Source organism: Nipponia nippon, unplaced genomic scaffold, assembly GCF_047370975.1.
Source record: "Nipponia nippon isolate SJK-2023a ecotype South Korea unplaced genomic scaffold, ASM4737097v1 scaffold_3, whole genome shotgun sequence".
NCBI lineage: Eukaryota > Metazoa > Chordata > Aves > Pelecaniformes > Threskiornithidae > Nipponia > Nipponia nippon.
The window spans coordinates 4,695,897-4,840,075 of NW_028262347.1; the positions used below are offsets into that span (position 1 = coordinate 4,695,897).

Below are 144,179 nucleotides of genomic sequence, written 5' to 3' on the forward strand. Positions count from 1 at the left end.
TAATGTTGCCAAGGTTTTATCTAGCGTTTTCAGCCCTTGATCTCAAAGATCTTTACAAAGCAAGGGGAGGCCAGGGTGAGGAACCAGATCCTCATTTTGCAGATGGGAAACAGAGGCATATAGAAGTAAAATGTCTTCTCAAGTTCACCCTGAAGTTCCCTGGCAGCTGAGGAAACCTCAGCCTTGCCCCCATGCTACCTGCTCTGGCTGTGCTGCTCCTAGCAAAGACGTATTTTTTCAAAGCACCTAAAGAAAACGAGTTACCCAAATCCCTCTGACCTGACTGAACTCATGATGTTTTGAATCTCACTTCCAGCCTAAATATCTGAGTTTGTTTAGGGGAGAAGAAATGTTATGCCTACTCTAGGGAGGTTTGCCCGAAGGAACGCTGACCCAATGAAAGACATAGACTCATTCGAAAGTTTCATCTTGAAGCCAGTTAGTGGCACACATATTTTACCAGAAATGTCTAATGAAGATTTTCAGATGGACAATTGCCAGGAGCTTGTGACGGCTCACACAGAGTTGTTTTTGGAAACTAATACAATCAACAAGCCAAGATGGACTGTCTGCAAGAGGGAAGGCCAAGAGTGGGTCACTGGGACACCAGGTGCTGGAGCTGGAGCACAACATGGATCACTGAATGACATCTCAAGACTTGCAGGAGGAGTGTATGGATACAGCCTCTCTTTTCAGCCACTGCTCTCCGTGTCTTGCCAGGGAAGACCAAGAAAAAATGAAAAAAAAAAAGAAGCCTCTGAGCACACAAATCTTCACAGAAGCCGTTGCCACCTATTTTTATCTCTGTTCAGTTGTATTACAACACGGCCTGAATTTGCTGAGAAGTACTAGCTTTGTTCGAGTTTGTTTCCAGACAGTGTTACCAATCCCCTCTGTGGTTTGGGATAGGAATTGTTTAAAATGGACAAGGTCAAATCTTTATGGAGCATCCACTGGGTTTGGAAATCTGAATTTCTCAAACGCACCTGTTGGGTGCAGAAAAGAAGGAAATTGGAAAGAAAAAGAGAAATAAAGGGCAGAAGTACAGCCAGCATACACATTGTGCATTTTTCCCTATTGATATTTGCTCCTGTGCCTACTGAATCAGCATTTTTTTCTGCCAGCATACAAAGAAGAGACTAAAGAGTCTGGTGACATTGTCCAAATAAGCCCATTCCACTCTCTTCTGTTGCTGCTGACCTGGAACTCTTTGGATCAAGTAGAAAGTTTTTGTCGATGTTACAGTGCAAAGCCCAGACAGTCCTCCTGGAGAGCCTAGCTATTGGTAAAATGCTTTCCAAGCATGCAGAGCTAAGCCGCCTGAGTCCCTCAAGAAGGGGACTCAAGCCAGAATTTCAACAGAAGCCACCATCCTCAGCTGTCATAGATATCATGGCAGTAAAGACTGTATCTCAATACAAAAGAGAAAAGAACAGATGAAAGAGAAACGCATATTTCTAGGCAAAAGAAGGTCTTGGAGGAAAAGTTGCTTCTAACATCACCCTGAAGTAAAAAGTACCAACTTGAAGAACAAAGACTTCTTGGTCCTCTGCCACGGCGGCTGAAAACAGCTTGTTTTCTCTCAATTCAGATGCTAAATAGGCCTGGACCTGCTCAATGCTTGCACATGAAGACACCACAAGCATAACTGAAGAAGTCAGGGGCAGGCATTAGACTCCAGAAAATGCTGAGCTGAAAAAACAAAACCCACCCAAAACCATGAACAACATCATTCAGCAGCTTTGGGCTGGCAGAGGGGAAATGAGGAGAACTTCGCTGTGCTGACTCATGGGGTACAGACTGTGGGTCGTTGACTTTGCTCTCTGTTTGCAGGGATTTCCCTTCTATCAGCAAAGGAGCAGCTGGGCCTTAGCAAAAAGGAGAAACAGATATTTTTGTCACATGCTGGTGGTAAAGACAGGCTTCACAATGAGCTACTTTCTTCTTGCACTGAACAAGGAGCTTCAGTTACAGAGAGAAAACAATATAATCTGAAAAACTCTCTGTTTAATCGGTCGGCAGAGGCTATCGAGGGTCAGGCGGGCTGGGAAATGCTTGGACAGAATTACTTGCAACTCCAAAGTCCACAATCAAGTGTTTCTAGACCATGGTGACCACGAGATGCCAGAGGATGAAAAGGGAAGTGGATTTATTATAACCTCTGTGTGACATACAATGTTGCCATATACCACTAGATTCCCAGAGGTTTTCAAAGTGCGTGGCATGGATTCACATACCTCAGAGCAGAGGGAAAACTTGCCGGACCGATGTTGCTCATCAGGGACACAAGAAATGATGGGGATCTTTCTATTTCAGGGGTGAGAAAAGTAATTTCAGGAGACAGGCTGGTTGTGTGAGCTCCCCTCTGAGCCTCCTGGAAAAGCTGACTTTCTGCAAAAAATATGAGCCATCTCGGGCACACAAGGAGGGAAGCTGGTCTGCTCTGCAGGGCCTGTCTTGCCCCCTCCAATGGGGTCAGAGAGCCAAGTGGCCCCCAATGTAGTTTCACTGGCTCCTTTGTAACTCACAGGATGGATGTGAAGTGGCGCCTGCTCAAGGAGCCTTTCCATGGATATGTCATCAGGACTGTACATTAGCCAAAGCTTCTCCCTTTGTAAAACTTGCCTCTGTTTAATTGATGACACATTGTTAGCTGAATCTGTTTAGGCCTCTTTATATTTCTGCAAAACTGGTAACACTGAACAGGGCTTAGCATTCCCAGCAAGAGGCCAATTCCCTCTCCCTCCCTGGCTCCTTTTGGAGCAGGGAATATATCAGTGAGTGTATAAAATGCAGTTCATGACAGATTTGCAGAGCTGATTCAGCCCGTTGCTCAGGCTCCAGGGCTGATGTGTTTGGCAACCTCTTGAACTTGCTCCTTCACCAAGAGGGCACGTAAGATATGTTGAGGTAGGGGGAGCTTTCACATGCTCTGGTCCCTCTGGGCTCTGCAAAAGCAGCTCTGTGGTCAGTCAGAGCCAATTTGTAGGACACCTTGTCAAGAGGCAGATAGCAGAGAGCACCCCACAGCTGTTTCCAGTTATGGTTTTGAAGAGCTGAGGTCTCAAGAGAAGTGGGCAGACACCTTTTTATAGTCTGAGAGATAATCACCTGGCTCTAAGTATTAAGCAAAGCATTCTTTTGGAGCAGATCTCAACAGCAAAGCTCTATGGCTCAGTAATGATCTCAGGTGGCAGCCGCATGGGGTCTCCTACTGATGTTCATGGTCCAGCCTAAGCCCCCCAAAATCATAACGCAGTCAAGCCATCCCAGTGGAGAAACTGTGAGTGCCCTGATATCTCTGTCATGGATGCATGCATGGCTGTGCTTGGATGAACTTGGTGGATGGCTGGCAGATCCATTTCCCTAGAGAGGCCTGGGCCATGCCAAGCGGTAGAGAAGGTTCGTGATGTGTCACCTCCTGGTATTCATGTTCCTGGGGTCCAGCTGGGGCCCTATGGACATGTGTGCTCGTGCCCCCATCTAGTGGCTGTCCCCAAGCCTGCAACGTGTCCCCTCCTCTTCCTCAGGTGCCATTCAGCTCAGTGGGGAACACTTTGACTCTGCTGTTGATGGTCTTGGGGTGCTACCTGGCTTGGGACTGTGCCCTTTTGCAACTGGGCTTTGTGGCACATTCCCTCTTGGTAAATTACTCATGCACAAAACTCCTGGGAGGCACAGAATCAAAATCTGATAGCAATCATGCAAGTGTGACCGGACTGTGTCTCTTACTCCTGTCCAGGTTCCCAACACATGATCCGGCACTGAGGAATGTGTCCTTGCACAGAGCCCATCGCCTCGGCTAAAGCTGCAAAGAGGGCCAAGAACATTTTGGTGATGATAAATCAGGTTTTCCCTCATCCTCATGCTTATGGCTTGCTTTTGTGAAAGCAAAAATTTGTTTTGCAATGTGATTACAAAAAAAAAAAAAAAAGTCCCCCAAAATCACCACCAGGAACAAAAAAAGGATCATGGGTTCAGATGTGAGCTGCTTCTCCAGGCACAAGATGAGCTTTCTGAGCATTGTCTGAAGTGGAAGAGGAAGCTGTGTTTAAACATTTGGCTGCTCTCTGAAAGGTTGGGAAACAAGATGATGTGATTTTGGTGCCGCATGTAACAGGAATACCCCAGTGAACTTGAGACACTCCAACAGTCATCTGCCTTTTACACAAACATGTATTAATCATCAACTCCAATGGTGATATAAAAGGCTCTCTATTTTCTGTAGGTATTTTTACAGCTCCTGTTACAGCATTATCTCGACTCTTTACAACCTTTATTGTATCTCTCCAACAACTCCTCAGGCAAGATGTCAGAGTTATTCCTGTTCGACCACTAGGAAAACTGAAGTGCACAGAGAGACGTACCGAAGATCCCAGAGGAAATAACCAGCAAAGAAAGTAGGGAACTGAACTTAGATCTCTGCTTGCCACTGAGCTGCCTTGTCTTAGATAAATCCTAAACAAAAGCCACAGTATCTCTTGAATTCAACAAGACACAAATGTCACCACAGCACTGCTCAAATGCTTCCTTGAAGTTGAAGGTAACTGTGAGAACAAAGCATTGCGGCTGGTGCTCAGTGGGTTAAGCATCACTCACTTGGCACTTTGAAGATGCCTGTTGCACTGGTTGGAAATCATCTCCCCAAAAGATGGTGGCAGCCACTGGGAAGAGAGAGCAGAAAGTCCCCTTTGAGCATTACCCAAACTAAGCTGCTCCAGGCAGGTTTCCTCAAGCAGTTACAGAAAAGGTTTCTGATAGTGACCTAAACTCACTAGAGAAAGACATAAATGAAAGGGATTAGAAAGCATTAGTTTGCTCTCTGCCCTTTTCGCCTTTGCTTACTGTCCCAGTCTGGCTGAGCTGGACTTCCCATGTTATAGCAAGAGCAAGTTCCTAAAGATCTTAATATTGCTTAGTGAATAGATGTCCTTTCAGTACATCCCTAGGGCTTTCTGGTTGCTTTTGCATAGCATGCCTTGGCTACTCTTGCAGGCATAAAATGATTTTTGATGGAAAAACCATTATCTTTCTGCCATAGGCCTGCTTGTGTTAGCAAGTGTAATCCTTTGTGAAGGCTGTTTGTCAGAATACTCTCATATGAGACTGCCAGATTTGTCAGTCAAATATGGTGGCAAGGCCAAGGCTCAGGAGCTGAAGATAGGATTCGTGTTACCCTTGAATTTTGGTCTAACAGCTGAGGGTAAAGCAACCGATCAATGACCAGTGATCACCTGTGCTTCCCCAAAGCATTGCTTTTAGCTCCTTGGTGTATTCTTTCAGGATGGTTTGAAGAAATCTGCTGGGCTCTCCAGGGATTTCTCCAGCAGCTTCTCTGATTTCTCTGTGTAGAAGTTGGTGGACACACATCACAGCATAGTACAGGACTAGTCATGCTATGGAGAGCGAAAAGGCTGTCTGAATATCCCGTCCTTTCTCCATTAATATCAGGGCTGGAATACCAGTGAGCAATCACTCCCTATTCTTGTCTTTCAGGCCACTCATGATCTTCTCAGCAACTCCTTTACTCCATTTGCAATATCTCGTTTCAAGATGCAATGTTTAATTTCTTGTCATGCAGGGTCAGATCCATACCTCAGCCCTCCTTATTGCTCTTCTCTGTACCTCTTCCAGTTCTGCTTGTTTTTTTTGAAAACAAGAACTATGCTTGATATTCAAGCTGTGGAGAATGGCCTGGATGTCTATGGTACTCTAGCCTTTTTTTACTTCACAAATACAGTAAGCATGGGTCAGATTTCTGTGATCTAGCTCAAGTATATGGAAGTTGGATCTCAAAACCTGAGTCTCCCTTTACAATCATTAAGGAAAGGCAGTCCTCTCTGGAGGTGATTCGTCTCAGGTCTAGTTAGAGGACAGATGAATCACTTTCTGGAACAGTGTATTTTTCTCCTCAGATTGTCAAATTCAACCTAGATGAGATTGAGACATTCCAGTCATAGGTGCCTTTTGCTGTCAAATTATATTTTGCTGAAGAAAGTCTATCTATCTGAACTGAATTCTTCCTTTCTTTCTGATCCCTTTGATTTCCAGCAGGGGAAGATGGGTCCCTGATCTTCTCTGTCATTCTACAACCCTCCTTCAACCCGATGACAAACCTCTCAGCTCTTGCTGGCAGACTCCACCTTCATATTTCTGCCGTTTCGGAGCTAGCTTTTCCTCCCAGATCAGCTCTTTTTCCTCTTTTTGTTCTTCCTTCTTTCCCAGGATTGCCCACAAATCTGCCTTTCCTTCCTGTTCTTCTAATGTTCTTCTTCACCACCCATCTTGCGTTCTTCCCAGGCTCTCACATTGGGAAAGGGAGAGATGAGTAGTTTCTAGTATACACCCTTCTCAGGCCTTTTTCTCCCAGAAAGAGCAACAGCACTGGATAAAGCCTCCCAGAGCTAAATCATCTAGTCAACATCTTTCTGGAGGCATGGTGGGGAGCAGGATGACCCTGTGAATTTGTTTCACCATCCTCTTAACTGAAGGTCACCGGCTGGGGAGTTGTCTTGGCAAAACCTGTCCGTTTCAAAGACTAATAAACAAGCCCTCTTGGATGCAGGCTGGTTTACAGCTGAGCTGGAAGCGAGAAGAAGAAAGATTGCTTTCCAAGCCCTGCAGCCATCCCAGATTTGTTAAACCCACTCTTTTCCTTTCCTCTCCTTCCCTCACCTCCCAGGGGTACAACTCAAGTATTTATGAATGCAAATGCTTCTTGGGTCAAAAGCAGGTTAGAAAATGCTGTGCAGGCAGGATAACGCATCCTCTGTTCCACCAGGGAACATACTGCAACACAAAAAAATGCTGCCCATGCCCCTTAAATGCTCTGTTCTCACCCTCCTTCCTCCTCGAACTCGAGCCCTGTCCTGCCCCACGGAGAGTTTGGCTTTCTGAAGTCACAAAGGCTGAAATGATCAATATCAGACTGATCTGCTGAGCGGCCCTGGGTCTGTGTTTCTAAAAATGGATGGGGTTATATAATTTTTTTCGGAGGGGAAGTAAAGGATGGAAAAACACCATGGAAAGCTAAGGCTGTGCTCATCGGCCGTGGCTCGCAGCAAAGGCAGAGAGGTTTCTGAGGAAATACACGAACTTGAGCCCTCTGTGATAACATGCATTTGGTGCCAATGGCATTTGGAAGAGAAAACATGATCCTCGGCTTCCCAAGACACAGTGCCTCGTGCAGACTGTGGGCCAGGCTGAGACCTGGCTTTGGCTCTTTGTTCACCTCCCTAAAAGCCTCTTGAAGTCACTGGGGATCGTTTTGATCCTTATTCCCTGCCTTTGTTAACTGAGTGTAGAGGACAAAGGTCTGTTGCTCCTTGGCAGGGAGTAGCCTGAGCCTCCCCGTTCTGTCTCTCTTGGTTGCCGCAGCAGTCCCGGTGATTAAATGATGTCCCTTTGCTGTGTGAATGGTGCTGTGGGCTCTAGAAGTTATGCTAGCTCGGCTTTTTTTGAAGCATGAACCCAGAGAAAGTCTTCCAGATCCGTGCCAGCGTCCTTGCCTTCATAGCACAGCCCAAGTGCATCCCTGCATCATTTCATGTTTCTGCCTGCCTGGGGGACGACGGTATCTTATTAACTAATCGGTCCTCACGACAGTCCTGTGCTACATCTATTCCAGGTCAGGGGGAGGGAAAAGCCGATTTCCATCACCACCTGGGGAGTCAATGGCAAACAGGGAGCGCAGATCCACCCTCCTCAGCTGGCAGGCATCCAGCCCTCTCCGGTCTGTCTGTGGCGCCTTCAGAGATCCCTTGATGCTTGCAACAAGGTCATTTACGAATGCTTGTTATGCTCAGCCCTCTGCACAGATTCTCCAGGAAGTACAAGCGGGCTCTGAGCATGATTGTAGTATATTTATACATTAGTTATTCTTTTAACCTTGATCACCAGCAGTCTCCTCATCTGTAAGTACTGATCCTATTTATATACTGGCTGTCATGCTAAGCAGTGTTGTACTGACCCAGTTGCCCTCCTTACTGGAGATAATGATTAGATAATCTAACTTGTCATCTTGCTTCCTGCTTTTAAGACTCAGAAATGTATTTAAACACTGGCAGCTGGAAGGGCAGTGTTAGTTGTCACCTGACTGATGCTTTAAGAACCAGTTTGTAGGTAACCCAAGAAATCCAAATCCTTCCTTCCCTGTTTTTCTGCTGAGCAATAGCTGACACAGGTCACGCTGCTTTGTGAACAAAGAAGGCCACACTCAATGGAGAAGAAAGATGACTCCTGAGATTGTAAAGTCACCTCTGGACCAAATTCAACCCCTTATGTCAGTGGAAAAGCATTTCCAGCCTGGACTGCACATGACACTGCCCTGCACTAAAGTGACCCGTGTGTAAATGGAATTGCACTGGTTGCTTAGAAAAAGGTGATATGGAAATAACACGGAAAACCTCATGGAACTGTTTGAAATCATCCTCTTCAGAGGTGAGGCTAGCAGGGGAAAGTCACCTTCCATAACAAGTAGTTGCTCTTGTCACTTTTGCTTCTTTCACAGTTCTCCTTCCTGCCCCAGCAAAATATTGACTCTTCTTCGAAGAGCAGCTCATCCTGTGCATGGAGAAAGAAGATATTTTGGGGGAGAAGAATCTGAAGACCTAGTCCTGGTGTGTGAGGAGGCCAAATTACAGTTTCCTGAACATCAGTCATCTGTCAGCTTCCAACACTTTACCATCACAACCTGAAAGTTCACTTATCTGATGAAAAACATAAGAAAGTAATCTGTACCTAGCTGTGCAGGCACAGATTAATTTTATTCAGAGTACTCATGGCTTTTTTAAAGACAAGGATAGCCAAATGCAGTTCAGTGGATGTATTTTTACTAAAACTCGTTTGCCTGCAATTGTCTGGGTTAGAACATGCACAGGGTGGTTGTAATTCCACTCCAAATGAGGTCATTTGAAACTGTACAACAAACATCACTAATGCTGCTGCATCATGCTGGGCTGTCAGATAGATCCCAGGGCTTTAATGCAATGCTATATATATATTTATACTTCTTTAATTAGGAGATGCAAATGCCAGTCAGAGACAAAGCAGAAAATGCCAACAAAGGCAGATCATGCTCCCGTTCACATCGAGGCGCTCACTGCTGACAAGATACAGCTGCATCAGCTGTTTCTTTCGGGGTTGTATTTGGCTCTGTTAAATCCTATTGATTAACAGTAAATTGTCTAGAGTGATGTCATTTTCCAGGGGAGGCAGAGCGGTAAGGTTGGAGGGTTGGGGCTATACCTATGCTGCTGGCTCTGTGGGGGGCTGTCCTCAAGGCATGGACTGGAAAGCCTCATGATCTCAGACAGAGGTTTGGAAAAGCTGCCTGGCATGAGACAACCTGGAGGTGGCTGTCCTTGCTTGCTCTGGGTCAAAAATACCTGGTCCTGCAGCAGGGGGGAGGTGAGGGCATGAGGGAGGTGAACGTAGTGTCCTTTCGAAAACACAGCGTGGACGTGGAAGATGGGGCTACAACAAGCAGTCTGGATGAAATGTGCTTCAGAGCAGCTGACCCTGATCTCCCTATCTTCTCTTGGCTGGTTGTGCTCAGTCACCTGCAGCATGTAGTGGTGGGAAATGTGCAAGATTTGGATGGGGAGGGGTTCATATTTTCGCTGCTTGATGTGAAAATGGGAAAGAAAGGAAGAACTGAACAGAAACACATTGGCAGGACATCCAGACACCTACCTGCAGGCAGGCTCAACCCTGATCCTGATGTTGAGCATCTCCAAGCCTGAAGACGATTGAGAGCCACCATAGCTCTCCTGGCAAAATCCCTAGTGCAGAGGCAATTAGGCTAGCAGTGCTTGTGTTGGCCTAGTTTATATGCTTGTAAAGAGGCAGCAGAATTACCTCAGCAGCTAAAAACCCTTTGTCAGCATACGCTGCCTCTACAGGTCTGCGTTTCCTGGGCGAGTGGGAGGTGAGGGTGGAGTAACGGGTGGGCAGCAGCCCTCGCTCCGGCTCCTGCATTGCAGAGCGGTCATCTGGGTTCCTCTCTGCAGCCCTTCGCATGGCTCAGACCATCACACATCCTGCCCCTGACCACAGCAGGTTGTGTCTCTCCCAGTCTGTACTGGGAGACATCACTCTCCCAGCGATGGCAGTGTCCTCTGGTGTAGACAGATCCTGCAGGCGCAGTGCCCAGAGATGCAACAGTGGCTCAATGGACAGGATGGAGGATGATGTAAGACAATCTGATTAACCTTTAGGATGTTCCCAGTGCTCCCATTTACCATAGCTTTCCTTAGAAAACTGCCCTCATGCCATTAGGTGCAGAGTGGCCAAGGAGCAGTGTCCAAGGACAGGGACCGATTGCAAGGCTGTGCACATACTTCAGACTATGCAAGTACACCATAGGGAAAAAAACCCATGGAAACAATCTGAAAGCTCCGCTGAGTCTAGTTTCATCCTGAACAAAAAATAAAACCATTGCCTATCACAATCCTCATTTGGCTCTGAAGTAGGATCTGGAGTAAGACCTTCACTACTAAAAATATCATCCCTCCTTCCTTGGACTGGAAGGCTAACCTATCTCACAGCTGTAGGATGCTCATATTCTTCTGTATAGCACAGTTCAAAAAGGAAAGACTAGTCACGATTCTACTTTCTCAGGGCACTGTCTTTGTGGTAGGTAAAATAAGTGTTGCTGATTAGCTACAGAAGTGCTTCTTCTATCACAATCAGAATGCAAAGTGTGGCTGCAAGAGAACAACGTTTTAACCAGAAGTCTAGTGTAACCAAGCCCTTGGTGTGGAGGCTTAAAATAGGATTCAACCTGGCTGAATTTCCAGCCACCCTGAGATTTTTCACCCCTTTATTTTTCTTGTCAAACGTGTAAATCCTGAAGTTGATAAACTTGCTTCTCCAATCTCAGAGAACTTGGTGTTATTCTCATGAAATAGTCAGATCCTGAAGTGTTCATTTGTACTAAATCCCCAGTGAGTTTTACTTTGAATTAATAGTGCTAGGATAACATCCGGTACCCAAGAGCTTAGGAGAAGAGACATTCTTCTGCCAAATTTAAAGTTTATCAGAATTGCTACGAAACAGATTTAGAACAGAATGAAACTTTTTGGAAGATTTTGTTATATTTGGCTTTGGCAAACCATGCTGTTTTGAGCTGCCTCCTATTCCCCAAAGAATCCTGAAAGTAAAAGAGAAAATTGTTTCCAAATAAGAATAATTATAGCTTGCATAACACAGTCTTGCATTCAGTTACAAAGTCAAAGAAACCAATCAGGGCATTGCACTTGTAAAAACAACGTCTTAAATTGCAGGGAGGAACGTTTCATGATACCCCGAGTTTCACAAAATATCCGGCTTCATTTTGTTCTAAGTTTGAAAGTTCAAAAGATTCAAAAACCTAAACAATCCTCATACTTTTCCCCACTCCCTCGTGCCAAAGACCTGCCCTGAAAGTGAATTCTGAATGTATTGGGTAGAGAAAATACAGGTAAAAACATCACAGTTTCGCCCTTGTATTTATTTGTGCTTGCTCCAAAATCTTTGATAAGTAAATAATCGTGCTCTTTTTCCGCACTTGTTTCTTTACTCTCTTTATTTAGCTCATTTTTTTTAGGCTGCACATGCTTTTGGGGGCATGGGTGTCTGTGCTTCAAGCTTTTTTTTTTCCTGAATAGCATCTAGGGACATGGGGATCTCCGATTCTCTTGGTGCAACTGCAATACCCTTGATAAAAAAATAATAACCAATTCAGCAGTAGTTAGTTCTTTAGGGCAGGACACTATAATACAGCCCATCCTAAATAACTCTGTCTAGACATGTTTTGGGAATAGGGCCTAATATGATAATTCTGGGGAATTTTCTTTCTCAAAGCGAAGGCTTGCGGAGCAATGCCCTCCTACTCTACAGTGTATCTGCCAACCCCCTGGGATGGTGCACTGCGGTGGCAATTATTGAAAAGACAGAACAGACTTGCAGTAGTGCCAGCAAATTCCATCCCATTGAGAAGGAGGGGTGGCAGTCTTGCTAAGAGCCAGATCCAGATAAGCAGAACGACTGCTTTTCAATAGCTGGCGCCCATGGACTGGTGCACTGTTACGCTACTGCTTGCACATATTAATGCCCAGCTGCCTGCAAAGATTTTTCTAATGATGGAGATTGCTGAAGATTGCCTGAAGTTTTGCAGTCAGGCAGGCCATGACCCCAGGGCAGTGTGTAAAGTTAGGGGTAAAATGCATGGCAGGTCCTTCTTCTTCAGACCCAAGGTATGGTGTGATGTGACAACAGATCTGATGGCAGTTTCCCCAGTTTTCCACAATCTGGGATACCTGGAGGACCTGCCTTTTCCTCATTGCCAATTTAGAAACCAAGTCACCTTTTCCAAATAACTGAACCTCCCCAGGTAAACAGTAGTTTCACCTCTCCAGACTTCAGCTCCACTTATTTTCAAGTAGGAAAATATCAAGATATTTTCTCAGGTGCTGCCATTTCAAGAAAGGACAAATGCTGGGTTCTTGTGTAGTCATGTTGGAATCCTGTAATGCAACCTACCATAAAAATAATCTAATCTCGTTTAAAAACAACTTCTATTTTTGCAGTGGTGATGAACCCACCTGTTGCGTCCACAGAACAAGCCCCGAGTGATCTGCAAATCCCAGGGCCATTTGCAATGCAGGAGAAATTTCCATTTGCCTTTCTTATTTCCTTTCTGTGAGTGTCAAAGACCACAGGGGTCAGGACCAAGCTATTCCTTCCATCTTGGGAAGCCAATATAGGGATCAGGTTCATCTTACTGATACAGATACCCACTGCAGGTGTCTGGACCGAGGTGTCTCCATGTGATTTGGGAGGCCAATGGAGATTTAGTTAAAATAGCTAACATAATCTAGGCACGGATCCAGCTCGTCATATGTAGGTGCCTTATATAGAGTGAGTTATGTCACTCTCCAGACTACCGACCATGTTGATTAGCTGTTTGATTCAGTTTTCTAAATACAGGTATGTAGCAAATAAATTGTGTGCTGGAAATGTTGGCTTCATTGGTTGTGGAGAGAATCTAAACCTGGTGGTTTTTTATGCAGAAGACATCTATGGGTGGCTGGTTTTATGCGCTCCATCACAGTGAGAAGGGTGACAACTCATTCTCTATAGAGCAAGCAGTCTCTACTGCATTACTTTGACAAATGTACAGAAGGACAGACAGACAGACAGATGCTTGTCCCACTCTTCAGCTTACGATAGCAAGAGGCTCATCTTCATTCTGAGTTATTCCCTGCCAGCCCAATGTTTCTATGTGTTACTTAGATAATAAGCGATAAATATCTCCAGTTTTCTCACCTGTTCCCTCTTCCTCCAAATCCAAGAAAAAAATGGGTTTTGAACATCCGCAGGGAATATTTTCAAGAGACAAAGTGAGTTTGAGCAGGGAACTCTTCACTGCCAGTGTTGTCATTTTCAGATAATTTTATGAATTCTTGTAGTTTGTGTTTATTGCCAGAGGAACATGCTAAGGCACTGACCTGTTCCAACATGAGTAAAACCCAGGTCCTGTAGACACAGGTGACACAGTGTGCAGTACCTTCATGATTTGCCCTGAAGCCCTGGTCACCACCAGCACACCTTTGCTGCCTGCTGGGACATGGGGCTCCCATGTGTCCAGGCAGCTTCAGTGTGACACTGAGAGCATGAGACCATGGCCTCTACAACTGGACGACCAGGACTGTAGAGCACACAGGCCATCCCTACAGTATCAACACAGCCAGGGATCCTTCCCAGATCTTCTCATGACCATCTTAAATGACCCACAGTCCTTCCCAGCCAGAGGTAGCTTTGTGGGCACAAGATGGATACTTGGGGAAACCCAAAAGGGAGAATGACTGCTTGGAAGGGAATGCCTTGCTGGTCCACCAGCCACATTTTTGGCTTTTGTATTTACAAGCTGTCTTAAAACTGAAGGCAAGCCAACAGTGTGAACCCTACAGAAAACGCTCCTAACAGGGAGTGTATTGGTGAAGACCACCTAAGGGCAGAAGAAAGCCTCAGCTACAGCCAGGACTGCCAATAAAGGATAATGCAGGACAAGCCTTTATCATTTTCCATCAACCTTTTCTGCATTGGAAGCATTTTACACTGAAGGTTTCCTTAATTGCACCGTACTCTGTGTTCAGAGCTGAACGTGGGAATTTATTTTGCTTTGGGGTCACAGCTCAGCTTGAGAATAAATTGCCTTTGGGTAGACACAGAAAGGCAGCAGGGTACATCATGTCCTCCTGAGGTATCCCTTGGCTTCCAGGTCAGACTCAGGCAAGAACAATAAACAAGACCAAGCCCCAATGCCCGTCCTGCCTGAATTCCCATGGCACGTGATGCTCTCACGCGGCTCCTACCTGAGACCGGAGAGCTTCAGAGTGAGTTACAATAGCTTTAGTCAGTGCCTCCCTTCTGCCCTGCGCTGCTTGATCTTATCTGACTGCAACAACGATAGAAAAAGTTTTCTTGCGGAGGGGAATGGCGCTTCCCCGCCTCCTCAGTGGGTGGAATGGTTTAAAAACAAAAGCGATTTCCCTCTCTTACCTGACTCTCTTCATGAGGATCCTAAACCTTGCTGGAGGGAATTGAAAATCCTCCGAGCTGGAAATGCCCGAGTGTCTTGCAGACTCGTGGCTCCTTCGAAATTGTCTCCGTGCTTGGGCCCTGGCCCTACTCATCTGTCAAAACACATGTCTGCCAGCTTTTCCCACGAGCGCAGTGAAGCTCGCTTCCCTCTGCCTGGTCCCAACTTGTTTCAGGACAAATTAAAAGCTACATAAGCCTGATGCTGCCTTTTTAATGCATAGATGTGGGCTGATTACCAGCAAGTAATCACTTCGCCTCTGCTTTCTTGGCAGGGGATAAGGAAAGAGAGGGAGGAATACACTGGTGGGGCAATCAGCTCTGCAAGCATCTCTCCATCCATGAATTAGGAGCATCTCAGATAGCCAGGGTGAATCAGAGACTAAGGCAACAGTTGCAATTAATGTAAAAGGAAATCTAACATTTTCCTGGACTTTGTGAGGCCAGTGACACTGACACATTCATGGAAACAGCCTCATTTTTGAAGCGTGCCAAAATCCCAGATATTGCCAGCTCCATACTCGGTTTCTGGCTGTCAGGATGCCAGACAGCTGAGGTGAGTGCTTCCACCCCTGTAGCTTTAGGATGCTGCAGACAGTTTAAACTGAACTTGGCAGGGGGGTAAAGGCTGCAAAAGTATTAATTCCAAGTTGTTTAATGAAAATAGGTAGCCAGAACAAAGACAGAGAACATAGTAATGTCCCCATTGAGGGAAGGACTGTGTTGTGAACTCAGTTCTTACAAGACACTAAAGAATTTAAATTAAAACCTGAGGCAGAGGAAAAGCCCCACTGAAGCTCACAGACACTCGAAGTCCCACAAGCTTCAAATCAACAAATCCAGGCAGGTTCTGTTATCCAGGAACAGCTTGTTTAGCCCTGATTAGAATAAAATGGATTTAGAAACAATAAATAAACTTTCCCTCCTGCCCCACCCAGCTTAGGATCTGCTAGAGGCTGAGATGATCTTACATTTTCATAGATGCCTTTCACAATAACCTAAAGGATTTGGGCTGCAGTTGCTCAGTCTTGAGGAAATGTTGCTGGTGCATTTGTGGTGGTAAACATGGTATTATTAAAATGGCTTTCTGTGATTTGCGTACCCATAAATAATAAGAAGGTGTTGTGCTTACATAATGATTCATTTTTAGACCACTTCAAGGAAGTAATATTCAAAATTATGGCTTCTGCCAGTGTGGGGAGCTGAAGAAGTCTCTCTGTTCTTTTGGACAGAATGTGTGAAAACTTGCTAGTAGCAGCTCTGGAAGAGTATGCTGAAGGAATTTATGGAGTCCTGAAGATGAAGCAAGATCATATTCCAGAGGAGGCTTTAGCCCCTATAAACTAAAAAAAACTGCAGGACTTCACCAGTTGTGTGGGAAAGCAGATGAAGCAAAACAGCCCAGGGACCATGGCAGGAGAAAGGATGGTCTTCCAGATCTGGATGCTGAAGCTGTAGGCTAATAAAGTCATTTAACAGGCAATCATACAAGGAATCCCTGGAATTTAGTGAAGTGTCAGCTCTCCCACTGAACAGGAGACTGTAAAACAACTCTTGGAGAAGCCTCGTGGTCTCAGGGCTGCATTCAGCTATGCTATGGAGAGGTGCAAACATTTACATGTGCAACTGCGAGTCCCCATGTTACATCAGGTGGTGTGAAAGAGGATTACATCTCCCTTAGTAAATGTCTGGTAAATGAAGTCTTTGGAGAGCTAGGCAACGCTCCCAGTCCTGGCATTTATTGCATTCTTTCCACCCCTGTTTATTCATCTCCTTTATGCACCTAGTCCCCTTCTGGATGAGGCTAGTGTGAGAAATGACCTGCACAACCCTCAAACCTCTTCGCTGGGCTTGCACGTCTGGAAATGGACATTGCTGAGGATGTAGCTCCATCTACTGCCATAAAGGGAAATGTCAGTCCTCTACTAGCATCTGTCTTGGGCACTTTTGCTGATGCATTAAACAAATGGAACTCAGCATAGAAAGGACTCACCTTTTTTTCTTTAAGAAAAAAAGAAAAAGAAATGAAAATAATGAGGAGTCAATTATTAGTTCTGGACATTCAAAATTCCAGTGAAAAATTAATAGGAAAGTAGAAAATAACAATATGCAAACTTTTTTCCCAGTAATTTTATCTAGTCAGGCTGCTCATTTAAACAGCATGTGAGAAGGAATGAACAAAGCAACCTAAAATAGAGAACAGATAGCGCATAAGGTGCTACGTAAAACCTTCATTGCACTACAGGCAACCCAGAAACTCTTACCAATGTATATAATGCTAACTGGATTGTGTGGGGGTGATGATGTCCAGATCTTCAACTCACCCTAGAAAAGCCATTTTACTTGCTACAGTTATCCGAAATTGAAAAAAAGTTCTGGAAAATCTTGCCCAAAGCACTATAGCTTAACCTTACAGAAGAAATTTAAGATTCATGGTTTGGTCATAGTCAGGGGTATGGGTTAGTTTTCAGTGGGTTAGTTTTCACCTGGGTCCTGTCACTGAAAAATTAAAGACTTTTAGTGTAAAATACTTGTTTTTTCTTCCCCTTGTAGCCAATATGCAGAAGATGACAACTCCAGAGGGCAATTTGTCCCCCCTTTGGATGCCTGGGTCAGAGTTTCATGGCTGTCCCTCTCTCTGAAGAGACACAGTGGGTGGAAGCAGGAGCAGGAGACATCCAGAGATGGAAAAAAGACCTTTTCTTTTTAACTGTGGTAGTGGAAACAACTCACACAGGACAGTGCCATTGGAAAGGCAGTATGGGTTGAGTCTCTTCCCCTTAAACACACAGTCTTTTGGACCTGAGTATGAGGAAAGAGCTCTTGGCTGAGCCAAGTAGAGCTATGCGGGTCCAGAGAGAGGCAAAAGCTATAGGCTGTTGGTCATAAGCAATGGGGCAGTGCTGGTGGGCAGAGCATGCTGGATATAGATTGTCACAACGTTAATCTTGCCAAGAAAGCCAGCTGCATCTCTAAAGGCCCCAAATCCCCTGTGACATGTCCCTGGTACCATGGTGCTGCCCTACATCTTGCTGCAAGTTCTCCATCACTTGAAGTCCTCCAGAAAAGGACCAGCAGACATGGATCGGTTGCAGGACTTGAAGGTGAAGATCTTTGGCCTTGGTTTTGTTTGTTTTTGTTTTTGGTTTTTTGTTTTTGTTTTTGTTTTTGTTTTTGTTTTTGTTTTTTGTTTTTGTTTTTGTTTTGTTTTTGTTTTTGTTTTTGTTTTTGTTTTTGTTTTTGTTTTTGGTTTTGTTTTTGTTTGTTTTTGTTTTTGTTTTTGTTTTTGTTTTTGTTTTTTGTTTTTGTTTTTGTTTTTGTTTTGTTTTGTTTTGTTTTGTTTTGTTTTTGTTTTTGTTTTTTTTTTCCGATGTGAGAATCATTCTAATCTTTATCAAGGACTAATTAATATCAGTGATGTTATTAATGACACAGAGCCAGTGAGAGCAGAGGATTTTCCAAGAGTCCAGGAGAAAAATCTTGCTCAAGAATGTAACCCGGGGGATTTTGCTTCTAACACTAAAACAGGTTCTTGGCTGGTTTAAAACAACTAGCTGATGTTTGTTTACCTGACCTCTAGTTTCCCAGCTCTTTTTTACACTAGAAAAGGTGTTGCTATACCCCAACACCCCAGGTGTGATGGTTTCACATCACACCAGGAGCAACTCCCAGAAGATGCAAGGCAAGCTTTCAAAAGGGTTATGCAGGGGTAGGACAAGGAGTATATGATCCTGGTGTCATAAGAAGTCCTTCTTCTGAGAGTAAAAGGCATACAGAAAATATTAAAAACCTGCTGGAAATCTAAGCCTTTATCCTGCATCCTCTAAAATATGTGGAAAAAGGTGACCAGAGATTTCAGCATCACTGGGACTCTTGAGGGACACATGCTATGGTCCCATTTGGATTCAGCAATGGTCACTGGTAATACTTGTATTGATTACAACAAAAACAGAAGCCAGTCTAATTTTGCAGAATCCAGGGACAGTGCATTGGTCACCAGAGACAATGGTAGCCTTTCTATTGACTTCACTGGGCTGAGGGTACAGCTATGAAAGCTGGTCTTGTGTTGCACAGAAAGGGAAGGGCTTTGGGACTGCATAGCTCCAGGGATTAGTAATAAACAAAGAGCCTTTAACTTCTAGGTCAATGCTCCGAACCCCTGCCAAGCTTCTGGCGAGTGAATGCTATTACCATTTGTACAGAGGCAGCTGATGAACGAGTTTGACAGTTCTCGGTGTGGTCCTGGACAGAAAATGTCCATATCATTGCAGAGTCAGTCTTCTCTGCCTTCCTTTAAGAATCAAGGGATAGATCATTTTGCTGCTGGCAGTATTCCCAGATGTATGCTGGCAGGGAGCACAGCAGTGTTTGACCTTTGAGGAAAGATGCCTCAACTCATTCGGCTGGCCATTGATGTGGCCAGGACAACATATTCCTGCTTAGTATCTGGCCCAAAGGTTTCAAAGGGTGATAAATCAGATTAAATGAGCAGCTGTAAGGATGTGAATTTCTGACCAATCCATGTTGACAGCTGTGTCTCCTCATGGACAATCCCTGTTGCTGTCTGTCTCTACCCCAACAGGTCTTGTTCAACCTGAGCTGCATGTACGTCCTTGCAGGGCTAGGTGAGTCCTGGCTCCCTAGGAGGCTAGGGAGCAGGCCAGCTCTATAGCTGATGGTCTTTGAGCTGGTATTCAATTTTCCTTGCTCAGGGACATTGTGAACTTCCATGCTTTAGCCCTATTTCATAGGATCATCAGATAATTCCTTTGGGCTTGCAGCCCGATCACTGGATAATTTGGGCTTGTAGCCTGCTCATCCTTTTCACTGGGAAGGGTTGGACATAGTGGTAGGACATCAAGTGCAATCGTGGTATCAAGAGGATTCACAGCCAGGCGATTAGCCTTCTAGTGAATTGCTTTTTGTCAACCGAAAGTTCAAACGTGTACTTTTGCCACCTCTTTTCAACTGGTTTCAATCCCACCCAGGATTTGCCCTTGCTAGTATCATCTGACCTGTGGCACTAATAAGTGATCGAGGTGGGGCATGCATAGAAAGAGGCATGACTACCACAGCTTGGGAGTCAAACATGCAGTGCCTTATCTGCATCACTTTATAGCTTGAGGGTCTTACCCTTCAGCATCAGCTTCCCTGTAATGCCAGGACCTGACCCAAAATGCCAAGATATGGGAGATTTCCAAAGGATATTATGATCCCTCCCATCTGTCCCTGACAAGCTGAAGTTGTACCAGTAGGTAACCCAGAAAAGCAGATGCTTTCTCAGCCACCAGAAGTTCTCAGACTTGGTGTGATTTGTACCCCAGCAGCTTTCCTTGGTCTACTTTTTCCTTTCTAAAAGCTGGTCACCTGCTTAACAATTTAAAAAAATATCCAGAGTTTTGAATGAGTGAGCTGTGTGGGTCTGCCTGTGAAGGGCTTTTCTCTCCACATCCCCACTCATGCTATATTTATTTTAAAAATATAGGATGTGACAGAAATAGGGACAGAAAGGAGGATGCTTGTGTGACAGTGGAAAAGTATCAGGTAATTGCAAGCAGCCTTTTCAGGAGAGGCAGGTCTCTCCAAACAAGAGACCATGAGGATAAACCACCACAAAGAAGTAGATATTGACTGTTACCAAAAGTCCAGGTAATTTCAGGGAAGGGTTAGCTAAGTAGTGACCTAAAGAAGGATGAGGATTTGACCATAGTGTTCAAGGTCCACCTGCTGAATTGGTGCACATCTGATCCATACTGCAGTTTTCACAGCTTGTTTTTTTCAGCTCCAGCCACTCAGATATTAACTTGATAACCTGACACCTACCTGGACTGCAATTCAGATGCTACCAGCATGGCAACATGAGGCACCTCCACTGATCCACTGGCATGGCTGTGCGAAGGGGAAAGCGTTCAGGTTTTGATGGGAAAAAAACACCCGAGAAAATGTCAGTCACATCTCTGCAAGCCACAGCTCCCAGTCCTGCCACAGCAAAGCCCCCGTGAGGGTGGGAAAGACACACATGTAAATGATCTACTCTGCACTTGGAAGCCAAGAAATTAGGAGTGGGAAAGGGCTAATACAGTGCTAGTCACTGTGAGTGTCAGAGTCTGAAACCACAGAGCAGCCCCCTCCCTCCTCGTGAAAAGAGCATCTGCATTACACTTTTTAAGCGTGTCTCCCCAATGAGGAGAGAAATCTCCCTTTAGCCTCATTTCTTTCAGAAAGAGGCTTACACAATGCTGCGTGTCCCACCAATAACCATTGAACCAGTTGGCTGGTTTTAATTGCACTCAGCAGAGAGGAGGACATCTCCCAGGAACTTGCGTTCCCATGGATTTTGCAAGCAAGTAGCTGGGTAGAAAGAAGAGTCTCTAGGGGCTCCTACGAGCCCCTAATGAGGGGAAGGCAAAGTCACTGGGCACAAAGAAGCCCCATGCAAGAGCAACGAATACAGTTGTGTTCATAAATGTCTCAGTCACCTGCCCACAGGGTTTAGCCATGGAAGTCAGGTGAGGAAAGTTTTTGAGTCTGTGGGGAATTGGATTCCTATATTCTCATTAAAATTTGTTAGTCTGGCACTTCTTTTTCCTAGTGAGTCTCACATAATCACACGACTCTGGGAGCAGTGAATTGCTGTCTGCTCCATCTTTCTGGTAGGTCACATCTCTTTTCCCTGTGCTCTTTTTGATGTTGGCTCAGCTTTATCCAGTGGCTCAAGTCTCTTATACATCAGTCATTAGCTTTTTCTTAGAAAGGGGCAAAGAGCTGGCCTGGGAATTTGCATTGCAGCCACAGTGGATTGAGAAGTCTTTCCCAAACGCTGACTGCGGTGGGAACACTGCAGACACAGCAGATCTGAATTTGGTTACAGTATAATCCTGGACAGTGTATTTTTTGTTGCTAGTTTTTGCTCAGCTTGTATTGCATTTTCCATCTGGCACTTTCTGCCTGGACTAATGAGGATTTTGCTGGGCATCATGGCATTAACCCAGCTCGTCTAGGCAAGGGATGGTATGTATCATCTCCTACAGAGACTCCTGTGGTCTTGTCAAAAGAGATAACTGCGGTAGTTATTGTCCCCTAGGGAATTTTCTCCCCTGGGTGAGAGTTAAGATGAGTCCTTGAGAAATATATCATGGCATCTTTACTTGCAGCTCTCGTGCAATGTGGGTTTAACCCTGCTTGTTTGAGCCAGGCTGCCAGAGAGGTGTTTTAGCTTGTCCTTCTCAGTATCCCAGAGACTTCTTGGCAAGCTTCATCGACAGAGGATCCAAAGGGGGTTTGTTTTAAACACCCTGAGAAGTAGAAACAGTGTAAAGCTACATGCAAGGCTGGCTATCAGTGGATGGCAGCACCATCTTGTGTTCACTTCTGGAGAGGGGACAGAGACTGTTTTCATCACTGAACAAGCTACAGTTTCTCAATCTCTTTGGCAGCTCTCCTGAGAAAAATAATAACTGTTGGCAAACTCTGGATCAACACAAGGCAGAGGCATAAAGTCTAGGCCAGGTTCCAAGCCTCCATCGTACCCACAGTCTCCAGCCAGTGCTTTTCTTTTGTTTGCACATCAGAATTGATTAAAGGTGTGTGCCAGTCGTATCCTAGGAGGTGCTTCAGTTTCATGGTCGTTCGTACCACGTATGCTCTGGCAAGTCACTAGAACCACCCTTTAAAATTGGGCACCTGAGAATTTTTCCCACCCTGTAAAATTTCAATGCACAGAAACTTTGCACTATCTAGTCTGATGGGCTATATCTGGACTTGATTATCACATGTTATTAAATCCAACCAGCAATTCCTTCCCAGAAACAGCTCTTGGAACACTTAAAGACAGTTTCACCCTGTTTTAAAAGACACATTGTACACAAAAGCTTTTACACCAGGCCATTGATATGGGACAATGAGGTTAATTAATGACTCCTATTATTTCATATTTGCGTATTTGAATAGATCTCCCAAGTCTCTTCCCCCAGGTTTGTAACCTCTGTATATCTCCTGCCTCCAGGTTCCCCATAGGCAGGCTCAAGTCTCACTCATTTGAAGAGCAGCACCAAGACACATCAGTTTTGATGCACCAAATCACGTTGTAAGCATCTCTGTATGATGATGGAGGGGTGACAGAGAAAGGGAGGAACTGAGGTGCTACAAGTGTGCAGGAAAAGTGAAGAACACAAAGACAGAGCAAAGAAAGCAAGTATCTCCTCAGAGTGTGAGATTTCACCTATCTGGCCAAAGAGGTTATCAATATTACCTAAGTGTTTTGATCTCCAGGCTGTCAGAGAAAAGGACTTAGGGGAAATGGTGGTAGGAAAAATGGATTCACCTTCTACACAGGGAAAGAGTGCATAATTTTCTGGGTGCCTGCAAAAAGTCTGCAGGAGAAGAGGTATGCAAAGCTCTCTTGAGTATATCCACTGGCTGGGCAGGGTTCACTACAAGATCAGCAGGGGCCCCTGCTCAAAGGCACCTTCCCAGGCTCAGCCTAATGCTGGGGGCTCTATTTCCCCATCCTCTGGCCTCACACACCAGTATCTTCTGCACTGGAAAAGTACCTCCATGAGAAAGCCAAGTATGTACCAGCTGGCTAGAAAAGTGGGGCACTGCCAGATTAAATCTTGCCCAGTGAACCTATATGTATGAAAAAGGGCCTGCTAGCAATTTTTGTGCATGACATTCTATGTACTTTCTACCATGCTGTCACTTAGGTGTCCGATTTTGGACCTAGACCTGCACTAGACATTCGCAAGAGAAACCAGGTGACATTTGGCCAGATTTGAAGCAATGACAGATTTGCTGCTGGCTGCAAAATCTGTATGTCACAACTGTTGTCTGTGAAAACTCTGAGATTAGAGACCACAGTTTTGAAACCACGATGAGATTGACCATGTACTGTTATTCTGTTTGTTATGTGATCTGTTTTGAGGTGTAACTAGCAATTCCCATTGTGGACCAGGTCGCCCTGGACATACCTACACAAATATAGATATATAGTCCCCGTATGGTTATGTAGATAAAAACTGGTCAAGCATGCTGGAAAGGTTGTTGACTACTGTCCATGTTTGTGAAATGTTAGAACATTCCCTTGCACAAATTTGTCCCATTTCTATTAAGATTTACTCCTGAACCATTCCCACATCTGGAAATTAGTCCAGTCTGGGGACCATTCCCAGCTGGCAGCTTGCTCACAGCCTTGCTTTGGCGGCTGGCAGGTCAGTAGCACAGAGCCAAGCCACAACATGCAAGGTGGTCCCAGTATATGGGAGCATCCCCTGGCATACTTAGAAAATTAGTGTGGATGGTTTTAACTCCAGTGCATTCAAAAGATGGGAAGTTTTATAATCCAGATAGAAGAAAGAGAGGAGAGTGATACAGCAACAGGGAAAATGCAAAAAATAGCAGCCCTGTTTTGGGAAAGACCTTGTATCCATCCTCATTTCTTCTTTGCATTTGCAGAGATAATTTCAGGCTTTCTAACCTGTCTCATTCTCTGTCCAGAAATCTTATCATATGGGAAACCTGTGATAAACTGATCCATTTTCCTAATCAGCCTTTCTTGGTGCAATCTGGTTCCACCACCACATCTGTAGGCAGCTTTTCTCATTGCAACCAGGCAGTTTTGCCCTGCCTGCAGGCCCCTTACACTGCGCTCACCTCTGCAGAGCTCGCCCAGCAAGCAACGAGGCAAAAATCCCCTCTGATGAGTGGGAAGGAGGTTTTGCACTGACGGTACTAGCCCTGTTGACCACCAGGCCATGCCAGTCTGGGGGAAGATAAGGCAGCTGGAGAGCATTTGTAAAAGCCTCCCCTTTCATTCCCGGCCACACAGTTTGGGCACTGCATTGGAATGACCCTCAATTATTTCTAATCTAGGGACAGGGCAGGTTGCAATTACAGCTCTTTAAAAAAAAAATCTCTGATGGTTTTGCTTCAGCTGAGATTTTTCCAACCAGCTTTGCTGAAAAGCTGCTACCAGATTCCTAGAACAGAGTTGCAACAACTGTTACTGGATGGGTTTGAGCTCAATGAAGGAATTGAGGGGTGGAGGCTGGGGCTGAACAGATATATCCATGAGGACAACCTATCAGTCTGTCACAAGGAGACAACTTCCATCCATGAAGGTGTTGGATGCCACAGGGGCTTCAAGGAGAGGGATAAAGGGGTTTGGAAAGACATTGAGGGTAAGGCTATGGGTATGGTCCTAACCTGAATTGGGAAGGATGAGCAGAAAGGACACTGGCTGCTGGAAGACAAGGGTGCATCTGACCACTTAATGCTGATAGGGGCTAGGACCCCTCTCAGGGCAGTATAGCAAAACTTGAAGGTTTTGCTTCCAACCTGCCCAGTGTCCCTCATTTGTCATGAGTCTTACCACTGGCTTCTGCTGAAGTCAGGCTTTCCTGGTTATTTTAAGTCTGCAGGACAGAGATGAAAGCCTTTTCCCATGCTGTGACCCCTGGTGTCATGCTCACCTGTGATATCAGCAGCTAGGGAAAAGGAGGCAGAGGCAATGTTTTATAGACTGGGAGTGTGTGATGGTATTCAATAGGGTTGTAACATAAACAAATTGCAGAATTTCCCAGCAACACAGCTCTTGCACACACAGCAAGGGAGGCTGGGGAAAAAAAAGTCAGTTGTGGCCCTCCTGAATTAGAGTGCATCATCATGTAATAGTTCAGAGGGGTGTGAGCACCCTGCTGTCCTGCCCTGAGCAGGGGTGGCAGCTCTCACTCCCTCTGGGCTCAGAGGTGACCCAAGAGGATGCATGATTCCCATACCTTAGTATGGGCTGAGGAACGATCACCCCTGTTCAGCCAGCTTCAGGCTTCTCTGCAGGGAATCATGTTAGGGTTGGCAATTATTGGTATGGTCTCTCAGCAGCAGGAAATTAGCTATGATTCCCAGCTCATTTTATTTAAACCAACAAATGGGTGCCAGATGGAAATTACTTTCTTCCATGCCCAGCCTCAACTGGATTCAGTATCTGTACAGTGAAGTGGATGTATATAACAGACTCAGACACCTTCAATACTCAGGAATCATGGTTCCAGGTGTAAAAGTACCCCAGATTTACTACATCATGGAAATTGCTGTCAAATAAGTACCATGGATATTCACTCTAATTTCAAGACAATTGATATTCTTTTACATTTACCTTCTATGCATATTTTAGCAAATGAGTTTACTGGCAGAAAATTCCACTCAAATAGCTAATTAAAGCAACTCATTAGGAAAGCAGGTTTCAAATTTGCAAGCACGAAATACAGCATGCTGGAAGTACGCTCTAAGTGTAACAGTCACCCAGGTGGGCACAATAAAAAATGCTGTGACCTACAGCTCACAGTCTCACAAGGATGGCCAGCCAGCAATCACAAATCATCAGGCTTGGTCACCCGGAGCAACAAAATATCTCCTTAACATCCTCATTTTCTCAGCAAAAAACTTTGCTAAAAACTTTACCAGAAGATCATGAAGTTAGAGCTATTTCCAACCAAATGGCATCAGATCACAATTCATATGATCCACACATACAGTCAGCCTGAGTTTGTGACAGTTGGAAAGTGTTGCGTCTGGAAGAACTACAAATGATTCAAGGGAATTAGGGAATAACTGACCACCAGCTGGGATTCAAGTTTGAAAAAAAATCCCCATCTACTGATTCCAAGAACACAGAAAAACACAGGAAGAAGACATTTGAGAAGATTATTGGACACATGTTGTCTATGTAGTTAGTCCTCCACTTTAGAGCAATTTGGTTAAGGACCAACTTCTTTCAGAAAGGCTCTCCCCTCTTCAGTATTCTGTGAACCTTTGAAGCTCTCATTGGGCAGAAACAGACACATGGAGTAATCTGTCAATACAAATATGCTTATTGACTTGCCAGCCCATATTTTCTAACTGGCCAGTTGATTGCTGCAAAGCAAAAATCGCAACAGCTGAGCTCTTACTGTCTTTGTCATGACTGGGCACAATTCATCAAGTCTATGTGGCTATGTCCATACTAGGAAATTAAACAGTAAAAGACCTTCCTGCGCGCTGGACTGCAATGGTTCAGTTACTAGAATTATTTTTTTTTTTAATTTTTTAAACCCTTGCTGTCTGGCATTCTTCCAGATGACTTCCATCGTCCAAAACTTAGCATGGGTCAATGGGCAATTCAAAAGTCAGTTTTGATGGGACCTTTCTTGAGGGTGAACAGGTTGAGCTTGAGGGAGATGACCAGATTGCTGCATGGACCTCAGGACCATAGGAAGGCCCTGACCATGGTGACTTTCCTTGTAGGCACTCTTTCCCTTCTGTCTATTAATTTTGTTTTAAATAGGCCCAGAAGTTGAATGGAGCATGAAGAAAGAGATAAGGAGAGAAGCAATCAGAGAACAGGATTGTAAGCCTTATTTAGCTAGAAAAGGAGGAAGAAAATGAAGACTGAAATCCTTCCTTTGCTCAAATTGGTTTCAACGTGGTATCTGGGGTGCTAATTTTATGGGCACATTGCATTTCATGAATTCTGTTGAACGTTTGTGCAAAACCACCCTGTTGAATCTGAGGAGTACTTAAGTTTGGGCTATGTCCTAACTTCAGCTAAGGTGCCAGAACTTTAATTATGTTTTTTCTCTTGACTCTACATGAAGGTAGAGTCTGTCAGACTTGTGTTTTAGGTGGCTGTAATCACTTACCAGTGCTTTCACACTGGAAGTATAGAAGTCATGTTGATAGAGTTAGATCACAGTGTTTGACTTTAGGAGATAGGTTATTATCCAAGTGACTGAAGTTAGGCTTGGGATCAGGGTGCTATCCTGAACTGGAGTCATAGTCCCTGCAAGTTGTCATGGGTTTAAGTCACGTCTAACTGGGATTTTCCTATTTCTCTCTGCCTTGCATGGGAGCTGCTACAGATCGTGCTAGGTGGACTGAAAGCAATAATTTGTCAAAGCTTCATCTTGCAGGTGTATTCTGATAAAGAAGAAAAATAGTTCTTGAAATAAACTGAAAATGGAAAAAAAAAAAGACTCCATCCTCCTTGTGAGTCAGAGAGCAACACCCTTGAAGGAAAGGAGTCACACCTTGGGGAGGTGTGACAGGAGCTCAGAGTAAAAGGTGGCAAACTGAGGCAACACGTGCTATTTTTCTGTGGGCGCATCCCTTGAACCACCAGGATCTGCTGGGCTTGGCCTGTCTCCTCACATCATTTTAAGCACATGTATTGCCTTTTCATCAAAGTACTCTATCTGGACATCTCAACCTTATGTGCTAGTTGTAACCACACCAATGACCAAGGAGCTCCTCTTCCCCGAATAGATGGCACCCTCTGGGATTGGACATGTGCAGTCATAATGGTGTTATACTGGAATTAGTCTAATTTGACATCATGGGCAAAGATCATCAACCAGCCCTGTCGTGGTCATTCATCTGTGGGCTCCTTCTTTCCTTTGTCAGGAAGGCACTGACACAGCAGTGTTTTGAGGAGAAGACGACAGTAGATGGATATTGCTGGATCTGTCCTTTCCTATGCAAAAGGGTTAAGAAGGGAGTTATTTGGAGCCAGTACAGTAGCACCAAATATGGCTGAGATTAGCCTCCTTGAAGGCTTTCTCTGAAATTGTACTGCAAATGGGTTGATTATGAGCCAACTCTGTCTTGGAGACTCCTCTTTCATGCCATTGTTTGGTTTTGAATTTGTCTGTTCTTTTTAAATCTGACTCAACTATACACAAGGGTGATCTACTTGCAATGTGTTTTGTGTTTTTCTGTTTCAGAGAAAAAAACATCTCTGAAGCATGAAAAAAAAGGCTGGTGCCATTGCCACATGAATAAGTAGTTGTAGTTACAAGGAAAAGGGATGCTGAGAAGAGAGGACATTTCTCTGGCACATAAGAACTAGAAAGTTCATAAGAAGTTATCTGCAAGACCAGACTTCAGAGATGCAGGAACCTTCCCCTGTTTACAAGCTCAGATAGACAATGAGCAAGTTTCTGCAATTTTAGCTTGTTTAATACTTCTTTTGATTTCATTCTGTTCTCAATCTGAGGAGAACAACTTCAGGAGAGACAAAATCTGTAGATGAAATACACCTGTACCTCAAATCACTATCCACCAGAACACTATGTGAAAGCTTACGGTGGACATGAGTCTTGGCTTTAGGTTTATGTCTGTGCTCAGGCAGGGCTGCAAATAAAACCAAGAGGTTTTAATAGCTGAACACTGGGAATTCATTATATGAAGATATAGCACATAGTTTTTCTTGTAAATTCTCTTCCTTTAACCAGAAGAGATGTTAATTCCAGTTTTTGGCTAAATAGGGCTGCCTAGAAGCGAAGTGTGTTATAGACCCAGAACCAGTGAATGAAGGGAAGATTTACAGTGAGGCCATCACCCAACCAGGCTAATGAAGTGCAAATGAAGACAGCTGTTGCAAAAGAACAGGCTACAAAGATAAATGATGAAATGGCTGCACAAAGCACTCCTCAAATAACTGACTGACAAATGAGTTGGTGAAAATTAAAAGCCAGTGCACAGAAAATTCTTGACCAGAAGATGCTGTGTTTTTTTTTCCTCCCCAGTATTTTGATTTTTTTTGGAGAACTCCAACAACCAGATGCTGGACATGCAGCTCTGGAGTTTCTGTCCTTGCATACATTAGTTACTATGTACGGAAAAGTGAAAAACATTATTTCTTAAATTCCAGTTATGCCTAGAAAGTCCATCCAAGACTCGTCTGAGTTTTTATAGATATAAAGACATGGAGAGACTAGATCTGTGTCAGAGAGCTTAGGGTAATTACATTTTGCCATATCATCTAAGGTGTCTTCAGATTTCCAGCTTCCACTTAAAGAAGTTAAGCATCTCAATATCCTGGAAGCACAAGGCAATGAGTTAGTCTGTTACCTACATTCTACCTAATTATGTGAAACTGGACTTTCTGACCAGATAGCATCTCTGAAGGCTTTGAAACACCACTGGAAAACACTAGACCCATGGGGACTGAGGAGGATTTAGGCCGTCTAATCCTGTCTTGAGTGACTTTGATCCTGTTTTTACCTGGGGGCCTGGGTATCTAGAGGATTCAGTGATGGGTTTTGGGGGTCACAGGCTCTTCCATTGTCTAAGCATTGCTGGAAACACAACTGGAAGAAGCCAGCCATGCATGGGGAAGGCAAGAGACACATGAGAAGGGATGTGGTTCACAAGAAGTCAGATGGCATTTTAAGCTCTCATGCATGTTTCCTCGGTTGGGTTAAAATCTGGCTGTCATCTTCTGTGCATTCATGAGATGTCTGTCTTGTTGGGCTCCTCACTCCAAGAAGGACATTGAGGTGCTGCAGCGTGTCCAAAGAAGGGCAATGAAGTTGGTGAAGGGTCTAGAGAACAAGTCTTATGAGGAGCAGCTGAGGGAGCTGGGGTTATTTAGTCTGGAGTAGAAGAGGCTGAAGGGAGACCTTATTGCTCTCTACAACTACCTGAAAGGAGGTTGTAGCCAGGTGGGGGTCTGTCTCTTCTCCTGAGTAACAAGCGATAGGATGAAAGGAAATGGCCTCAAGCTGCACCAGGGGAAGGTTAGGTTGGATATTAGAAAAAACTTCTTCACCAAAAGGGTAGTCAGGCATTGGCACAGGCTGCCCAAGGAAGTGGTTGAGTCCCCATCCCTGGAGGTATTTAAAAGAAGGGTAGACGTGTTGCTCAAAGACATGGTTTAGTGGTGGACTTGGCAGTGATAGGTTAACGGTTGGACTCGATGATCTTAAGGGTCTTTTCCAACCTTAACGATTCTATGATTCTATGATTCTATGATTCTGTTGCTTTTCTGTCACTGCACATGCTTTTTGCTAGTCTTCGATTTTCTCTGCATCTTCAGAATTTGTTTACAGACATCCGCATTTAATGAGATTAAAAGAAAATACTGAATAATTCATTTGAACGAATAATTGAACTGCAGTGACCTTTATGTTAATAAAAGTGCCCCTTTCCTCTGTGCAAACACTTTAGCCTTTGCAAAGCAGGGAATTCACTGCATCTGTTGAATTCACAAGTGGTTTTTTTGTTTCTGTTTGTTTTGTTTTAAATAACTGCCTAATAGCTGGAACTAGCATTGTGTTCCTGTTGCTGACTCACTGGTTTCCAAAAGCTCTGCAATGAGTGTGACATCTTTAAAGACCACAGAATATACTGTTTCCTTTCAACCAGGCATAATCTGCATGATTCAACTCACGTAAAAGAACCATGTGGGTAGAAGTATCCCAACTGAATACGTCACCCTCCATACCTCCAGCCTCTGTGCCTTGCACCCGATGTGCTGTGCCATTCAAATACTATTTACTATGGCAATCCATAAAAAGACTTTGCCTTTGTTTCAAAAATCATGTAATGAACATGGAATTTGGCTGAGGCAAAATAGTCCATACTCATTAAAGTGAAGAAATCCAATTCTTGCCTATATTGACACTAACTATAAAGTAGTTATATAGGGTACCCTGTATAGGGTAGCACATTGCCTGGAGTTATGAAAGAGTGTAAGGCCAAAAATCCATACACTAAAAAACCCCTGAATCACTGCCTGGTAAAAAATATCTAGGTCTGAACATTGTGCAAGGATAGGAATTCAGAGAGAGTAGAGGTTAACTCTGTGATTCTGCCATTTGCTGTCTAATTTAGGGCAAGTCTCTCCATTGTGGTCAACATCAGTTCCTTGTCTATAAAATGAGGACAGTATCATGTCATTTTTTTGTGCACTTAGACCAAGCTCTTCAAGAAGAAGGTAATTTTTCATCCATGCATCTATTGAGTTGAACACAAGAGGGCTTTTCTTCTGGATGAGATTTCTAGATAGTGCTGCAAAATAAATAATCTGTGAGCGTTCTTGTGTTTATGTGCAAAACCTTTTTATTTGCTTTTTTGAGACTGTTTGAGTGTTTACTTGTAAGAATGTCTGCAGAAAGTTAAGTTGTCAGGAGAAGTGGTGAAAATAAATATTCATGAGAATACTCTCGTTGCAAATGCTTTTGTGACCATCTGTAAAAGCTTTTTTATTATTCAAACAATGCTGAGCTTTTTGCAGATAATTTGCCAACAACAAAAAAAAAAAAGAAAGGGTTTTTTTTCCACTCTTTTTTTTTTTTTTTAGAGGCAGCTGATGCTGTAGTGGCACAGTCGTCATCGCTGGTGTGTGATTTAATATCCAACATGTGGCACAAATAGCCAGGAAGGAGTAATGAGAACACTACTGCCCTGCTATCAGAGAGACAAAAATATGTTTACACCAACTATTTTGAATAAAGAACAAATTAGTAAAGCTACCACCTGTTTGTGAATAATTAAGGCAAACAAACAAAAGATTCTCAGTTTATCAAATAAGTTGTTTATAGCAGCAATTCCCTTTAATGTTGGTGTGATGCCTTAGTGTTGTAACACAGCATCCTTCTGCTCAAAAGGAAAATTCTTCTTTGTGGGAATTTCCCTCTTTTTTAAACATGAATCAGGAGTAACATGACTTAACTTTTCCTTTATTTGTCTTTTTATCTAGATCTCTGTGTTTTTCATCACCATATTAGCAGGGCATGTCCAAAGAGTTATGGCTCTATACTTATACCACCTCTTTTTTAAAGACTTGTCATCTTTGTTTTATAGGAAGGGGAATATGGTGCAGAAGGAATATTCACCTTTTATTAAGACCACTCCAGAAATCTATGGCAAATGCAGGAAATGGAATTTTACCTAAATCCCTTCTGTATTGTCATTATCACACAACATTTTTTCTGTTGATTGTCCTATTCCTTCTTTACTTTATGCTTTGGAGCTGAAAGGGAGGAAAAATGGGGAGGATCACTCTCTTCTTAGAGTGTTTTCCTGCACAGGGACTTCTCACCACGGTTGGAGAGATGTTTGTGCAACATGAGGGCTGTAGATCTGACCTAGCTATGAGGTTTCTCATTTTTTTTCCTATTCCACAAGTGTTTCACCAAAAATGAGTAAAGCATTTGGTGTGCTGTTAAACTCCTTACTATCCTTCAGCAGTGAGTTCCACAAGTTAGTTATTCATTGCATGCAAAGTTCTTTCAGATTTTTTACTTGATTTTTTTTTTTTGCGTATGAGAATGTGTAGGACTTTTTGCTTCACTGTACTGACCTGTATTCCAGCCTGTACATATCTCAGATTTCTAGGTTGTGGCTTCTGCTGAAAGTCCTGGGTCCAAATATTTACCTCTGCATTGAAAGGGTAAATCTGCTTGAAAAGGCAGTCTTTGGGATGTAGGGGACTTTTCCAAACCACCTTGAATCTGTAAGAAATTTCAGCTGAAAACATCTCAATGGAATCTGTTTACAGTATTTCCCCTTCTCTGAAACCAGTCATTGAAAACTTCCAAAATGTCATAGGAGCAAAGAAAGAGGACAGTTTCTGCCTAGCTCATTGCATCAGGGTGGGAAGAAAGCAGGGAGCTATTTCATGGTACCCAGCCCCACATTGTGGATGAAAATCGGGGCTCAGGACGAATGGCTCAGTTCGTTCAGCAATTAGGGGAGCCGCATACGCTTTGAATCCCTGCTCTGTTCAGGCAGTTGTCTCTGGGGAGATGAAGGCAGTTTGATCCCATCATATTTCCTTCTGCAGCAACAGTGATGAACACTTGAGGGAAGCAGTGTCCTTCTGGAGGAGGCATCTCCACCATTTCAGGGGAAAGGGCCAGCCCTGCCATCAGTGTGGGTGCATGTCCTTGTGTGCCTGCTTGAGGGGCTGTGCTGCTGAACCATCCCTTGGTTATTAGTTGAGCTGGAGCTGAAATAGGTTAAAACAACAGGGAATTGGTCTCCAGGAAAATTCAGTCTTCTCCCAAATGAATGGTCGCAAGACCCCTTTTTTTTGTAAAAATATCCTGAGTTATCATTATCATTTTGAACACTCCTCATGGACTGACTCAGTCTCTGCTGCAGACTTTGTCCTGATTCTGACAGATCGGCGTAGACGTAAATATGAAAAGCATGGCATTTACACCAGTGCTGGAGCCCTAGCTCAAAATCATTTTTCTTTCTCCAAATCTCCTCTTTCTTGCCTAACCTTAAAATTTTAATCTGTCTTTCTACCTAACATGATCATTTGCAGTCATGACCATTTGGAGCAGACGGGTACTGCACAGTTAGTGGAGGGAGGGACAGATGGATTTTGAGCATGGACTTCACAATGCTCTCAGCTCAGAAGGACTTTATACTTACCAAACCTGAACCAAAATCAATAAGGATACATTTTATCCATGGCTTTATACCATGCTCTGCCTTAGACCTCAATTTGAATGTCACCCACAACAGAGTGAGTTTGGTCCCAGACTCTGAATTTATGATAAAAAATAAATTTCCCTCTCTACTCTGAACAAAACTGGCTTGCACTCTGCAGCTCCTGTCCTCCTGCTCTCTCTCCCTCATCAATTCTCTTTTCCCTTTCACACATCAGCTGCAAACATCTCATTTGGCTGGGATGTTGAAGGCAGGCTCATCTCTAGCAGTTCCAGACTGTTAATTCAATCAGCTCTTACATCAGCACTAACATAAGTAAGTGAAAAAGGCTCTTGAATTTCATCACCTTGTTAAAAACTCGGATAGATTTCTGGAAGGATTATTTGATTTGCTTCACTAGGTTTTATAAAGGTTTGTACACAGCATTTAAACTATTATTATTTACTTTTAACAAGCTATTTATGTCATACTCTCAACTGCATAATCAATACTGCTCTCCCATCTGTTCAGAGATCCTGACATCAGCAAATTTCAATTCTCCGCTGACTGAGTAAAAAGGAAGGAATAATTTAAACACAGTGAGTGAGTGAGAGAAAAAGAGCCCAAGAGAGACTGATATGAACTAAACCTCCATGTCCAAGATGGCCGGGCATTCAGGAACTGTGCGTCCAAGTCCTAAACTTGCTGAGGACATTGCTGTGAGCATTGAAGGAAGATGCTATGCCTGGGAGTAGATTAAAATGACTTCTATCCCTGACAAGAAGAATATTTTGGTAGCCATTAAAGCTCCTTGAATCAGTCTTCTTTAAAATTAATTTATTGAGACTTCTGGAGGTTTTTTGACGTTGCCCTGGAGCAGACCAAGGGGCTTCACCCTTCACCTGGGCACTTCCAGCCCCTCTGCTGCATGGCTGGAAAGTAACTTCTGAAATCATTTTGGCTAGAAGAAATCAACCCTCTGCATGGTGAAAGGTGAGAGGAGGATGAACATCTGCATGTGCAGAGGGATGTAGAACCACAGTTGGTCGATACAAAGAGAAGAGGTCCCAGTCCACTGTTGCCTTGCCATTGTCAAGGCCTCAGGAGATACCTGAAATGATGGGTGCCAAAGGATTCTGGTTTAATTTACAGTTGCATAAGTCTGGAATAACAGCACTGAAGTTTTTGGATGAGGTCACTTCAGGACGGGCTGATTTCTCCATATTCAGAGATTGCAGGCCTAGGAAGTGATGGATTGAGGTGGTATCTTCAGCCTGTTGGTGTTATCACCAGAAACTTAGCCAAAGATAGCTGGGTTTACTTCACAGCATTTTCGGTGGTTGCTATCTAGCTAATAAATAATTAGCACTCTAGGAGTAGGCTTAGTTGGTCCACATGGCCCGTAGGGTCCATGCAGCCACTCTGCTGCCTCTACAGCTTACAGTTTAATTAGTGCAGGTTGTGATCTTCTTGTTCTGTTCTCACCTGGAAGGAGATTCATCTCTCCTAACTTGAAGTGACTTGACTTTAGGCACGTACCTACATGGGAGACAGCTCTCCTGGTCCTGTGGTAGTCAATGGAGACCTCGTCAAAACAGCTGATGACGTTTAGGATACAAATTATGCGGGTATCTACTTAAAGATGAATTGAATCATAGAATCATAGAATCATAGAATCATAGAATCATAGAATCATAGAATCATAGAATTGTTAAGGTTGGAAAAGACCCTTAAGATCATCAAGTCCAACCGTTAACCCAGCACTGCCAAGTCCATCACTATACCATGTCCTCGAGCACCACGTCTACCCTTCTTTTAAATACCTCCAGGGATGGGGACTCAACCACTTCCTTGGGCAGCCTGTTCCAATGCTTGACCACCCTCTTGGTGAAGAATTTTTTCCTAATATCCAACCTAAACCTCCCCTGGCACAGCTTGAGGCTGTTTCTTCTCGTCCTAGCGCTTGTTACTCGGGAGAAGAGACGGACCCCCACCTGGCTACAATCTCCTTTCAGGTAGTTGTAGAGAGCAATAAGGTCTCCCCTCAGCCTCCAGCCTAAACAATCCCAGTTCCCTCAGCTGCTCCTCATAGGACTTGTTCTCTAGACCCTTCACCAAGTTCGTTGCCCTTCTCTGGACACACTCCAGCACCTCGATGTCCTTCTTGTAGTGAGGGGCCCAACACTGAACACAGTACTCGAGGTGCGGCCTCACCAATGCCGAGTAGAGGGGCACTATCACCTCCCTGGTTCTGCTGGCCACACTATTCTTGATACAGGCCAGGATGCCATTGGCCTTCTTGGCCACCTGAGCACACTGCTGGCTCATGTTCAGGTGGCTGTCAGCCAACAACCCCAGGTCCTTTTCCACCAGGCAGCTCTCCAGCCACTCCTCCCCCAGCCTGTAGCGTTGCATGGGGTTGTTGTGACCGAAGTGCAGGACTTGGCACTGAGCCTTGTTGAATCTCATACAGTTGGCCCTGGCCCAACGATCCAGCCTGTCCAGGTCCCTCTGCAGGGCCTTCCTACCCTCCAGCAGATCGACACTTCCACCCAACTTGGTGTCATCTGCAAACTTACTGAGGGTGCACTCCATCCCCTCATCCACATCATCAGTGAAGATATTGAACACTGATGAACACCCCAACACTGAGCCCTGGGGAACACCACTCGTGACCGGCCACCGACTGGATTTGACCCCATTTACCACCACTTTCTGGGCTCGGCCGTCCAGCCAGTTTTTAACCCAGCACAGAGTGCACCCATCCAAGCTGTGAGCAGCCAGCTTCTCCAGGAGAATGCTGTGGGAGACTGTGTCAAAGGCCTTACTAAAGTCCAAGTAGACAACATCCACAGCCTTCCCCTCATCCACTGAGCGTGTCACCTTGTCAGAGAAGGAGACTAGGTTAGTGAAACAGGACCTCCCTTTCGTAAACCCATGCTGGCTGAGCCTGATCCCCTAGTTGTCCCGCACTTGCTGCATAATGGCACTCAAGATGATCTTCTCCATGACCTTCCCCAGCACCGAGGTCAGGCTGACAGGGCTGTAGTTCCCCGGATCCTCCTTCCGACCCTGCTTGTAGAGGGGCGTCACATTTACTAGCTCCAGTCATCTGGGACCTCCCCAGTTGACCAGGACTGCTGATAAATGATGGAGAGTGGCTTGGCCAGCTCCTCTGCCAGTTCCCTCATTGACTTGTGTTATAAGTTTCTCTGACAGTAATAATTAGTCCTTAGTGACTATAGAGGGAGATGAGATCGTACTTGTTCAGGTACAAACATCTATACTATATACTCTTGTACATATATAAATCACAGATCTGATTTCTATGGCACTTATTTTCATGCTACCTGGACTGCAAGTGTGTCACAGACACAGACAGTCTTGCCTGGATTTTGGTGTTTGAAAGGCTTTTAGGATCTGTTAGTCTTACAGGCATCTGGAGAGTGTTTCATTCAACTTGTTTGTTGATCCCCCATTTGGGATGGGATAAACCTCCCTCTACATGTGCCTCCACTGACCATGTGGGGAACCTACCTGACTTGCTAGACTAGATCCTAACATCCCGATAGTTAAAGTCAGATGAGAGAAATATGGCTTGTGCTATCATGGAAAATGGATTCCAAGGACCTAACATTAAACTCTGGTCTGCAGACCCTTAAGAAAAGGGATCGTCACTGTATTAAGCAAGGTTTGCACTGCCTGTAGAGCCACACTCAAATAAAACCACTTTCTAGACTGTTCTTCTACCATTCTGTTTTAGTGTCTGGCCAAGGTCACTCTGTAGCAGTAGTCTCAACTGAAGAAGCACTAGGTTAATCCAAAACCTCTAATCAAAGGAATAGGCAGATGTTTGAGTCTGATTCCCTGGTATAACCTGGGCATCATACTAGGGACACCAAGAGTTATGCCTGTGATAAGACATGGTAGAAAGCAGCCTCCATCTGAATGCTTAGTTATTTCTTCCAAGACTGAAGAGCTTGATCCTAGCTTCATCACAAACTTTCTGTGTCACGGTCAGTGTTTGACTGAGCACTGACAGCAAGGAAGAAATGTGTATTTCAGAGAGCTACACCACAGGGATCAGAGTTTCTTATTTCTCCATACCAAGAACAAATGCATCTTTCCTCTTGCAGTAGTCCTCTGCAGTCCCAGCCTGCATCTTGAACTTTCCTAGTCACCTTCTCAGCTACATCTAGACCCAAAATATTGGCAGACTTTGGGTGCAGGCAACCTTATTCTCCCGTATGCTCCTGTGCTGATGAAGAGCCACTTCACAGGTCCCAAGAGGTCCATTGAAGACCCTCCATTTGGAAGATGAGAGCTGCTTCAAGGTGGTTGCTGCTGCTAAAAATAGTGGCTTGAGCTGATACAGCTTTGTCCCTTTAGTGATTAGTCCACATAAGTGTGTGAAAATGTTGCTGCTTTTCAGCCAAGGCATTTAATTGAAATATTAAGGCAATGGCTCATATTAGGAGGTTCAAGCCCTGCTTTTGGCACAAAGATGGTTGGTTTTCAGCCAAATCTGCTGTGGTCTTTTGTGGAGACTTTCTATTTATGCCTTTATTTTTTGTCCACCCAAAGAAAGAGAAGCAAATGTATGATGTGGTGTGAAGACATCCCAGCACAAAGAAACGGCTGATGTTCCTCTTTCCGTCTTAATTCCAGTGTCACTGGATTTCCTGAAGACCTAAAATGCATTATTAAGTTTCAACATCATCGTTTTCAAGAAGGGTCACTTTGTGTCACTGCTGACTCCTACCTCGCTATCTCAAAAATGGCACTGTGGTCTGGGACTTATTATCCTTATGATAACAGCATGCTCCATTTTTCCCATTTTGTCAGGTTTTTTACTCTTTTCATTATGCCTAGTATGACCAGAACTGAGTTGATTTGCTGGGTTGGATTATTGGTTTTTTTTGAATGACAGTTGCTATTTTGTCCCTTTTTCTCCACTACTTTGGCCTCATGACATTTTGGAGGGGAAGAAGGGAAGCAATGAGAGGTTATATCTTCAAGAATTTCACCCTGGTAGAAAATACCAATGATTTAAAATAAATATTTTCTCTGAGATATCATATTACCCTTCTGAGCTCATGTACAGCAGAGATAAAATGGCTTTTTTAGAGCTGATTTTTCTTTCCCCACCATCTGAATGGAATACCAAAATACACAATTTAGAGTAACTGTTAGAAAAAAGGTTACACACAATGCTATCAACAGAAAGGAGCTGAAAATTAAATGGAAATGATTACCAGAGAACTCATTTCCTTTGCTACTGGGAGGCTAACAACAACAATAAAAAAGAATTTAGAAGTGAAAGCTGAGATTCTTCCTTTGATGTCTTGATATTTTCTGTTTATGTTCCTTTAAAATGAAGGGCCACATCATAAATTAAATATAATGCTTAATTTTTATTTTCTCTCCACTCAAAGGGCATGTTTTCCTATAGGTGATTATTAAAATAATGGTTCACGTCTCCAGCTGCTGTATACTGGAAGGTTTTTGTTTAGGCAGCAGAGCAGCACAGGTTGAGTGATAGCTGGGTCCCAGACAGACAGAATCCAGGTGCTTCTTGGAACAGAGATCAAGGGTTTTTTTAATTTAACTTGTGAAAATGTAGAATGAGAAAGAGCTTGGGCCCTTAAGCATTCCTGTAGATTCGTCTTAACTAAACATCTCCTATGATACTCAAGTTATTTAGCCAAGCTTTTAACCTACTTGAGCTTTGGAGGCAACATCATTGCTTTGGTGAGAAATCTCAGGCTAAGTGATTGACCAGACTCCAGGGTGTGACATATCAGTTACACCGGAGTCCTGGATGGCTTTAAAGATCAGTGACTCACTCACTACCCACATTCACCCTTGGGTGCAGTTGCAGGTTAAGCTGCACTGAAGCTGGTGACCCCAAGCACACCCACCATGTTAGCATGGACCCAGGCTCTGTTCAGGCAAGGCACATATGGGCAGAGTCTTACTAGATCCCAGCCCACCAGTGGCTACCCCAGGACCTTACCAAGTACTCCTGAAAGGACTTCAGCTTCTCTATGGCAAGGGACTGTGGAAATTTCTGTGGCTTCGTAGCTGGGGCTTTCTAAGCTAAGATGCAGGCTGGCTACTACTGAGCTATATCCAGCCATGTAGACAGACATGCAGGAGCTGTTTGTTTTGATGTGATTAAGCCCTATAGCATGAGCCTGCTCTTCAACTGGAGTGCAGAATAGAAGAAAGCAAATGTCACTCCTATCTTCAAGAAGGGCAAGAAGGAGGCTAAGGGGTTTACAGGCTGTTAGCCTCACCTCCATCCCTGAGAAGCTGATGGAGAAAATCCTCTGGGAAGCAATTTCCAAACTCATTAAGGACAAGAACGTGACTAGGAGTAGTTAGTATGGATTTATGAAGGGGTAATCATGTCTGACCAACCTGCGTAAGAGCCTTCAACAATGAAATTATTAGATTGGTGAAAGAGGGGAGAGCAGTTGATGCTGTTTATCTTGAGTTTAGCAAGGCTTTCAACACAGTCCATAACAGTCTCATAGACAAACAGATGAAGTCTAGACTAGCTAGGTGGATAGTGAGGTGGACCAGCTCCTTCACTGTTCCTAGTTCTAGTTACCACTAGGGTGCCACAACAGAGACCTGAGTATCATGACACTCCCATCATATTCATTCAGCACCAGTCCTGGGAGAACCAAGCCTCATTCACAGCCAGCTGAGGCATTTATACTCTCCATATTTACTCAATGGCACTACTACATCTACCTGAGAGTAAGACCCCACTGAACCCCAAAGTGATGCACAAGTACACACAAGTCAGGACTTGCCTACTTTTCTAGGAAGTGAAGGGAGAGAAAGTTCAGTGGACAGCTCTAGGCATCTGTCTTAGGATGGGATGAATCATGCTCTTAGACTCTTTCCACGGATAATAGAGGAAACCAAGATGATTACCTTGGATGAAGCTAGTTAAATTTTAATGAACTTTAAAGATGACAAACTTTTAGGCAACTCTGGTTAGCTGAGCTTGAATCCCATTCCAAAAGCCTCTGCTCTGAACAACTTAGAGCAACAGAGTATGAACTATGTCTATACAGAGGAAGAAAAATCAAAGTCTAGCAAGATAGCTTGCACCAGGTCACAGGAGATATGTATAGCAAAACTTGGAAATAAATCTAGATCTGCAAAAACTCAGTAGCACCTTAACCACAGGTCTTTCCTCTATGTCTCTTTGCAAAGTTGTGTCGAATACTGTTAGTTCAGTTTTGCTCCAACTTAACCCAACTGAGAGATCAACTAGGCCTTGTTGACCTTTTGAGGAAATATCAAAAAGTGTTAAGGGTTTGCAATGCACTTCTGCACGATTTTCATAGAGGTGGACAAAGATTTCTGACAGAGATTTACTTTGAATTTTTGACTCACCAGATGCTGAGATTCAAAATGAAACTGAGTGTCCATGTGGAGACTGAAAGCAAAGACATTTCTCAAAAGACCATAAACACTGAGCTTTGTGGCTCTCTGGTTGTCAGTGCTTTAGTGTGGGAGAAGGGAAGGTGCTTGTTAGTGGGAATGGGAATGCAGTGTCCTCTGGTCCCCCTTAATGAGGATGTACCAGGAGGATCAAGAATTTTGTTCATGAGGTTTCTTTAGCAACTACATAAAACATGTTGATGATTAATTTTTGATGCCTTTTCTTGCAAGGATCTTCCTTGACAGGGTCAAAACATGATGACACTGCCAGCCTTTAGGTCAGGCTGTTTCAAGTAGCTCAGTGCCAGCAAATGTCCCGCAAGCAGCTACCACATGCATGTAGATCCAGTCTGCCTCTCAGAGGTCTCATTCTGTTTTCTGCCAGCAACTGCAGATTTCCTCTGGCTGGGAGGCTGGTGAGCACCATGGCAAAGCCTACTTGTTTCTGGTGCTTTTCAGGACATGAGTCAAGGAGACAGTATTTTTGCAACCCAGCAGCAAAAGCAAAAAAAAACCCCAGAACGATCGTATGTGTTGAGCTGTGACATGCTGTCCCCACCACAAGGAGTGACTCAGCTGGTTGAGTGTAGGGTGTAGGGTGAACTCAATCACCGGGCTTGACTCAGCTGCTTATGCAAGAGGTGTCCACTGCTGTTGGGAGTGCTTTGGGGTAACAGGGCTGTGGGATATGCCACAGGTTGTAGGAGAGACCCATGTTCAGTGGAAGTCCTCTGGGATATCCCAGGGTGTCTCAGTGATGCTAGATGACCAAAGGTGAGCAGTTAAACTGCATTCCTATGCCATAGACAGCTGAATTTAATTATCTGAATTGGGACCTGAATCCAGATTCAGGACAGAAATACTTGGATTTCTGGGGGAGATGTCAGGGTAGGAGTGGCTGCTCTCTGTTACCTGGGAGGCCAGATTAGAGCCATTCATCTAGTCTCAGGCTGTCTCATCCTCTGAAAGCTCTGAAAATCATGTGCTTCAGCTACAGAAGCAACTCTAGGATGGTACTGGTGGCTTTGAAGAAAAACACCACAGTTGTAACTGAAACCATTGAATGAAGTGTTGCATAAGATTATACCAACCTGTATCCCTCCTTTCTTCCCTACTTTCCTTTTCTGTGCTTGTTTCATCTTCCACAACTCAATAATGTTTTTTCTTTGTTTCACTTTCCTTTTATTTTTCAAGTATTTCATATCCTTGTGTATAGAAACATTAAGGTAATATAGAGGATAAAGGACTCCATCGCACCTGTTACCAAACAGTAGAATGGACCCCATCCTGTCAGGTACAGTCACTGAGCTGTACAGGCCCACTAGTTTGCAACCAATCCCCCTTACAGAAGAGCCACAAATACATTAATTCCTGTATTTCACCAGCTCTGCATGCGCTGTCTTGGCTGCTGTGATACAGCAAACATAAAACTTCTTTGTAAGCAAGGAAGGTAGGTGGTCTGCACTGAGACCTCCGCTGGCTTCACAACACCGCAAGGCATGCTTTGGGCCACATATTGATTATGATCTTAGCTGCTGTAGGTGATACGCTAGCTGAGTTGGCATCTTTTGGAGTGAGATAGCAGTTTAGGTCCCAGCTGTGATATCTCACTTGGGTTTTAAGTGTCTAAGGTACGAATACAATAGTAAAGGGAGGAGCATACCTACTTGCAGTACCCATTATTTGGAGCTGTACTGGCAGACAGGGACTTTTGGTGATACCTCTCCACTGCAAGATGCGCCTGTTAACCACTAGGCAAAGTTGCCTTTCCTTTCTGCATGGGCAGCAAAGAGCATGGTGGGGTAAAGGATGGAGCTTGGTCTTCCCTGTGGGAGAGGCGACCATACCCCTGGGCTGCAGGCCGAGGAGCTGTGAGACTAACCAGCCTCTTCTGGAAAGCAACTTGGAGGTTTTTGCAGGAGGGCTGAAATCAGGGCTGTCACTCACTGGTGACTCCCACTCTTCCTGACCTGTTTATCAGCCTGAGGTTTGGTTTGGTGAATGCCAACAAGTAGGAATCTGTGCATCTGTCGAGTGAAGCAGCAAGACTGGGGAAGGAGCAGTTGGGTGGTGGGGACTCCCAAAACTTGAGCTGAAGCAAGTGGTTCTGGAGGTCAGACCCTGATGTTTGCAGGTGTCATACTCCTGCAGCAGTGCTGTGATCCCATGGGGCTCCAGAACAGGATTGGGCCTTCAGCGAATGAATAACCAAACCTGGCAAGCCCCATCTACTGTGCCATAAAATGAACATTTTATGGAGGAGAGGAAAGAAAAAAAGAAAGAAGAAAAGACAAGATGGGTATGGAAGTGCCAGGTTTAGTCAAGGCAAAGAAGCATCTCTGTGAGTACCTGGGCTCCTGCTCATTTCCGTGTGGGTGTTTGGCTTTCAGTCCTCACCAGCTCCTATCTCTCAATCGCTGCCACCACAGGAAAACGCTTGCTGCTTACCACGTCACTCTTCACACACCACAGGCACAGCTGGGAGGGTTTTCAGGTTGTGGCACCCATGAGACACACAGTACACTAGTTCGTGGTGGCTTTTACCCACCTCTCCCCATCTCCCTCCCCCCATCCTCAATGGCTTTATTTGGTTTTTAAGCTGAAGACACTTTGCAGAGAGAAGCAGGCACTTCTTCTTGTGGTTTGCATCAAAAACCCTACAGTAAGCCTAACACTGTGTCTGCTCTAGCTGTTACTCAAACGTGCTCCTTTACAAGTCACTCTTACGTTTGGCTGTTTTAGCTATACGGGATCACAGCTGGAGTGCAGAGAGCCCTGCCTCTGGTCAGAGAGGTGTTAAATGCTGTTAATCTTCAGTTACTTAACCACAAGAGGTGATTCAGCACTCATTCCTTAGTCTATGCTCTTGGGGTGTCCCTGCATTGGTGTCAAGCACAAACCACTGTGCCGTTGCAAAGAAAACATCCCTAACAGTCATTTAGAGTGGGATATTTCCGATCTTCAAATGCTTAGAAATGCAATCTCGAGTCTGGATCAGGCCATCCAGACTCCATCCATAGCATGTGGACAGAGTCAGGCCTTCCCAGGACTTGGCTGATCCAGCCTTATTCAGGTGTCAAAGGAAGCTGACCTGTATCGCCCTCTAATAGTAACAACCTCTGCACATCTGGCTCTGCAACCCCTTTGAGATACCCATTTACAGCCGCATCACCTTCTGGTAGTGAAAAGGAACATTTTACCCTCTTCTTGGTTACCTTTGCACAGCACCAAATCCTTGTTTTAGGTACTGATCTGTGGAGTAGTTACAGTTGTTCGAATGCTTGCCAATCCTCTGTATTTATGGGTTGAAATTCCCCTGGGGAACATCTCCCAGAAAGCAGAGAGCCATTTTAATGGCTTTTCTAAGCACCTCTGTTCTTTGTCCCTATTTAATCACTTCAATGCCCATTTTCCAATTGTACACAACATTTTATTAAACTGTACAAACAGCACTGGCATTTAAAAAATTCATGTTAACTGTTCTAATTAAACATGCTGACCAGCTGCACAAATTGTGAGCACAGATGCCCCCTGTGTTTCATACAGCACAAACAAGGATTTCATGAGAGTCACTGGACTGAAACCTTTTTCAGGGCACTCTGCTTTTCTTGTCGATATTAGGCACTTCTGCCCTTGGTCCTGCAGGATTCGGTACCTGCAGTCACTGCCAGTGGTATCCCAGCACTGCCTGCAAGGCCACATTCATTCTGTTGGGAGGTCTAAGTTGACAGCCTGGTCCAGTAGAGCCAGAAAGGCACTTCTGAAGGCAATCTGATTTTGGGACGTCTCACCTTCTAGACCTTCTCTTTCCCTATGGACTGGAGGGGTTCATGCAATGAAGCTCCAAATGTATACACTTCAATTAGAGCCTAACACCAGCTGGGGTGACTCCCTAAGTCTCAGCTATTGAAGAATCCTCTCTTTGGGCTTTGACTTAATTTTGACCCTGTATTTAACTGGTGTCTCAGTGACAAGCAGTAACTGGGCGGTTCTACATCTCTCCAACCTCAGAAAACAGTGCATCTTTATTTAAAAGGATCCCATGATGAAAGGATCACAGAAAAGATTTTTTTAACCCATCTACATTTCCACAGAATGCAAAGGCATAGAACACACAGCAAAATGTCACAAGGTGAAGGAGAGGACCACCCTCAGCCGATGTGCTGTCCTGCCCTGTGACTGTTGGGTGTAGCTTGTTGACCTATGTCTGCAATGCATACCAAAGACTTGGGACATCATTTAGAGTAAGAGAAAGTATATCAGCCTTTGCAAGGACTGATTACTACCTTTCAAGTAAAATATGCCAATGCTGTGACTGGAAGGCCAGTTTTATGATGCTTAAACAATGATTTGAGAAAACCTCTTCCACCTTTCTCATGCAGTTTTAGGATAAAACTCCAGAAAGCCCAGTCCAGATTTTGCTCTGAGCCTGGTGTGTGCAAGGACAGTTAAAGCTTTAGAACAGGGGTTTTCCGAGGCTTTCTGCTGGACTGCAATTTCCCATCCTTCCTGCTCAAGTACTAAGTGTAAACCACTGGTTTTCTGTATTGATCTTGACACTTGCCATGGCAACGATCCTTCTTCGGGGTTGAGTCCTTAGCTCCAGGGCCTCTGATTGAGATGTACAGACGCTGGAATGGGCACCTGCAAAGTCTCTTTGTCCCAGTGGAGCAAAATTGAATCCTAACACCTGTGAACATTACTTTTAAAGTATGTAGGGAGTGAAATCGCTTCTTCAAAGCTCCTGTGTACACATGCACAATTCTGCACATGTACAAGTGGAGGTTACAAAAGCATCCAGCCTGAAGCCTTCCCAGATGCCGTCAGGCCTTGAGCAAACCACTTGTCCTTCAGAAGGAGGTGGGCTGAGGTGAAAATTGCGGAAATGGGCACTGACATCACCAGAAACTCAAATATACTTGTTTTTTCTTACAGAGAAACCCATTGGCTCTGTGTACAAGTAGTGGGAATAGGTTTTTTCACTTCCTCATTTTCAGATGCTCTCAACTTCAAGAACACTGGGAAAAGAGAGAAGAGAGACCAAAAGATACCACGAAGAAACTTCATCATTAGTGAAGAGTGGCTGGCATCTGCTACAGACTGGATTAAGCTGGAAGCCTCCAGGCATGGTACAAACTTTCACTGAGGTACTTTTCTGGTGGGTTCTTGATAAAAATAGCCATGTACATTCTTCAGTTGACAAAGTGTTACTCAAACCATTACAGAGAATCCCTTCAGTAAGGCAGATCTCAGGAAAATATTTTCTCCATTTTAGGGTTCACGAAAGAAAAGTTGCTGAACATATTTTGGTCCATGCTGTTAATCAGTGCTCTGTCGGCACAGGACAGTCTAGGTTTTTCATTTAGAAATTCCTTGTCGAAGTTGCTACAGTCACTCGGAGATTTCTTCAAGAAAAAGAAAAAAAAATTGATGTCAAACCACTAATATTCAGATCTTCATTACAATGGTACTGGCCCTATTAGGCTGCTTCCTATAGGCTCAGCTCAACTAGTTGGGAGCAAGCTCAGCTCAGCCAGGGAAACCACAATGTGTTTGCTCTTGGCCTTTTGCACAATGATTAGTTACTCCAGCTCAAACGATGCACAGTAACATGTCAAACTGCAGTGAACTTCTGCCTGAGCTCTTAATATCCAGCAACCAGTGATAATCACTTGCTTATTACCATCCTATTGAAGTAGTAATGGGAATAAATATTATATAGGAGGCACTGAGCCTGCAATCCATTAATTCTGCCAGCAGGGATGTTACAGCTTTGTAACACAGCAGGCTGGACACATCAATTAAATAACACTTGTGAAGGACTGTAAAATGAGACTATGATGCACTTGTCAAATTAAATTATATTATTGTAATTAATAGGAATCTAATAGTTTAATAGGACTGTTATTAATAGTCAGGACTATCCCAACTTAGCCAACCACTTGATTACCTGAACTGCTTTTCCTTCTTTGCCTTCTGCAGTGCAGTGAAGGAGAAATCCTCCAGAATGGGTTGCACTTATGTGGCTAAGGGAAGGTGTTTTAAGTGGCATCCAGACCCCTGCTATGGTAACTGAGAAAGTGATGAGTAATTTGTGGTTTCTCAGGTGTGGCCATACCAGACCTGGGCTTATAGCCATCAGAAAGTAGTAGTCACGACGATCAAGTCAGGCAGCCCAGACAATAGACGTACATAGTTCACAATTATCTTTCCAATGACTGTACAATGAGTGAGGCTGTGGTAGATCCAAATTGTAGATGGTTTCAGCTGCTTGTATCTGATGTACACAACATACCAGACAGCCTGTGAACAATTTAATCTGCCTTTGGACATTTAAGTAAGAGTCAACGCTTTCCATTCTGACTGCCTAAGACCAAGGTCCTCCATCTACTTTTACACAGAGAGGCTGCATGTGCAAAGCAACTTCAGAAGATATCCCTGAAAATTCGAGGGCATTTTGAAAGCTTTAACTTGGTGCCTTAAACTGTTAGTTCCAGCGTGAAGCAGGCATTTATCCACTTTTAAAATGCTGACTCTGTGAATCTAAACAGGATTTGAGGTCTCTGACGTTAAAGACCTATGTCTGAAGATTTTGGACAGTGCCCCTAAATAAATGGGTTTATAACATTACTGTGGGTCCTGGCTTTGGTTTATTGCCAGCATGTGCTGGAGGGTTTAAGTATTTTGGAAATGAATCATTCAGGAGAGAAAGATGTGAGATGGGTGGAATTGAAAGAAGACATATTCTTACCACTCTTGGTTTGAAAGGAGGCTCCATCCTTCTTTCTTCTAAAGCCTCCCAGTTTATTTCCCGGAAAAAGGCATGCTGGCGGATGTTCCCTCTTGCTCCCAGTCTCCTCTCAGGTTCTCTCACAAAAAGCTAGAATGTTGAAGAAGGAGAAATACCTTAGTCTTTTATCAATAAAAGTGTATTCATTAGGACAGTCCTACCAGATAGGGCCTCAGACTTCAAACTTAAGTATGGTTAGTGAGAGTATGAAGACTCTTCTAACTTACTAAATTTCTGATTGGGGAACCAGTTCGGATTCCTAGCCTAACATACCAAAATTGAGAGACCTTGGCCATATTTGTCCTTTGCAGGAGAGAGAGGACAAATTTGCTACAGCAACAACAACATATGTGTCTGAGCATGCAAATATGCAACTACACAGGTGAAATATCTGGATCGCACTTGCAAGCTTTTGTCTGGACAATTTCTTGCTATCAGAAAATTTTTTAGGGCTGAAATATAAGCATAATTTGTGAAAATACTAGTGTGGCCTATGTGGGGTTGCATTCACCTCCTATACCTTTGGACACTTAGAGTGTCACTATTTGACCCTTTACAATTAATGGAGAAGAACAGTCATCTTAGGTGCAAATCATCTGACCTCCTTTACACACTTAAAGATGAGATAAAATACACCCTGGAAGTGCTTGCTTCTCTCCACTGACTAGCTCAGATGCTGACAACCGTCTACTTTGACAAAAGACTCCCAATTCAGACAGTTTGTGTTTGCTGCACACTGCAGGCTACAAGTCCTGTGGATGACTAATTTTGCTGAAGGTAGGAAAAAGCTAGAACTGGGGGCATATATTTTCACCATCAGCTATGTGCAGGTCTGAGCCCACTCTTCACTTTGGTGTAAACATAGTCTGTTTTGTCATAGATGTTTTTATGGTGATGCAGGAGCCATTTGTCTCTGGAAGCAGTTTAAGTGTTTCTGGGGGAGAGTTTCAGGAGCGCTAAATGCTTCAGAGCTCCTCTCAATGCTCGTGAACAGGATGTAGTGCTGAAATATTGCTGTAATGGTGGCTGTGAATAGTTTAAAATTTATCTTTACATCTGCAGTAAAATGTCTGGGGCCTCCAGGCCAGCTAGCCCGTATAACGCCAGATCCTAGATCCCTCTAAAGTCAACGGAGAAGAATAGTGGCAACACTTGACAGCAAGTGACCTGAATACAGCCAATATGTCCTACTTCAGAGGTAAGGGAAAATTTTCAAAAGCACTTTGCTGTTGGAGGTCATCTCAAAATGGATTTGGGTTTCATATGGTAAAAGTTTCTTGCTACTCTATTTGGCCAACAGTAAGAATACAAGAGATACCACTCAGCAAATAATAAATACAAGTATCTATTTGGCCAACAGTGAGCATACAATAGATATCACTCATTAAAGAACAAATATAAATATCTAACTTCAAAAGTAGCAGCAAAAGAATCTGATGTATGGACCATTGAGGGCCTGTTTGAAAAAAAAACAGGCATTGGGTTTTGGTGAATACTGTGGGCAAAGCCTCACCAAAACTGAAGTGTCCTACAGACAACTGGTTACACAGCAGTGCAGATTCCATAGGTTAAATTCTGTGCTGATAATACAGGCATTAAGCAGGGTGGAATATGTAATTATCCAGAGTCAGTGGCAATGAGAGTAGCCCATAATGGAGAAAATGGTTTTTTTACTAAGCAAGGAAGTTTATTGATTGGTATGAAGATGATTACCATCTTGAATCCTGACAGAAGTACAGGTCGTTTGTGCAGAAAGATGGTAGCATATGTCCCAGAAACAGACGTTCAAAATCTCAGTCTGCTATGGTATGTCTTCCTGAAGAATTGCTTTTGAATGTTTTAATTATTATCATTTTAATGTGATACCTAAACATCTGAGCCCAGCATAGATGCTAAAATAATCTCCTGTTCTCCATTTTTTTGTAGTGGAATGCTGTATGTTGCTCTGTCACTTTGTAAATGAAAAAGTAAAGGTAGGGCCTGTAGGTGAAATATCACCAAAATCAAGTGCTAAACAAGTTACCACATATCAGCTGAGCCATTATAACCCTCTGTACATGCTCTCTCACCGTGCTCCATCTTGAGGTAAAATTTCTTAACTTAGATCATGTTCAATGTCAGTCCAAAGCCCGACTGAGGGGAGGTAACTTATTACACTAGCTGTGAATTCATTGCATTTTTATCTTGAGACTCTAGAATAATTTGCATCCTAAGCCAGGAGGGCTACAATGCTAAATGGCATGGGACTGAGAAGGAGGCAATGAAAAAATCAGTGTATTAATGGAAAGGAACCTAAGAGACGAGGAGGATGCCCATTAGAGGGAAATGGGAGTGCTCCACTCAGAAAGGACACTGCATTGCTATGCAGGAGATTCAAAGGGCCAAAAATCCAGATAACATGGTGCTACCAGCTTAAGTAGCTCCACCACTTCAGGGCACAGCTCAGGCTTTGTTTTCCTGCTGTTTAGCTCAGTGCAAAGATGCAAAATATTCTCTACTGAAAATCAAGCTGAACACCAAATCAATCTACCTTAGACGTCCTCATATCTCTGACGGAGGCACAAGAACTGCTTCAAAGCCATAATTTTCAAGGAATTCTCTGTAACGCTTAGTTTGAAGCCTGGTAGAATATCTTTTCCAGGAGCTAACATGCCTCACACTTAGGGATCGCTCTGCAAAGAAACTGATCTCTGCTGGTATCTGATACCCTGCGATCCTACTTCCTGGATGTGAGGAGCCATCCTCAAAACTCAGGAGAAAGACAACACAAAGATGGCCTTATGACTTAGGTCAGGTGTGCTTTGAGGTCCACAGACACAAAAGTGACTCTCTGGTCCTATCACACTAAACTTGTTTCTCTGAACAACAGCTGAATATGCACAAATCAAATATGACAGTTCTGGCAAAAAGACTTTTGTTCAATGTGTGGTAATTCTTACCTTCACCAAAATGTCCTTTGCATCCTTGTCAAGCCAGCGAGGATAGAACGGGTTATCCATACGGATAGACTGGAAAAGCTCCTCTTCATCTTGGCCATGGAAAGGAGATTGGCCAATAAGCATCTCATACAGGAGGACGCCAAAAGACCACCAGTCAACGGAGGTGTTGTACTTCTGCCCCAGCAATATCTGCCCAAAGAGAGAAGTGACAAAGACAGACACAAAATGTCTGACATCAGTGTTTCAACTTCAGAAGGGTGGCCAGACCCTGACCTTTCAACAACCACTTTGCACTGAGTGGGATAGCAGAGGTGCTTCCCTCTGCCTGAAGCATGAGCCAGCGCATCTGCTAGTGGTGCAGAGGCTGTGGTTGAGGGAGCTCCAAATCGCAGCCACATCTGTGTGCTAAAACAGTCCTTTGCACTATGGATAACAGGTTCTGTGTTTCTCTAATTACTCTTAAGTTACTTGAACAAATCCTTGGCTACCAGAGAGATCTGAAATAAAAAGTGAGTCAAGTCATCTTTTGCCTGCTCTCCAAGTTATCCCAAGGGTTCAAAGCATGCTTGTGAACTCCAAGAAGACAAATGGTTAGGTATTAGCATTTTGGGACTGATTTAAGTCACACAAGTTGTATTTTAAAATTACAAGTTTGGCAGTGTAAGGGTACTTTAGGACTATCAGTCAGTGGAAATGGTGTGAATCTATCCCCGCAAAATCTGCCCCAGGAAAACAATGGGAAAGCAGTTGCTGATCTGTCCTCTTGAGACCAACTGAGCTATAGGTAGAGGAATGGGAATTTGTCCTCAGTCAGCCTATTGGTTTGTGCCTTTCTGTGTCAGCTATAAAGTGAAGGCTACATCCAGTGTGTGGGGGCCAGGGAGGGTCAGCTGGAGCGACAACCTCCCCTAAGAAAGGATGTGGCATTTTCTTCCCCTACAAACCTGGCCAGACACCACCAAGTTCTCAAACCTCCCCTGTGGGGAAGCAAAATTAATCTCACTTGCCTTTAGATATCTGTTATGGAGATAGCTGGAGTTGAAACAGGAAGAGAAGGCTGCAGGGAGACCTTATTGCAGCCTTTCAATACTTAAAGGGGGCTTATAAGAAAGATAGGGACAGACTTTTAGCAGGGCCAATAGCGATAGGACAGGGGGTGATGGTTTTAAACTAAGAGAGGGTAGATTCAGACTAGATATAAGGAAGACATTTTTCAGGATGAGGGTAGTGAAACACTGGAACGGGTTGCCCAGAGAGGTGACAGATGCCCCATCCTTGGAAACATTCAAGGCCAGGCTGGATGGGGCTCTGAGCAACCTGATCTAGTTGAAGATGCCCCTGCCAATTGCCGGGGGGATGGACTAGATGACCTAAAAGTCCCTTCCAACCCAAAGCATTCTATGATTCTATGATTCTATGATCATTAGCTCCTTTTATAGTCAAGGAAGAGAATTAGTCCAATTTTAGACATCCAGCTAAGTATCTACCTGCTGTAAAATACATCCTCCTATTTCTCTCCTTTGGTTATCAAGGAACCTAGATGACTTGCTAATATATAGACATTTACATTGCAGATGTCTAAAGGTACATGTGATGACTATGATGTCTAGGATCCTTATTAGGATTTTAGATCTGGAGAGGGGAATAGTTCATTTTAAGGCACAATCTTTGCTCTTGAGCCTACAGCCTGGTTGCACATATTATCCCCTATACTATAGCTATGGTGTAGGTATCAGTGACAAACCATGGAGGTGGCTTAATACCAGTGAAAACAACTATCCACATCAGTACATATGAAACTGCTGAAAGCTGAAAAATTATGATTTAGAGAGGTGATCTTTACTGCTGGCTCTGAGGTACAGTGGAAGTAGGTGAGTAATTTCTTCTCTGTTTTCATACCTTGTCTGTGTTGCTTGTAAATTGTCACTTGGGTCCAGATTCATCTTATTGCCTAAAAATTATGTGTCTTATTAGTTTAGTTATCCAGAGTCTCTGCACCAGGGGAGGTTTAGACTGGACATTAGGAAGCATTTCTTTACCGAGAGGGTGGTCAAGCACTGGAACAGGCTTCCTAGAGAGGTGGTCGATGCCCCAAGCTTGTTGGTGTACAATGCCCGTAACAACATGCTTTAACTTGATCAGTCTTGAATGGTCAGGCAGTTGGACTAGATGATTGTTGTAGGTCCCTTCCAACTGAAATAGCCTATTCTATTCTATTCTATTCTATTCTATTCTATTCTATTCTATTCTATTCTATTCTATTCTATTCTATTCTATTCTATTCTATTCTATTCTTTTCCATTCCATTCCATTCCATTCCATTCCATTCCATTCCATTCCAATGGAGGAAAAATGGTGATTTAACTGACTTACACACCTAAGGTAGGAAGGGATTACTTGTGTTCTGGGATGTTTGCCCTTCTACAACACTATAAAGTCCCATCAGATGCTTCACTTTTAGATGAATTTTCTTACATTACGTGAGACATATCCCTTTCTAATGTACCTGTGGCATCTAGCAGAGCAGGACCTTAATATCAAAAGCCTAAACTCAAGCTGATGTAGACTGTTCATGACAACACATCTATCTCCAAAAATGCCAAAAGAGGAGATGCAAAAAGGACAAAAAACCTATAACTTGAATATAGGATGCAATATATACAATGTGTTTCATTCATACTAAAAAAAAAAAGGAAAGAGTAAGACTCCCAAATATATTTATTCTGAGTCACTTACAAACAAAATCACCCCAACATTTCCTTCTGAAAAGACATATTGTTTTTATAAGGCTTTACTTTTTAAAGTATAAAATGACTGGAGAATGAAATTAAATGTTTTATGGCAGTCAAGGAAAAGATTTATTAGCTTTGCAATTCTCTGGAAAAAATAAACAAACTCAGAAATTTCATTTCAGGTTAAGTCTTTTTTTTTTCCAAACATTTTTTGAAATAAAAAATTGCTTGTCTACTGACCCAAAGTCCCGTTATTTGCTGTAGCCAAGGTGTTGGGTCTGTAACAAATTACAGTGCTAGCAGCCGCATTGAAATACTGACAAAAAAATCCAGTGCTTTCTAGCCCCTGGCAGGAGAGATGATCCATAAACTTTAGCAGTGCTTTCAATTTAGAGGTAAAATGTTTTATATGCACTCGTTGAATCTCTAAAATAACTGATGGTGCAGAAATAAAACTCTGAGCTATTTTAGTCTTTCTCTTTTCTATGAAGTAAAATCACAGATAATGGATTATCACTTGGCTCTCTTTTTTTAGGATCAGAAAATAGCTTTTTTTTTTTAAATAAAAGCATGTTGAAGTGGAATAAAAGACAATTGCAGCTTGATTGCAGAGCACACTTACACCTGCTTTTAGGTAATACAAATCCAATTGATTCGAAGAGACCAGCCCTTGTGTTAGCGGTGGTGTAACCTAGATCAGAATCGAGCCCTTGGTGCACAGTAAAAGATCAATGAATTATAGTGGAGGGGAAAAAACCAAAAGTTTTAAAAGCCATTTGGAAAGTACCAATATCCATCATGAAAACACTAAAATCAGGAAATGAAATCTTGAATGGCAAATAAATGGATTTCAGAGTGATGTCAGACATGATGCGTGGATGACTCCTAAGTTCTTCTCCGAGCTGAAAAATGTTTTCTTTGGGCCCAATTTGCCACCTAATTAGTCAAAGCATCTCCATAGTAAGATCTATCATTGTGTGAGGTCACCAGGTTAAGGGAGCTTTCTCTTTTCTGAAGGGATCTAATCCAAAATATCTAAATTTACTGGGGGGAAAAAAAAAAAAAAGAAGTTTCTGTGTGGGAAAAAATGGAAAGAAATAAGGGGAAGGGCAAAGGATCTCGCTATGGGCAAGCTGGAGTCTGGCGTCTGTGACCACCCAGTTTTATTGCACGAGCACATGGAAGCCAGGTTCAGCTTTTTTCCACTGAGTATCAGTAGATATCAACTGCAGAAGGAGAAGAGGAACTGTTGGTGTGTTTTTGTATGAAGCTTGTAGACTGTCTCCATACAAGCCCCAGCCTTCCTGAATCAAGGGGGCAGAGCAGGACCTTAACACAAGCTACAAGCTCTGCCTTGCCCTTGTTAGCTCAAGCAAAGTCTGGCCCTGATACAGCTCCATCATCTCTAGTTTTAGAACCTCCTTCACCAGGAGGCAACTTGTGGAGGCATGTCCTCCAGGGGTGGATTCATGCAGTGCCATGAGGTGCTCTGGCACCATGCACAGCCAAAGCAGAGAAGCAGGTAGCCCAGAGCCCAGAGTTACCAGGTCGGATCCCAGCTGTCCTCCAGACAGCAACACCTATCCTCTGACTGCTGGCATTTAGAGGGGAAAAATCAGGATATATGACCACTCTCATGTTTATGTTTCCAAGCATCTCAGTCCCTTTTACAAGAAGCTATTGGTTGTTTTTTATCTAAACAGACCTTCAAGTCTGTGCTCAGTTTTAAGGTTATGCCTCTGATGGCAGAGCCTTTTCAGAGCATATAGTGCCTTATTCAGCTCTGGGAGCATGCTCGCAATGCAGGCTGTGTTTGCAGCCAGCTAAGAACCTGTCTGAGTAAGACAGAAGTCCAAGCTTATGGGTGCCATCCCTATTCAAGCATCAGAGCATATCCCAGAGGGAAAGTGAACCCCAATCTCTGCTTCATCGTGGACCCAGCCTCTCTTGTCTGTTTAGAAGACAGAGATCAATGAGGAGGGAGAATCAGCTCCAGGCAGGCATTTTGCCCCCTTTCTCTATTTTGTCTCTTAGGTTGTGATGATTGTCATCCCTTAGAAGTGCCCATAGCTCCCTACTAGCTATCAAGGAGCCTGTACAGCCATGGAAACCTACTGTTAGCTAACTAGGGAACATGCTTCCCATTGTCTGTGCTGTTTCTGTCCCTGAATTTCAGGACCTACCTCTTGGAGCTTCTTCTGCCATGGCCTGAACTAGATTTCCATTAAGCATTCTGTTTCTTGGTTCAGCCAACCACCACTTGCTTCCCAGGCCCATTTGCACAAAAAATGAATTAGCCACAAAAATATGCAATGCCAGACAGCAATGCAGGCTCTGAATCAAACTGAAATCCAGTTTCTGGCCTGGAACTGCTCAAAAGCAGGTTATTACTCTTTGCACCCTCCACCACTGACTGACAGTCATGTCTTAAGACACATTCTCTGTCTCACAGCAGCTTCCTGACCTCCCTAGACTCCACACCTACCTCAGGAGCGATATAGTCAGGAGTCCCACAGAAAGTACTTGTCTTCGCATCTCCAAACATGTTTTCCTTGCACATCCCAAAGTCAGCAATTTTGATGTGCCCCTCATTGTCCAAGAGGACGTTGTCTAACTTCAAGTCTCTGTGGAGGAAGAGAAAGAAACCCCTCCTTTAAAGTGTTACAGAGCCACACAAGTTATTTTAGCAGATTACCCTTATTAACTTGCTATCCGCCTCTACGTAGTGCCTACATGTTGCAATTACAAAGGAAAGCTGAGGGCCGAATGAGGAGCTGCTGTCTTGGACTTCAATATCCCTCTGCCTAACTCCTCTTGTCCCAGCACTGATTCATTTGCTGGAGAAGACTTTACCCAAGACATCTTCTAAAAGCTGCCTCCTTTGAGGATGCACGATAGTGAAGCTAAAAAGGGCTTTGCACCAGCTGGTGCTTCTGCCCTAACACGGCCTGGGGAAGGTGAGCAAGAAGGGACTGGCTAATGCTCACTTTCTCCTTCCCTGGGAGTCTCAGCACTCCCTCTGAAGCTGCTGCCAGCTCTCCCAGTGCAAGCTGTACAAATGTTGGAAGAAGTCAGGACCTGCAAATCCTGCATGGCTTGCAGAGGGTCAAAAAGAACTCCAGACATCAGCAGAACATCCACCACCTTTTCACTCCTGGGATACACTATCTGAGCCCTGGGGATTTACAAAGCCCTTGACACATAGCTGCCAAGCTGTTGTCAGAGGCTTCAGGCTCTGAGCTACTGTGGGAAGCAAAGACCCCAGAGAGAGAGAAAAAAAGAAATGCACAGAGGAGGAAATAAAAGCAAGTGAGCGGATGAATCATGGCCACTGACAGAGAACAAAGAGGTCCCCATGTGGGAACAACCTCTGAAAGGAGAGAAAAGCAGGTAAAGAAAGACAAAAAGGCAGAAAGAAAGGAAGGCTGGCATGGCTTCTAGGTTAATTTTTTCATATCTTACCTAAATGTTTTGCTTTTCATTGAAATAATGACTCAGGGAGATGTTTGGATCAGTGCTGCCGCACTTCACCTGGGATCCAGGTAGAACTTGGGCTAGCTGGTCTTGGAGCACCCATCCTCCTCCACTGCCTATCCTCTGCTATCAATCACTGCTCCTTCTCTGGGCTCCCAAAGCACCCAGACACAACATTTGCTTCTGCCCACAGCTGAGAACATAATTGGTCTTTTCCAGCCTCTGCTGACTCACAGCCTACACACATTTTCCACATCTCAGGCAAGAGTCCTAACTGCGAGGCTGCTATATAGCTACCCTCCCAGTGACAACTGTTTTACAATGTGTTTTTTTTCAGAAATGGCTTTGACTTCCTCAAAGAAGGCAATTTCTAATGCATGATGCTCCTGAGATGATCGCCTATGACTGCAGAAAAGATGGCTGTTCAGCCTCCCTCTGTGCAAAGCTCCTTGTCTTGCTTCGGCCGGGTCCCAATCAGGGTGGGGGACCTCATAGTGTCTACACACTAAATTGTTGTTATGGGGCAATTGTTCATTGCTGCTAGAATACGGCCCAAGAAAAAGTGGGAGTCATCAATCAAAAAGAAATACAGAGACAACCGAGACATTTGCCTTCCAAGTGGCAGACACTCATGTTGTCACAATTTCCAGCTGGAATGACTTATTTTAGTTACACCATTGAGATCAATCTCTGGCTGCCAGCACTGCTTTTATTCATCTGATAGATCGAAGCAAAACAAAAAACCCATCACCTACAGTTCGCTTTCATTATTTTGATGAGTCTCAAACTCATTGGCTCCAGGGATTGGAGTTTCTGCCAAAAACGCCTCAGTTCATTCATTAAAATCTAAGCTAACATTTCCAAACATGGGTGCATGAAACAGAACAGCTGGATTCATTATTCTTACTACATCGCAAGTGGTGTAGTTTCAAAAATGATTTCTATTCACTTTCCGAAGTGGTTAGTTAGCTCTGAGATACTGATGGCTGTGTGTTCTCAACTGACCTCGTTGTCATTGTCTTCAATGAAAAAAGGAAAAAGCTGTAGGACTGGTTAAATCTTTTCTTGCCAAGCTTGATGCCCAAAGCAATGCTGCACTGATTCCTGGGAATGAGCTATTTCTTCCTATCACCATGCTACCCAATGTCTAGTTATCCCAATTTGCCCACATTTCCCAAGGCTCCAGACACTTAACGTCTCTCTCCTTTCATGAGGAAATGGGTCCCAAACCCTGACACACCACTGGTGTACCAATTCCAAATAAAAATGTGAATTATAAACAAAATGCCAGCATTAACAGTCCTGCCACAAACTCACAATGTCCTGCAGATATTTTTAGTCAACATTTCTGAGAAGTCTGAGTAAAAATGACAGACGTGGCTAAGTGATTTGGGCACTTCAGAAAATGTTTCCCTTCAGTCATCCAGAACAATAATTAGAGCCAGAAACTTGCTGAGACCCCAGAGATCATCTTAGCTTAATGCCATTGATATTGATCTCATGTTTATGCAATCACCATCATTGGTCAATAAAGACTATAAACGGCTCCCACATGAGCACTAATAATGAATAATAAGGCAAGTTTATATGAATCAAAGCGTGTGTTTTAATGGGAGAGTGGATTGTAAACAAGCCATTCACTTTTAGCGTTTGTTCTAATGTTCACGCTACATGACAAACATTGAAATAAGCTCATTTTGGTTTCAGCAAACATTGTTGCTTTAGTGAGCTTTCTCATTTGTTTGTGACAAGCTATTTGCTTCCTGCTTTTACAGAAAGCTGCAATGTACTAACTAAATTTTTCCATGAAGATGAGCTGGACTAGAGCTCCCCAGAAATTCGGTTCCTCCTTTTGGCCACAGGAAAGCAGACTGTGGCCTGATTTCTGCAGCCCTTCTTGCTCGCATCTTGTCTCTGTCCTTGTATATAAGTCTGAAGCACATCACTTGTGCATTAGATCAAAGCATCCCTGCATAACTTTGAAGAAGTCAAGCAGAAGCTGGAATGGGCAATTTTGTAGTAGAGGACTTCTCCTCCTTGGGATTTGACAGATTGATGCATTGTGGACTAGGTTCATACCAGTAACAGTCTGAGTGCAGCTGCCTGCAGTGTCCCACCTAGGCCCCATCAGCTTGTTGTAGAGCCCTCTAGTAGAAATGGACACTTCTCATACACACTCTAACACAGGTCTGATGAACCTAAAAAAGCCCACTCCTCTCTGCTTACTACAAGAAGAGCTTGGGCAGCAAGCTCAGATTCATGATGGTGGGCGAGATGAATCCCATCTCCCCATGGAACTGTGCACAGCAGACCTGCTAATAACTCAAAAATTAAGGTATATCACTGTCTCCCTGCTGTTGTTACTTGAGCTGAGCTTGTCACCACTGTCCCAGGTTAACCAGCACAGCAGCTATACCAAATTTCTCATGGCTAGCTTGACCTTATGTACCTTCATACATGGAAAGCTTAAACTGAATGCCTATGCTGGGTGCTATATGAGTGACTCAGTGTAAATGCATCAAAGGGCTTGTTTTAATGTTAACTGAAATAGGACTGCATTCTCAAAAAGAGCTCAAAACTGCCTTTTCTACACCATCTCTTCAAAATAAAACAGCCAGACTCTGTAGAAAGGAAATCTGCATAGAAATGCAATACCAGTAAATACATCCAAGCAATAGTCTCTCAGTTACCATTAGTGCTTGCAGGGAAAGCAGAAAAGGTTTAGCATATTAGATACTAAAGAGTAAAATTACCTGTATATTATGCCCTTGGAATGGAGGAACTGGAGCCCGCATATGATTTCAGCAGCATAAAACCTGAGTGACAGAAGGCACAAGTTAGAATGGATGCTTCCCAACAGGTGCTTTCAACTAGACCCAAAAAGGTGGAAACTTTGTCTCCACAGGAGCCAAAATTTCATTAAATTCCCAGAAGGCTTGGAGTGTCTCCAGGAGGCTTGGGGTAACTCGGTTTTACAGGTAACTGATGGATGATGTGAGATTCCCAAAAGCATGCCACATGGCTAACAGCCCAACTCCCACTGAAACCACTTTGCAAAATGGTAGGGATTTGGAGTCTACTCATCTTCAGGGATCTGGAAGCCACACTGCATGGCTAGCTGCATTTATTTATATGTCACTGACTCTGAAGACATGTCCTTCAGTGCCCAAGGATGTCTCCAGATCAGCTGTGGAGCAAAAAACCACCACCGAGCTCCTACTGCCTACCCTGCCTTGCCTCAGGATATGGTCTCTCTTGCAAAGAAGGCAGACCAGGTGGTGTGTGTGCCTCTTCCTTATTTACATATTTAAAGTAAATCAATGAGTTACAGTGGTGCACCACACTGCAAACTGCAACTTGCAGTTAATGCCTCAGACCTCAAAAGAGCAGCTATAATTTGCTGTGTTCAGTAGCTGCTGCACAAACAGTGGAGTGGTCCCAGCAATGGGACAGGCAGGTGGGCATCTGGGTTTGGGGACCACAGACAGTCTCCTTGGCTTGTCAAACAGACCTCTTCGCTGCTCATATTTATGACTTGCTCTTGAAATGTTATCCAAGATATGAACTAGCTAGCAGCTTGGTGGCCTTTCTCTGCAGTCTTTTTTGAGTTCGAGATCTTTGTTCTCAACATATTTCTGCCTAAAGGACACCACCACATCCTGCTGTAAAGAGGCAGCATAAGGCTGAAGCACCATTGCACAATGAAAGTGCTCTCCCAGAAGGGAATATAACTGCAGGATTGTATGCCCCTCTTGTTATACAGCTCTGCTCCCTCAGACTTCAGTGCATTGACCCTTAATTCTGAACATTCAAATGCTTTTGAAAAAATCATCAAATTAACCACTGATTTAAATGACTTTTTATTTTTAATTATTAAATAAAAATTAATTTTTATAGTGGTTTCAAAATTGACTTTTAAAATACCTTTTGTTTGCAGAAAGATTAAAAGCACCTTTCATTTATTCTAATTCTTCTATTTATTTTAATCAAAGTGAAATAAATTTTTAACTCCCTGTTGGTGTATTAATTTTTTATTTAAATTTACCTTTTGCACTTTTGATAGGTTTTACCTCTTCCCCCGCCCCCCACCCTTGAACCTTAAAGGGAAAAAGCGAAAATCCCATTACTTCTAACAAACAACAGCTTCACCTCGGATCACTGGACCAGGAACCTCAGCTTAAGCAGGTCCTGCAGCTTGGCTACAGGCCACCCAGTGTTGTAAAGAACAATATATTTGGTTCCACAGATGGCTGAAAATGCATTTGTGGGTTTTCTTTGATGGTGGGAAATCTGGAGTGGAGGTTGGATTCACCGTGTCATTATTGTAGCCTCCAATTATGGGCTGAGCAAGAACTCCATGAATACAACAAAGAGCAACCCCAGGGCTGCTGTAATTCACAGCAGACACCTGTAGGTTTCTTTAAAATGACCCTCATCCATGGGCCATGTAAACAAGGTCTTAGGCATGCTTAGGGCTGTTTATAGAGAGTGTAGGCACTTCCAGAGGTAAGATCTCAGGTGGATTGAATGGTCCCTCTGGAGCCCCTCTCTGTTTGAGGGACTGCCGTCCTGGGAAGGGGACTGATCCAGAAGCAGGGCAGCCTAAGGGACAGCTTCTATCCAGCTCAGCTCTCGGCTCTGAAGAAATGTTTGTGGGGCTATGCTGAGGTTAGTGCAAAATACAGGAGCCAGGTCACAGGCTGGAAGGAAGTCCCTGGTTGCAAGCTAAAGGATGAGCTTGCAGGCAGATGCAATGCTGATGAGGGTGCAGCAGCATTTGTAACGCTTCCAGACAGAAATAGCTTCCCTGGTTGACCAAGAATGCAAAGCAAGGTCACATCTGACTGAAATCAGCTGTGTGGATGGGCTCTAAAAAGCCTTCTGTGGGAGGGGAAAGAGGACAGGAAGAGGAAGTTACTTGCTCCAAGTCTATCTTGAGTCAGGGTGACGACCTGCATGTCTGTTCTGTTCCGTTTGGAGAGAGCTGGGCTAGAAAGTGATTCTGCTTCCAGCACAAGCATTATCCCCACTTTGCAGCTGGGTAAGGTGCAGAGAGGTCAAATGATTTGCCCAAGGTTTCCTCTACAGAACAGTAACAGAGCTGGGAATAAAATGAAGATTCCTGGTGTCTCCAGCTGCTGCCTTTGCTTCTACCATGTGTGTGACCTGCAAGTCAAAAGGTAATAATAACATCTTACGTTGCTCTGGGAAGGTCGAACTTGTGACAACTCTGGATATGGAACATGAGGTCTCCTCCGTTGAGGTATTCCATCACAAAAAACAGGTTTTCCTAGAGAATGAGACAAGATGACAATAAGGGCTGGGGAAGGGCAAGATAAAATTGAAAAAAACCCCACCCAGAAAGCACTTAAAAAGAGGAAGGAAAAGATTACAGTGAGGGTTTTGGAAAGAAAGCAATTTCTTTTTTAGATTCCTCATTTCTCCTTTGTTCTCTAAGCCTGTATTCACCCTCTCTGCTCTGACTTGTATAAACAGCATTAGCAAACATTGCAAATCCACTTAATAACCAGCTGGTGCCATTGATTTTTACCAGTAGACCTCAAGGCTTGCTAGAAGGGGATGAGTGACTCTGCAGTGCCAGTGTTACAGAAGGGCAGATGAACAAACTTCCTAGGGAACTAGTGGGAGAGGCAGAAGTAAATCCCAGGTCTCCTTTGGTCCCCAGCCCAGTGCATTGTCCATCCAGTGGAGTGATCTCAAGCTGGTCTTACGCATTCCTGCACATCTTTTGTGGAGGCACATGGGTCTGACCTTCACAAGTTATTAGAGACATCGGCCAGATGCTGCAACCTGTTTTAAGCAGACGCTTGATTTTAAGCCTGGGAGCTGCTCTGTTAAATAAAGCAGGATGTAACTTGCTAGTGGGAAGATTCATGAATTAATCATATTTCTGGATGCCCATTGAGTGCTTGCATGTCAGAGAAGACTGGAAAAAGATCCGGTCCTTGTCCCCAGTTGCATGCAACCATCAGCTCTTCTACCAGGGTAGTGGAAAACTCTCCTCCTGGTACATAGGAAGGATGGGGGGAATCGCTGTATTGAATGAAGAGCAGAACAGATCATCAAGGTTTCCTTTCCAGTCCCTGCTGTACACCACATTGATCTCCTTGTTGCTTCATGAGCCATAACTTCACCACCAGGCCCCCACAGAAGCTGGAGACTGATTCAGACCAATCCCTTCCACATTGAATTGCACCTACAAAGCAGGAGGGGTGCCTTTTTCTGGAAGAAGAGTATCTGTGCAATAAAATATGCTCCTAGTTTAAACTTCTGTTTCAGGAATTTCAGCTTTTGTGCATAAATGCAGGGATGTAGTATTTTTTTTCCTCAAAGCCTCTCTCTGTTCTGTACACATCTGAAGTTAGTCATCTCCAGGCTGTGTTGAAGTTTATGAGTATCTTCCCTTTATTGCGTATTGCCCATCACAATTTTTTTCAGGGAGAAACAGAGTTCTTTTCACTTATATTTTTAACAGTCAAAGGAAGATTTTTATCCATAAGATCTAATGTAAGCATCTCTGGCAGCAAGCCAAGATCTGGCTATTTAAAAAACCAACACTGTTTGTTCCTTTCAAATAACAGCTGTCTGCTCTAATTTGTGTAATTTCTTTAGCCAGATCCATTTAATTACAGTACTCTTATTTAAATGGATGTCTGGCTGGAAAGCCCACCTGTCATCCAACAAGCACAGGGCCAGATCTGGCCTCCCAGGGAAAGAATACAAATTTTGCCAATAAACCAAATGGGTGCAGGTTTTCAGTTTGAAGGTATTGCATCTGTAGAGGTCTGTGCACATAAGTCAGTTTAAGCAAGTAAGAAGGCCAAATGGAGATGGGGAATTTAGTACAGAAATGCATAAATCTTGGAAGCAATGTGAGCTCAGGAGCCCATTCAGCAAAACACTTGAACAGATGCTCTTTGTGAAGGTACACAGGGATGTGACAAGGTTTAGCTAACAACAGAAGAGCAGCCGCATGTATCACACTGGGACAAAAGAAACCTCATGGGTTTTCAAATGGACCAGACTCAGCTTCAATGGGACTGGGAAGCAGAAAACCCCTGGTTTTCCCTGGGAAGTCCACTGAGTTTGGCTACACCTTATCACACATCTTTAAGCGTAACTTGAAGTCCATGTTTATTCAGCCGTCATATTCTGCTTGCTCATGGATTTGAGCAACCATCTGATGCACCTATTTAATTGAACTGGGGACTCTAACTTGAAACTGGGGACTTTGGCAGCATCCTTCTGCCATCTAAGGAAAGAAAAGGTGGACAACCTCTCAGATTAATTGGCATCCATAGATCATTTTATGAACTCAGTTGCTCAACTGTCTAAAGCTATGAAGCTGAAGAATACAAACTTGACTTAGGCATGATTAATACCGAAGTTCATGGTCTACCAGGTGCTACAGAGTGGTACATAAATGCTGTTGAAAAGAAAGATGGCATCACCCTGAGTTTTCTGCTCTGAGACTTGGAAATTCCCCTTGCTTTTCACAAAGGTCAGTTGTCTGGAAGAGTCCGTGGAGAAAAATTGCTTGAGATCAGCCCTAAGTACATAATTATGAGTTCCAAGATGTAACCAAGCAGTGCAAGCTGCAACCAATTATTGGAGACAGCTTCTTAAGACTGAGATCTACAAAGCCGTAGAACGTTAAAAATGGGAAGTGGCAACACCCGTGCTTGAAACTACTGAAAATTCAACAGTGTGCTAGAGGTTAAAGGGTTAGAATGGCACAGAGGACGTGTTTGCAGACAGGCTCCGACCTACACTTCCTTTTGTCCTGGGAAAGTTATCCGATGGCTCCTGTCTGCTACTGCCAGGCTCTGAAGTCTGTCAGCACCTGGAGCAGGTACAAGTGGGTTAAATGGGTATTTCTCAAGATGTGGCAGCTGGGATGGCATGACTTTATCATGCCTTTATCCCCTATGACAGTCTTAGCTCAGGGATGCTAAGCAAACAAATAGGAATGCTGTTCCTCAGTGTTGAGACCTGTACAGCTCTGAAGGAGGCTTGGGAAGGGCCCCTCAGCTTTGCCCTGCCTGTCTGCCTTGCAGACAGATGACAGACAACTTGCTGACCTCCCGTGAGAGCATCCTCGGGTAGCAAACACTGAAGTCAAACTTCTGGTCATGGTTCCAGACTTGCACAACAGAAGAGAATAAGTCTGGTCTCCTGACAGAGTTTGGGGCCATCTTTTACAACCACAGAGCTCAAGGAGGACTGTAAAGGCATTTCCTGCACTCAGTGGTGGACACCACCCCAGGGCAGTTGGCACTAGTTGTCTTGTGGACATCCATATATCGGCCATTCCCTACTTCTAGATCATCTTCCAGGGGCCTTCTCCATTGCAGCAGAGGGAACATGACAAACCCCTCTGCGAGTGGATGAAACGCCCTTCCTACAGCAGACAGAACCGTACAACATGATGTTGTACAACACAGACACATCCAGGTGTGCATCCTGCACACAAAATAACATTGTTCCCTAGTTGACTCAATCCTGCCAGGTGCTGAAAGACTTGATTAGTGCAAGAATTCAATTTCTTGCCCTATGAGTCCCTCAGTGCCTGTGCTGAGCTGAGCTCCTCTCTGCAGAGCCACCTCCTCCCTCTGCCTCTCCAGCACACGGCAGGGATGGAGTTAAACCAACCTGCTTCTGTTCTGAATGCAACTGCTGTGAGAATGAATAGTCACTATCGGAGATGCTTTCAACTTTATAAACAATGAGTATAAAGCAGGCAGCATTTAAATTGATCTTTTTTGAAGGTACATCCTATAACAGGCTCTTAAAATCCTCAAACCAGCTGGAAGCCCTCCAGAGCACTTTTCTGCAGAGATTTTCAGATTTTGTTTTCTTTGCATTTGAAAGCACTTGCATACATACAAATACACAATTTAACAGCATTTACTGAAGAGCAAAAATTCTTCTTCCCAGGGCTTCCAGGAGGATGAATATCGGAATAATTAATGCTGCAGGACTGTGTGGCTTTACCCTTATTTAGAGCAGTTACTCTAGCAAATGGCTCCATATGGAGAAGGCTCACAATACACATTTAGTGACCTAACCCCACTGCATGCCCATTGAATTAGGTTTGGCCCTTGCCAAGAGAAAGGTTTGACACCACGCAATTCCTGCAGCTGATCCTTGTCTTCTGCAGCTGATTCTTGTCTCACATTTTCATGAAGCTCAGCCCAGCCCAGTCTGGGTGCTCATCCATGCTTTGGATCTATTTTATTTCATGGGACAGATGGGAGCCAAAGGCCTCTCAGCCCTTCTCCACCCCACCATCCACTGAGTGTTGCAGTCCCATCACAGCATCCCATCCAGTGGGAAAGCAAGCAATGCACGTGCTCCTCATTGTGTCTGCTCCCATGAGGAACAGCTAACACAGGGTCACCCCTTGCTAGTAGGTGACCATAAGAGGTATTAACATTGCTATTTGCACCATCTGGGGACAAGCAAAGCTAATTTGTTACAGATTAAAGCAACCCTAGGTTAATTTTGTTCTCTGGTTTAAAGACTTTTTTTTTTCCTGCTTGTGTAATATCAGTCTGTCTTCTGGAGATGGCAGCATTTCTTACAGCTGTCAAATAATTCAGTCCGTCCCTGATCTCATGATTTATTTTTTGTTCTAGTCTTTCCACTGTCAGCATATTTGACTGCATGTTAAACTGCTCATTTGGGACGCTTAGCTTTGTGTGCCCATCTACTTGGTAGAAAGCATATGAATATATTTATACACATATATAAAAATACATATGTGTACATAAAGGTGCAGACATGGCTGGCAATAGCTCCTTTCACTTGAGTTCTGAGATCCCAGGACCCTTCATCACAGCTCAGAGCAGGCAGAGTACATCACTCACAGTGGTAAACTGAGTTATTATCAGCCCTGTCTTGCAAGAGAAAGTGGTTTTCCCTATCAGTATTGCGTGGGATCTTGGAAAGAGACTAATTTTCTCAAGGCTAGAAAAAATTTCTGTGAAAATTTGGGGATAAAAAAAAATCACCAGACCAAACCCAAAAAGTAGTGAACTTTATGAAACATAAATATTTTATCAGCTGAAAAACAGGGGGAGAAAGTAATGTTTTTATTTTAAGAAGTCAAATTCTTTTCAGGACAAAGAGCAGCTACACAGCAGACTTTTAGAAATCTCAGGCAAAGCTGAATGCATTTTGGGCTGATTTTCCTCAGAGCTGGACAACAGGAAGGCAATTAGAATATGTATATTTAATATGTCAATCTTCTATCACTTAAAAAAACTATTCTTGTGAGCTGGCCCCCTCTTTTCCTTGTCAGTGCACTCCACCTGTTCATACCACATGGGCTGACACCACCTAGAAGTGTCTTGTAAAGACTTCATTTTTTTGATGTTATAATTACAGCTGCTCACACCTTCTCTGGCAGAACCTTGTTGAAATCCCAAAGCTCTGCTGAGACACTGCTATTTCTACTGAACCACGTTGAAATTTTGGCCAGGATTGAATGAGACCTTGCCATCTTTCCTGTCTGCTGGCTGCAAGAGGTAAAATCCTCAAAGCCTCCTTAAACTTCCCAGTTCTTCCCCAGCTTTCCCATCAGCTGGCTCAAATTTGGCCAACTAGCCTTGAATCAGCCGTTTCCAAGCTGACTTATCCCCCACAAAATACTAGGAGGATGGAGACCTAGAAACCTTGAAGCTTCAAGATCGTGTCTCCCAAATGGCTGAACACCAATGCAAGGGATGGTTTGTGCAAGCAAAAAATCACTCTGTTGCCCTGTACTCCCTTCCTTACCCTTCCTTCCTGGTCAATGCCAAAAACTGGATGCTGGCTAGAAAGATATCAGGTCTGACCTCATAGGACGCCTCATCCTGTGACCAGGATTTTTGTTGTGCCTTTAGTTTAGTCCGTCCAATATTTTGTTGTGCTTCAGTGGTTTGGCAGTGCTGGAAGTCAAGGCTTGCAACCTCACCTCCCTGCAGGGTCACTTCTCTTGCAATGCATCAGCATCCTGCAGCCATGCTGTGGTCAGAGAGGATCCTGAATTGCCTGGGGAGGGTATATGGGCCTGATACAGGGCTGCTCAGAAGGTCCGTGGCACAGCCAGGCAATGGAGCTGAACATCGAATGGGTGTGAAACATGCATGTGCCAACCTATACACTCCAATTCAGGTCAAGTAATTCATCCCCATCCCTCTAATGGCAAGGCAAAGATAGAAGAAAACTGAAAATGCCCTTGGAAAATCTTGCAGGAATTGCAGTTTCCTCCGAGGAGATATTTTAATGAGAAATCTCCTGAAAATACTCATGGAAAACACTTAAGAACCTAAGAATTTTTAAATTGGGATCACGGTCCTTATTTACAATCCTTTTCTCCTTCCTGACAATGTAAGAGATTTTAAAGTCAGTATTAAGCACATTAAAACAACAGAGCATGTGAAAATGGCTCACCACCGGGAGTTTGAAATGATACAATACATTAGTAAAGCAAGAAAAGACATGTTTCTGTAAGATTTCCTTTTAAATTGCAATAAAGATTACTTCTCTTTTGGGTTGAGATAGTCTTCTGTGTTGCTATCTTGTGCTGCAAGCCAAAATGCCTAAGGACTTAATTTGCATTTAGGTAAAGGCTGTGAATAAAAATTTGATCAATGAAGTAAAGAAACAGTTAGAAACAAAAGTCGCTTTCAAAAAGGGAAGGCTTATTTTTATCACAGAAGATCAGTGAAATGCAAAAAGAAGAATAAAACATAAGCACTAGGATGTTATGTTTTGGCATTACTAATTTTGGGATTTCACAGAATTATAAACATGTTTTTCCTCCTCTTTAACATAACAGTGTCCCTTTAAATCTAATACAACAGAACAGCTCTCTGAGCTTGTTGTTAAAATTCACACCATATAATTATGTCAGCTGAATATCTGGATGCAAAGATTACTGCAGTAAAATAAAACAGTCAAGTTCAAAAACAGATCAGGAAAAAAAACCCCACGTGTTTGAATTTATCCTCATGTAGGAAAACATGACAAGTATTCTGAGTTTCAAAAGCACTGATCATTCAGCCTCTGCAAGAATAAAAAGGAGCATTAGGTGCCTGGTGCCTACAAAAACCTGTCTGAAGGGCTGTCAAGCTTTATGTATTTCAACATTCACTGATTACCTGGGTTGAGACCAGGAAGAAACTCATCCCAGAGCTCAGAGAACTGTCAGCAGATTATATGACTTTTTTTCCCTCTGGAGGTATGGGGACTACTGAGGTTCTTGTTTCAGTGTAGGAATATTCCTGTTTTTCCTGTCCTTTGCAGAGGCACTCAGTACCTGAAGCAGCTCAGAAACGTTGCAAGTCAAAGCGTTAGAGATTCAGGACAGCATTGACACATGCATTTCTGTTTGAAACTACTTATCTATCCAGTGAAACCTTAAAAAAATTTTTTTTTCAATTGAAAATTCAAGTTTTCAATATTAAAGTCCAGAGAGGGACTACACAGCAGTGCCCTGGCTTCTAAAATGATTGCTCTAAAGATATTACGACTGAACTACGCTGTCCTTTGAGCTGTGGAAGACTGTCCATGGCTTGTCACAGCTCTCCTGCTCTGAATGATTTTCATGCATTGAGCAATCGCCGCTTGGCTTGCAAAGGTCAGAGGAGAAAAACATAAGCTAGAAATCAATCACATCCCAGAGCTGCTTTGGCCTGGGCAGCCACGTTCCAGCTTCTGTATCTGTGAACTTGAGGGCAAAATGGAGAGATCAAATAACTTTAAAGTGGCAATGTTGACTTGAGATGAGATGGATGGAGATTCTTGCCATATGTCAAAAGGGCAATGCTGTGATACTGCCCATGAGACAGTGTAGGAAAAGATCACTTGAGTTTTTGAGCCTGGCACCCATGAATTTTTCAGGCACTTATTGCTTTTCCATCCTGCAGGTTTTCCTTGCCCCAGCCACAGCTGGAAGCACAGTCCCCCCCCTTAAATGGTCAGTAAATCCCATCTGGCTCCTGGCATGACTCCGTTCAGTCTTTCATCTTTTTGCTGTGGTCTCATGAGGGAAGTGGACACTTGCATGCATGCACTGCCTGAAACCAGAGCTGCAGACTGCCACTGCTGTATCTATCCCGAACCTGACCTTCGGCTTCCAGACCAGCATTGGACCAGGGCTGGACCACAGACAACGCGGTTCTGCTGCTGCATGCAAGTCAGCTGCTGGCATTAGTCAACTTCTGCTTGGGCACCTGGAGTCACAGGCAGCACAAAGGGCTCTCCTTGGAGTATAAGCTCCCTCGTAGAGCTGTGGCTGTTGTGAATATTTTTAATTATTTTTAATATTTTTTAATTAAGTCTTGTTTTTCTTTGCTTTTGGAGTTGGGTCATTTATATTTTCCTCTGAAATCTAGCCTAAAAAAAAGAGAATTAATTCCTTTCCTCTCCAGGCAAGGATCCATTCCCAGGACATGCTGTCCTCACTCACAGTCCTGAAGGGGTTAAACATGAAGCCTGGGCTTAGTGTCACATCGCCTACGGTAGTTCACAGACGTTCCCTGTTATAAATTTAATCTGTCTTTAAACAGGTGCTACATCCCACGGGTGACTGGGATATACTGCAGAGGTTATATTTGTTTCTCCTGAGCCTGCAGAGGCAGCAAGCCTCTTGCTGAGCAGATCCTAAACTCATACCGAGCAGTATGTTGCATCACTAAATCCTGAGACTGAATGGAGACTGGGAGCGTCCTAACAAAACCCTGAACAAGCAGCCTTGAGAAAGTGATATTCCTCTGAACTTGAGCTTTGGGATAGCAAACACCTCTCAGGAGTGGTTTGAGTAGGTTGGACAGACAAGACAATCTCTCAAATTTCCTTCCACCATTTTTTTCTGTGCCTTGTGTGTGCTTTAGTGTTAAGATGATTGGTTGTGGCTGTAGAAAAGGTTCTGGAAAGCTAATCAGTTGGTGGTTTGTTGCCATGTAGGGCCATGAAGGTATATACATTACATAAATGTCACTTCAATTTTGGTTTGGAGTCCTAAGCAGGATTTCAGATGAAGATACTTTGTGCTGCCCCTCTGAACTGCAGCCTTCACCACCAGTGGTCCTGCATGAATTAGGAAGAATCTGATGTAATTTAACAGTAACTGGGGGCAAAGAAGATTCCCAATGTGAATGACGGCATGTTTATTCTCCATAACGAGAGTTTCTTGAGTTAGCTCTGATCCAGGCTAGTCACTGCAGCATACCACTTCATGGTTCAAGAGATTCAGATAACATCAGTGTGGGCACATCTGCACCCTGGCTGTGGATGTGGCCTTTGCACATCCTTGGCCCAGGGTACCAGGACACAGATTTTAATAGTGGGTCTCTGCATAGCCACATCAGTCAGCCTTGGATGCCATAATCCTCAAATGCACCCCCAGGTTAATGTGAGGAAGGCAGATGAAATTTCTAGAGCCATTTCCCAAGTGGTTAACCTGAAGATCCCTTCCCTTAACACCACCTCATGTTCAAGCTATTCCCTAACATCCAGGAGACTTAAGCACTTCACCAAGTATCTGTATCTCAGCAAAGCATCCTCAGCCCGTGGAGGAAGGTGACAGATCCTTGTCTTACCTTGGTCTGGAACGTACAGAAGACATGAGTGAGGAATGGGTGCTCCCAAGCTAAGGAGAGGACTCTCTTCTCCACCATCGTACATTCAACATCATCATCCATCAGCACCACATCCTTCTTCAGGGCTTTCACGGCGAAGTACTGGTCTGTGCTCTTCAGCTCGGCGAGGAACACCTAGGGTGGAAACAGCTGCTCAGAAAGAGCAATGCTTTTCTCTCAGAGCTGGCAACAGTGTGAGGATGGGAACTGAGCTCTGAGGAATTCACTAGGGTAGACCTTAAAAAAGCTGATGTTTAAAGCCTAATTCTGCCATTAAGACCTTGTAGACTTTGAGTTTGTTCCCCACACCCAGAATAGTTTTATGAAGCTGAACCCCGGGGAAGGATGAGAAGGGTCTTGGTGGTTACAAGAGCAGGGGTTACATGCGCATATGGACAGGACATGTCAGAGAGCCAAACACTTCTGATAACAGAAACCATCTTTATGCAAATGCTCATGAGATACATTTCCTGTTTTCTGACTTCAAATAACAAAACATAGAATGTTGCTTTGTCAACATGTGAAATGCAAATGCCCTTCACCAGTTCTTCAGCAGGTGTAAACTGATGTCCACCAGTCGTTAGACTGATCTATATCAGATGTGACTTTCTCCCCTTCCTCCCAGTTAGCAGGAGGCCTGAGCAAACAGGCTGGGTCCCCTGTGCTTCTGCAGGACTTCTCTGAGAAGAGCAAAACACATCCCAGAGGAGTTAGGACCTCTATCTGTTTTTATGGGCAGGGAAAATGAGACGTGGAGCAGCAGAGAAGGGTTTTCTAGAGACCACAGAGCAAAGAAGCCTCCACTGGAAGGCAGTGCCAGTCCTGATCTTTACGCTAACAGCCTGTCAACGCTGTTTCCCATAGACTGAATAAATACGTAAGATTCATCAAAGAGGTCTTTGAAGTTCTCTACCAGACACTATTTATTGAGTAAGCTCAGACACGTTTTAGTCCTGACAAAAGTTTTATTTTCCCTTTTGGCTACTGCTGCATTTCACTTTGTAGCACTAGACAGAGAGTAGATCCTAGAGCCTCCCTCTGTCTCTGCAGTGAATGACCAGAAATGCTAACAGTGCTGATGCTGCAGGCACCCTTTTTACCCCAGTTTTTGTGCAGGGCACTGTTCTCCCGGGGAAACTGGAGAACACAGTACATTTATGACTTGTCCTGTGGCTTCCAAGGTGCAGGTAGGCAATGCTAGACCTCATGCAGAGGGGCCTTTGTCACAGGTCTGGCCCTCAACCTCCCTGGTCCATGCAGAGCTGGAGAGACCCCTCAGGCACAGAGATCTGCACACCCTGTCCCCTCTGTGGGGAAGTGAATCACGCTCCAAGCAAATAAGGGCACCAGGAGCAACACCTACATAGGAAACTTGTGGGTGACGTTTGTTGCAGAAGGGCATGAAATAGCCCATCCTCTCCACACCCACATGGTGCACTGCAGAGAGATGTAGATGCCTGCAGGCTTAGAGGGTCCATGTTCACACAGGGGGCTGAAGCAAGGTACAGATTCTGCTTCAATGGAGGTATTCAAGACTTGCCTAGACAAACCCCTGAGCAACCTCATCTGATTAGACCTGTTTTGAGCAGCAGGTTGGATTAGATGACCTCCAGAGGTCCCTTCCTTCCAACATAAATGTTTCTATGACATCTGTGCTCTTGAGTCCAGGGCTCTGGATTTTGGGGTGTTCTGGCTTAGTTCTAACTGAGATGCCTCAGCTCTGCTTCCCATGCAAACTGTAGACATGCCAAGTATTTTCAAGTATGGAAAGCCAACACAGCAAATATTTCACCAGTTTAAGAATTGGCTGCAGCTATTGCTCCAGCTCACTTAGCAGGCAAAAAGCAGCCCTTCTTTAAGGCACAGTTTCCACCTTGGAAAGATGTGGGATCTGAGCAATGTGATACATAATGATACTCATTCTCCTTATTGGCTGTGAAAATACAGTGGTGAGTTCCTCTGAAATTGCTTCATGCAGCTCTGCACTGGCACTGAATAACATGAGTCCCCTTCCAGGGGACATCTGCAAGAAGGAGGAACAATCCACAATTCATCAAGATTAATGAATCCACTGAAAACAGGTGGTTCTTGTTTCAAAAGCACAAATTCTTGGCTGTTGCAAAATTTGCTTTACGCTCCAGCACAGATTGGAGCTGGGAAAGAGCAGTTAGCATTCCCAGCTGGGGACCTGCTGCTCTGGAGAGGGGAGGTGATCCACACTCAACTTTTCAGCTAATGCTCCTGCCTGCCTCCAAGCTTGCTCAGCTAGGTTGGCAGGAGTAGCTGCATGAAGGGGGACAGCACAGAGATCTTTCCCACTAGCTCTCTGTGGATGCCCAGACTCCATCAACCTGCACAGAAGGGGAAGCTGCAGCTTTACTTAGCTGCTTTCCTCTCCTGTCTTGGGCACTCATGAGACAGCAAACAAAGGGGTAGAGGGAAGGGCAAGGAAGATCTTTGTCTTAGGCAAGGAGAAGACTACGTTCAAGACTCAGCCATGCCAGAACGAGGGTTCTTTGAGGGCTTGGAGATGTTTTTTCCTAAGTAGCCTTGAAACCACATGCTATTTAGTGCCATAATAAACAATATGCAGACCTATGGAGTAGCATCTAGTCCTCTGATGCTTACCTTGCCAAAACTGCCCTTCCCCAGCATCTTGTGCAGGACAAAATCTTCAATGGTTAGTTTTAGCTGCACTTGGTGCTTTTCCTGCTCCTGGGGCTGTTCTCCCAAGTCTGTCTCTATTAGAGACTCCCCCTTCACTGTGCCCTCCACCGGAGTCTCCCAGGAGATGCCCTGTGGCTCTGCAACACACATCAAAGCATTCAAATAAACCCCTGGAAATGAGCAGAAAATCCCCAGAACACTTACAAGTATTATGTTTATAGGTTAAAAGGGTATTTAAAATAAATGGAAATGTGGTGGCCACATCTACTAAGTAGATTGGCTCTGCTCCCACATTGCTTTCTCTACGGAGCAAATTTTACTCCAGTGTAACTCCACCTTCTTCAGTGGCATTGCTCCCGCTTTACAAACTCTTTCATCTGTCTTTCTGTTTTATGGCAGCAAAACATGACCAAACCCTTCATTTCTGGCCACCTGTGTTCTTCATTCCTTTTTGCTGGCTGCCATTATGATGTGGTGCTATTTTTTCAAGGCCTTTTCAGGACCCTTGGCAAAGCTAGCATGTGAAAAGATGGGACAGCATTTTCATATTGGGTCCCTGCGCTGGATGTGAAGCTCTGATCAAGTAGTTCAGCTGTCCTGGAGTGGAACTACTCAGAGTTTCTTCAATACTCCATTCACTTGGAAGTACATGAACTTCCAAGAGATTCTGTGCCTTACTGGATTTATCCCATGTACTCAAGTGCACATTTGCTGTACTGTCCTAAATTGCTGAACAACAAGAACACTACTCAGCAGACAAAGATTTGAAACCATTTGGGGCTTTACTCATTCACATCAGCATAGACAGTTCTACTCGTAGAAAGAAAAGAAAATAAGCACAGATGGGGACATCATTTATTTCCCCTTGGGGGCCAAAGGACAGTGTCCCCTTAGCTCAGATGGTACCAAAACCAGCCTTTGAGGCTTGGTAACCTGGTGCTGCACAGTATCAACCCAGAGCACTGGTATAATGTGGCTCTGCCGTGCTTTAACTGGTGCCTTCTGACATTTTGCTTTAGGTCCAGTTTCCAGGATATTATGTCCACACAGGGCAGTATTAACCTGCACTGAGAAAGTGGATGATGGTGGGGCCTGGGCTCTCAGCTTGGCCTTTGGTTACGGTTGGAGCTGAGGACCCACTGTCCCAGTCCTTGCTTAGGTTTAAGTATTGCTTCACTTGTACTCTTCTTTTTTCCCTCCCCTTTCTGGCAGATGCATTTTAAAGCTTGTGGGAGGCAGAAAACCATTGTGTCAGTGCCATCATAGGTCTGCTGCAGTTACAGTACAGTTCTTGGAGGGTTACCATGAACCATGAAGCTGCAGGGGTCCCGAAATGGCCTTTTACGTGGGCCATATGAGTCTAATGAAAGATGGTGACATTTGTACTCCTAATATCCAGAGTTTTGTGACTCAAGCACAAAGCAGACAAACAAGGGTTCTCCCCAGGAGACTGTAATTTTTGTTTTAGGCCCCTCAGCCCCCAGTAGCTTTGTCCAAGGTCTGTTAATCAATGGTCTTCCCTGATCTCTCATTCACCCTCCTAAATGTCTGCTTTTGTAGCACAGAGGGCCGTGACACCTAGATCAGCTCCTGGGTGAAAGAAGTGCAGATCTGTCAATGGTTTTCAAAGGTACTGGATGTCAAGCCCCACTCAAAAATATGAAATCAGAAAGAGAATTGGCCATGGTGGTCAGAAGGACTCCCAATCTCCTGTTTAGAGCTTGGTTTCTCTTTAAAGTTGTCAAGTTTCACAGCCTATGAGTCCTATGAAGGGAATAAGCACATTATTGCCAGTGGAGGTATGAGTTGTGCTCAAGTATTGGGTCAGAAAGAGAGTTTAGGGGTTAGCTGAATGAGTGGTGGTTGGTGTCTCATGTCACCAGAGGTCAGGATGGCATGGGGCAAGTACAGGTTTATAGAAAGGAAAGGCTGAGATCTAGGGTATCTGCCATGCCCAAGTGATGTGGCTGGGAAGAGTTGTTAATATCCTGGGATGAGAAAGGGTATGTCTTGCTCTAGGCTGGAAAGATGCATGAAAGATTCAATGATTCAATGACATAATAAATTCCCCATCCTTGTCATCTCCATCTAACCATGTACAAACCAAAAAATTAACAAAGCCTGCTGTTCCATATCACTAGGGAAAACTACCTTTTTTTCCTGTTGTAGATGCTGGCAATGCCTGAAGCGGTGTTACCTCCTTCACAGGAACTGGGAAGCCAATTTCAAGAGGTCCATCCCTGGAGATCTGTTCAGTGTCACGCTGACAGCGAGCCTGGATTACAGAAAACAGCAAATGACTTTTGAGCCAAATGTCATGTTCTGAGCTTATGGACTCTGTGGCTTCTTGAGTGTGACTGTCACAGAAGCCAAGATCTAGAAGAGGTCTTTGCTTATGAGAAGAGCATCTCTGTACCTAACATTTAGGGGTTTGGTAACCTAGAGGGACCCACAGCCTTCTGTGAGATGTGTGTGGGTGTTAACAGGTCGTTGTACTGTCAATATTTTGTACTGCCAAAACAGATACCCTATTTTGCACAGGGGTCTGAGTCCCTGGCTATCCACACAAAGGGCATTTTAAATAATAACTTCCTTCCCAATAGTCCTCTTTCTTTGAAGAGAAATCCTGAAAAATACTAGAGGCTGGAACATGCTGCAGCTTCATCCCTGTACAGTGTCTGGATGTCACTCTGAAGAACTCCTTGCACCAGGATGTTGCAGAAGGCAAGAGTTTGTCTGGATTCAAGGGTGATGAGACAAAAGCATGAAAGATAAATCCTCTGAGGGCTACTAAACACTAAGACTCCACCTATGGCTCAAGAAGACCCCAAAGCCTAAATTTCTGGAGATTAGAAGAGTATTTTGGGGAAAGTATCTAGCGTTTGCCCTCTTCACCTCTCAATGGTGACTCCAAGTATACAGTGCGAGGAGCTGTAGAGAGACAGCAGGTAAGAAATAGAGAAGCAAGAGCAGAAAAAACTCCTCTTTGGAGGTTTGGCAGCACAACCTATCACATAAAGGTGTGAAATATGAAGAGCTAAACTTGGTAGATAGACCTCAGGAAGGTACAGAAGGAAAAACACCTACTGTATGGATGAAGATGTTGCCTTGGGATACTTGAGTAACCTAAATATAGAGGACTAGGTACCTGCTGATTTTGTCCCTCTCTGAGGTTACTCAAGAGCTGAGAGGCATCCTAACAATCCTGATTTTGAACTAGAATCTCTAAATTTTTTTGTGGTTTTGGGCTTGTGACAAGTTATTTTTCCTTCTTTTAATTCAATTTTCTGTGTTCATACAGTGTTGCTTATATGACAGTAGTATGTAGATCCTCTCCCCAAGGACCAGATCTCTTCATGAGAGTCCATGCTCTGGGGAGTTTCATTCCAAACAGAGAGTCACAGAACAAATTGCTAAGTCACAAGCATGGAGCAAGGTAGTGACAGCCAAAGGACTCAAAACAAATTCCTCTCATTATGCCTTGGACCCTGTTACACAACCTCAGTTACGAACATAATGTAACTACAACTGTACCGAATCAGAGGAAGAGCCCATCCAGGTCATGTCCCATCTGCAACCGGGGTCAAGCAGACACCAGGTAAAGATATAAGAAGAGTGCAGGCATGCAAAGTCATCTCCTCAGAATATTCTCCCTATCTCCAGAAATATGCAGCTCAGAGATTTCCCGATTCAAAGGCAGTGTTTTTCTATTAACAGAATTGATCATTCTGTTGTTCCTGAATGGATTTCTCTTCTATGAGCACTGGAGATGATTGTCACTTGAACCCATGAAAACTTTTGGCCTTCACAAAGTGCTGAGATGAGCTTAACTACCTATTCCATGAAGGACCCATTTCCTAGTCTTTACTTTGAGCTTGCTACCCACAGTGCTCCACTCAATGCCCATATTTCTTGCACTGAAACAAACATTGAACAACTGATCCTCCTTTCTCCAGGTCACTCAAGGCTTAAAGTATTTACCTGTTGGGTGCTCTCTATCATTGCCAGAGCTTCAGCCATTAGTTTCTGGTTAACTCCACAAAGGTTTGCTACTTTTGTCTGGCACTTATGATGGACGTTCATGCCACATGCTGAAAGAAAGTACAAGAGGTGTCAGGACAACAAAGGATAGCTAGGCTGTAAAGGGTTTGACATCAGGTTGGGCAGGAACATGAGCAGCTGTTGGCCAAGGGCAGAGATCAGCCACGTAAACAGCTCAAAACCTGGGCACCATTTACATCTCATGAGATGGCACTCAGGTAATTTTTTGGTTCTCTATGGAGGCAAAGTTTTTTTGTATGTTCTTCTGGGCAAAAGGTTGCATTTCCACATCCATCAGCCTTTGCAGCTACAGGCTACCAAAACTCTACAGTCTATCAGCTCAGAGATAAACCGTAATCATAGGACAGGATCTCCCCATTGGTATAGGATTATGAAGATGGTGAAGTGTCTTGGGTCTGTCTGATAGGGGAACTAGAGCATGCAAGTTGATACTAGGAGTGATTTTGAAAGATCAGCAGTGTCACTGAAATTTTCTTTGCCTCTCTGGGAAGTGACTCTTCAGCCTCGTGGACCGCATAACTTTCTGTATACTGACAGTTGTTGTCCTCCTTGAAGAATGATCCTCCTTGAAGGGTGGTCCTCTTGACCACTCCTTCACCACCCAGGATGCCATCTCATACAGGTCTTGTAGAAAAGTGTGATAAATGAGATCTGGCTCTTCAGATTGCAACCCTCTAAAGACAACAGCCCACTCCCATGCTCAGCTCACACCACATACATCAGGGACTCACCATCACACTTCAGTCCTTGCCGTGCAAGGCCCCAGAGGAGTGTGCCACAGTGCTCACAGAAAGTCGGGCTCTTGTAGTTGTACACTTTGAAGCGGTGAGGCATGTCAATCTTGAACCGCTCTTTATGGAACTGCAAGAGAAAAACCATGCTGGCACTTCACTCCTCTCCACATCAGCTCTGTACGGAAAACCAACAGCCCCCAGGCTCGTACCACAGAAATTGGGTTGTCTACTGCCCCTTTATCCTTGAGTATGACCACCAAGAAGAAACCATGTATAACTATCATTCAGATATACAAAGCTAAATTTTGATACATAATATCTGTACAATTCAGTGGGAACTGGGTAATTTAATCCCTCATCTTGATTTATCTGACCAGATAACTTGCATCTCAGCTACGCACCCAGATTCCCTTAATGCTTAATAGAAAACCAGGACTACTTCTAAAAATTATTCATCCCATCCTGAAATGGATGTCTACATTTGTTGTCATGAATCACTCTTTGGAAGAGCGTATTTTTCTTCTTTTAGTTTATAGGGAGTCAAAGGTGATGACAAAGTTAGATACATCTACTCCTGGAGATGTCAGAAGACAGGTGAGATGAATCTCATTTCTAAAGACTGTAGAAGAAGAACAGGAGCCAGGGTAGGACTGGGAGCAAACAGATGCTGTGGCACACAATTAAGAAAAAGGGAATAGTCCTATCAAGAGTTTAAGTTCCCCTTTTTCCCACCAAAAAAGAAGATTTACTATAAACCGATATGAGAAAATAAAATAAATAATAGTGGAGATGTTAGATCTTCCACTGACTGTATGGAAATCTTGGATAACACAGAGTGGGATGCTAAAGTACTACTTTGAAAATTCAGTGTGATGTCCTGCCTAACATCATGTAGTGAAGAATTTCCTCCAATAAATCTCCACCTCATGTCCACGACTTCCTTCTGAGCTGTACTTCATACATTAGAAAAATGTCAGTCCTGATTCAGCAACTGCTTATTCAGCGGCTGCATTTGAGTAAATCAGAAGTAGGAGGTAATGAAACCACTGGGAACATAAAAAACAAAGGGCACAGATCAGATCAGACAGCCTTTAGTTCAGTAGCACCTTTTGCTTCATCAGTAGTTGTTTTACAGCAATGTAGGAGAGACCTGAATGATGCCCAAGTTTTTTAAAAGCAACCAAATAATAATACATACCATTGTTTCTCTGCTATTTATTGCTGATCCTGTACACTTGGCTATTACTTTATCAATGCACTTCTTATGAATGGCAGCATTACATTCTGAAAGAACAAGTGTGTTAATAAAAAAATTCCATACGAAAGGATCAAGTAAATAATGATAGTAACAAAATCAAAAAAGTTTCTTACGTCTGCATTGATAGCCTTGTTTATTCAGACCCCTGAAATAAACAGAGAAATGATTAATTCTGAATTTTCTGAAAGCCTTGACAGAAGAAAGGAGAGCAGCATTTATGAAAGAAACAGAAAAAACAGCTTTGCTTTTTATCACTCTTTACAGAGCTTCTCTGATCTAAATATCTTCATTCAATCTAACTGTGGAGTGATTCTCTGTGGTTTTCACAGCCTTTTCAGCACATATTCACATTCTGAATTTCACAATATCCAAATGCCAAACTGGGCTGATGAGACATGTCTGTGCATTTGGGCAAAAATATTTATAAAAAATAAACCAAAAAACGAAGCGAATTTTCACAGTTGGAATTACAACTGTGAACCACATCCTTGAAGTGATGCAATAGCTCTACAATTAAGATGCCAAAGGTCCAGTCCTGCTGCCTTTACTGACAGCAGGAGCACAGATATTCACCAGAGAATCATAGAATCATAGAATCATTTACGTTGGAAAAGACCTTTAAGATCATTGAGTCGAACCATAAACCTAACACTGACAAGTCCACCGCTAAACCATATCCTTAAGCACCACGTCTACACAAGAACTAGTCCCTAGGGTTAAAAGGGGAAAATGCATAGATCTGTTTTCATTTACCATACAAATTCATGACAGACAGAGCAGAAGGTGGGTTGTGGAAAGAAGGTGGCTGTGAACTCATGACACTTGACATTATGGATTTTGGCCTGTTTGATGGCTCCCCTGCGCTGATGCAAGGAGAAAAAGCCTTCAGTCTCACAGTCAGCCAGGTCCTTTGCATCTGGGGGAAAGGAAACAGAGGATTTATTAGGGCACTCTGTCCTGATCAGGCACCTTGAGAAAATGCAGCTGCCAAAATACAAAGTGACTGAAGCTAATGATTCACTCATGGAAATTAATATTTTTAAGAAATAACATTTTCTGAAACCCACACATGGCTTGTTTGGATGTTTTTTTAATCTGCCATTCCTACAAGGACACTAAAATGACTTTAAACTTGGGACTCTGAGATGCCTTGAATATTCATAATGCTGCTTTTGAAATGTAGACCAGAAATTTCCCAAGGAGACATAATTTGCAGTAAACATAAAATTCTAACTTTGTATAGCACTGAAGAACCATGCCCTAAAAAAGATGAAATTACATAAAAATTAATAATTATCTATATATGCACACGAACACACATGTGTATATATACATGTGGGTATTTAACTGAATCCTTTATGTGTGCATGTACGTGTGTGTGAGTAAGCACATATGTATGTTCCTAGGATATTCTTTTTCTTATTTTTCCATGCCAACAATTGCTTTGCTGTTTCTGTGTCCACGCCATTATTCACAGTTCACATTTAAACTTTTTAGAATAGCAAACAAACCAATTCTGACCACACATGCATATACGCGTGCACTTCTATGTGTGCTTGTGTCTACAAATCTAAATATGCACACAATATCTCACTCTCAATCTCTGTTTTGTTTTACTCATGCTTCACACAGCAAGTTACGTAGGTATTCTGTGGAAACTGGCCCCCGTGTGATCTGCTGCTGATCTTGCTGTTTATAATACAAACACAACTTGCATTTTCTATGCTTTGGTCTCTCTGATATCTTACAACATACAAGTAGGCAACAATAGTCTATTCTACATTAAAGGTAGGAATGGATGAAGAAAATATCAGTAGGGACATGCTATTAGCTGCTTTCATTACTTCTATGTTTCTACAAATGGCAAGTCCTTCTAGATACCTACACCTTACAGCTTCACCCCACATCTGTGAAAGGCAGTGAGAACTTTGGCATCAAAGACAGGTGAATAAGACTGGCCATTTGGATTGCAACCCACTTTCTTCAACAAAACAAAATCCATTTCCCATGGACTTTGAACTCTGCAGGAGGGATTTGGTTCCCAGTGAAGACACGTAAATGACAGTGTGTCCCTTGTCCAGGGTGACTAAGCTGCTGCCATGTCCCTGGAGGTGTAGCTGAAGCAAGCAATGGAGCCCAGCGAATGACTCAGCTCACCTTGCAGCAGAAACCTGAATTCGATCAGATGGATTGCTCTCTAGGTTGTTTTCCTGTTTTGCCTAGATTGCTCTTCATCTTAAAAGCCCAACTAACATGTATACGTAGGTCTTGTCAACCATAAATTGTATCCCAACCTTTACATCTGCACTATAATACACACCACAGCATGTGTTACATGCATACATACAAGTAGAATGATTTCAGAGGGAGCTGCCTCCTTATGTATCTATTCTGTCTTAGTTAGCGTAATGAGAAAATCTACCATTTTAATGGTAAAATGGCCAACAATCTGCCTTGCAAATCACAGAGGAACAATCAATCTTCATCCCCACCATACAATAAAAATTGCTTTTCTGGAGAGTTCATTTCAAACTGTTATGATAGTTCCTATGAATAAATCAGTAATAACATAGGCACTGCTTTCAGTGAAGACACCACATCTGCCTCACATAACCAGAAATCACATCTATCAATTAACAAACAAATCACTTGCCACTTATTTCCAGGAAGTATCTTGCATTCATCAGCATTCGTCCTTGAGGTTTCAGTTCTAGCTGGTTGAGATAAGTGAAAAATGAGAAAAAAAGACCAATACAATCATTAAACAGTCATTCAAAGAAGCAACAATCATTTCAGATGACTCAAGCTATCTCCTTTTCCCAGTGGGAACTGATGAATGCCAATGAATGCTAATTTTTGGGTTGCTCATACCCGTGTGGGGCAACAAGGCAGGGTAGGAGCTACTATAGAGAGAGGAGGCTAGATCACCTCTTAAACTCTTGGAATGGCATGGTAGAAGAGATAAATGTGACTAAACCACAGAAGCTGTAGGCAGGTTTTTAGACACTAGCTCAGGACTAGCACTATCTATAGAGAAAACTTGTCATTCCCAGTGGATCCTGCAATTGGTAAGTGAGAGCACCTCAGAAAAACCAGCCAACTTGACACAGGTACTTAAAAGATGCTGAAATCTTTTAGACACTTGGTTCTGCAAGTCTTAACTTCCATTCCAGTCTATGTGAGTGATGCTACAAGCTTACTCAGGCATTTTTTGAGCCTTCCCACTGGACCTGGAAATTCCCACCTATCTGAACCTCCGTCCATAGGTGCCTTTGTAAATCTGGATCCACTTGCCTAGGAATAAGAAGACCTACATTCAAGGATTTCTTCACCCTGAGAACCACAACAGTGCCTTCCCTCCCACCTTCAGCACAGCCTAAGCAAGGTTGCCTCTCTACCTTCCTGGTGAAACCGTGCCCTTGAACAGAAAAGTGAGAAAAATGCTATTCTCTCTCTTCACGACCCTTGCAGGATGAAGTATCTGGGACCACCATTCCCGGGTTGTAACTTGTATCAGGGAGTGAGTGGAGACAAGATCTCAGGAGCTGCTACCAGGCTGGGACACAACAGGACCAGACTCTCCCAACTACACTTGACCTCGGGTCTGTTACCCTTGCTGCAAGCAAGCAGCACCCCAGACTCTGTGCCCCCTCTCGTCCTCACCAAGCTACTGCCTCTCAAGGCTTTGAAGCCTGGGGTTGGAGTCATGCTGAGCAGAGCCTTTTGTTTTTCAATTCTGTCCCTAAGTATCTCAATTCCTCCCAAGTTATGTGTTAAATGTGCAAATCTCTACCAAATCTTGCTCTTAGGTCTGTTAAGTGACCAAGGCCTTTTTGACTTTTCTACTCTCTGCTTAACCCAAGCAGCTCAGCCTGAGAACTGGCATGAGAAATAAAACAAAAAAAAAAATAATCCAGGAAATCAGTTTCTCTCCAAATGTCTTTCCACTTTATTGTTATTCATGGCAGGGCTACTGAATACTACATGTTGAAGACTATTATCAAGAACTTTCTTGCTTGGACTACCAGGAAACACAACCTTACGTTTAGCATCCTTATGAACACTGTTACTTCAAATTTACTCCACTATAACTCAAGTGATTTTAAAGGAGTTCCTCTGACATAACTTTGAAGTCAGGCAGCTGTGAATCAGTTACTTGATATTAAATTAAATTTTTAAAGCTGTTTCCCCAGAGCACATAAAAGAATTCACATTTAGCCATTCATATCACCATTTGTCCCCAGTGGGTTTCCTAAGCAAAGATTAATACGTGGGCACGGCTCACCTGAACCAGAATCCTCGCTAACGCAGGACATAAGTTTCAATGTAACAGCAGCAGGTAATATAAATGTGCCATGCTCTTTTTTTCTAATATGCATGGAAATCCTTCCTTCAAGTCATACCCAAGTAGACTCAAAACATTATTCCTTGGATGGCAGCCAGTTCCTGCTGCCCTGCTGTTTACAGTCACAGCCTGGCATGGACACAAGGCATTCCCCTACCCCACAGCAGCGCCCCATCACATCCTGCAAGAGGAGATAATGATGCTCACCCATATCTCTGTCTTCCCATTGCTCTTTTTGCACCTCTCTGCCAGCACCTTGAGTTCCACTGTGGTCTCTGAAACCATCTCGGCACTTTTGTCCTTGACGACGATGTGCATGACCCTGCCGTTGTTGATGTGGGCATCAAAAGTGCTGTTCCAGGGTGGGTACATGGTGGGCTTCTTCTGCACGTATACTTGGCCATTTTCTGTCAAACAAGAAGTGGTTTGGATTGACTGGACTTGCTTCTCATCTGCACTAAGGCCACCACTCTACAGTCCCTGGGACAGATCTGTGTTATTTACCCACTTTAAGGTCTCTCTCCAGGCAGGCTGTGTAATGGATCCTGTTAGAGTGTCTTACAAAGTCACTGTGTGAAGTGAAACCTAGGACGAGATTCATCTCACTTAACTTTAGGTGTCTACAATGTGTATGCCCATATCTGAGCTGTCTGAACATTGTGTCCATTCAGAGCCAGTTAAGAGAATATAATCAATACAAATCAATGGAGTTAGGGTGTGTTCATTTGACCAAATGCAGACATCTACCTTAGAAAAGATAATTTCCACACTTGACTCCATTAACTCTGTTGAGGAGAATGCAAATGTAGACTCTGACACCATAGACACCCACTTCTAATCAGGTGAATCTCATCACAGATAACCAGCTACATGTATCATCTGTCCCACAGCAATGCAAAATGAAACAGGTTTGCTTCAGTCCCCCCAAAAACTGGATGCACTTTATGATCAACGTTCAGCTGGAGCGTGTGTCCAGTCAGTTGCTACATCTCAGCTAACTCAGGGATGTTAATATGTGAACTGTCTTGCAGACCTGCAACCACATCCACAGTGGAGTTTTCAACCTAGCAAACTTTTCCTGCACCTCTTCCTCACACATTAATTCCTCTTCCTTCCCAGCAGACACATCTTAAAATGGTGAAGGGTATCTCTGAGGCTTAGCATTAGCTTGCAGAGAGTTATCTCTAGTTAGTTCTCTCTGAAAAGGGTCTCAGCCAGCTTTATTTATTTAATACAGCCCATTTTATTTCATATAGCCCTGTAAAAGGCTTGGACACTTACTCAAGGTAAATTCTATTTCACAGTTACCCTCTGCAAATTTTCAACCCATCAAATGCCGAAGCTGGTGGAATAAGAGAATAAAAAGCAGTCGTGTAAGCTGCAGACCTGTGACTCCTGTCTCCTAAAGACCCTGCTCCTATTTCCAGTAATCCCAGCCTTTCCCGCATCCCATCCAGCTGGAAAAGCACATGCAGCCAATAGCCTGGGTCATAGCATGTGCTGGAGAAAATCTTTCCCTAGATGGGAGGACTAATTCCTCTGCTCAGCTTTCATTTACACACCTTCAGGATGGATTAAAACTGGTAAACAAGCTCCAAAGCTTTTGGAGGCAGGAGAGAAGGAGAAAAAAGGAAACAGTGACTCCTGATCATGTAATATTAATCTCAAATATCAGGGCTGTGAGATTATAACAAAAATCTCCCTTCACCGCCCCATGCACTGGTTTCCTATGAAAGGAGAAACAACTGCCACAGCCACTAGATAGATCTAGGTTGAGAAAGTACCTTCCTGAGGAGAGGCATGGAGGATCCTGCAGCCAATACTGACTTGCTGAAATTTCACTCCATGACCCAACACCTGGCTCTCACAAAGCAGTTTTGCACTTGGTTTGATCACATAAACTTGATTCGAGCTGCAGTCTGCTCTGACCATCAGCACTGGTCTGCATCGCAAAACTGAGCAGACATCATTCCTGCAGGGTAAAATCACTTCTCACATTTGTCCTGCCCAGGTTGTGCAGCTAAATCTTAGGTTCAAATTCAGTTTCCCCAAAGTCTTGAGCACCTCAGTCTAAGGTGAATCCATCTCTATCCGTTAAGTGAGGCTGACTTTTCACATATGCAGATTTAGGCAACCATATACTGAGCTCATTGTCTGCAGGCTTAATTCATTCCCATCAAGCTTGCAAATATATATTCAATGCACTCTTTCAACAAAAGCAGACAAAATGAGACATAAAAATGAGACATAAACTTCCCAGCATCACAGAGAAAAGAAATCTCAGTAAGGACCTTTATTTCTTTGTGACATCAGTGAAACTCCATGGATGTGAAACATAGCACTTGCAAAACAAGTGCTTTCGTTTGCATTGCACTCCAAAACATACGGCTTAAATAAACAAACCCTGGAATGTGAATGAATTGGCCGATGTATGGGATCAGACAGTCACCCCCAGCGCATCCCCGCTGACGTCTGTGGAATTCTGCCAGGGATTAATCTAACCCTGGGTTCCTGAAAAATAAAATAGCATCTGTCTTTCCTGGGCAGCAGCTTCCACTGTAGCTGGGAGCACTGATCCTCGAGGCTTGCTCTGTTCAAACATGGAGCAGGATCTTTCACAAAGCAAATGTCACCAAAACAGGTGGTAAAATGGCACCAGGCCAGGTGGCTCGTGAAGGCAGAAGCCATTTTTAAAGGGCAGATTTTTTTATACCTCAGAGGTGCCTATGATCTCTGAAATGGTTTGTCTTCAGTAACAGATTGCTATAACACTTCTAACTATACGGAGGCTTTTTTTTTTAAAAGATTATATCATAAAATACCAGGATCCTTTTTACAAAATGCACAAGTGGAAAAAACAAAGGCTGCCCCATATCTTTTCTGAGCTTCTTAAATTTCTTAGGGTGCCCTTGCTGTGTCACCTTTGTGTCCACAGATGATGTGCATTACTCCTAGACCCTTGGGGTCCTCTGTCCCAATGACTTATTCACCACGGCTGGTCGACAAGGAACAGCCTTTGGCTGTAGGCTCAAGCTCCTATTTTGGGAGAACTAAACGCGTCTATCATTTACCAATGCTCCTTTTGCAAAAAAAGACATCCCGCCCCTCAAAAAAACCCCCACACCTCCTCACACTTTGCTAATGCTACACGTGGCATATATCTGATCCATAACAGGGCACTGCAAAAGTTGGAGCAGAGTCATCTACCAAAATGGTTCCAGCACAGAGTTTGCAGGGATTTGAGACTGGATCTATCCTGGATTCAGCTCTGGGTTTAGACATGTCCTGCCCTGCATTCTGCACTCACCGCTATATAGCGATCATTTGCCCTGAAGAAATCTTAATGGCCATGTGTCAGAGCACAGGGCTGGGCATCAGGGTTGTTTGCACCTCTTACCAGCTTTGCAGCTGATTCACTCCTACTCCTTGGACATGCCACTTCAGCCAAAATTTGCATACCAGAGCATCAGTATAAATTTTTTTTTAATCCCATTACCATTGAGTACCAAGTGCTTTGTGAAACCAGGGAGCAGGAGAACAAATTACGATCAAAAAAATCACAAAGCAGGGATGCAGCTATTTCAAATATACTCAGCTAATGTTTGTCCTGAGACCTTCATTGCCTTTTGCCTTCTCTAAGCCTGTTTGAGCATGACAGCTCCTTGGGATGGTCACGCGGAGAGCATTTCTGGCATTTAGAGTCGGGCTTATCTCACTGAACGTCGGACATGTACCTCTGAGTGGACTGTCTAAACTGCCCTCAGAGTCACTGGAGAGCACTGGGCTTTTCTAGGGTGTGATTCATCAGACGCATTATGGATGTCTTCCTCAAGATGAGATGAATCCCACCATGGAAATCCCTGTTTGTTTTCCTGGGCTATAATGCAAAGGTAACTGACTTGCTCAGATATCAAAATCCTTGCAGAAGACTGGAATTGTAGAGGAGATGGATCCCACCATGGCCTCATCTTGTCTTAGTCACCTTAAGGTAAGATTAGGCATCTATACATTTAGACACCCTCCACCAGCAGCAGATTAACACCTCCCAAGGGTGATTCAACCTACCCTAAGAGGGGAGTTCGAGATGAATCAGTCTCGGGAGTTTCCTGCTGCTGTCACTGACATGACGAGGAGTCCCTCTGGCTGCACCACCATGCTCTGATTACGGCTAGATGAGTGCAATTACACCCCAGCAAACAGAAATCTACTAATAGAAGGACATCATTTTTCCTGTATTCAGTCCTCACTAATGGAGAAAAGTTCCCCCAAACACACTTTTTTATTTCTTGTTGGTAAAGGTACTATTATTGTTATCATTATTATTATTATTGACTCTCGGGGCACAAAAATTATATCCCTTAGTACATTTTTGTTTGTTAGATGCCAGAAAATGCTTTCAGCTCCGTGTAAGACAAATATACGTCTATGCTCACCAAATTGATTTTATTCACTTTTGAACTGACAAGAGACTTCAATTTGAGTTAGGCTTTCAAAGGCCTCATTAAAGCAAACAGCCAAGCCCTGCACAGAGCTGAAATAGGACATATTTTCAGTAAAAAGTGAGATCTTAGAGATATCTTGTCATGCAGTATTTTCTTTCTTTTTGAATTTACCAGTCACCACATCTTCCAGAATCATTTAAAGTATAATTTAAGCCAAGACAAAGTTCAATGTGATAACTGCTGACTCTTTTTAAAAAACAAACAAACAAACAGGTGAACAAAAAGTGAAATAATGAATTGTTTTAAAATTGTAAATTTTTTTTTTCAAACTACTTTAACACCCTCTAGAGGTTAGAGTAATGGGGTTTCTCAAGGTATAAAAGGGGATTTTTGAGTTGACTTAATTTTTAAAAGAATCACAGCAGTCAAGTTAGGAATTTATCAGAGATTTCAAATAAATAACAGCCAATATGAGGAATTCCCTAACACTGAAGGTTTTGATCTTTATGATTCTTGAAAAGCAGAATGGAAGAACTTTTCATCCTGTCACTGGGATTATTTTCATGCATGAGACATATAAGAAATGTTTTCCCAATGAGGACTCATCAGTGTTGTTCAATCAGGGAAAGTGTGCAATGATCCATATATCCAGACACAAAAAACAGCTTAGCAGGAGGTTTTACTTTCAAACATTTTACATAGTACAACAATTACACAGAGAAATTAACTCTCTCTGCAAAGATTGAGGCTGTTTGAGAGCTATTTTTTTTTAAATGGTGGAAGTTGTTGGACCTGTCAGTTCCTCAAAAAAATGTGATAAACAAAGACAGCCCTATTTCTAGGACACTGAGATTTCATCTGTCTGGAGTCCCACTGACAAACCAACAACTGCTCATACAAAAGTGAAACTGAATACAGCTCAGCTCATCTGCTCTGTCACACGCTGGGACCTGTAATTCAGTTGATAATAACCTCAAACTGAAGACATAGGCTTGTTAGGCATCATCTTAAAATCAGATTGTCTTGCAGGCCATGCTAAACCCAAACTTGCACTGTGCTGAGACACAAAAGGCCCTTCATAAATCCTTATAAAGATTTATCAATGTGCTTCCTACACACTAGTAACGACACAGTAAGGCACACACATGTCATAAAAACTCACATGCATATTTAACATCTCCCCACTTACCTGACTCCACGGCTTCTTTAACCATCACAGCACAATAAGGGTTAATCACCTCCCCCTGGGATGGCAGGTAAGGGCCACTGTCATAGTTGGATAAACCAATACGCAGAAAGGGAGACATGACAAGTCCTGTGTCAAACAAAAGACAGGCGATATTTGGGAAGAGTCTAAAAATTCTCTTGGTTTTAACCAGTCTCTTATCTCCGTCAGACAGGGGTACGCCGGCCGTTAGTTATCCATCCAACTGGAGACTCTCTGACTTCCTCCACTGTCTAGCAAGATGATGGACTGACCGAGTGCCACTTAACGTGCGTAAGGTAGCGTAACTCAGCTGTCGGCTTAACCATATAGCTGAAATCATCGCAGGGCTGGAAAGACCCGCAACAGTAGCTTTGAGTACTAGTGACTTGACGCCAGCCGTCAGGAACAAGAAAGACAATACACAGAAGCCAAATCAGGACTTTCTTGGCTGGGAGAACCTCTGCTGTAATTTATGTTGAGTCACGCATTCAAGAACACGAATGCTATGAGAACAGAAAGGTTTTCGGGAACACAAGGCTGTTGGAAGCCTGCAAGCTGAACATGAAACTGTGAAATAACTGCGTACTATTTATATACAGTGTGGAAATGATCTCAGGCATTCAACTGCCTGGTTGCTGACCCACATTCATAGGTGAAGCTATAAAGAGAAAATTCAGCTCATATGAACCACACTGTGTAGAGAATGGAGCAAAAACCAAAAATGGATCTCAGGATAATTTTAAGCAGCTGAAAACAGAAACATATAAAATCAAGATGCCAGGAAACACAACAAAGCCTTTGGATTGGTCTTCTCTGTAGGTTCTTTCAGAGCTTCCAGAGAGACGATTTAGTGAAACCAGAAATTATTAACTGCTGTAGCTGGTGCCCATCATAGTGCCATCTGGGCCCAAGGACTGGGATTTACCACCCAACTTTTGTGTCAACTTCTGAGCTTGTCATTCCTGGCTCCCGTCCTAGTCAATGGAGAGCAAGAGGCACTTTGAACTCAGCTGCAGATGTCTATGTCTTGGACCACCAAAGTTAGAAGACATGAGTCCTATCACCAGCTGTTACCTGTCAAATATATTGACAACAATATATTGTTCAACTACAACAGCAAAAAGTTGAACGACTTGTGGTGTGGGATGCAGCCCAAGTCTATTCTCCTTTTTACACATAAAATGCTGTATCCCAAGAACAGCTTCCTCTAGCCTCACACAGCAGAAGATCCACATTCTTTGCTGGGAATGGCATTTTCTTACCTGTAATAGTATTTTCCTGACAGACAAGTTCAGTCTCTGGCAAGAGTGGCTTCTCTTTTCATCACAGTTGTGGACAACATGGAAAGGATTTTCTCAGCTGAAAGAATGAGGATAACTGCTCCTCTGGCTGGGCTGACTTTAAAACTTCGATGCTCTGTACAAGGAGACAGGAGGCAAGACCATAAGGAGAGAGAAAAACTTGAGAAACCAAGATGTAGCCCTTTGCTTGAGTGCCTTCTCTCTTACCCAGCAGTGTGGAGCGATGAGTTTCCATCAGCCCCCTGTGCAAAAGTCTAGGGCGACTGTAAAATTCAGAACAACTTTCTGCTAGTGCATGTCGAGGTTGCAGCAGGTTGTTCTTTTGCTTGTGTCCTGGGTATGGTGAGATCTTCTCCTTCTTCCTGTTTTATAAAATGAAGACAAACAGCTGCAGTTAGCACTGGGACTGAAACACCAACTATTCTGGCCCGAATATTCACAAGTACTGAACACTCACACTTCAACACTTTCTCACACTTTGGCAAACAGATGGCCCATGCAGCCAGCTGCAGCTATTCTCTGATAGAGATTTCGGCAGGGGAGGCTTCCCAGGAGGTTTCCCTAAATTTGTTACCCTGCATAGGGCCAATCTATACAATGGACAGTATAGGAAGACTCCCTTCCCGTTTGAGCTCCTGGGTAGGTTAGCTAACAACTGGGCTGAGTTTTCAGGAAAACAGCAAAGACTCATAAACCTTCTTGGATACTGTGCTTAAAAGAGAAGAAAACCATCAGGTTTCTGGGGAAGACACGATAGGACAGAAAGAGAGAAAAAAATCCTGTGACTCACTCCTACTGTGCATCCCTAGGAATGCACACATCATGGGCCACCAGAAGCTATCAGACCTCCTCTGAAGACTGTCCAAGGACCTCTGCATGTGGCATTGCCCTCAACTGGGAAAACATCAGCACTTTTGCAATTTTACAGAGGCTAGTGGGAAAAGCAAAGCACCACCTGGGGCTGGTTGCGGGAAATTAGGATGATACTGTTCTCCTCTGGATGAGGGCAGCATCTCTCTGAAGGGTGTTTCAGAAACACATTAGCCAAGTGCCTGATGAACTTGCTCTGGAAAGCCTCTTGCATTTAGATACTCAAGCACAGGTAGCTCTGTAAGGAGGGACATTTATGGCACTGCATACTAGTACAGTGAACGGTTTATGAGTGGTCCATGGCACAAAAAGGCTAAAATTTCTGCCTGGACTGACAGAAGCAGAGAAATCTGATCAAATTAAGTAGAAAAAAATTTCTTTAACAGGAAGAAATATATGCATATATATTCCCCCCTCTGTTTTGATGTAATTATTTAGCCATTTCCTTTGTTTCAAAAAATAAGAAGCCTACTTCATCTAAAGACAAAAGGAAAAACAAATCAAAGGGTCTCTGGCAGCAGAAGGGAAATCCAAGTAGTTGCATGTTCCGTCTGCGCAATGTAGCATCAGTGTGGAAAGCTAACGAGCCAAAGACTAAGGGCAACAGTCAAAACATCTGCATCATGCCTCTTTGTGTGAATGGAGACATATTCTCTCTGCCTCTACCATACTCGACTAATACTTCTGGTGACTGCTGAGCAAGAGATCTTCCAAATGCCCAGTTCCCACAACCTTGGCTTTAAGAACTTATTGTTCCATGGATGGGAGCAAGAGGAAGTGCAGGGAGGGCTGTAAGCACTCCCTTACCAGGACTTTCAAAACTCACTTTTAAAAACTCAAGAGTGCTAGCCAGAATTACTAGTCAACATGCTGGGCATCTAAGAACATGAGCGTTGCTAAAGGAAGCCAAAGGTTTTTTGATTACTCCTCAGCACTAAAAAGTAGTAACACTTTTGGCTCAAGTACTAAAAAAACAAAATTAGGGCTAAAAGTTTGGGCCTGGCATTCATCACATTTCAATGAAATCCATGTAGTTACAACATAGTTAAAACTGTGGAAGCATCTTGTCCCGCTAAATACTCACATCACTGCTCCAAAAATCACTGGTTGGATGTGCTACAAGATACCTGTTCAGATCTGTTCCCTAAACAGTGACATTTAAAACTTTTGTTAGTCTTAAATGCTGGACACCTCCTCCCTCCCCTCTAGTGCAATACTTCATTTTGGCTCTGTGCAATCAAGTACTTCATGAACAGGTTTCCCAGAGAGGTTGTGGAGTCTCAATCCCTGGAGATATTCAAAAGCTGTCTGGACATGGTCCTGGGCAACTAGCTCCAGGTGGACCTGCTTGAGCAGAAGAGTTGGACAAGATGACCTCCAGAGGTCCCTTCCAAGCTCAACCAGCCTGTGATTCTGTGAAAACATGGGTGGGACAGATCTCACGTAATCCTAGATGTCAACAGCATCTGCATCTCCATGTGGGGCAGTTACCTGGGCTCCTGAGAGAGGAACAGAGAGAATCTGGAACCCTCAGATCATGAGCTGGACCCATTTCAGACCCTTCCGTTAGCATGTGATGAACTCTTTTTTCTCCTTTGAGAGCAAAGGGGAATGATCTGTTCACACAGACAACCTCCACTGTAGAGATCTGGTTTTGATCAGATTCCTCAAGCCATTAAATTTCAAAAAATCCCCTGCATTGTATCAGATCTAAAAGACTTATGCGGAGACTTCACATAAACCAGTCTATTGCATGAGATGTTCTGCAGCAACCAGCAAACAGGCAAGAATTTTCTACCCAGCTGCAAAGCACATAGGTTTGGCACACCTAGTGTTAGCACTAACAAATCAACAGCTGCCCATATAAGCCTCACAAAGGCTGGCTAAAAGCTAGCTAAAATCAGAGTTTACCGTTGTACCAGCCTCGTGTGAGCACTCTGCCCTGGGGTGAATTTTTTCACTCTGTCCAATAAATCAGACAGATAACTGGTTTCATGCTTCTCTCTCACTGTCTTTCCTGAAACCACCTTGGCTTTGGCCCAAACGTCTGTTTTCCAGGTCATATCTCCAGCGTTTGCCACTACAGGACTGCTACTTGGCTCACATCCACAGTCGTAAACAATTAAGGAACTACACAACTCAGCTCCAGCAACAGCTCACTGTAATAGCAGCAGTTTAATTTAACACTAGAAGCAGCTGCAATGGATTTGGAGAGTGTCTGCTTAATTTCCCAGTGGAAAGGATACTATAAGGTATCTGAAAACTAAGGATGGAATGTATCTTTCTAAAAAGGGCCATCTGCAACCTCTCCTCCAATAAAACACTAAACAGTGTAATTGGGGTTCAGCAATACTGCACCCTGCTTCCCTGGCACAGGGGAACTTTGCCCACTCTGGAGAGTAATGCAACATATGGAAATCATTCCCAGATGACATTAGGAAGTAATAAACTCCTTAATATCCTTAATCAAATGTGGTTAAGCAAAGAGGAAGAAATGAGCTCCTGCTCTTAGTCAGCGGAAGAATGGCGTTGAGGACAGATGCCTTTAGTGGGATTTATGCTTTTGTGTTTCACTGAATGAGAATGGATGCATGCATGACGCTGTAAAGATGGCAATTTATTGAATGAGGGCCAACTGAGAGGGGAGGGAAAGTATTTCTGGGTTTGAGATGCTGCTTTCCTAATGTCATCAAACTCACATTTTTCTAGAGGTCAGAGGGAATATTTCCAGCTCTCTCCCCTTTTTGAGGCAAAACCATGCATGCAAAATGAGTTCATAATCTGAGGATCAACGTCACCAAGAGCAAAAGGAACCAGGATTTATAGCTGAAGGGTATGAACTTTCCTTCACCCCCTTGAAAGGCATCTCCCAGCCAAAAAAGCAGGTCCTGACCCTGCAAAGATGTTTATATAGCTGGTGAAGACCTGCACATGAGCATAACTCAACACACCTCAGGGTCTTCCTGCAGATTTCAAGAGCAACACTGAACACCAACAGTGATGGCTGGAGTCCCTGTCTCTGCCCCCTGACTCCTCATATCCCACAGACCACACAGTAGTGAACAGGGATCTAAATAACTCACTTGAGTGACTTTTATTTTGGGTGCCCGTATCACCTGTTATTTCAATGGAGATCAAATCAGCCTGCTCATAAAGGAGGAAGTTCAGAACCCCTCTGGGTGCCACCCAACATTTCTCACACTTGCCTTTTTCAAGAATGTGGATCAGAGGAGGAGGAGGAAAAGGAGGGGAATTTGCATAGCCATTTAATTTTCCCTCTCTCCATAGTCAGCCACCCCATCTGCAGCATCTCACAAAGGCAGTGGGGGGAGAGAGCAAGGAAAGGTAGGATGAGCAGTCTCTGATAGGATTGGTACAGTATCAGACTCCATGCAACTAAAGAGCCTCCCAAGACTTCATGAAACAACTTGATTTCAAAACATAGGTGATGCTCTCCACGCAAACCCTTCCCCATCGCTTGCAGACACAGAGGACCCAGGCAAAATATTTCTTCTGCCATGTGGAAATGAGGCTTTCGGACTTTTCTGGGGCCAAAGGCAGGCACAGGAACGGACATTTCTCTTTAAAAGTCTCTGGGACATCTCGTGGTGGTGTGTTTAGAGCAAGTTGCTTGTATCAGTAACAGGACCTGGTCTCCTATATATAGCCTACAAACATGGCTGTTTGGACTCTGCTGAGTTCACGTGGTTTCTTCCTGTTGCATTTGTTGTGCACAAAGCAAGACCGGAGCCTCGGGTCTACTTTCAGATCTTATACATGATTTAGCTACAGTGGAGTTAATGCAGGTGAACAAATTTACAGCTGTGAAAGGGTTGGTATTAGTCCCACTGAGGGAATTGCAGAAAATTGTGTCTGGGAATGCCGGTGGTTGCTGCATGCATCTGCAGACTCTAGGACAGAATCTAGAACCATTCTAGCAGACACATGTATAGCTCGGTCTTAAAAACAGGGAATTTGTGCTTTGCTATCCTTAGGTCTCCGCATAACAATTGCTTTAACCTGACCTGAATGTAAGCTACGTCTAAAGACATGGTTCAACTTTCCACCCCATCTCACACTGCAGGTTCCCAACCTCTTCCAGCACAGCCTTGTGTCTGTGTAGGGTTTGGAATCAAGGAACAGGTTTCTCTAAAAGAAACCCTTCTTCTTTTCTTTACTTGACAAGTGACTTTGCAGCTGCCTCCATTCCCTGATTCAACTGACCCAGCATAGACGTGGGGGCCTGCACTAAGCAGGAATGATGACATGGGTGATGGTATGCAGCAACTGCATTTTGGTTGGGATAAAGAGACTGAGAAATCGTGGTCTCACTGTCGGCGAAGAGATTAAGGGTGGATTCACATGAATATACGCAGACAACTGCAGCGCACATATGAGCTATCACCTCAGGTCCCATCATACACAGTAAAGAGATATAAGTACTTGTAGGGGTGCATCACCCCATCCTAAAGAAGACATTTAAAATATGTTAAGCTAATCCTGTCCTTGAATGTCTATTTCCCCACTGTGATTATATCTATCCCAAAGATGCCCAAAATCAGGTAAGTCCTACTAATGATGTTCTGATGTCCAATGAAAAGGACACAGGTTATAGGGTTTGATCTGGGAGCAGATGCATTCATGTCTAACAGTTGCGATAACTTGAAAAGACAGTGAAATACAGCTGGGTGGGGACCCCGCACGTCCTGCTTGTCCAGGGCCATCTGCTCTGAAAGCCACTCTAGAAATGGAAAGAGGGTCAAGTGCCCAGGGACACTGCTTGACACTTCTTAATTTGCTCATATAGAAGGAGCCAACATCTCCCATCAAAAGGAGAATCTTTCAGATAGGCCTTTTGTTTTCCATTTGACAATGTGAATTTATCTTCCTCTGGAGAGGCAAGGTTTTTCAAGCTAAACCCCTTGTTATTTCTGCAAACTGGAAAGAGAAGTAGAGCAGACCCACCAAATCTCTATTGCGAATAAACCCCTCCAAGTCCTGTCCCTGAAGCTAGGTCATAACCCTTTTTTGCCTCACATTTAATGAACATTTGTCATGCGTGGTCCTGAAACAAAGCATACTTGCACCCTCACCTGTCCCACCTGAAACATGCACAACTATTCAGTTTACTCTCCTTTGTAAATCTTTTCTTTTTTTGTGCATTTTTTTTTGCCTTTGGGTTCAGATTATTAAAAGCAACTTGTTGATTTTCCTTTCTTATTTTCCTAGAGAGCTTCTGGTTAATTTAATTTCCTGTATCACTCCATTTCTGCAACACTTGGGCCACACAAACTCAAAAGAAATGTTTTCAAAATTATTATCCCCATTATATTTATTTATAAGTTTTAATACTGACTTCTCTTTTCAGGTTTTAGTTGCCTTCTAACAAACACAGGTCAAACTTGAAGAAACAGCACCCAGTTTTTCAAACACTGTGCAGAAATTGTTTTCAAAGAGCTTTTCAATGTAACGAGGGAAATAAAAATATCTTGAGCTGACATGTAGCTACAATGTCTCCTTTCCTTTGTTCTCTTGTTCGTTAGCCCAGCAGTTCCTGTATTTCTGTAAGATTTTGGCACTGGTTCACAGACTTGTTGTATTTTTTTTTTTGTTTGGTGGGTTTTTTTAAATTACACAGGGGGATTCTGCCTCAAATACTTCACCATCTTGCATCAGGATGGTCGTTAATGCACTGAACTTCCTGCCAGTGCCAGTGTCTGCACCTATTTTTTACTTTCTTTCCCTTAAAAAAAAGAAAAAGTCCCAAGGAGGGGGGCAGGACCATAATGGGACATATCAACATCCTTCCTTCTGCAGGCAGAGTTTCATGCCTACAATTAACTTTGTTCAGCAGTAGAGGTATTTCATGTCTTTATTTAATCTGGAAATCTGCTAAAGGTATTTGGACCCAGAGTCACAGAAATGTTGGGCTGGAAAAGAGTGTTTTTCTCATACCTCTGCCTCCTGGCAGACTATGTCTGCATCATCCTTGATGTATCTGTCTAGCCATCTGTCAGGAGTGAAGCTTCTTGTGTGCTTGATGTTACCAAATGCTCCTCAAAAATGCGGATAAATTTGTCACAGAGGAACCTCAAATTGTAACTGGACTCCATGTTGGACATCCACACCTTACTTCTGTGTGACACAAAGGACTTTGGAGATGTATTTTAGGAAACCAATTTTGATCTAGGATTGTCCTGTGTTTCTCCAGAGCTTGCCCTATTATTTAAGGAGAATTATTGTTTTCTCCTCACTCCTTTCCAGCACTGTACATTTCCTGTTAGGCACAGCAGATAGGAACTGCAAAAAGATGCCTGACTGCCAGATAACTTCATTTTAGGCACACCAACAGCACAAGTCCAGCTCTGGTCCACAGTCCTCAGCTGCCTTCACCTTGCCCTGCAGTCCTCCCAGTAAGTTTGCAGGAATCTCTACCCCCATAAGCACCTGGCCCAGCTCACACTTTACAATGAACGCCACCATGGATGTTTCAGATAATCCAGCCTTCTTCACACCCTTGCAGTTTCATGTTTATTCTTAAAAACCTTAAAAGCAGAAATACTTATTTTGCACAGCAGAAGCTGGCAGACCTGCATCTTCTGCCTTCGTTCTCTCTTCCATCAGTTTTTGCTTCCATGGCTTCACCAAAATGACCCTCAATTAGGTTTTTTTTATTTCTATCAATCTCAGGGCTCCCTTCTGCAGATGCCACACCTGTGCCCTCTGTTGTCAACATCATTGCAACACCAACCTCTATGTCTTTCCCATTCCCAATGCCTCTGGACTCCAGCCACCTCCTTAAATAAACTCTGACATATCATTCCCTCTTCCTCAGTCAGACCAGAGCTCAATTTAAAATGATACTTCGATTTAAATAAGGAAGCTCTGGCTCCAGCTAGACTGAAACCCCTCTTCCCAGTTGTAGTCTGGTGCCTTATTCTCAACATCAGAGCCTCAGGTGGGTTCCTGAGAGACCATCCATGTCTGTCTCTTCATAGTTTTCCACCCCACTTATCATTTAGCTCGCACCAATTTTCTGAGAGGCCATTTGTCCACCAGTTTCTTTCTGTGCTTCTTCCCTTAGTTATCTCCCTGACTGGGTGGATATAGGATATAGGACATAGGACACACAGTGGGTGGAAGAATGTAATACAAAACACAGTCAAAATTCATTTTAGCCCAAAGAATCAGTTTATTGGTTGGGGTTTTTTGTTTGGTTTTGCTTTCGGTTTGCTTTTGTTTTTTCATATCACCTCCTGGCTGCTTAAGCAAACCTTCATGGATTCATCTTCACACTGTATGAAGAGCTAAGCTGTGACTGTGCAGACGATATCTGCCTCCCTCCTCCCCAAAACTCACAGTTTTCCCTACTAACTAGCCCTGGCTCATACTGTTTCCTGGGCTCAGGAGGCAGCACAGAGCCTTGCACAAAGCAAATGAATGTTCAGTCCATCCTACATTAGCTATCTCAGTATTAGTGTGGCTCTCAATCCCCAGGAGCCACACAGGGGTCACCTCAGCATCACTCTCTTAGCTCAGCTAAGCAATGCAGAGCACAAGGAAGATGTGCTGTCCGTCCTGCACACACCACTGGCCAGAGAAAAGCTCAGTTACACACTCACATATCCAGGTGCAATAGTACAGGTAGTCCCGGTGCACTCACAAAATCCCGAAGAGGTACTAGCTCAAAAGCTGTGTCACCTCTGTACGATGGTATGAGTTACAGCCATAGCAGCATTTGCAAAGATGCAACAGGTGATTGTTCATTTTAGACAAATGAGGTCCCTTTTACTACGATCAGAAAAAGGATTGACCAAAGAAATCAAGGCAGTACTTTACTCTAGAGATGAAAAAGGTTATAACCAGTTACCACCCCTTCCTCATCACTCCCAAAAGGAAGTAAGTCCCTTTTTCTGACGTGATAGCATAGCTGTTGTCTAACATAGAACTGCAGAGCCAGAGGGGCTGTCCAAGTCGGAGCCGTACCATGAAAAGGCATATTGGTGGCTACTAGGACTTCATTCCCTGAAAGGACTGAATTCAGAGGCTCACATCAGTACTGTGGTCCAAAGGTCATTCAGTTAACACCACATCCTCCTTGTCTACCATGCCACTGCCCTCTGCTTACTCCTCATCCACCGTCAGAGCCTCCCTTTGTGTGATTTGCAAAAGAGGTCCATGAGCATATGGGGCTGTAGCTGGTGAGGCTTTTACTACCGGGGTCCTCTGCCCAAAAGGGACCACAGTCCCCAGAAACCACCCTATGGCAACTTTTCCCACAGAGATATGGGTCCATCTATTGATCCTGACACACTGGAGGTCCCCTTTCCCTCCCCTCTTTCCCCAAACAAACCAATATACAGCTGGGATTCCTGACACCTAACTTTAGAAATTCACTCTACTACCTATGCCATATACATCTGCATATGGACTATTAACCCCAGGCTCCCTTCATAAACGACAGAAAGGAAGAGACCTGCTGGGTTTTCAATTTCCATTATCTCCATGTAGCTGACTAAAATGGGTCAAATGCCTGGTGACCTCAAATGCCTCTTTCTCCCCACAGCCACCAGAGACCACGCGGCTAGTTCAGGTGGAGATGTCTGGCTGGCATTTAGGCTTCTGAGACAAGAGGGGATGGCTCCCAGCTGTGGTGTCTCACCTGCCAGCAGTTAAGCAAATTCAGAGGTCAGCTTATGCATCTTTGTCTGCATTGAGACCCAAATGAACTAACACATGTATTGCAGAGCTGAAGACACAATGATGGCTTTGCCTAAGTGCAACAGACTCTGCACCAAAACTCACGGAAACCCTTATTTAACTTTCTATGGGGTTTGAATCTGGTCTATAAATAAGGCAGAAGGACAATGTTAATAACTGTGAACTGGAAAAACTGACATAAGCTGTATAACTGAATTTTCTAATTATGAGATTTGGTAAAAGCCCCGTCCTTTCCAATTTCACTACAAAATACATTACAGATAACCACCTTGCTTTGACAAGAGAGGACAGGGAGACACAAAGCTGTTTTCAAGAGACCTTCTCTATCTCATTTGCTCAAATGTTTTAATAACAACATCTGTAGTTGTCCTGACAAACACCCTCCCCTTGTACAAGGGGAAGGAGGGGACAGGGGAGCTGAAAACGGAAGCCGGAGGATGCATGTTCTTTACTATTTCACCAAGGTTATAAATCAAAACATAAATAGCAAGTGTTACTGCAAGGGTGGGAGGGGAAAACCTCGGTAAATTCAGCTCTCAACATGTGCACAGTCCTTCAAGACAAATAACGGTGACTCCCACATCAGCATTTGTCTCTCTGGTTTCCGTGGATAAGTAGGGTACGACCTTGCCTAAATCCCATTCACAAACCAGAACAAATCTCTATAAGCCTCAGCTGCTCTTTCTGTTCTCAACATATCAGGCCCCAAATGCCTCCTCTTTCACTCAGACTGATTCTTCCCCCACCGCAGCTATTCCTGACTTGTACTGCTGATTTACATCAGAAGAGGAGCAGGCTCACCAGCACATAGAAACTCCACAGCAAAATCAAATGACCACATCAAAAACCTCCTCAGAAGAAAAGGCTTGAATCCAAGTGAAAAACTAATCATATGCAAGTTTAGTTTTGAAACAAAACAGAAGTTACGTTTCTGCTCCCAATGCACTTGCAGAAGTCTGGAGTGAGGTTCATGGGGATTTACGGTGCTAGATGACGCCAAAGCTTGGCCTCTTCATTAATGTGACAGCCGTCCTGTTGCTGGCTGTGTAGTTCCTGAGTATCCCTGTAGATTGTTATCTGCTATTTACAAAATCACGGGGTCATTAAAAGGCCAAGCTGAATTAGTACTTCATTTGTGCCAAGGCAAAGCTGCAACAAAGCTGCACATTTCAGGAAAGTTACTCCAGCCTTACACGTGTGTGTTTGCAGATAAACCTGCTGCCACTAGCATTTCTCTCTCCTTTTTTTTTTTAATTAAAAAATAAAAATTAAGGCCACATACCTGGGCAGTTTATTTAGCTTACTGGTTAAATTTGGTCTCTCAGACAGAGACATTGAGCTCACAGTGAGGCTACTACTGCTGCGTGTTTGGTCCCAAGCACAGAACTGGGTCCAAAGTGTTGAGTTATGCATCAATGAGGAAAAGAAAGGGACAAAGTATACACCTAACAAACCCAAGGAAACCTTACTGTCAGTCCAAAGTTATGAGTACATTTGTTAGAGGGGTTCTTTTCCCACAAAACACCAGAATAACTTCACAAAATGACGAGTCAGCCAAAGCCCTACAGCCAGTCTGCTTTGAGAACACATCCTCTTTCACCGTTGATCCCTGCATCCCTGAGATGAGCTACATTAAATCCACACTCTCAGCAAATGCGTGCATTTGGAGTGGTGTGACAGCCGTTCTGCTTATTGGGATGGACTGGGTTTACTTGCTTTTCCAGAAAATGTGGTGCAATGGCATATGAAGGGAGAATTGCATTTCCTGGCCTGGTGGGGGGTGACTGCTCTGCAATGAAATATCCAGATGTGACGACAGAGGAGGAATCTGTGTTTGACTTAGAGCTATTGTTTGGGTTATAAGTTGTCTGCTGTACTGTTACTGGATCTTTCAAATGCCTCATACTTATCGAGGTAAGAAACAGAGGAGTCCAGAGGAGTCTATGCCCTCATAGATGACTTTTTAAGGCTGTGATTTAGTCCACAACACTTGGCCCAGACATAGCAGTGAGGAGCAGGTCCATGCTGGTGACCAAGGAGAGCCGTTTCCTCTCACCTTCTCTGCTGAGGTCTAAAACTTGCTATATGCAGCACGCAAGGACAATTCATTAGGTTCATTGCTCTTTTCTGGCTACATCCCTTCCTGACGGCAAGGGTATATCTCCTTTCTGTCCTGTGACTGGCACATATGCTATAAGTGATTCTAGGTCATGAAGGTCCTACTAAACCCAAAGTAGGCATTTTGATCTTGTGAACTGAAATCAGTACTGTTGGGGTCAGCAGTGCATGGACACACATGTCCTACATCAAGTGGACCAAGATACCTTCTCTGGTCCCAAGAGCAAGAGAAAATCTGTCCCTTAGGTGTATCTCCCTTCTTTGAAAGATCCTCATCCATCCTGCCTACGGGGAACAGTCCCTATCATATGCTGTTGCTCAAAGTGTGCCTTCCAGGGTGCTGTTCAACCAGCAGTCTGCCACAACCGGACGCTGGACTGCGCTGACACTTAAATGGTCTTGCTGACTGTAGCACAGTGCTCGGCCCTGTTATTTTATTAGCATAGCCAGTAACTCCGGACACGCAGTAAAGAACAAGATACGCTTGCTTTCAGAAGCACATCCAGTGGCTCACACCAGCTATCAGGTGGAGCTATACGTCCTGCCCAGCAGGAAAGAGTCGGCAGCAGGTCCCAATCCTTTGCTTAACACCAAAGATGTGCCAGCAAGGAAAAGAAATATCACTGTGGGAACGTGACCAGGCATTGTTGCTTTAATTTGGACTGGGACTTGTTTTGGGCTACCTAAGATGCATATTTGGGTTCACTAAGTTGACCTGGATCTCTTGAGACCTCACCTTCCACCCTGAAAGTAAACAGTGGCTCCCTATTGCCCATAAGGTGAAAGTTTGAGGAAAAGGCACGCTTGCATTATTGCAGAGTTTGAGGGACTCTGCTCTGGTTCTGGGGCTACATGGCCTTCTTTCCATAAAGAAGCAACAAACAGAAAGTTCTTATGCCTTGGATATCACCTAACAGGAGGTAATTAGCTCAGTCTGTCCCAGGCACATTTTCTGGAGGTGTCTCTTTCTTTCTTACAAGGAGCGAGGAATAAGGATGCTCTTGTCTTAGCTGTTCTGGCGAGGTGTGTAAGCATGAATCCTCATGCCCAGGAATGAGGCTAATGAAGCCAAGGAAAGAGCCAAAACTTCAAGAAAACTGAAGAGCACTTTCTTACAATGTGCTAGACCTAAATGCAGGTGAATCTCTAGCTTAAACCTTTACCCTTCTGCACTAGAGAGGAAGATACTAGCCGCCCCCAGCCCCACACCCACCTCTCACCCTCTCACCGTGTACCTATCTATCTTTTACTCACCTCATTGTAACCAGTGCCGCCTTCTTAGATTGTCTGTCTACACAGGGTTTTTCCTGCCCCAGATTGCTGTCAAAAGTCTGAGGTCTACCCTACCTCCTCTACTCAGTGATCCACTTCTGCAGGCATGCTCACATCTTCTCCCATAGTACCCCCAGCACCTGGAATGACCTTTTCAAACCAGTTTTAAAGGTCATTTTCCTGTCTTTTTAAATGATAAAGCCCTCCATGAGCAGCAGGTGGTAAGCTGGTGTTTTCTGTTGCCATAGAAAATTCTGTCAAACATACTTGATACAGAGCCACTTTTTCAACTAAATAAAGATAAATATTTTCTGGAGAAAAGCTGGGTTTTTGCTCTAGGAAACTGAGTTGCAAAGTCTGAAATGTTTTGATTCAGTCAACCTATCATAATGCTTCATGGAAACTATAGATAAGGTTCCCCCATATCCTCATTTTTTTCTGTCAACCTGGTTTATCCACAGGCCCACATCTTCCATGAACACTATTGTCATGGACACTGGGGATGGAGCCAACACCTTTCTGCACCACATAAAGAGGTCACAGTGCATCTTAGAAGCTCCAGGAAATCAACTGAATGGAGAAGCATGTACCATCTCTAACTAAATTCCTATGACACAAAATAACAGCATTCAGAATCAAAACATTTTTGTTGTGGATGAAAATATTTCCACTAAAGAATTAAAAAAAAAAAAAAGAGAATTTTCTGTGTCTTGGAAAGTAAATCACCTTTATTTCTCTTGTCCTCTAAACACAACAGAATCTGTAACCCTGAAGCTTCCAGCTTAGACCCTGCTCCTCTAACACCTTACCTGATCACTATGCCCATGAAGAGCTATGATCTTGCAACACACAAGGTTGCAAGAATTCCTCCTTCTTTCCATCTCTTTCTTTCACCATTTCAACTTCCATATGTACAATGCTTTTGCTACCTTTGCTATAACTCATTCCTATATACATTGTAAACTCCTTAGGATCAACTTTTTTTATGCGTTCGTGCGCTATCTCATCCTCAGCTCCTGGTCAGGGCAGCCGTAATTATGGAAACAGTACTTCTACTGTCATGTTTGCTGATAACTATAATGGGCTAAGTACAGAAACATTTTTATTGCCGCCTTTGAATTCCTTTACATATCATGGAAGATGTTCCAACCATCTCCTATAGGCATCTGTCTTTGGAGTCACATCAAATTCTTTCCTTTACCTGTTCATGGTCTGGCAACCCTGGATGAAAGCTGTCTGAATTTTTCATCATTGTAGGTGCCTTGTCTATGCTAAGAGATGATTTCAATGCAGCGATACTTTGGTAAGCTCATACATATTTCTCATGAAAAAAAAAGACACTTCTTATAATTGCTTTTTCTGTTTTTCCAGTTGGTAATCAGTGGGGATAAGATGCAGGGCTTTTTTCTTTTTCTAAACTTGGGTATTCAGCAGGCATTACTGATGAGATACAAATAAAAAAATTATGCCATGAAAGATACAGTTTCTCCATAAAGAGTCTCTTCTGCCCCTGGAGAAGTGGCGTCATCTCCTGATGGAAGGGCAAGGGTGCCCTAGGCTGGGGCGACAGAATGATCTTTTCTGTTCTGTTTTGTTTGAAGTCTACACACAGCCCAAGTAACACTGCTCAGTGAAGTTCATAGCTTGGTTTGTGGATATCCTGAGGTTTTCAGTATTGTTCTGCTTGCTGAGATGCCTCTTTTTGTCTGCAAGCACCTCTCATTCAGTTCGGAGCTACTTTCACCATAATCTTTATGCAAAGTGTGCAGGTTTTACCCCGTTTTATAGCCAGGTCCAGACTGACATGCAGGTCAGGTCCTTGACAGCTTAGTGACAGAGTGTCAGTCGGACACTTGCCGGTTAAAACACTTGATGATGAAGGAAAAGCATTGCAGAGGACACAGCACAAAGTGCTCACGTGATGAGCTGTACCCACCAGCCCTTCTCTCCCCATTGACCTGGTAGGGTGAGGATGCCCTAAACTGGTCTCAGCATTAAGACTCCCTTCACTTCCCTGATGAAACGGCAACTTCAGTAGACGTTAACAGAAGTCGCAGGAGCAACAGAATCAGACTGAGTACGATACAGAGATGGCCACAAGATGCATAATGTCCCTGTTCTCACTTGTTTATCAACTGGAAATTTTTTTGTCTTTTAGGGTTGGTATTTCCTATGTATACGCTCTGACTATATTGTTGTATCTCCTGGAGATAGTGGGACATTTGTACTTGACAATGATAAAGAAAAGGGGTTACACTTCTTTTGAATGAATGCCAAGCAAATTAGAAGACATAATAATTGAGGCAGCTGATTACTGAGAAGCAAGCCAGCCCAAAACAGGTCGAATGTGATGTGGAAATGACCATTCACAAAAACCAGAAAAATGTTATGTAGAGCTTATCATCTGTTAATCTCAGGGATCTTTATGACTCAGATAAATATCAAGAAATTCACTTTAGAGATAACTGAACCCTACATCCGCACCACACACATGGCACTGGGGTGAGAGACACAAGGTACAGCTATGTGAAAGCTGCACCATTTTCTTTTCATCCCGCCCTGGGTACATCCTATACAACTGTACACTTCTTCCATGCAGCGTTTCTGCTCAAAAGGAGCAAACACAGGAAAGGATTCTTACACGTAGGTGGAACTAAAAATATCCTAAAATGGGATGGCACCATTCTGCCCCAGCAAGCTGCTCCAAAGCAATGGTGTTGCTACAAGGTACGATACAAACCAGAGGAATTATCCGTTGCTGAAACAGCTGTGCGTAATTTGAAAAGCAATGCGGGTTCATTCCACACACATCTTCAAAGTTAATAAACGTTATCTTTACTGCTGGATGTCATCTGGTTGGTGGTGACAAATTAAAAATCTCCAACAAGCCTGATAAATCACAAAATTAACACAAACAAGCAAGGGTACAAAAAGCACTTTGCAATTGGCTACAGAGAAAGGTTTGCAGTTTACACTGCCTTTGCCAATGTTTTCCTTCCAGCCAGGCCTACAACCAGGAGTCAGATGGTCTGGTTAGGATGCAAGTGCAGGCAAACAGACACCACCACCACGGAATGGAAACAAACTGTCATGGTGAGCTTGCAGGCTAACACAGACTGCCTTCTGGTGTCAATCACAAACATGATCTGGTGAACATTTCTACGTGAGAACAGGCAGATAGCAGGTGAGTAACCCTGTGAGGGAACCGTGCATGCACACTAAGCTGTAGATACCTGTGATTACAGGATCAAGGCTCTGGTTAGTCCCATAGACAATTTCACACATACAGGTTTTGGATGTTCATACTACTGTATTGACTTTCTCTTCCTTTTCTATTTTGATAATCACTTTTTTGAAGCTTAGGCAAAGAACAACATTCTGTTTACACAAATCCTGGCTTCAGCAAAATGGGAAACAACAGCAGAATTTGCAGTGAAGTGTTTTAACTTAGATCCACAAACATATAAGTAAAAAGCCAAGCCCAGCTCCTATAGAGCAGCCCTCCTGACAAAGCCCTGGTAGGTGGTTAGTACTTTACCTCCTTCCTGGGCTGCTGCAGAGCTCTTTGCAATTAAACCCAGACAATAAGAGAAAAAAACAAAAAGTTGCCATCCGAAGTTATATTCACCATATCTCCTTCTTCAGAACAAAGTGGGAGGATATACAGAGACTAACCTGGAAAAGATCCTAAGGAGGAAAAATAAAAACTTCTCATGCTGGGAAGCTAAGCTGCTGGGGCTTTCCTTCCCTCCATCCCTCCTTCCTCATCTCCCCCTCTAAGCCCTTCCTTTGAGACCCTCCACCTCTGACATGATGATGAGGCACACACTGCATCTGTGAGAAGCTCTGAGAGTCAACTGAGTGATTTTCTTTGGAAGGAAACACATTTGAGGCAGAAAAAAAAAATTAGTTAGCTCCACCCTGACAGTGTAATAACCCTCTGCTCCAAGCTCTTCTTGGTGTGAAAAAAAATGAAAAGTTTTACCCAGTGTAGCAGTGCGATTACAAAAACAGCCCGGACACAGGGGGGCTGCTGAGATGCAGGATGGAGGTTCAGGAGGGGGATCTGAATCTTTGATAGGGCTTTGAAAAAAATCCCAAAGGACGTGTAGAAATGAGGAGAATGTCTAACTAAACTCTGCATTGCCTTTGCCAGTGCAACTGTGGCATCATCTCAAAGCAGGGAGTCTTTCAAGTCAGACACCTCTGCACAGGCTGAGAGTTACTTGCTTCATTCATCCTGTGTCCTCATAGGGGCTGGCCAAAAAGTCACACGAGGAAAATGAGGGGTTCAGCATGGCTCAGGGAGCTTTGGCAAGTGAAGGCTGGTGGACGTCAAAGTCTTGTGTCCAGCCTAGACACCAAAAAAGAGAGAGAGGCAACAACCCAGAGCCCACATTGGGATGCAGATCCAACTCTGATGTCAGGTGTTCAGCCAACGGCAGCTTGGCAGGTCTGTGAGCTCCAGGAAAGCAGCTGTCTTAGGAGGCCATCTGATACCTCCAGCTGAATGCAGCCCTGCTCCACCGCAACCAGGTGGGACAGGATCCTCCTTGGAGCAGGTGCTCCGTGCCGGACCCTCAACTCAGCTCCTAAAGCACATTCCCTAGAAACTCAAAAATGCCTGGTGGCCCCAGTTGGGATGTGGAGCCCTATCTTCAATCAAAAAGAAGGATAAAAAAAGAAATATAAAAACTACAGGTCCAGGACCTCAAGGATTTGGCTTTTCAAAAACACAAAAGTCAGAACATTGCCCTATTCACTGCAAATAGTTCTGCTTCTCCCTCCCCCCGCCTTTTTTTTTTAATAGTAAGTTCAGTGACACTTTATCTCTTCCTGCCCTAGTAACCCTACTAAATAATCTGCTATTAGCATGACTCAATTGAGTGGCTTTCAGCTGCTGAAGTCATTTTCTTTGCTACTGTTGTTTCATTGGTGGAAATTAAAAAAAGAGCCCATAAAAAGCTTTCTGCCCCTGCAAAGTATCACACTACCGGAGACTAGAGAAAAGTACAGCCCAGAAGTTAGTTAGTTGCCTTGTAGTTACAATTAAAAAGGATCCAATTACACCCAAGAGTTTAACTACATTAGCATTCAATGTGCATGCAGGGAACATAACCCAGGTCTCAAGACCGAGCAGTCAGGCTGGGTTTTCGAGTCCCCTCCTTCAAAAGGAAATGCAGCTCACAACACTACGCAGCGGAGGAGGGATGGAGACAGTTCATTTCTCTTTACCGCTCAAATCTGCTTTCAAACTTATCACAGCGCTAGTTTGTAGAATATTACAAACTGGATCCGAAAATGATATACCCTGCTACTGAGACACAATATCACCTCTAAAACTAGATTTCTATCTGGCTGTCTTATTACATACTGCTGTAACCAAGAAACACCTACAAAACATCACAGAACCTAGCAGGGGAAAGTATTTTCCCTCTATATTTTCCCCCGTTTGTTTACTGTATTGAATAACACTTTGGTTAGAGTTGGTTTTCATTGTTTTTCTCATTTTCCCCTCTTCTTTGTATTGCATGAAGGCACATGGGAGAAAACACTTTTTAAAGGCAGGAAAATGTGATTATGAAACCACAAACACTCGCCAAAGACATCAGGTATAGAACCTGAAAGTAATTTAAACTATTTAAGAAGAAAGAAAATAAAAAAGGAACTCTAACTCTTGGGCTAAATATCAAGTTGACAGCTTTAAAATCCCGTAACAGAACAAGAACTGATAGCTGAAGCAGAGCGTCCTGAGCAGCGCCCCAGGTTAAAATGAAATGCCAACGGCACCAAACAGTGGCCCAAAACTTTTTTGTTGTTGCTCCTCTGGCCACAGCTTCTCCCTCCTGCCCTGCGCACGGTTTGTGCCCACCGCCCTGCCCTGCGCCCCGCCTGCGCCCGGGGGTCTCACCGCTCCCCACCGGCCCCCAGCACATCCCCACCGGCCCCCGGCACATCCCCAATAGCCCCAGGCACATCCCCACCAGCCCCCGGAGCATCCCCACTAGCCCCTGGCACATCGCCGGTAGCCCCCGGCACATCCCCACCAGCCCCCGGCGCATCCCCCCGCGCAGCCCCCGCCGCCCTTCGCTCCGCACCGCTCCGCACCGCTCCGCAGTCACTACCTGCTGCCCGCACTGCAGCTTGGCTGAGCTCGGCTCGGATTAGCCCGGTTCGGCTCAGTTCAGCTCGGCTCAGCTCGCTTCGGCACAGCCTGCTTCGGTTCAGCTCAAGCTCGGCTCAGTGTAGCCTGGTTCAGTTCGGCTCGGCGCAGCCTGGTTTAACTCGGCGCGGCTCAGCTCGGCTTGAGCCCAGTTCAGCCCGGCTCTGCTAGGCTCCGCCCGGTACAGCCCGGCTCGGCTCAGCCCGGCTCGGCTCCGCGCAGCGCTGCCCGCCGCAGCCGCCCCCGCCCGCCGCCACCGCCGGGGCTGCCCTCGCCGCCTCTTCCTCCTCCTCCTCCTCCTCCTCGGCACCACCCCGCTCCGCGCCCCGCCGCGTCCCCCTCCCCTCCCCCGGGCCCCCCGGCCTCCTCCTGTGTTTGCCCCCAAAAAGGGCCCGATCCCCGGGTGCTTGGTACTGGCTGGGAGGCGAGCATCGTGTCCAGCCCTGCAAGAGACCTCGCTGTGGGGCTGCGCGCACAGAACCCCCTTTTGCAGACAGGGAAACCATGGCTGCAAAGAAAAGCTCACCGAAAAAAATGAAATAATTAGGACAACCTGATTTTTTTCAGGCTGCAGAGCCTTGTCGTGGCTAGCAGGGGGGGTTTGCTGAGGGGTGCAGAGGGGAAGTCAACGGGGAAGTCTTTCCTCCTTCATCCGTCCCATCGTGTTACGTTCTTCACCATGGGTGTTTCAAACATCTCTCCTCCAGGCAGGCCCAACCTTGGACTAGGTTGTTGTATGAAAGAAGGCCACAGCGGTACCTGTTTGGTGCACCCCTTTCAGAGACTGAGGGTGTCAGAGGTGGGTTTTCCCTGGGACCTGCTCAGCTCCACCAGTCCTGTGGCTTCCTCCTCTGCTGTAAGATTAGGTGTCATGCTGGGGGTTGTGGACAGGTGGATCTGGAGGAGGAAACTGGCCCGGGAACCTAAGAGAGGAGCAACAAGAAGGAAAGGAAACCCCAGAAATCTGGGGGACAAAGGGGTTTGCAGAAGACCCTGCAGAATCCCCACATCCTGCAGGAGCACACCAGCCCTGTGAGACTAGTGGGCTTTGTGGCCGTTAACAGTCAAACAAATAGGATTTATAGCTATAGCAAGGAGACCTACAGATGTCCTTCACACCCCTGACGTACCCACAGAAGACATGAGGCCATGTTCAGGTACCTTCTCTGGGTCTTAACGCTCTGGTGAAGAATCTCAAATGGTGTTTCCCTAAAAGGCCAACACACCATTAGAGGTGCAGAACATGCCACCTGCCGGACCTGTAAAGGAGATGTTTTGTCTGAAATCACCCAAATGAGGTGTTTACACATTTTAGGACCTGTAAGTGATCACTTTGAAAAGGCTGGGAGGGTTCTTTGAATACTGTTGTGATTATTTTTCCCTTGCTGCTGATTCCTAAAATGTAAAGTAAGCCTTAAAATAAAGAAAGGGGATGCAAGGCAAGGGAAGGCAAAGGGAAAGGCTGCTGGGCTTTTGGAAATCAGGGGAAATTAATTGCTTTTAATGAGTAGTTCTCTCCTATTTTCTGGAACAAGTTGAGCTGAGTATAATACATATTCCTGTTACCAACAGGAGAGAAAAAGACATTTCATGAGCCAGATGATTTTGCATTTTAATTGCTCACACACCATTAACTTACATATCCATCCTTCCTGTCTGCATCAGAGTGCATTATATTGGGTGGGGTGTGATGTTGATACTGCAAGCATGCAGAAGAGGTTCTTTCACCCCAAGTGAAGGTGAGCTACAGATAATTAAAATCCCATGTATTCCCATCCCAAGCTTAAGTTTTCAGCTCCACTGGTTGCTAATGCTGTTGCTACAACTTGCACAGGAATGTGATGGTTGGAGGGCCATTGTATCTGCCTGCGCTTAGACTGGATGAGGGCAAGCTTGGGGCGTTGTAGTGGCGTGTTCCCAGCTGCGGTGCAGCCCCATGGTCTCTCCTCCGTTTGCTGACTCCATTGCTATTACCCCCACATATATACCGGATCCCACTTGGGGAACGCAGCACAACACAGCAGCCGGTTACATGAGGATCCCTTTGACTATAGGAAATGTTTCAGATCTGAAGATATTTAGGCTCAGGATTAGTTTCTGGATATCACGCGCAAAACAGTGCATCGGGCCACTTAACTCTAACATAGGGGCAGAAAAACATTTCAGCTTGCGTCCTCTCCCAGCAAAACATTTGGCTGTGCAACAACAAGGTCTCAGAGCAGGAAAAATCCTTGGCTGGACATCTTCCAGACCCTGCCCCAAGGAAAAATCCACAAGTGCCCTTTCTAAGGGAGCATTCACTCATCTTGTCCCTCTAGACCTCCGGTGACAGCTCCACGCCTGCCCACAGCAGCCTGTCCCGAAGCTGTCCTTCACTGCCGGGAAGCATTCCCTTAATGTGTAACCTAAACTTTCCTTGCTGTGATTTAAACCCACTTCTTGTCCTAATCACGGGGGACACGAAGAACAGATTTTCCCCTTCGTTTTCGCAGCAGCCTTTTGCATATTTAAAACCGACAGCGCTGTAGTCCGGGAGGCAGCTGCCATATTAATTACCCAGCTGACACAGAGCTTCCACTGAAACACGTATCAACTGCTGTACATTATTATTGTCATTTAACTTGACTTGTACAACTAATCAGGCTTTGCCTTCTACAACAGACGAGGCCACTCCTGTGGGTGTAGGTATTTGGAAACCAAAAGCCCTTAAAGCTGCATCTTTCTGGTGGAAAATATCACCACAAGCCGTGGTGTTTTCTTTCCTGTATTTGAAAACCACCCACATTTTCAGTAAGAAAAAAAAAAAAATTAAACTGATTGAGCATTTTGCCTGGGCAATGGGCCTTTCTGAAGAGTTTCATTCTCAAAATATTTGGTCTCTGTTGTTTGTTTTTTAAGGATGATTATTTGCAGTTTATTGTTAATGTAAAGGAGGCGTGGGGAAAAAATAACTAAGGAACACATTTAATAACTGTTGCGAAAGAAGGTAAAATATTCCTCTTTGCCTTTGCTTTGAACTAATTGAAACTCAGTTAATGACTCAATGAGCTTGAAAAATAAAGAAGAAAATATAGTAGGTTAGGTAATTTTCAATGCTAAAATAACACTAAAACTGGTCTTGTTTTTTTTTTTTATTTTCCTCCCTAAATATTCCATTTCTGCTCAAAGTGTGCACTGCATGTTAACACGAAGTTTACATTTCAGTCTCTTCTAGCAGTCATAAAAAAAGGGCTTGAAAAGGACCAGAGAGGTCACTTCATCCCTTCTACTCTACAGCTGGTCTGACAGTCCCCAAACCACGCATTCCCAAGAGATGTCTGTCCTCTCGGCTGTTACACACTTCCAGCTCGGGAGCTCCCCGGCCTCCGCAGAAGAGGACAGGAAATGCAGTGAGCAAATCAAACCACCTGCAAAATACTGTGCGATGGTGCATATCTCCCAGGCTTCACCAGAAAAGGTTGAGTAATTATGGGACAATCTTTCTACAGGGTCCAGTCTGATTTTACTTTCTTGGAACTCCTCAACTGGAGATTATGTATTGTCCCTTTCAAGCTATAAAGAGAAATAAATCAACTGTGGTGCTCGTCTTATCACTGGTGGTGTTGCAGAACCCTCCAAGATTTGTCAGTCTCATACCATGGACCAACCGAACATACGATGCAAAATGTGTTCCCAGTCCATAAAGCTTGCTCAGCTGTGATTTTATAAAGGTTTGAAGCTTTTTCTCAGTCGCTATTCAGTCATTTTGGGCTCGATACTATGGTTTGTTGGCAGCCATGAGCTGGTGGCATTCAAAATAATCAATTTAAGCAAATTCATAAAATGCATTTCAGGGAACAGGTTGAGGGAGACAAAGCCACTGCCTGCCCTCACATGATGGTTCCCACACTCTGCTTTCCTCCTGCCTGTGTCCTGCCTCCCCACCCCAGGTTATGGCTTCCTCACTTTGCTGACTCAACTGATGGCCCACTGTGCTCTCAGCCAGAGCAGCAAAACGGTTCTGGATTTAAGAAAAACAAGCAAAGCAAAACTGAAAAAAAAAAAAAAAAAAAAGAAGGGTTGCCCTTTGCTTGTAACAGGCATAATTTTCACAGTGCATGGCCACAAGAAGGGCTGAGTGAACACAACAGTGGTGGGGAAGAGGTGGGGTGGGTGGCAGAGGGGTGGGAACATGTGAAAACCTCACCAGCCAGCTCCATAGCCAAAAGGTTCATGGTGCGTGACCACACGCTCTAGTTGACACTGCATGAGAGGTGTGGTGCTTTGAAATTGCTAGAAAAATACAAAGTCATTTGTGATTAAAAGCTTGTCTCCTTTCCTGGAGAATAGTCCTCCGTTACTTGTCTGAAAGCAATACCCCTTCACTGATTTCTGCACAAAGACACCATCTCCCTGAAATGGGGATTGTTGAAAGCTGACTCCAAGTTCAGTCTGTTTTTATACCTGGGCATTAGCTGTCGACCACCCTTGGAGACACACTGCCTGGTTTGGGGGTTACAAGACTGCTGAGACATATATTCTGCCATTCCTAGCTCCTTCGATAACATTAATTAATTGCACGGAGAAATCTGAAGCAAGATCAACAGTAGTCATCTTTGAAGTCACAGAATGGTTGAGGTTGGAGGGGACCTCTGGACGTCATCTTGTCCAACCTCCTTGCTCAAGCAAGGCCACACAGAGCTGGTTGCCCAGGACCATGTCCAGACAGCTTTTGAATATCTCCAAGGATGGAGATATTCAAATGTAATGTGTTTATACACCCTCTGTATTTACTGTCTTCCCAGTTAAAAGAACTTTAGTTTAAATTCAGTTGGGATTAGCAGAAGTCATTGCCCAGGGAGGTCACAGAGGTTAAGAGATCAGCAGGATATCAAGTGTTCTCACATTTATCTTTGTAACTGCATTGGTATTCAGCACAGAAATTTGCACCCCTCTAGAGGGTACTCTAAAGACAAGATGACTGGAAGGTTGATCAAACTTCTGCTGCCACTGTGATAACAATACAGGGCATTTTGTTTTGAACATGAAAAGTTTTTTCAGTTTTAGATCTGGATGACTGGGTGTTGATCCTTGCTGCTGACAGCTCACACCATGGTGTCCTCCCATGGCTGATGTCTGCACCAAGATTTAAGCTGCAGCATAACTGAAATCTGAAATAAGCATCATGGCTAGAAGATGCTTATGATGCTTGCTGAAGTGGGGCAGATGTTCTATTTGGAGACATAGTCACCTCCTTCAAACTAATGGGCTCCAGCAGCCCAGCTGGTAATGGCTCTTGCATTTGATCTAGTGATCATACACTCATAACAGGTTTGAACCCTCCTCCCAGGAATCCAGAAATGTTTGGGCTTTTTTGTTATCTGTGCAGTTTCAGCAGACAGACGGTCACAGATTCCTATTTTTCAAATAAAATAGTTTGTCAGAAAGAGCAGTAAAACACCATGATGTTAATATAAATTTGGATCTTAAATGAATGCTGTCTCATGTAATGGTGAGGACTTGAGAGGTTTTGCCTGGTAACTTTGATTCTGGGTTATACGCTGCAGTAACTCAAAGCAGTTTATCACTAGTATTTCAGAAGTGCTGAGTATCTGACACAGAAACCCCTTGTGCTGGGTGCTATACAAAATCCTAAAAGGGACCAACTCCTAGCAGCAAATAGCCTCCTTTACACAGGGCAGTCTGGAGGAGGAAAGCCCAACAGAACAGGTTGTCTAAGACAGGACTGAAGTCTCTCACATCTCATATATTAGCACCTCATAGTTTTTAATGTATTTATCCTTATTATGCCCTAAAAAGGAACAGCTTTCCCTCTTTTATAGACAGGGGACTGAAGCCTAGGGACACAGAAGGGCATTGTCTAGCTCATGGGTAACCAGTCACACATCCCCACACTGTGAGTCCCCAGATATCTTGTCTCAAGATGTCTTTTGCACTTAGACCTGTCTGGAAGGCATGTGGTGAGAACTGACAGGTCAGGCCTGGGAGGGGAGAAGATGGAGACTTGTCCCATTGAAGAGCCTTTCCTGAGGCATGGCATGAATTAGTGCCAGAAGCAGCTCCAGGTGGTGAAGACTTAGTCAAAGGAAGAGCTGATTTAGCATAGGAAAGACTCTGGGAGATGCGGTATCTGGTAGATGTGCACACAGCCACTGGTGGAGATGTAAGCACCACGTGGACTCTTTCACCAAAGGTAAATGCAGATGCTCATTAGTGGTCTTCACAATCTCAGTAGTGCTTTTTCCAAGAAAGGCTTTGAGAGAAGTCATCAGGGCCAGCAAACGGAGCTGTGAAACTGAGACATAGCTCGAAAGGTGTGGTGGGCTAAGCCTGCTAAACCGTGACTCAGCCCACTCTGCCTCCCTGCCAACCCAACACGGGGATGCTGAGCAGTCCCTCGCTCTGCTGCCATCCTGCTGCTCCACTGTGTACTGAGGCCATGCTGTCACCTTCTTGGTGCTGCAAAATGAGAGCTGATTTACCTCCTGCACTTGGTTTGCACCAAGCAAAAACAGCCAGCCAAAAACCAACCCTTTCTCACTTTTTACCTCTCCTCTATAACCTATCCATGAGCAGGTGTGAGCCAAAGATGACCTGTGAAGGTCTTTGTTTTATTTTCAGAATTCTCTCTGTGTTTCTCATGTGAGCTGGCCTGCTAATTATTTTGAATTGTCCTGTTCACAAGAAACAAGGATGCCAGCAGACAGTGTTTCCCAGTGAAATTTTGCTAATAATGAGTTATTCGGTTGGGTGCTGTGGTGTGCACACTCCTAAATTTCCCAGAAATCTGTCTTCGCTGCAGAATTAATGTAAGCTGGGGTGAGCAGAGGCTGCTGACGGTAACATTTCTGACCTGACCTCCTTGTGGTGAATATTTTGGGTGAGGAGTGGGTTTGCTGGCTTGCTTTCTTTTAGTGGTTAAGGTGAAAGGTCAAAACTTTTTCTTCTCAGTGCTACGAAAAAGTCTGATGTGAGTGCATTTACCATCAGTGCTGGCTGATGGAAACATACCAGGCTCTGGTTAAGGGAACCGTTGTCACATCCTTTCTATTATGACGACAAAATTGTCAAATGATGACTTTCCACTATAGTCTCTGTTCAACAGAGGATGCTGGCTATCCAGGATGCTTTTTCCATCAATGACTTCAGCTTTGGGACACCAAGCAATAGGCACGATGGACTCCATTTTCAGCAGCATGGAAGAGGGCAAGATTAGATAGCATTAAATGTGTTAGCTTCCCTCTGAAAACCAAGTGCCCTCAGGCCAGCTCTGGCAGCCAGGAGAGCTGGTCCTCGGAGGTAGATGCTACAGAGATCTCAGCTAAGATCAGGAGGAGGTACTTGGAGCAATTGCAACGTTAGGTAGATAAAGGTAAGCAATGATCCTCTCTTTCTGTCACCGGCCACAGTCAACGGGTTATAACTGACTTAGGTACCCAAGTGTCTGCAGCATTGCTAGCAAGAGTAGAAATGGGGTTTCAGCGAAGGAAGAAATAAAAGGGAGATCCCCAGGCATTTCATGGCTGTGGCTTGGCTGTGTGCTCACTGTTCATTACTACTTTCCTACAAATAACTGAAGGCCATTCCATCGACCTCTTAGAAACATAACTCTCTGCTTTGTGTGATCCTCATGTCCACTGTGGTCAAGGGGTCTGGCAGGGTAGACAGAAGCACTGAAAACTCCACCCTCATGTTAGGAGAAAAAAGAGAAAGAAATTAAGGACAGATTAGAGCTGTAGGTGACCTTCAGTATCCTGTGTAAGCCATGAAGTGTGGGAAGATGAGAGGGGTGTGATGGAGGGACATGAAGAGCACACGTACAGCGTGGTGGTGATTTGGGGCAGCACGCAGTGAGGACACTTGTTTTGGGTAGGTGTGAACACAGAGGAAGTTGCCTCACTTGGGTTGGTTTCGGGGATGCCGGTGCTGCTGCCTGCCTTGCAGTACAGTGCGGAAATACCTGAGCTCATTTGAAACAAGCTCTTGTAGCTATTTCAAGGAGTTGCTCTGGTACAGATGTGGGGGAGGAAGGGCTGATTGATCATATCAAAAAGTCAATATCTGTGTATTAGATCACAGTTGTCTTCGTATATTGCCCTTGTCACTACAGCAGCGAAAATGCAACTTTGGAATAACCTAACAACTGTCTGCATGCCATAAAGCCTGGACTGCTGTGTCTTCAGTGCTCTTGTTTTGCATTAGTAAACAGATGAAAGCCATGGCACTACTTTGTGATTTAGTCACATCGCTGCTTAGAAAAGATCAGGATCTGAAGGGTGAAAAGACTCTGGAGCATCCTTTCCCATAGGATATCTCCTAGCCATGTTCCACGGGTCTTACACATTTACCCCACTCACCCAGTTCTGAAGTATTTGCTTGTTACTAAAAGTAGGTCATCACGGTCACACCTCAGGCTATTTTGTCTCTGGTGGATTTCATTTGAACACTTTGCTTTCCGGACAATGATAAACATGACTGTATATGAATCATTCTTTACCTCCGGCTTCATTTGGTTCTTAGAGAGAGCTCTTAGAAAGGATTAGATGACTGGAAGCCTGCTTGGTTGGGCCTGCAAATGAGAGGAAAAACAAAAGATGGAAAGGAGAAACAAAACTACAATCACTTTTCTGCTGTCTGATCCAAAGTAATTTATCCAGGCCTGTGATTTCTTTCAGGATATAGAAGAAAAAGCTCAAACATACCCTGAAATTAAATGACTGTGTCATAGAAGGTCCCCCATGCAGGAGACAAGTGGAGCACTCTAGTTGTACTTGAAGGCTGTTTTGAAGGCTTAAGTGGGACTTAGGTACTAAGTAGGCTTTGTGTTTTATCTTTCAGCACAGCCTTGCAGATTTGAACTTAATCCGGGTGTTGTGTAAGGCATCAAGGTGCTATAACACTAAATGCCTTCAAAAGTAACAATTGAAACCCGCAATTCTTTTCATTTGTGCCTCTGGTTTGTACTCAAATGCTCTTATAATTGCTGAGCACTCTTTCATGCACAGTAGCATTAGTCAAAAGTCCTCTTCCAGGTGAGGGAATCCAGGGCTCCATTTATTAACAACAGAAGAGACTTAATTCTCTTGAAGTCCCAGAATGAATAAGTCTGAAGAACCAGAGGAATCATGCAGTGCCAAAAATGATTTTAAAAGGTCACTGCACATAATTGAGAAAGAAAAGTCGGGTCCTACACACCAACCCTAGGAAATGCAGGGGCTTGCTTAATATTCATTGTGGGCTTTCCTCTAAAAGTCAGTGCACGTTTAAAAATGTCACTGCACAAACTCTCAATTTATGTTATTTCTTAGGCATGTTCAGTAATGGGGAATCAGCTCCGTGTTGCAATTGGAAGGTCATGCAGTACACAGGGCCCTGACTTTTTTAATGTCGGTACACTTATCATTGAAGACTATGCAGCTGGTTTTGTAATGTCATTCTAGTAGTGTCCCCCTCTTCCCCCGGTTCTTTTTGATTTGAAACTTCAAGCTCTTTGGGACAGCAATTGCCACTTCTACAGGTCTGGACACATTCTAGCGTGATAGCTTTTCACCATGGCTGATATCAAGATGCTAGTGAAATATGAATGCTAAATAATAACTGATGATAAGGCAGTGTATACTCCCTTTGGGAATTATATCTTTGGCTTCTGAAATTTATGTAGAATTTTGCTGTCATGAAGAACTGCCAGTCTAATTCAGATCCAACTTGTCAAGACGGTAAAGTCAAAGAGACAGCTCCTTGTAAATCAGAAAAAGTTCATTGACTTTAGCAGGGTTCTCATTTAAACCACAGTAGGCACACCTCCAATCATTTTAGAAGTCTGGATCAATAGAAATACTTGCATGATTTTAGTCTAGTGTCAGTGAAAAGGATTGCTTCTTCTGAGTCTCTGGGGACAGGATGAATGTACTTGTGGGAGAAAGCAAGGTGGTGAAATGGCTGGAATCAGAAGTTAAATGGACTGGTCTGTATTTGGGGTTTACTATGAGAGTAATGTAAGACACAGGCTAAAAGCTTAGTTTAAGAGGAAAAACCACACTTTTTAAGAGCCAGAAAATGTTGAATAGTGAAACCATTGTGTATTAATCTAAAGGCATACAAACAACAAATGGCGAGATATTCATACATACAAACCCATATTCACGCATATCCATGTGTAATCTGCAGGAATGTTTAGATGCAGAGCTGTAACAACGGCATCATCTACATAGGATATCAAAAGAGCCTATGTATATATACAACACCCCCCAGACACCCCAGGATATTGCCACAGGTGTCTGCATCTAAGTCCAAGAAGAAGACCTCGTCATCTGCAGCAGCAGGGCAAACAGGAGCTGGCAGCAGATTAGAGATACAAAAAGAGATGCCCAGATGACAAAGGAGAGCTGCAATAACAGAACAGTCTTGTGTCCCATCTGCCTATGTGAGTATTTATACGTGTGGATATTTGTATTCTCCACCGGTCTCACTATTGGTTTTGCAAATATTCTTGTTGCACTTGTCCAGATATTGGAAGAGGGGGAACATACTTTGCAATACCATGTCATGACTGATCCAGGGAAGCTATTTAAGGCTATTATACGTGTACAGCCATTTTTCCTTCTCTAATGTGAAAGAAGTGTGGAAGTAGACAGACTGACTCTTCCATGCTTGAACCTTTAATCCTTGCTTCAGTGCCTCAGTGCTGTGTCTGAGCCACCATCAGCTCCTCAGCTGAGAAGACTTATGGATACAAGGGAAAATGAGAAACATTGCAGAGATGGGCACAGACACGCGCAGCTAGAGACAATGTAGGGAGTTTTCAGAAGGTGCACATCTGTATTTGAGGAGATAACCTGGAATACGTGGAGCAGGAGGGGTACAAGATTGAGAACTACAGCACCGGCCCAAGCTGATGTTGCACAGCCATTTGCTTGCCACTTAAACAGAACTGATGCAATTTTGCTTTTGATGTTCCTGCTGAGGACTGTGGGGCTGTGGAGGAGGTGGCTGCTCCTGTCTAACCTACCCAAGTGTCCCCAAACATCATATCTTGTTCTCCAGATTCCTTGCAGTAGAGATGGCACTAGCTCTCCAGTTGACCAAGCAGAAGGCTGTCACCTATGAGTTGGAGGATTCATACCACTGCCTAACTTATGCTGCCAATCCACCCACTAGCCACAGCCTGGATCTGGCCTTCCTCCTGCAACCTAAACTTTGAGGTATCACTTTTATTATTGCACAGGTCTGTTTGCCTGTTCTTCGTCAGGCTGCTCTGCTGAGCAAGCATTTATACCCCTTGCTCAAATAACGTGTGTTCCCTCCCTGTGACCGGTTTGTTCAGTTTGGGTAGGGACCGGTTTTCTGTTTGTGCAATGCTCTCTAAAGGGAGAAAGGGGAAGCGATCACTTGTGACTGGGCACTGGACACTATAATAAGCAGAAGATGACGATATATGTGAGGCTGAAAGGAAGGCAGGAAGTGCTCGTTCGTACATGAGTAGGTTTCATTCTAATCCATGTGACACAAGACCGTGTTAGTCTGCGATCAGGCGGTGGCATCCTAGAGCAGTGAGCACACTGAAGGCCACAACAGAATAGAGATGGGTAACCAGGATATATCAATCCAACCTGACAGAGATGCAGTCAGGTATCAATGAGCCTTCCAAGGTAGTTCAGTGATCAAACTGTAGACCGCAGAAAAACCAAAGGGATCATTTTCATACGTGTGTGTGTGCGACTTTCGCTTTGAATCCTTCCACACTCAGTTTGAGACAAAGAGAAGAACAGAGCAGCCACTTCTCAACCCAGCAGGGCAGATGAAGTGAAAAGTCAAGGTCTTCACCTGCAAATTAAAAGTGATTTAGTGACTGCCTCCTAGTGAAGAGTGTATAAGCCAAATGTTTCATGGGTATTTTTGGAGTGCCAGCCAACAACATAATATGTGACATGCCTGCTTCTGTTAGGTGCCTCAGATTTTATAAAAATTCAGGCAACATCCTTGACACCAGTAAGAATTAGTTATCATGCAGGGAGTTTCAGTTTCACTGTGATCGCCTTATCTGAATACAAATCTGAACCCTCTGCACATCACCAGATATAGCTTAGGACACAAAAATACCTAGCATGCTGTTTATTGCCATACCACCTAATCATGTTTTTCTAAGATACTTTTTCACTGGCAGGTTGTTGGTTTACTGTTTCCTAGGGTAGAAGAAGTGATTTGGGTTTGCCCTTTGCTGTCATGCATTTAAGTGTCAACATAGTCATCAGGGTCACTGGGACATGTGAACGGTCCCCAGTATAGCTCCAAGGAGGAATCTCAGACATCCTAAAAGAGATTTTTCACACTCTCAGATGCTGTAAACAGAAAACAGCAATGCTATGCTTTGTCCTGGGTGAGGCTCCTCCTTTAAAGATTATAAGCATTTAATTAGTGATGTGCTCGTCATTGCGGAGCCATTGTGCCTGGTGATGTGAGTTATGAGAAATTTCTGACTCCAAAATTTGAATGTCAGATGTCTAACTCCAGCAAATCACCTAGGGTCAGCGGAGACAGACAGGTGCCCTACGAGTGGCCTCACAGATAGTATGGATTTGCAACTCAAAATTTTCTCTCTTTAGGTTAAACAGACCTTCACGTCTTTCCATAGCTGTTGGTCTGAAGTGTACAATTCTGAACAGAGATCCTGCATGGTGGATGTTAGCTGAACAACAGCTGGAAATTGGCAGCTGCATCACAAACTGGAAAGCTGGCAGTTGCTGAGGCTGAACCTGTAAACCCACAAGTTTCCTGGAAGTAGGCTGGATCTGGAAATATTAATGCAATCACAGCAGTAGTAACGTGGGCTTGGTCACTCCTAGCAGCATGTTAGCCTGCTGATGGAAAGAAATCATCATCCCCAAGCTCTTTCTACTGGATATAGTGGCATATGAACAGTTCCAGAAGGTGTTCCCTGTTTTAGGTGAAGTTGAGCTCCAGTGTGGAGTGAGGTCCTCCCAGCAGATGCGTAGGTGAAGCTGAAGAATTCAGATGATGGAAAGTTTATTGGGAGATTTTTGATCAAACTCTTGTTGTAAACCCCTCACATTCCCACCCCCTACAAACTTTGAGTGAATGAGCTGTCTCTTGTTTGGGCATAGAAAAGCCAACATTTCCAATGGCAATTTGCTCTCAGAGTTTGTGGGCAGTTTTTTGTTTTTATTCCCCCAGGATGGAAAAAAAAAACAAAACAGTATAAAGCTATTGACTTTTAAAGTAATCCTTTCTGTCAATATAGGCCAAGCAGGTTTTGACTTAAAAAAATTTATAGAGATTTGCACACCTCATTTCAAGCGTCATGCCACGATCCTGACTCCATGCTGCAAGTTGTTTAATTAGCCACATTAATCCACTAAGTGATGGCAAAATGTTTAGTAATGATATCTAACTGGGGCATTGCAAGGGAACTTTGTTGTTTAATTAGGAGATAATTGATGATAGTGCAGAGAGTACCAGGTTATAAAAGGCTTTTGCATGTCAATTGGGCTTGTGCTGAGCTCAATACAATAGCTTTTAAATGGCCTGTTCAAATTAATTGCCATTATTATGGTACATAGATTTAAGAGGGGCCATTATTCAGGAAAAAAATTATTTTAGCATTCCTTTAGATCTAGCTAATTAGACATAGGGATAATGAAAGGTACCTGGAAGGAATGAAGAGATAGTGAATTAGCCATCTGGCATGGAATTAGTCATAGTGGTTGCAGTGACCGAGCAATCAGCTCCATGAGGGACCTTGGACATGGAACTGTTGAGGCTTCGTCTTTCTACTGCTTTTAATGCAGCTATGATTTAAGAGCCCAAATACTCTTGTGGATATAGGGTGTGGAATCCAGGTAGGTCCTTGGTGCTGAGGATGGTTGTGTCTTGGCTGAGCTGGTAATGCCTGTCAAAGCCAAGGTCCTCTTTCAGTCATTTCCACCATGGAAGTAATTTTGGGTGAGCCAAGCCCTCCTGAAGTCAGTGGCTGTCTCTTCATGGACTTTGAGGGCTTCTTGCTTGGGATCTGAGGAAGGTCTGAAGAGCAAAACTCAAACAGAAAATGTACTGAAGACAATTGGGAGAGGAGGAGGCCAGCTGTGGGTCCCTCAAGTTGCTGTAGGTTTGGGACAGGAGGAAGCATCCTGGTGGGCAGAGCCACAGCATTAGATTGTCAAAGGGGAAAATATCTGTTACAGGTCTCTGCTGAGCATAAGGAAACTCAAGTGATACTATCCTTTCCTACTATAGTTCAGTGTCTTGGCTGCACTTCTCCATGACCTGGCAAAGCACCGTTTGCAACTTCACTACACAATTTGCAAAGTCAGAAGAATATATGGGAATTGAACTGGTATTATGCGTGCTTTGGCATCAAGCAACTATCTGAAGTCACTAACTCAAATCATTGTCATGACATTTCAGTAGCTTTTAATGGTTGGTACAGTTTTGCTAAAGGTGGAAGTTTGGCAGTCCTGCTTTGCCTGGGCTGACTCAAATGGGTGGGACTCTTCTAATTTTAGTTATCTCCCTGTGAGGAGGCTGCTAAGGCTCCATGGTTGTCATTGGAGATCTCATCAATAGTCACTGGAGTTTAAAGTGCAATTTAATTGACTGAGTGTTGACATACTTCAGAGTGGGATAAACTGCACTATGAACATCATTGTCTGCTTTCTTGACACATATGCAATGAAGCTCAGTCCTTTTACCATACAGTCTATTTCAGGATCTCATTCTCTTTTCTACTAGAAAGATGATTTTTCCTTAACATCCAACTCTGATCCACCACAATGCAGCTGAAGTCTCTGACTTCTTATCCTGTGATATGACACAGACCTATAAAATCATGAGTGCCATTGAGACAACATGTAAGAGATGATTGCCCACAGTCTTTTCTAGTACAAGAACATCAAATTGTCATCAAATTATATGAAAGAAATAGGTTCAAGGAAACATGCAGATGTAGTTCTTCATGCAGCATGCAAGACCTGTAATTAAGTTATGAAACCCCTCACTGGAGGATGTTGTGACCACTGAAAGCTTAGGCATGTTCAAAAAGCACTTAAAAAAATACACGGATATAAGTCCCTTGACGTTATTAAATTCCAGTAGACCCTTTCTGGCTTAGGAAGCCCTGGAAATACAAGCTACTGGAGGCTGGGAATATCGAAGGAAGTATTACTCTGTGCTTGGCCTATTATGATTTTCCTTAGTTCATTTGCCATTAGTAACTCTCAGAGACAGAGCACCCACTTGCCTGCCCTGAATTTGTCTGTCTTAATGGTACATTGCTCCAATTCAGTCTACTTTTCCTTGTAGATGATGTTTTCTCAGCCTCTGAGGCATTTTTGTCACCCTTTTCTGTTCCACACCTTTCTTGAAGAGTAGGCTCCAGGCTGGACCTCATCCTCCATGGGTACCAAGCTGACACCACACACAACAGGTTTACCTCACCATTTTTTTTTTTTTTTTCTTCAGTCTGTGCTGCCATTTCTACACCCCGAAGTGCTGTTTCCTTCAGGTATAAATATCTCTCATGAACAGACGCAGGCTGGTGTAAATCTATGGTATGCAAATCAATGTGATATAAGAACATCTGCTCTGCCAGCATGTTTATGGGGGAAGGAAAGGGAGGGATTTAAAGTCCTGAGAACTTTCCAGGTAAACTCATTCCTGTGAAGATGTGGCTATCCACCTCTAGTTGTCCTCACCATATTCCGCTCCTTCCCTGGTAAATGTGGCCGGTATACCGAACAGCTGGGACAGCAGTGTCAGTTATATGGTTAAAGGACCAGTGGACAGTTATAGTACATCTGCATTTAATTCTTGTAACTGTTAGAGACTTGATGTATGATCTCCCTGTCCTGATTGCTGAATTTATCTGATGCCTGTGCCTCCACACCTGACTTGCCTGTTGGGCTCGTCAGAGAACCTGGGCGCTGGGACCTCTCTGTGCTGCTGTTAGTCTTATTTCTAATTTGTTTCTGATGTTTTATTCAGCAAGATCCCAAGCCTGGATCTCTTGACACTTCATGAGGTGTAAGATCTAGATCCAGACTCGAACTTTTACGACTGGGGCCATTTTCCAGTTATGAGACAGATGTTATTTGCATATACTTTTATTTCAGGACACTTTCGAATAATTCCCAGTTACACTTTATAGCAGATACTATGTTCTAACAAATACCCTCTATAGAAGCATTGCCTTCCAGTGCTTCTGAAATCCTTCAGTGGGTGGAATATGATTATATGGAAAAAATATGTAAAATATGCAAAGGTTAAAGCAGACAGTTGTTGTGAGGTATTTTCAGATCTGAACGTCTTGATCTTTGTGATAATTTGTATTCAGACATGCTATGTTTCCTAAAGAAAAGCTTAAAATACAAGTTAGTAAAATACATTACTTCGGGGACTAGATGGTTGGCTGTGAAGTGCCAAACTGCTCTTTAACTTTTCTCCACATTTACAGCCTTATGACTTGCTGGATTGCACTTAAATGTCACATTCTCGGCAGAAAATGGAGCTGATTTTGTAGCAGGGTGCCTGGACTCTGAGGGTGCCAGACGGTTGCTCTGTCATAAGTGTCTAGTGCCATTTTAGATGTGTCAGAGTATCATGCTGTCATGCTCAGCTTCTAGCCACACATCCAGAAAGGCACAGATCCTACGTAGCCAGCCTTATTTGAATGTCTCAGATACCCTGGGCATCTCAGATGGCCCCAGACATCTATGTTTTGGTAAGTGAAACAAGCCCTGACTTTTTCTCATGGGAATTCAGTTGATTAATGATTGATTTAGGAGCATTCCACTGAAATACAGAAATAAAGGTGGCAATTAAAACATGATCCATGTTCTTCATTGAAATGTTCATCTCCAGGTGTTTCCCCACACTTTTTGATTCTAGCCTGCAGTACCCTGTCATCATTAGTTTTCAGAGTTGACAGTCTATGGAAAAATTCCTCGCTCAAAGGCTGTCTGATGCTCATTGAAAATGCGGGATATGGCTTGGGTTCATATGTCCCTCTCACTTTCCAATCTTATACCTGCAGTTAGAAATAAGATTGTTTTGTCTGGTATAAACCAAAATCCTGCAGCACAATTCTCCTGGAAGGTAAAAAATTCATTGACCAGTTCTCTGACATCCAAACAATGCTCTTAATCATGTCTGGTGGAGATAACATCCTGTCTTTTGTGTTTTCACTGATGATTTCTACCATGACCCTTCATGATTAGCCACCTCCCATGTTCTAGTCAAGTACACTAGTTTCCTCCTCTCCCCAAAACATCAACTGGCCTCCCTCCTCCTCAAGGAAATGAATATTTAATGTTGGTGGGGGAGTTGTTTTAGACTGGGGAAACGGTGGGCTGTCCAGATGCTGGCAGACTACATGAGAGCTGCTGAAAGGACAAGAGGAAACGGCCTCAAGCTGCGCCACGGGAAGTTTAGGTTGGATATTAGGAAAAACTTCTTCACCGAAAGGGTGGTCAGGTATTGGAACAGGCTGCCCAGGGAAGTGGTTGAGTCTCCAACCCTGGAGGTATTTAAAAGAAGGGTAGACATGGTGCTCGAGGACATGGTTTAGTGGTGGACGTGGCAGTGCTAGGTTAATGGTTGGACTTGATAATCTTAAGGGTCTTTTCCAACCTTAACGATTCTATGATTCTATGATTCTATGAAAGGGATTTTTGGGCTCCTTCTCTGTAACCAGCCCCTGCAGCCACTGTCCCATGAAAGCAGAGCTGGCAATTGTACAGCTTAAATTGTTGCACAGTGGTGTGATGTGGGGGATAAAGCACCCAGCTCAGGAAATCTGGCGTCTTCTTCCCTTCAACAGCACAGAGCAAGTCCCTGCCTCAGTTTCCCCTTTCCCAACAGAAGGAGAATGCAGCACTGGGGTGGGTTATCTCCAAGCTGACAGTTTAAGGAAGAAAGAAGTCATGCCATGAATTACTTGTGGATTTGCTGCAGGGGACTGGTTTCTTTCACCCACTTGCAGGGCCCAAGCAGCAGCACAGAGGTCTCTCCTTTGTGGATTCTCCACGGTCTAACAAGGGTTGTGTTTACAACTGCAGCCTTTGCAGCAGCACAGAGGTCTCTCCTTTGTGGATTCTCCACGGTCTAACAAGGGTTGTGTTTACAACTGCAGCCTTTGTAGGTGAGGATGGGTCTCCATCTTCTACCATCTGCCTCTTTCTGTGAAATGTGAAATAGACCTCTCAGTCTGATCTTCCTGAAGCTGTCGCAAAGGTGTGGAGCAAGGGACAGACATGGGACATGGCTCCACAAGCCTTATTGCTCTACGAAACGAGGCTGAGACATGGCACCAAGCATATTCTCCAGAGGAATTATTGCCCTGTAAGGTTAGGAGGCAGCAAAGATGCCTCCCTCAGTAATCTGCAACACTGCAATAAACCCCAGAGGTGCCCTTGCAGGCCAACAGACAGGCAAAATAAGATCAGACTGAGAAATGAAACACTGATTTAATTATTATAATGCATTGTTTCCATTGCCGCAGGATTACAGGTGACCTTATGGTACTGGGCACAATGCGTTTGGGACTGAAAGAAAAATCAGCTACACAGGTCCATTGGCCTGCCTTGAGGCACCAAAGTGTTTGCATGACCAAGATGTTTTAGCACAGCCAGAGGTGGCTAGAAACACAGGTTAATAATGTTTGAAAAATAGAGGTGACTTGGAAGAAGGAACTGGGAGGCAACTTCGACATCTAAAGGGAGTCTTCGGACCTCAGATGGGGGAAGGAATGAACCGTGGTTTTCTGCTGTAGACTGCCCTTACCTGGGCCCCCATGAAGGTTGTTTCTTCACCAGAATCTGGTGCCTTCTGGCCTTTGAGCTCACCAACTATTTTGCTGTGTGGAAAAACACCTAAACATGTTTATTAATCCCTGATCCTGCACCGGTGGCTATACCTAGACTGCTAAATCAAAACAGGCACCAATTGCCTGTCCTGGGACTGGTTCCTGGCTATGTCCACACTGCATTGCACTTGGCCCTGGCTCTTCTTCATGCCATGTCTTGTGTTCCCATGGTCCTGAGACAGCTTTGTTATCTGCATTGTCTTTATTACCTGCACACCTTTATTATCTTGTTTTCACGTCAAGGTCACAACAATAAGGCTGCAGAGGAGCCTGCTAGACTTGTGCTTCATAGCAGGAACCTGACAGCAAATGTTTTATACCTTCGAATGTGGCATGAACATATATTGGTGGGTGTGAAGCCTGCAGGCAGCAGCCCACCCCTTGAGCTTATTCCCTGTCCCTCTTTCATTTTACAGCATCTGCAGAGCCAGGAGAACTACTATAGGAATGTTCCTTTCAGTCTGTTGGTTTGATGTCAAACAACAGAAAACCATTTAGGAGAGGGATAGAAGTGTGATAGACCTTTCTTTTACTCCCTCAGCCACCTCTTCAGCCTGGAAATGAGTCCAAGGTTATTTAATTGTTCATCCTCGGGCTGCTATTCCACATTTTTATCATCTTTGTCGTCCTTCTCTGCACCTTTCTCTTGAGCTGTAAAGCAAAGCTCTCTCTTTCATGGTTTTTTACAAGTAAGTAAACACAAGACATGAAAGACATGTTTACAGAGAAATCCTCCTTAATGTATTATTCATTTGACTTTTTAATAGGAGTGTTTCTGTAGCCCTGATGTCCTGAGGATATAAGTAACTCAAGGTTTGTAGAGAGAGGTAATGTTTTTATTAGAGCAATGAACAGATTTAGGGAGGAAAAAAATTATCACATTGTGGACATAGAAACCCAGCTTAAAAGTCTTTTGGAGAAAGGTTTTTGTAAGCAGAAGCTTATCTATGTTCCAGCTGCTATCTGGAGTCATACAAGATTTGACATCTTTCCCCAACATTGCTTTTTCTTTTTTAAAAGAGAAAAGAACATGACTGAGAAACTCAATGCAAAGATTAAAAGATGTGCAATGCTGTTGACTACCAAGCTAATTAATCTAATACAGTCTTGTCAATACAAACTGCTGGGAAGATGTATTTCTTTCGTTGACAAGCTGATATATTTTGGTTTGCCTTTAACCTGTTTTCATGGACTTACTCTACAAGAGAAGATTACTTGCATCAAAATAAGAGTGTCCATTTGAAAATTTATAGTAGTTTTACTCTGTTGATTCCACTTTGCACCTTTAACAGTATCATAGTGGCGTCCTCATGCTGACAAACTTTAGGCCTGTGGATCTGAATTGTAAACACTTCAGAAGTTAACAATTCTGTCTGGTTTTACCTCTCTCGCCCACAGCTGACCAGTGGCTTTCACTACAGAGATTGCTCAAATAGTTTAAAGCAGTGCAGAGGACTGATTTCACAGGATCAGGACCAGTCTTGCCATTCATTCTGCCAACTCTGCTCCAGGGATGGGAATATCTGGCAGAAACAGAGCAACAGGCAGGAAGACATGGCAAGATCTGAAACACAGCAGAACACACAGCTTGATGCTTTATGCCACTTCCAGGGTTGCTGCAGCAAATAAATCCCGGTGGCTGGAATTGCCTTGGGTTCCTGTGAGTTTCTGAAACATCCTGAGATATTAAATTAAACAAAAAAAAACCCCAGGGGAATAGGAACTGAAGAGGAAACCAAAGTATTAGGGAAATGCTTTCAAACAAGGCTTAGTTTGTTGCCTGAACAGTAAAAATACAGCCAGGCTGGGTGCAGTGGACAAGTCCCTCCAAGCACAGACTCCATGGGAAGGGAAAAGCTGTTGGTTTGGTGCAACCTGGAAACCCTGTATTTAAAGGCTGGACCATTTAGAGGTCATTTTCTCTTTTACTGCAGTGGGTGCCAGGTGGGCTCCAAGGATTTTTGAGGTGGCCAGAGGATGGTAAGAAGGATCAGGGTGTAGGGAACATGGCTATGGCAAAGGATGGAAGCCATTGAGGATGTTTAGGTCAAGAGAAGTAAAAAGCAAAACAGGATGTGCCAACAGCTTTCAAATGAGCCAACAGTGGCAAAGAAAGAGGTGTATCTCTTCTCTGTTTCTGCTGAGGACAACACATTTTGGCCTGAAATTTCAGGAAGGGCTGGTTGCATTAGACATTTAGGCTTACTTTCTAATCCCTCTCTGAATCATTGCTTTTTAAGAAAGATATCCCCAGCGGCTTCCTGGGCTGACCTTGCCTTTGGCTGCGTAGGGTGTCCCAAGAAGATCAGATTAGTTCGGTTTAGCTGATGGATGTGGTTTGACTGATAGCTTTGACTGATGGTTTGAACCGATGGTTTGAACTGATGGCTTGCTTTAGTTTTGTCCTGACCCTAACTAAGATCTTCAGATTGCACTGCAATTGAAATAAACCTAGTAACATAGTAATAACAACAAAAAAAAAAGATACTTTGATGAGAATATTTACAGAGAAACATCTGTAGAGTTTGTGACTGAGAAATCATATTGAACTTTTCATTTCGTATTATTAGTTTAGACATTGGAAAAGCTTTTTAGTGCTAGAACTAGTGATGCATTGGAATAGCTTTCATGGGGAAGGATGGAAACTTCAATATTTCTTCCTCTTTTCAAAATAACTTAGACAAACATTTACTGAGAAGATCTTGGGTAGGGCTGATCTTGCCTTGTGATAGAGGGATGGAGAGAATAATGTATTAGACTCCTGCCAACCCCGTCTCTTCTAAAGGTGCCTCATCTTTCCAGCCTTTCAGATACCATGCTTTTAATGAGAATCAGCCGCCTTTTAGGACTGCTAAAATGAAACTAAAAATCTGTGTATATTTTGGTTTGTGTTCTTGGGTAGCGATTTCCTGTCTGTTGTGCAATGTACCTGAACTGAAATGAGGTGGAAGGGCTGCAGCTGGCCAGCCCCAGCTCTCTCAGCTCCCCCATCTCCTTGGCTCAGCTTGAATGCTTGTCCTGGGAGCAAGCTCCTGAGGAGCACCAGGCCTTGGTTTCACAACTGCCAGATGCATGTGTCATAAGGTTGTCAAAAGATTTTTTAATTTTGTCCACCAGTTAAGCCTGACTTGCAGTTCTGGATGTGCTCAGGCCTCATTCCAGGTCCTCTTTCCACTTTCTTTTTGCAACTAGTATCAGCTGGTCCATGTATGTCGAGGTGGTGGATGTTGACGTGGACCACAGGTGGAGTGTGATGGGTAATTGAGGAGAGAGTGAAATATGATAGAGCCATCATGATGCCAATAAAGCCAACACAATATGAGTGCTAAAAGGGTCTTTGCAAGTACACAGCAAAGGTTTATGCAATACCTGTCCTCCCTGAGTTACCCTTATGTGGTGCTGCATACAGTCCACACAGTGGGCATATCTCAGCCACATAAGAGAAGCCTTAAATGATGCAGGGATATAACTAGAGGAAGGTGACAGTGGTCATTTTGGGGATTGCTAATGTACAATGTAACAACACAGTGCTCAGAGTGCGCTGAGCCCTGGATATCTTCTGGCAGCTTGGACTGCCATGGACTGCGTTGGATCCAACAGGCTGGATAAATCAGAGCTGGGCTTATGCAAAAGCCATGTAGATATGGCTCCCAGATCCTGCAGGATATGGGGCCAAGAAGTTCATAAAATTGATCTTATAGGTGAACAGCCATGGAGGCTTGCATCAAATGCAAATCATTCATTTTAATTTATTTTTATTTTTTCATGCCTCAGGTGATAAGGTTAGGTCAACGTTGCTTATATTCCTTGTCACACAAAATGCAATCAAGTTGAAAACCAACCTCGAATCAATCTCTCTTGTAAGAAGTCTTTGAGGAACGCATTTTCTGCGAGACAGTCAAGGGTTACAGAGGCTACAAAGGAAGAAGGAAGCCTGACTTTCAGAAGAATAGAGGAGTTTTTATAGCAGCTTCAAGTTACACCATATGAAGTAAAAAAAAATAGTGTTCCCAGATGAAAAGCCTGGGAATAAATGAAACTAAAATAAACCTCTTCAGCTTCATACACAGAGGGATATTATTCTTCTTGCAGTTGCTCTACTTTCATGCTGATGTAACTCCAAATAATTCATTTGGGTAACTTCTGTTTGTGCCAGCTTTGGGGAGGAAAGATTCCGGCTCAAGCACTGCGTTAGTGATTGACTCATCTTTTCCATTACAGGGAGAGAAACAGTGAATAGAGTTTTTATGGCTGAATCTGGCTTTCAAAGTGCAAAAATTATATATCTATACACGCACATATGTATGTGTACATTCTTTTGAACTTCACTAGAACCCATTGGACCCTGTGTTTTTTGACAGGGTCCTGAGATGTACTACTTAAAGAGAATTTTTTTTAGAGGCAGATCTTAAATGTGAAATTTTTGAAGATTGTTTGACAGCACGACATGCCAAAACAAAACTGATGATGCAATCTCTAAAATTGCCTGGACAATGGCACATTCTGGCAACCTATTACTCATGTAGGTTTTTGAGTAAGTATGAATATTCTTCTTATTTTTTTTTTATGCAATAATTCAAGGGAAGGCTGTTTTCCAGTATATTTATACAGAAACATGAGGATCAATTCAGACTTCAGCTGTTTGGGCTTACAAATCAGGCCTGGAGCCTGTGAACAGCCCATAATCTTTAAAAAAGATGTTTCTGTGAATGAATGTTGCCAATATTTATGTGTCCCCAAGCTTACTGGAATAAAATTGCTCAAGTGTTTGCAGGATAGAGCTATTAATTAAATAAGAAGTACTATGGGGTAGTGCATAGTACACTACCTTGCTGTCTTTTAGAGTTCTGGCATTCTTGGAGTATCACTTTCTCTCTCCTTTTCCCTTTTTGATAGTAAGCACGTATGGGGAAAAATTGGTGCCTTATCATATATTCTTCCTTTGTAAAAAAGGATCCACACTGAAGGCAATTATAACCCTAAAATACTGAAGGACACCTGCTGTGACACGTGTTCACTGGCTCCAATGATAGGAACAGGACTGGCAATAATGGGTTTAAACTGCAACAAAGGGGAATTAGGGCAGATACCGGGGACAATGCTTCATCAGCTTTGACTGAGAAGCTCTGATCAGGTTGCTGCAGGCCCTTTGCAGAGGGCATCATTTGAGGTTTTAAGAACAAGCCAGGTGAACTTGGACATGTACAAAATCTTGTGGGAGATTTTAATGAGGAATTAAACAAATTTATATAGAGAGCTGAAATAAGTAGGGTTGATCCCACCCTGGGACTGATGACAGAGGAGGTGGTCTCTTGAGATCCTATTTTACTGTGATTCTATGATTTTTCTGAACACACACTTACACCACCTATGAGTCCAGCTTTATATTTTTCTGTAAATATTTTTGCACAGCATAAATAAGAGCAATTACCGTAGATGAGAAACACGGTGCATTTCAGTGGGCTACGCAAGATTTCAACCCACATTGCATTTAATGGAAATTATGCATCTGAGTCACAGACCAAACAACAGCAGAGAAAACAAAAGATGTTAGAAGACTGTCTGTACATTTGGACGTTGTAGAAAAAAAGTTTTAATTATGGTCAGCTTAGCAAAAGTTTGCTGTTAGCCTGTGAGTGGTTAATCCTGAGGCCAAAATCCTAAGACTGGTTACAATCTGCATTTGCAACAGTGCAATGGGAAAAAGAGACAGTGCATGAAAAATCTCTTTCTGTGTGTAACCAACTCATTGCTTACTGAACTTTATAAAGTTTCTTTCCTGATGGTAAGACAGAGTTTCTCTGTTTTGATCTTAATATCATGGGTGATTTTCTGTTTCAGAAAGATGGGCACTAGAGAGGAAGTAGCAACATTAAATAGACATGATCAGCACTGAGCTCATTTAAATTGACATGGAAATAGATTGGCCATGAAATGTCAGAGACATGTTCACCTGAAGTCAAACTAACTCATGCTGAACATGTCTGGAGAATCAGAGTTCAAACCCTGGAAATTCAAGACAAGAAGAAGGAAACCCAAGCAGTCATCTTAGTACAGGACTTCCAGAAATCCTTTGGAGCTGCTGATCATTTTTTGTGCCCACATGAAAAGTGCATGGTAGGGACAGACTTCATGAAAGGCTGACTGTCATCCCCTGAAAGTGAGGCTTTATTAAGTTCCTTGTGCTAAGTACCCAAAAATGAAGCTTCCCAAAACACTGGCAGCTTATCAGATCTCGGGCAATGTGCTGGAGGTGAATCCTTGTAAAGATTAACTCTGCAGGGATTCAGGAACTGGAAGATGCCTGAAGGAATGCAACTCTCTCCTCAGCTTTGCAAACTTTCTAGAGCCTTTCAGGCCTTGATTTATTGGCTGACAGGGCTAGCAGGCACCTTAAACATTATTCCAGTGGCAATCTCATGTACATGTATATTATACATAGCAACAGAAGTCAGGTCATGAATCTCATTTCAGAAAACAGTAACAAGACAATCAATACACCAAGTGACTTTTACAAATTTTTTTCACCAACAATGGGACCCATTAGCCTGGAAGCAATATTCTTTGCTTACTAGGATGAACACAGAGATGTAGCCACTTCACATTTCCTGAAAACCACCAGGTATGAGCAAGACACCTCAGGTTGCTTTGGTTAGCTTACCCTTAAATAAGGGGAAAAAAGAGCTTTGCATTCGGCAAGCTCTTGTATGGCAAGCTACCATGAACTGAAAAATATAGAAACACAGACAATTAATCAGGAGCAGCTAATGTGTGATAACACGCTACTGTACAGTAATTCTCATGTGTGAAAGTACCCTACTTGCACAGTGTGAAATAATTGAAACTAAGACCCTGAAGAAGGTGGGGCCCTGGCACACTCCTTGGGAGTGATTAATGAACATTTCATGGTATAATGAGTAAACTAAACTAATGAAAAATAATAATACACTGCCTGGAAGATGAGCCCGGTTATAAACCCTAAACAAACTGCACCTTTAGGGAGAGAGGAGAGCCACTGCTTCATATTGTATCACCACGTTAAACGTGCCGCAGAAAGGAAAACAGTCAGAAGGTTGCTTTATTTCTGACAGCAGCTGGCTGTAAAAGACTTTATGCTTTCAGTGTTTTTCAGCTAACTCAGGCAGAGGAAGTTAACTACGAAAGTGTGCAGCAGGAATGGAAGGAGTATTGTGCTCCACATCAAGATGAGACATGTGAGAGTGATGCTTTAAAACAGCTATTATCAAAAGAAGCTGAAAACATAGAAGACTTTATGACCGATCTAAGATTGAAGAGAAATTCTTGCTTTGTGGGAGGCTAGATCCCTTGATAGGAGATCAGAGTGTGATGGTAATCAGGAACTAAGAAGTCAGAAAGAAAGTATCGGCAGATTAAGAATTAACCCTTGACACTGTGGTTAGCATGCATTAAGGAAAAACTGGGAGACAATTCCCTCATACCACAGCCAGAACTGTGACACCTGAACTTGACATCATGAAGCCCCATGCACAGGTGAGGATGTAGTAAGGTGTTTCCAGTGCCATCAACACTAGTGGCAACTGGTGTTTCCATCCCTGCCTGCAGTTTTGGGTTGTCTATGGGGCCAAGTACTACCTAGAAGCATCCCACAGAGTTTATGTGGATGGCTATTTGATTTCAAGAGTATAGCACATGCCTACATAAATCCTGTGGAACAGTAATATTAGATTAGGTGAACACCTGTGAAAAATAAGTGTGTCAGTAAATCACCTCATTCTCAAGGCCATATCCAAATGTCTCCACAAACATGATCTGGCAGCTGGGATAACCAAGTGGAGTGTTACCCTGTGATGGTATCTAACCAACAAGGGATGCAAGCCTTCACAAAACTTTTCAGAAGCTGAAAAGGTTCATTATAGAGTCCCGGTATTACCTGTCCAGAAGTGATACATATAAGATGCCCATAAATACTTCCAAGAAGGTGCATGAGAACAAGAGTTCAAGTCAAAGCAGTAGTAGGTCAGAACAAGACTTGATATTCATATGTTCATACATTTCCTGTAGTTGTGGCTTTATATTCAATAACTCTTCATGGATTTTTCTTCCACCAGCTTATCTGATTGCTTTTTTCCTACCAGTAACCTTTCAATATTTAACACATCCCACGAGGAGAACTACATCCATTAGCCTCCTGAAATACAAATATTTACCAATATCACCACCAACAACAGTGCAGTTCTTGCATGGGAGATCTGAAAGGTCAGTGACTCCAGAATCTCACTAAACTGTTTAACTAAACCTCAATAGTTAATGAATACTTCTCATCATTTAAAGTTCTGCTTTTTGTTACTGTTATCACTCTACTATTAATATCACGGACATAAGGGTCTGGGAAAGGAATATGTGCAGAACTGTGTTTCCATAGAGGTTTTGTTATAAGCCTGGTGGATCCAAGGAGTACAGTTGTAACCAGGACCTGAAGTGGGTAGACCTTTGCTGGATTACTTAGCTCCAAGTCACTACTGAACAAACACCTTCCAAGGACCTCTCAGAGCTGTTTTGTCCCTGGTTCCTTTTGATTGCCACAGATAAGTCATATCTCTTTTGCACAGTAACCTGGTTTCCAAAGTCATGACCCTTGCCAAAGCATCTTGCACTAACTCTGTAACTCTCAGAAGTATCGCCTCATCACACGGCTGGTGGTGACATGGTGCAGCTGTGAGGAGCAGGGCTCTGTGTTACACTGAATGAAACCATGAACAACGCCAGCCATCCCTCCACCCAAACAAGTGGGATACTGTGCCGGTAGTGCTAGGGGCTGCTCCCCCATCCCACTCTCCAAGAACCAAGGCTTGGGTGCAGGAGGGCTTTCACCTCCCAGCTGCTCTCCTGCTTCTCCAAGAACAAAGAAAAGGAGCTTGAGTTGAGTTAAGATGTGGACAGAACTGGGACAGTCATTAACTTCTGGCCTCAGTAGCTGAAATAAATAAAAATATGGGAGGGGAGTGAGAGAGGATTTCAGAAGAGGAAGGTGTTGAGAGGCATTCTCTGGAAATCAACAAAACAACTCACAGGAGGTTGCTTTAGGTCAGGCTGAAATGTTTTGTCCCTCCCCAGGTTCAGTGGTTTCTTTTATTTCCCCTGTATTTAACCCCCTCTGTGTTAGTGTTTGCAGCTAGCTACACTTTTCAGAGGAAACAGGCTGCTTGAAGTCCTAACGTTTCATTTTGGAAAAGCAGAAATACAACATCTTAACATTTTTATTCCTCTTTTTTTGGGTGTGAGTTTCTTTGTTGAATTCTGCCTAAGTTGCTGAGTACTTCTGGCCATCCTAATTTTTCCTGTCACTCTCTTCCTTCTACACTCCCACTCATCAGCCAGAGCCTCTCGCTCTGTCTTCTGCTAACTCACCTCACCAGCCTTGGTCACCACTTCTCATCCTGTTTGGCATTGGGCTGAACCAGCAACACCTGGCATGGTGGCTGCAAAGGTCTGGAGGGACCTCGGCCTGGGACTGAGAGTCAATGTCCCTCCTGTGATGGTTACCTCTCATTTCTACTCTGCAAGGTTCTCTTGAGAGCATGATTCCCAGAGCCAAATGAAATATCTGATGTCTGTGCAAGGAGCATGCAAGAGCTGGTTGTGTGATATGGCCATAGGCAATTTGGGCATGACAGCTTGAGTCCTTGCAAGCAATAAACAATCTAGGCTGCTTTGTTAGCTGCTTTGCTTCTCTCCATGGAAAAGTTTGAGATGGGATGCTGCACTGCAGTCCAGAATCAGCTGCAGGGGCAGGAAGGCATCCTTCCCCTCTTCCCATATCTTGTTTGTAGCCTAATAGGGCAGTGCCTCTCCTGGACATCTGGAGCAATGGATTTGGATTTCCTCAGGTCTGAGGAAACCTCTGAATCACAGACTTTTCCACAGGGCTGAAATCCTCTGACCAGGCCTCCATGAGGGTGGTTCTTTTTTAGCTTCCTCATAAACAAGTACCATAATCTTTGATTTTCCTTCTAGGAAAAGCAAAAGATCATGAATCACAAAGTGCATTGGTTATGAGAGCAGCTTTGTTTCACCTTTCACTCTGGGTGCCTCAGAACAGCCCTTTGATGCCTATTTCCTGTGGCAAGTAAAAAAAAGAGTAGATGTATGGGTACACATTTTTATTGTTTTTCTTTTACCCTGTTTTTGACAATTCGGTAGCACCTGTCAGACCCCAATATCCATCCCTGCTCTCCGTTACCATTCCCTGGGGTGAAGGCATGGGAGGGAAGATGGGAACCAGCAAATAGAGCCCAGCTGTGGATTCACTGGGACTTCGTGGCACTTCGAGCAGTGCATCTAGGAAAACTGCAGAGCCCCATGGACCAAGGCCCCAGGACGTAGCTGGGACCGATTGGGAGACCACAGACTAACTGCTCAGCAGGTTTCTGCTCTAGTTTACTTTCCTGTTGCCTGGGCATCTCTAAGGGTGAATGAGTCAGGGGAGGTGAGGGAAGAGTGAGAAACCCTCCAGCCTCTGCCTCCCCACGGAGCCCAGAGGAAGAAGATATTGTCTCTGTGGTTAGAAAACCAGACACATGTCAAACGTTTGCATTCGAGTCCTCGGAAGAAAAAATTGTCATACAAGCTGTATCACAGCTTGCGGCAAAGCTTTATCTGCTGGGCCCACTGAGGATTGTTTGAGGGGGAAAAATGTGACACCCAAATGCAGCTATTTGCCTGCTGCAGAAGGACGCGTGCAAGCTTTTCCATCTTGCGGGTTTCAAGAGTCTCTCCTTGATAGCGGCAGAGCAGGGGCTGAACATCAACCCTCCCTGATGTGTGGCCTGCGGCTCTGGAGGAAAAACAGACAACAGGAGCAAAGCAACTCCCTGAAAATCAGAGTTTCTGTTTGTGCCTTTAAGAAAAAGGAGTGTTCAGTCTTTTTTTTTTTCATGGGTGAAATTCAACTCCTTGATGAACTGCTCTGTGCTGACTCTGTGCTGATAAATAAGCGCGGTCTGTCAAACAATCAGTTTTTGTCATGGGGAAGAGACACACTTATTATTTCAGCTCATAGACTAGAATAGCAGCCTTCCCACCACGGTCTCTAACCACCAGCTCTGCGTAAACCTGTTCAGTGTCCCAAATGCACCTTCTCCATGCTGGCTTAGCACGTGAGAGACTGGTCTGTCTTTGTGTCTCTTTCTTGGCTTAGACATCAGACAGGCCATGTCAATGGGCTTGGGGACAGAGAAGGTGTCCTGACCTACTTAACTCACTGCAACAGATATAGCTTTGCATGTCTTCTTGGCTTTCTAGGGCCTCTTTTAGGTCATTCTTTGTACTGGGTTCCCTTATTGGGACTCTACATGACCCAGGACACAGAGGGAAGGACAGTTCCTATCCTCAAAGTTTTCTTTAGACAGCAAATAATGGTAACTGGTTGAGATGCCTGATGTGCAGACAAGGTTTGTTCCTAAATATGTCAATGAAAACAAAATTAGCAGTTTTAAAAAAATTATTTCCACCCGGACTTACTGTTGGGTCTCTGAAACAAAAACTGCAGGACGGAGCGTGCAGTGTTTGAAGTGGGCATGAATCGTCATGTTTTGTCTCAGCAGACGGTTCCTTTACAGGAAGAAGCCACAATTTTGGTTCTGTAGCTGAACAGGTCACGAAAACCCTCCCCACTGCCACCTCACTCATCCACGTCAGTAAGCAAAGTTAAAGGAACCATTTTCTTCAGCCCTTTGGGGGCTTGAAAATTCGGCAGGGGCCATTTTGTAAGTTATTTGCATTTCCCCCTTTCTTGCACAATGTGCTTGCAGATTGTGGACCCAACGGCAAATGCATGTGAGATACGAGTATTTGTGACGTTCGGGGTTGGCACTGGCAGTGCAGGACACAGCAAAGCAGCAAATCCATTCTGGCCAATTGTGCGGGAAACATCAACTTTTTAGTGGCTGGACAGTTACTGACTCTCTAAGTCACTGAGTCACTTTGCAAGTTCTTTTATTTTCTTTTGGTAGAAGTGACACCAGATGTCCAAACCATCTGGTTAGTTTTGTATCATTTTTCTACCAAACTATTTGTCACAATGCCGTGGTGTGAGATTTCAGCTGCAAAGCTGAACAGTGATGGTTGGAGGATATTAGTACTGTTTCTTTTATTTTTCTTCTATCAGGGAACTAATTCAAATTATTCTTTGGTAACAGCTACTCGAATAGAAAATGTTATATAAAATCAAATGACTGCAACAGCTCAGACCATAGAACCAGACGTGGCAATTGCTTCCCACAGGTCAATAACTTGTGTTTATAGGGAAGGAAATGGGTCACCACATAGGGATTTCCAGGCTCAGGCCAACCTGGATGTGTGCAGCACTCAGCATGGCTCAGCACAGCGGTGCTGATGTGGGGTGTAGTGAGTGCTTCTTCAACCCAGCATCCCACATCCAACTCAGACAGACCCTTACTGTGGCTTCTTGGGAAGTCTGGGATGCTAATTCTGGTTCTGTTTGAGATTTTCTTCTGAGCTTTACCAGACAGGAATAACTGAAGTGCAAATACGAATATGAACCACCTTGAACTTTTGCCAACAGCCCAGAGCAACCTAAAACCTGTGATGGATTTGTCATCTTAGTTTAACAAATAGGATCAAACACAGATGAAGGAATATTATAGAACTTTTAAGTGACTGGTATTGTGGTCAGAGTGTAGTAGGTTAACCATTATCAAGATAATGTAAGTGAAATCAACATTTCTCAAGCATATGAATCTCTTCAAGACCATCCATAATTGAACATAATGTAGGAATGGAGTGTACTTTGCCTACAGATGTTCCAGATGTGGCTCCATCAGAGCTGATAGACATAGCTGAAAGAGTTAGACACTTACTGAAGTTAATGGCAAACTTAAGTGTCCTGTAAATGGCCACTGAGATAGCTTAGAGATGAGCAAGATGAATTTTATTTCCTCCAAATAAAAGATTTCTAGGAAAACTGTTGATTGTTAAATGTCAGTCATAATTATACCGATGCCTGAAGAACCCATGCTTCTTCAGGTGAGTAGGTTAAATGCATGTGTTGGATTGTTGATAAGCCTAAATTATAAACAAAAATGTGATCGGGCATGGAATCATCATTTCTGTCTGGTCATCAGTTAGAAGAAGGGAGCGTGTGCAAAAGAAACACAAAATCTGATCAAGTCACTGTCAAGCTGAGGAGAGACACTTGGATGTTTGTGGAAATAAATTAACATATGTTATGTGTGAAGGGAGCAGTCATTCTTTAAAAGACCTGGTGACAAAAAGCTAATCAAATGACAGTTATAATGACTTGAGCCTGAAGGGAGCTGTTATAATAATTATACAACATGCAGAGGATTGTAATAGCGGGGCCTCACCCGCCAGAAGATGAAAGCATCATGTCAAACGGAAGCATTTGAATTCTAAGAGATGCTATGAAGGCACAAAGAGAAGAGCAGACGAAAGCTGCATCAGGAATCAATTTACCTTAAGTAGTTTTGGCCCCAGGGCTGCACAGCTTTGGCTGTTATTTGAGTTGAACGTGGATCGCTTGGTGCAGTGTGTGAACAGAAAAAGCAGCTCCAGCCTTAGACAAAAAATACTTGTGGAGGGTGATCCAGGTCTGCGGTTGGGGTGGCTGGTGGTCTGAGTCACCATCTCTGATCTTCATCGTAGAAGATTTCAGTTTCTTAGAACGTTATTCAGTGAATGACCTCTCCTTTTATCCTCATAGATCATCTTTGTCTTGCCTAAGGTGGTATTTACAATGCCCCTGAGTGATGTTCCCAAAGAAAGGAAGGCTTGAAGTGTACAGTGGAGTGTGGAACTAATCTGAGCATCAGCATAAAGAGTTTTTTTCCTAGCATAATGTTTGTCTCTTAACTTAAGACAACCTTCTTGATTTTTCTCCATCTGTTCAACTATGTTGCATGAACTCACTGTTGCAGCAAAAAATAAGTGTGTAATTTATCCCTGTTGACAAAAGGAACTGAAATCAGCACGTTCATTCTATAGCCTCATCCTGTACTTCGTATTAATGTGTAAACAGTGACACATAAGAATTTTACTGTGTGACATAAAACATACATCAGCATTGAGGGGATGAGTCTGTGTGTTGGAGGGAAGCTTTTTTTTGCTTCAGGGAAAACTATTTTCTTCACACAGAAATCTTGATGAAATAAGATCAAATCACCTGCATTGGAAAAGCAAACAAATGTAATATGGAAAGCGAAGGAAATAATGCATATCTTTTTGGTACCCTGAGAGATGCAGATGTTCAACTTTAGGGATCTAGCACGCAAGTGCCAACCCATGAGTTTGATGGATGC

General features: G+C 43.7%; 1 protein-coding gene across 1 annotated transcript; it reads right to left on the minus strand.

Moving 5' to 3' along the window:
• Nucleotides 1–44,632: 44,632 nt before the first annotated feature.
• On the minus strand, nucleotides 44,633–111,235 carry PRKCQ (protein kinase C theta). Its single transcript, XM_087766628.1, has 20 exons — nucleotides 110,950–111,235; nucleotides 92,051–92,205; nucleotides 91,805–91,958; nucleotides 90,525–90,650; nucleotides 85,101–85,300; nucleotides 83,202–83,262; nucleotides 81,302–81,464; nucleotides 80,662–80,693; nucleotides 80,489–80,574; nucleotides 79,288–79,417; nucleotides 78,476–78,585; nucleotides 76,646–76,769; nucleotides 74,456–74,631; nucleotides 71,789–71,962; nucleotides 62,378–62,469; nucleotides 59,933–59,995; nucleotides 56,191–56,329; nucleotides 50,974–51,162; nucleotides 47,996–48,124; nucleotides 44,633–46,649 (listed from the first exon to the last, which is right to left on the minus strand). Exons 4-20 carry the CDS (start codon nucleotides 90,640–90,642, stop codon nucleotides 46,494–46,496), a joined length of 2,142 nt encoding a protein of 713 aa, XP_087622754.1. The 5' UTR covers nucleotides 90,643–90,650; nucleotides 91,805–91,958; nucleotides 92,051–92,205; nucleotides 110,950–111,235; the 3' UTR covers nucleotides 44,633–46,493.
• Between the last annotated feature and the right edge of the window lie 32,944 nt (nucleotides 111,236–144,179).

Bases quoted from the DNA above. Each gene is read 5' to 3' on its own strand.
- PRKCQ (XM_087766628.1), bottom strand. From the start codon at position 90,642: ATGTCTCCCTTTCTGCGTATTGGTTTATCCAACTATGACAGTGGCCCT. The intron at 48,125-50,973 runs GTAAGAATTACC...TCAACATTCTAG, and splicing joins CAAAGGACATTTTGGTGAAG to CTTTTTGTGAGAGAACCTGA. The intron at 46,650-47,995 runs GTAAGAATATGT...TTTTTCTTGAAG, and splicing joins CTCCTTTCAAACCAAGAGTG to AAATCTCCGAGTGACTGTAG.